Source organism: Solanum lycopersicum, chromosome 5, assembly GCF_036512215.1.
Source record: "Solanum lycopersicum chromosome 5, SLM_r2.1".
NCBI lineage: Eukaryota > Viridiplantae > Streptophyta > Magnoliopsida > Solanales > Solanaceae > Solanum > Solanum lycopersicum.
In genome coordinates, this window is record NC_090804.1 from 67,398,300 (window position 1) to 67,539,995 (window position 141,696).

Here is a 141,696-nt window from a genome sequence, read left to right on the forward strand (position 1 = left end):
TTAGGCCAGCGAATTATACACTTGTATATATATAGCGAATTATACAGTTTTTATGTTTGCTATGGAGCGCAATTATGCAAAGTTTGCTATATTATACAAATATGAATTTTTTGTTTGTTATATGTGAAAGTTACCCTATTTTTAACGTATCAAGAAAAGATACAGGCGAATTTACGTTAGTTGCTTATTCCTCAAATAATTTTTCCCAAGACTTAATATTCCATCTAATTTACATTAACTGAATTGTTGAGATTTTATTATTTATTCAAAATAAGTGAATTATTCAAAATTTAAAAAAAATGGGTGAAACTTTTTTTTCTTTTCATATTTATCCTCCATTAGTGAGATTTATTCTTATCCCGGTAATTCATTTAATATGGATTACAGGGAATATTAAAATAAATTACTAAAGGGATAAAGTGGTAAAGTAAGTATGGTAATAGTTGTTTTCTTTATTTGCTTGTCAAATTTAAATATAATAAGTAAAAGTGAATAAAAATAATAAAAAATTAAAATTAAAATATATATTTAATTACTTATTATCATTATTATTTTTATTCAATTTGATCATTACATGTTTTTTTTATTTTTATATTTTGATTATTATTGCTATTTGTTGTTTAAAAAAATTATTAATTTTTATGCGACTCTCCTATTATTGCGCTGTTTATTATTATACTTTACTTTAATAAAATATTTTCTTAAGAAACAATCTCTTTACATTTATTAGATCTAACAATCTCTTTACAATTATTAGATCTGCGTCATTATTATTTTCAAATTCTAGTTATATGATATAGATTGAATAAAAAATAATTATGTTTTCAAAAATGTTGGCTTCTTCCCATTATTTGTGTCCTAAATTTCAAGTTTTGTTTCCCAAGCTAGCTACTTCTTATTTAATGCTAACCCCACTTTTCAGATTTTTCTCATTCAATGCAAAATTTATTGGTTTTTGTTCTTCGTGATCAAGTGACGTACGAGGCCTATTCAAAATTTTCAAAAAAAATAAATATATTATCATAAATTATAAAGACAAACCTTTCTTATTTTGTTGCTCCTAATTATTATTTGCAAAGTAATAACATCATGTGCATAATATATATAATAATTATGCTGGTAATAACATCATGTGAATATATAGGTGGACTATGTAAACATTATTAACAATAATACATAACAACCATTTAATTTCTTTTTGGTATTGTTATGCCAAAGCTCAAAGCCATTAAAGTAGGACCACTTGCTCTGGAAACATTTTTTTTTAAATTCTATTTTTTTAAATTTTTTTTACATATGTATCAAATATTCAGATTAATTTGATTTTTAATGCCAAATATCAAATATATAAAATCAAAAAGATAAAATAAAAAAGAAGTCATATTGATGTGTTTACACTTTACAGCTCAACTCCACCACTATAATATCTGGAAATCTAATATTATTTTTGAAATAATTTTAATTTATTTATCTTATTCTTTTACTCGTTTAAAAAGAGATAGTCACTTTTTAATAATATACACATCGTGAATCAGTTGAAAAATTATGCTATTGATTAGATTTTTTTCCAATTTACTTTTAATTTAATCAGTTCACTAAAAAAATAGATTCTTATGAAAATAATATTTCTTTCTTTTAGAAAAGAATGATCTAGTTTGACTTGAAATAAATTTAAGAATTTTTTTTAATATTATGATTTAAAAATTAAAAGTTATATCAAATGTACCAAATGATATATCAGATAAAAAATTAAAAGTGTTATAAAAAAGAAAATGAATCATTATTTTTAAAACAGACTAAAAGTTTCTTTATTTTTCTTTTCTATGTTTCTAACAAAACCAATATATAAGACTAGTCATCGAACATTTTTATTTAAAATAATAAATCAAGTTTAAAAGTGATTCCACATTACTTTTAATTTATGATTATAAAGAATGAAATTACCTTTCTAAAATTTTACGAGTCAAAATTCGATAAATAAATTGAACAGATATTAAATGCACTACTAAAATAATGCCACAAAAAGTTAAAAAAATAAAATAAAAATGTACTCTACTACTCCCACATAAAAAGTGTGAAGAGAGTAAAGTTCATTAGAAAAATCCTTCCTATATATATAAGGCCACAAATAAGGGCAATAAAGTTTTTTATAGTACAAAAAAAATAAAATTTTCTCTTAAAAAAAATAATTATGAGTTATTTGGGGATTGGAGTGAGTCCTGGGAATGTTCCAGTTCATCATGGAAGTAATTTGAAAGTAATTGATAAAAGAGTAAGAATTATAGAGGTGATTTTGAGGTGTTTAATTTTAGGTTTAGCAATTATTGGTGCTGTTCTTATTGGAACTGATAGTCAAGTTAAAGTTATATTCTCAATCAAGAAAGAAGCTAAGTTCACTGATATGAAAGTTCTTGTGTAAGTATTTTTTTTTTAAGTATTTTTTGGTATGAAAAATTATTTTTTAAAGTATTTTTTGGTATGAAAGATTGTGTTTTTATGGTCAATGAATGCTTTTTTTTTTTTTTTTTGTATTTGGTAGTTAAGGAGAAAATATTATTCAATGGTATGTGTTTGGAGAAAAATGTCACTTATTTAAATTTGGAAAATATTTTTGTCATACCAAAACACATACTAAGAGGTTTAAAGATTTGAACTTTGTTGAAGTTCTTGGTGTGAGTGATGTTTTTTCTTTGTTTTTTTTGTAGTTTGTGTTTTAAATAAAGGTGTGTTTGGTATGAGAGGAAGTTTTTTCTTTGGAGAATGAATGGTTTTTACTTCTTTTTTTTTTTAATTTGGTGATTAAGTAGAAGATATTATTCAATGGGTAAATATTATGTTGGTTAAAAATTAAATATTGAAAAATATTTTAATGATTTGAACTTTGTTTGAAGTTTTTGTGTGAGTGATGTTTTTTCTCTTTTTTTTTTGTTTTTGTTTGGTAATCAAGCTAAAAATAGTATTCAATGTTTTTTTCTTGTATTTGATAATCAAGCTAAAAATAGTATTCAAGGGCTAATTACTATGTTGGGTAAAATGTTTAACTTATAAAATGTTTTTCAAAAAAATTAACCTAACCAAATATTGAAAATATTTTCTTCCATACCAAACACGGTTTAAAGATTAAAGATTTGAATTTTGTTGAAGTTATTGTGCAAGTGATGATTTTTCTCTATTTTCTCGATCTTTTGCTTGTTTTTGTACCTTGTAATTTCAAAGATTATTAATCTTTGAAATACAAGCTAAAACGAAGCGAAACAAACAGAGAAAATAGGGAAAAATCATCAACTTAGGCAAGAACTTCAACAAAGTTCAAATCTTTAATCTTTAGGGTGTGTTTGGTAATGGAGTAGAACTGTAGAACATTTTCAAAAAAATATTTTTCAATTTTTCTATGTTTGGTTTGGTGGTTCAAATTTTTCAAAAAACATACATTCACATTAATTATCTCCTCCAAACAACCCAGCCCACCCCACCCTAGCCTCATAGCCCTATCCCCACCCCACCAACATAGTATTTGCTTACATTATATACAAATATCTTTCGATAATAATTTTGTTAAATTACCAAATACAAGAAGATTTTATAGTCTAGTGCACTAAGCTCTCGTTATGCAAAAGATTTGAGTAAGGCCAAATCACAAGGGTCTACCATACATAGTCTTACCCTGCATTTCTATAAGAGACTGTTTTTACCGCTCAAACCTATGACCTCTTGATCACATGAGGTCAACTTTAATGGTTACGCTAAGTATAGCCATCAAACGCAACAAAAAAATACCAAACATGTGCGTTTGGTACGAAGAAAAATATTTTTCAGAAAATAATTGATTTTTCAAAAAGAAAATATTATCTCAAAAATATTCATATTACCAGTGGGATGTCGGGGTGGTGGAGTTGGGAGCTAGGAGGGTGGAATGGGGAGGAGTGGGATGGACTGATGAAATTTGTTTTCTTTACTTTTATCAAGAAAGTATTTTTCTCAGTTTTAAGATAGAGAAAATATTTTTCAGAAGTTTTGAAAAATATTTTTCTCGATGCCAAATACACTCATAAACGGTAGAGATCTAAAATTTGTTAAAAAATTGAACATTTTTTTTTTCTTTTCAGATTTTTAGTTATAGCCAATGGATTAGCTGCTGCTTACTCTCTGATTCAAGTTCTAAGGTGCATTTTCAGTATGATAAGAGGAAGTGTTCTTTTCAACAAGCCCTTAGCTTGGGTTATTTTCTCTGGTGATCAGGTACAAGATATTTGTATTAGTTGTTGTTTCCGAGTTTTGATTGATAAAAAGAGCTAACTAGTTAAGAGTTTTTAGAATTAACCCTTTTAAAAGTTGAATTAATTGCTCGAACTTTTCAAAAATGTCGATGGATGTGTGTCGGGTTTCTCCAAATGTAGTACATTGTTAGAGGATCTGCTGCTGCATTTAGAAACTGATCTGATTCAAATCAGGCATATCCTTTAGCACTTTATCATAGATGCACTTTATTTTACTCCGTTTTTAGGGTGGTTGGGGTTGTTCATTGAGTATTATGGATAATATATTTTGTATCATGAACATGTAGCCGGTAACACGCTTATGTTGAAGTTCTAATAGGAGCTGGTTCGTTAGTGTTGGTATGATTGTATTTGTCATTCCTAGTGCTCTAAATGCTTTTATCCCCGTTTTGGCACCTGCTTTTGCACTACTTCTCTTATTATCCTGGTAATCAGTACAAAAGGTCTTCTTGCATATAACTTGTGGGACAAAACTGTTTGTACCCGTATGGCTAATCTCAGATTTAGAGTTGGTCAATTCTGCTCTCTCTCTCTATATATATGCCCATTTTTTTCCGCACACACATATATAGTAGCGTTCTGCAGCAGCCAGCAGGTTCTTTCGGACCTGTGGTGAGTACAGACCCGCTACTGGTTTTGACTAGAAAAATCTTTCGATCAATTGTCTCTATACATTCTGAAAACAGGACGATTCTTCTATGTTTTATGACCGTCCTATCTTGACCGCTAAACCCTCTAACTAGCAATATGTGAGACTTTTGAATTTGGGAAGGCTGAAGACGGAAGGTTTGGTGTTACCACGTATTTTCTATCTAACAAATTCCCCGGAAACAGCCTCTCCACCCTACAGAGGTAGGGGTAAAGTCTCCGTACATCCTACCCTCCCTAGACCCCACTTGTGAGATTACACGGGATATGTTGTTGTTCAACAATTTCCCCGGGGCATTTAATACAGTCTAATGCTGTCTTTTAAGAACAAGTTCTTAGTCTATCAACTTTTTGGGACCAGTAGTTAAAGCCACTGCCATAAATTGTGACACCAGAAACTGGATGAATACATTAAATGTATCTGCACTTAAAATATGAAATGAATGCTCCATATAAGTAGGTGGCTCTGGCCCAAATTGCTTGTCTTTTGGATACTATATTGGAAAATCTGTCGTATAGTTCATCAACTCATATAAACCTTCAGAAATATGACACACAATGACGCCTATGCCTAAGTTTGAAACCAGTTGAGGCCGGTTATATGAATCCTCATCGACCTGACCATATTTCCTCGACTTCAGAAATGATGCACACCCCTAATACATGGAAAAAATATAAAAATCATCCTGTCTTACCTGTAAGACCCGTCAAACCTTGTGTACTATTTCTGTGGTCCAAATCCAGCAGTTAGGAAGTTCAATGTTGAATGTTGTTGACCATCTTTAAAGGGTAGTTCAATTAGCTTTAACTATATCTTTTTTGGGGCATTAAGATGAACACTTTAACTTGGTCTCAATTGACAAGTGACAACCACACTCTAAACTATTTAGAGTATGCACATCTAGACATCTCAACTCATCTCCGTGTCAGTTGAACACTCAAATGATCATCTAGAAACCTTCAAAAATTGAAAATTCATGTTCCACGTCAGCATCAAGTGTCCACGAGATACATTTTTGACAAGTTGGATGATTACTTGTCAGTTTAGATCAAGTTGAGGTGTCTAGATATGCACTATCAAAGTTTTAAATATTTACTTGCCAACTGAGGTCAAGTTCGAGTGTCTGTTTATGTATTATGCCTTTTTTTTACTTTTCATTTGCTATGCAATACTCAAATTATACTCTTTTAGCCTTCTAGAGTACTGTAAACATCAAAGTTCAAAAAGAGTGTATTTGTAATTTTTTTTTTCAAATTTACGCCTCCGTGAAGAAGTGTGACTAGTAATCTAAAAAGACAAGTTACGTGCTACAACAGATTAAAATACAGTGACGTCTTTTTCGCGTGCAGTTGATGGCCTACTTGAGTCTGGCGGCAGTGGCGGCAGCAGCTCAGTCTGGAGTAATTTCCAAGTTTGGTCAACCAGAGCTACAATGGATGAAAGTTTGCAATTTGTATGGAAAATTTTGCAACCAAATTGGAGAAGGCATTGTAAGTTCTCTAATAGTTAGCCTTAGCATGATTGCCCTCTCTGGTATTTCAGCATTCAGTCTCTTTCGTTTGTACGGAAACAACGGAGGGAAGAGTAATGCTAGATGATCATCTCTCCGAGCGTTAGTGGACAGAGTTAATTGCAGGTATCCTTGTAAATTTGTCGAGATGTGCAAAAGCTGACCTCGATACCACGATTATCAAGAAGATAAGGAAAAGTAATGCTAGGTGATGAGTAGAGTAACTTGGTGGATATTTGGTGTTTTGTACTATGTTGTCTTATGTTGAAACTATTGTATAATAAAATGATTTTGATTTTTCTTTTGTAAAAAATAAATCTAAGACTAATGTTGGTGGAGTTATACTTCACCTCTTTTCTTAATTTTAGAAGTGTATCGATAAATAACGAGTTATAACGTGTATATATATTTAGTTATATTTTACTTCGTTTTTTAGTTTTACATGTGTGTTGTATAAACAAAGAATTTTAACTTGTAACCAAAAGAGTTTTAATTTATTCCACCAAATTGTATGAAGAAATTTTATACTAGTTGTATGTATTTTCACGCTCTTTGAGATCTCGAAAAATGAACAAATCCTTTCTTGATTGCTTTTATGTTGGGTAAATTTGGTTAATTAATATGTGTATTCACGATAATCTCATTTCTTTCGATAGAGAAAGAAACTCTAAGAAAAACGAATCAATTGAAAATTATATATTTTTTAAAATGGAATTTTTCTAAAGGCAATTCTCGATCATTTTTCAAAAAGTTTGATTTGAAAACAAAATATTTATTTTGTGAGATGAGGCTTCAACTTCAACTTTGAAACTATACTGAATCATTCTCGGAAATTGAATAATGTATGATAAATATGTAGCAAATCATAATATTTTCATGTAAACAAAATATACAAAATATGAATTAATTAACTAAAAATCTTACTAATTTAAACAAAAAAGCATTTATTACCATTTTTAGTTTTGTTTGGTTAGAAAAAAAAACTATTTTTTGCAAAGGTCATCTAAAATACTAATTTTCTCTAACAATTTTTTTAACCAAACACCATCAAAATGAAAAAAATAATGAACTTGATATTTATTTTACTCCTTGATTATTTTAAATTCAAGTAGGAAATGTTACGTTACAAAATAAAATATTTCAAATAAATAATGATTCCATTCACAAGACTCAAATTTAAAATTTATATTTTATAATGAAAAATTATTTATTAGATCGAGGATGGTTCATAACTTAAAATATTTTTAAAGCTATAAAAAAGGACTTGAAGAAAAATAGAAACAAATAAAATAAAAAATATATATCTGAAAAAAAAAAGTAATTTGTAGAGGGAAAAAGCAAATACCATTCTTAAAAAAATAAAAATAAAAAATCACCCAATGAATTTCACCAAAAAAAACCCAAAATTTTCTGTGTAACGTCCAATAATTGTATCAACAAAATTTCCAAATTGGGAAATTTTACTGAAAAAATTTATCAAAACCCAAAATTTTCTGTGTAACGTCCAATAATTGTATCAACAAAATTTCCAAATTGGGAAATTTTACTGAAAAAATTTATCAAAATCAATTCAGAGTTAAATGGGTCGCTCTCGTGGGAATTTTCAAGCTGATGAAGATCCCAGCCAAAGGTTGAATTTTGTTAAATTTTTTTTTGTATCATCTTTAATTTTAACAGTATTTTTTTAGTTTATGGGTGTCTTTTAATTTGTATAAACTAATAATGAGTGTTGAATTTTTTTATTTTTTTTTTGCTTCTAGTTTTTGTGTTAATCATTTGAATTTTTAGTCAATAACTGAAAGTGTTATTTATTGTAGGTTTTAAGTACTAGTGGCTGTGAAATTGTTTAGGTTTATCTTGTTTTCTTGGTAAAGATTAAATTTTTATTGCTAACATTGAGTAGTCAATTGTATATCTTTCGAGTTATAGGTTTCAAACTAGTAATGAGTATTGATTTGGTTGGCTTAGCTTGTTTTTGTGGTAAATATTAGATTTTACTGGTAATGATTAGTCAAATGTTGAGAATTAGCTCTATTTTGTGCTTATATTGTGCGAGGATGAGCGTTGGCGCAATGGTAGAGTTGCAATATTAGATTTTTATTCGTAAATGGTTAGTCGATAGTTGAGAATGTGTAGGTTTAAAGTACTAATGGGTTGGGTTTATCTTGTTTTCTGGTAAAGATTAAATTTTTTATTGGTAACGTCGAGTAGTAACTTGTGGCGAGTGTCTTCTAGTTATAGGTTTCAAGCTGGTCATAGGTAATAATTTGTTGGGTTCAACTTGTTTTTTGGGTAAAGACTAGATGGTAATGATTAGTCAATTGTTGAGAATTAGCTCTAGTATGTGCTTTTATGGGGCGAGAGTGATTATCTGCGCAATGGTAGATTGCTCTTCCGTGACCTACAACTTCTTTGCAGAAATGCAAGGGGAAGACTGTGTACAATATATGCTCACCCTTCCTCTACCTTGCACTAGCTGGGGTACTAATTTCACATTGACAATCCCTTATAATTTATGAGCAAGCTTATTGAATTTTGGCATTGTTTATATACCCTTTTCTGTTCTCCAAAGAATAGGACGTACTAATGATCATGATATGTGCGCATTACTTGTGAATTTTATGTCTTTAATGGCATTAGAGGAGAGTGGATACTGTCTTTTATCTTTTCTCACTTGTTTCTTGCTGATATCCTGTAGTTTTATTACCCGTTTTCCTTTGTTTAGATCAAGGAGGAAAAAGAATGCCTCAAGTGTAGACAATTTAGAATCTGCGACCACTGGTAAGTTTCATCTAACTAGTTTTTAACTATTTAAATTCAGTTTAGTTCTGATTCTTGTGGATGGCATCTTATTATATTTGGTTATATTCTTTTCTATCCATTCAATTCATTTTAGGTTTTTGAATTTTGCGATCTGGCTAAGGTCTTTTTTCCATTAACTTAGTCAGTTTTACTGGTAGATGAAATCAACGGTGACTGAACTTTAAACAGGATCCTATTTCCCTTTTCATTTTTGAAATGACAATTCATGTCCTTTCACCAGAGAAGGATAAATTCCTAAAGTGCAGATTCTTCTGGATGTGTACCTTCACAATGATGTCATTGTAACTCAATTTTTTATAGACCAATATGTCGGAGCTGTTTCTTGCAAGCATGAATTTCTTTTAGATCCCCAACTTTTTCGGTATGAACATATGGCAACAACCTTTAAATTATTAAATAAAAGCATAGCAAATGTTATTTCAGGTTCCAAACATAATTTTGAAATATTTGAGTAATGGTGGAGGTATCTTGGAGCTTGCATAAATAATCTAACTCCTTACTTTGGAGGTAGAATTCTTTAGTAAGAGATGTTCAGAAACAGTATTGCATTTGCCTAGTGTTCGAAAAGAGGGGTTCCTCAAGTGAAAAGCACCCCATTCCTCCGACCTTGAGGCCGGGGATTTAAATCATCAAGGGAGCAAAAAGTGGGGAAGGGCCACTGCTGGGTCCTAGTGTTCGTGTAAAAGAAAAACATCTTAGGGATTTTTTTTGGATCAAGATTATGTCTCCAAATCATTATAATGTTTTCAGTGCATAGAGCATAGCCCTTTGAGATTTTTATTGGGTTGATTGGTTGAATGGATGAAAGGAATTTGACCTTTTTTATTTTGTGCGATGCAATTCTAAACTTGTGGTCTGATGCCTGAGGGACTAATAGTTTTTTCTTCTTCTTTCTAATTATTTTAACCCGATAATTTCTTATACTTCTCAAAAATCCAAATTTTGTGCAATTTCCGTCCTAAAAGCTGCTGCAAATTTGTATATCATTTGCATGAGCCATAACTTACTTTTGGAGTCTTTCAAATTTGCAACCACTCATATGTTGACATAATTCTTTTGATTACTCAGGTCAAGGGACAGCTGATGGCAAAAGGGCCTTGTATCACTGCAATTATTGCAACAAAGACATTAGCGGGAGAACTCGTATAAAATGTGCTGTATGTTACGATTTTGACCTATGTATAGAGTGCTTCTCTGTTGGTGCTGAGGTGCATCCCCACAAAAGCCATCACCACTATAGGGTTATGGTTAGTTCTTTCTTTCTTTCTTTCTTTATCGGTTGATAAGTATGGTACTACAGTTAGTTCTTTGTTCAAGCTTGTCATATTAGTAGTAATACATATGAAAAAACTTCACTTGCCAAAAGAAAAAAAAAGTGCACTACAGTATGGACTTGATGTTTTTGTTAATGCATGGTTTTTAGAAGCTTTCTTCATGTTTTTTAATGGTTCCCGCACCTGTTTGGGAGATAACGTTCATCTTCTTGCAGTAGGTATCAGAATTGGTGCATTGTTGTAACGACCTTCATGTCTTTGAACAGGATATCTTAGCTTTCCCGCTTATTTGCCCAGACTGGAATGCTGATGAAGAGATGTTGCTCCTTGAGGTGTTTTTTTGAGAACCCTCTTTTTTGGACACCTCGTGTCTTTCTTTATTACTGAGATTGACCTTTAACTTTTCCCATTAAGTAATTATAACACCAATACCCCTTTTTCTTATTGTCTTGATTCCTTGAATTTGCTATGCCTAGGGAATTGAGATGTATGGCATGGGTAATTGGGCTGAAGTAGGTGAGCATGTCGGAACAAAGACAAAAGAAGCCTGCATTGACCATTTTAAGGATGCGTACTTAAAGTCACCTTACTTTCCTCTACCAGTAAGAACTTATCAGAAATATTTTGCAAGTTTAATTCTTTTGACTCACCATTTCACCTGCATTTTCCTTTTCCATTTCCAGGATATGACTCACGTCATGGGGAAAAACAGAATGGAACTCCTTGCCATGGCTAAAGGGAATTTCACTGATAAGAAAGGTTAGGAATCTAATTCTCAATTCTAATTTCTCTAGTTACTTTACGTGGTTGTTCTTCTTGATAGCCTGATCTTCTACCATTAGAATAACGAACATGCTTGCTGCAACATAAGTGATGGTCTCGAGATCAAAATGTTTGCAGTTACATATCTCGTTAAATAACTAGCAGTGGCCTGTGAAATGATTCTATCTATACTGCATGTAGAAGTGTTTTGTCTATCTTCTTTATTGTACTAATAAAATATCTATCAACTAAATAAATAGGAAACAATAGTAACTCTAGGAGATCTCTTTATGAATGTTATCTAATATATGGTATATATATCACAGCATCACTTATTTCTACTTCTGTAGATGATAGTTTTGTTACTTCTCTTTTACAATGAGTTGATATTTATGGTCAAATATGGAATTTAAGTTGTTAGTTAATTACTTAATCGTTATTAATACAAGAGACCCCACAACTCAATGCTCTCCATTCACTAAAAACTGAATCTATAATTTGTTTTTATTGATAGTTTCGGTCTTTACTTTCCTTATTTCATGAAACAACAATATGCCCAGTGAAATCCCACAAGTGGGCCTAGGGAGGCTAGGATGTGCGTGACCCTTTCCCCTACCTTTGTGGTCTTCTTGATTCTTTGTTTTCAATAAAATCTTTGAGTACTTTATGAGGAAAATTGTGAAAGAAAAAATCAAGTCTAAATTACAAAAAGCTAACATCAAAGGATGTGAAATTAAATGAAACAACTTTAACATCAAACTGAAATAACCAAAAAGATGATGAAATCAAATTTTACTTCAACTATACAAATGATAGTGGAATACATAAGGATTCAAAAGATATTTCCAATTCATCGTGAATAGACAAATTAAATGTCGTATGTTATAGTTGCTTGCATACTACTTTCTCATGGGTGCAAACTAGTTGCAAAGAGATCATGGTGAGGGCGGGGATTCGGATAGGTTGATGGGAATTCTTGTGGGAAAAAATAGGGATTCACGTAGTACTAGGAGTTGAGTGTTTTATCTCGATTATGATGAATCTTTACAACATTTTGTTACATTTGATGTTTGTGGCAATTGCAGGACTCTCTTCACTTGGTGATGTTGCTCCTAAAGATGAATCGTTCTCTCCGTCTCGAATCAAGTATGAATATCATATTCTATATTCTGTGTACATGGTTTATTGTATTTTGTCTGTTCTAATCATCTAGTACTAACTTTCTTCTTGCGTGCTTGCCATTAGAGTTGAAGACACTCATAAAATTGGTCCTTCAGGACGTTTAACTTCTGTATCCAATGCGGGTAAGACCCTTTTTGGTCCTATCTGAATGTAGTATTTACTTTATGTTATGGACTTTTTGAGCCGCTAACAGCATGGATGCTGCAGGAATCACAGGCATAAAAAAGCCATCCAGCAAAACGCTAATCAAAGATCAAAATGAACCTGTTAAATTTGAAGGTATGACAACTTACCATTCATCACTGAAAAAATTTGTGAAGGAATTGCTCAGTTATAGTTAATTCATTACAAAAACAACGACAACATACCCAGTATGCATAGGGTAGGATGTACCCAGACCTTACTCCTACCTTTGAGGGGTAGAGAGGTTGTTTCCCATAGACTCTTGGCTCAAAAGAAGGGTAGACAAATCATAGTGGAAAGGAAAATAACAACGACAAAACAGCAAGATAAATAGATCAAATGAAGCAACATGTAATAATATGAACGCTAAAAGTAAATTTGTTGTTGGCAGATAATTCAGGCAGAAATTTTGGAGGCAAGAAACCGAAATCTTTGAAGGATGATGGATCCTCATTGATGAAATTAAGTGGATATATTCCCAAGAGGCAAGAATTTGATCCTGAATATGATAATGATGCGGAGCAACTATTGGCTGATATGGAATTCAAGGAAACTGAAACTGAAGAGGAGCGCGAACTTAAGCTGCGTGTTCTGCGTATCTATTCCAAGAGGTACTTTTTCTTTCCTCCGTCACATATTTCATGATTTCTTCAGTTATCGTATTCCTTCAGAGTCAAGTTTCAACTAATAATGGCAGGCTTGATGAAAGAAAACGCCGCAAGGTTTTTATTCTAGAGAGGAATTTACTCCAGCCAAGTGAATTTGAGAAGAATTTGTCACCAGAAGAGAAAGGTATATGCCGATGTTATGATGCCATTATGCGCTTTCTCTCGAAGGAGGAGCATGAAGAATTACTTAAGGCTGTGGTCTCAGAACATAGATATCTGAAAAGAATACAAGAACTCAAGGTGCGAAACTCTGCTCTGTTGTTTATTTGTACCTTTTTTTTTAATGAAACTAAACGTCGGCTTGTATATAGAAGCTCAGTAAATTTATAAAATTAGAACCATATGTCATTTGACTAATCTATGACTATATTAGCAAAACGTGATACAAAATCACTTTCTATCCTAACACCCGAGGGTATGATCTAGTGGTCAATGAAGTGGGTTGCGAACCATGAGGTCACCCAACGGAGACAAAAATACAATAAATAGAATGTTTATATTACTATAACCCCTTGAATACAATAAATTCAATGTTTTGGGAAATGACTACAGTTAATAATAAGGGTAAATAAGGAAAATTGTCTGTTGGTTTTTCAAACTGGACAAGGAAAAATGGACATAGAGACTAGGTGACTTCTTTCAATCTATGCTGCTCGTGGGAGGTAGTAAGTATCCCGTGGAATTAGTCAAGGTGCTCACAAGCTGGCCCACATACGACGAGTTATAAATATAAAAGGAATCACTTTCTTTCCTACAAAATTATGCAGGAAGCGAAAGCTGCAGGTTGTCGTTCGTCTGCTGAAGTTGATAGGTACTTAGAAAGGAAAAGGAAGAAGGAAGTTGAAGAAGGTGTTCCGAGAAAGGGAAGCTCTCAGATTGGCCCAATGAGCCAGGAAAGCCTGAACATACCTGCTTCTTCTGAGTCACTTGGAATACATTCAAATAGAAAACCTTGTAGCCAGGCGATTTTGAGTTCCGACACCAATGCAGGTGTTCCAGCTTTTTCTGCAGGAGAACTGTTATCTGAACCTGTAAGTTTTCAGATTTCCGTTTTTGAAAGGAATTCTTTAGCAACTTTAAATTGTTTTATTTCTTTGAGACTTGCGTCTAGGACTCATTAAATGGAACAGTTCAATTTTAATGGTGCTGCAACCAGTGGGACACCGGTTGTAAGCACAAACTTTACACGCGCACACACATGACATAGCCCCCCCCCCCCCCCATCCTCCAGCCCCACCCCCACCTCCCCACACAAATTTGTTGGGACTGCTTCAAATTCATATAAAATACACATTAGTTTTGGAAAAAGTAAAGCCCCCACATACAACTCAAGTTGTGATAATAGACCAATACGACCTGGTAACCACTTTCTTCTTTTCCTTTGTTTTAAACCAGATGCTTGAATGCAAGTAATAATAAACTTGAATGACGATGTCTTTTGCTTTGTTATCTGTTTTCAAAGTTTTTCTTTGTTGAGTTAGCCATACACTTCACATGTTTCAAGCCAAGTTGTGATAATTGACCAATTCGACTTGGTAACTACTTTGTTCTTCTTCCAAGTTTTATACCTGATGCATGAATGCAAGGAATAACAAACTTACATCACAATGTCTTTTTCTTCGTTATTTTGATTTTGGTTGGATTGGCCATACATTTCACATGTTTCAAGTCGAGTTGTTGTGATTTAACAGACCAATACGACTTGGTAATCACTTTGTTCTTTATCCTAGTTTTCACCAGATACATTAACACAAGGAATAACAAATGTACATCAAAATGTCTTTTTCTTCGTTATTCTGATTTTGGTTGGTTAGCCACACACTTAAAATGTTTCTGGCGATTCACGTGTGATCTTTTCTGATTGCAGGAGAAACAACTATGTCAAGAAATCAGGTTATCGCCGCATCATTATCTTAGGATGCAGGAGGTCCTTACAATACAAATTTATAGTGGTAATATCACTAGAAAATCAGATGCTTATCCTTTGTTTCAAATAGAAGCAACTAAAGTAGATAGAGTTTATGATATGCTTTTGAAGAAAGGAGTTGCACCCTTGTAAAATTCTGTCCAGATATTGTTTTTAGGTTTAAATGACATCACTCAGCTTTTTTATAGTATTTCTAATAGCATAGTTCGATTTATTAAGCTTCAGCTATGTGCGAGACTAGTGACAAGATTGGATCAGAGTTTATTGTAGTGACAAGATTGGATCAGAGTTTATTGTATATAACCTTACTCTCCATTTCTGTCAGAGGTTGTTCCCACCGTTCGAACCATACATTTTACCATATTTAAAGATTAATATACATGTACTCATGGTGGGGTTGGATGAGAACAAAATTTTTTTAAAAAAGAAAATCTTTTTGGTTCTTATTATGAAGCAAAAATACTAGAAACTTCCTATATGCATCACTTTGCCCCCAATTTTTAGCAATCAAAGTATCTTTGAATAATATTCCATTTTTTTATTTAGGAGAAATCTCTAGTACTATGGAGAATTTATTTGTAACCAGAAGCATTAAGCATTTATGTATATTATACTGTTCAATAACAGTAACAACAATAATACAATATTCTGTGTAGGCTTACAAATGAGGTCAAAATAGGCTAATTATATATACCTAAATTTTTTATTTTTTTTATAAAGATAAATATATAATATTTAATAGGTTTTTTTATTTCAAATAAAGTATTTCAAAACAGTTAAAAGAAAAAAGTATAATAATAAAAAATGATCAATACTATACTTTAATATAAGTAAATTATACAAGACAGTGCAATGAATCTTTTACTATCAATAAATTGTAACGTGTTATAACAGGTTATGTATGTATTAGTATGTTATAACAGGTTATGTATGTATTAGTATTTTTTTTATGACAAGAGAAATTCGCAATTGCTATTCTTTGGGTGCGCACTGATAAAACCCCGACTCCTATACGATAGTTCGCAAACCACATAGATGAGGTAATCCGCACTAGACAAACCTGTATAACGAGCTCGACCCAGAAGGCAAACCCCTTTCTTCTGTTGGCTAGAGATTTCGAACTCGATAGTTTACTTAACAATCATTTATTAGATAGGAGATATGGTAGTATAAAATATAAATTTATTTTATTTTATTTATTTTTTTGATAAAAAAATAAGAAAAAAAACAAGAACTATTTTTTAATGTGAAATTTGTTAGACTGTTGAGTAGTGTTTTAGCTCCCTATAAAAAGACCATACTCTATACATACATGCACATAAACCAGCCAGATCCAAAATAAAAGATACATATCTTCATCAATATTTATTCAAGCCAAATGATTGGAAGTGCTAAAAGACCAAATAATATACACTATGAACTAATGATAAGGAAAACATTACAATTTCTAGTCCTAATATCTTTCATATCCTTCTTTTTTTCTTACACCTATGATTTCTCCTTCTTTTTCACCTATAATTATTTTCACTTTTTCTCAACTCTTGTTTTCCCACTTTTTGCACATGTTTTTGATAGGAAATACATGTTTTTACTATGTAATAGTATCCTTGCATTTCTTGTCAAGAGCTTGAGTTGTTGTAGGTTTGATAAACAAGAAAATGTACTAATCAAAGGTGGATTTTATGATGAAGAAGTAGAAGTGCATGAAGAAGAAGAAGAAGATTTAGAAGAAATAACAAACAAAATATCTGAAGATATGCGAGTTCAAGAAAGCGATTTATATTATAACATTTGGCAAACTAAAGCAGACTTCAAGAACATAGTAGAAGATATATTTTTACAAGCTCAAGAAAGTGATTTATGTTACGGTCTCTGGCAAGCTAAAGCAGATACCAAAAACATGATAGAAGACACATGCATATTATCAGACCAAATATCAAAAGATATGCAAGCTAAGGAAAGCGATTTATGTTTCAACCTCCGGCAAGCTAAAACAGGCACAAAAAACGTAGTAGAAGAAACATGTTTATTATCAGACAAAACAATAGAAGGTATGCAAGATCAAGAAAGCGATTTATATCAAGCAAAAGCAGACACCAAAAGCATGGTAGAAGACACATATTTATTATCTGACAAAACAACAGAAGATATGCAAACTCAAGAGAGTGAATTACATTATGGTCTTTCTCAAGCTGAAGTAGACACTCAGTATACGACAAAAGAAACATCGTATTTATTATTAGATAAAATAACAAAAGATATGCAAGCTCAAAAAAGCAACTTATATTATAACCTTCGACAAGCTAAAGCAAATACCAAGAACATAGCAGAAGAAGAAGAAGGGAATGAAGATAATATGAGCATAGAAGAACTCAATAGGAAGATTGAAGAATTCATAAGGAAGATGAAAGAAGAAATTAGAAGCTAGCTAGGCCTTCAAGGATATGGTAAATATGTAAGAAATATGAAAAGCACATGAAATTATGGTTCGAATTTTTAGTAGAGACAAAAATAATAGTTATTTCTTTTATCTATTTAATTATAATAATAAGAGATTAGGGTTCAAATGCCATCGTAAACAAAAATCATATTGCTTTCTTCTTATTTGTCTATAGGAGGTCAGGTTCAAATCTCAACAAAAACAAAAGTTACAACAATTTCTTTTGTTCGTCTAATTCATAGGAGATCAGAGTTTAAATCTCACACAATAAATTAATAATAACTTCCTCTAATCTATCTAAATCTTCATAAGTAAAATTACAATAATATTCTATTTATGCTGATTTTTTTTAAAAAAAATATTAAGCCATCATCACCTGTTTATGCTGATAGAATTTAATAATAAATATCTAACAGATTAGTTGAGGTGCGCGTAAATTCAATTTATGGAACTGATTTTGAAAAATTCATGTCACTTGGACCTTGTCTAAATAATAAATAATAATATAGTGAGTTTTTTGTTGTTTTTGTTTTAGTTGTATTATGTTTGATTTGATAGGTTTGTCTTTCGATTTAATATTTATCTCAATAATACATGCAACTTGGCTTAGAGCCTGGAGGTGTATAGAAGTTACTAGAAAAAGGAATTAGACAAGGCAAAAAATTAATATATTCCAGAATATATTTAAAGAACAAATAATACATAATTATCAAAATAATTTATTGTAATATTCGAATTAAATACTGTGCAAAATAGAAATTGACCTATATATGTACCTAAAAAGAAGAATTAACTTAAATAAGCCATGCCATTTAAATTAAAGGGAAGTTATTCGAAATAACAAGCATTTACGTCTAACACTATAGTTACTGTTTAAGAAAATTATAATATGTGGCTACAGTTTGTTCAATTTATGTTATTCGCGTGATTTGTATGCCTTCATACAAATTTATAAATTCATAATTTGTATAATTAGATTTCTACTGTATAAATTTAGAATTTTGTATATGCTTAGCTATTTGTATACAGTTTCGAAAAAATTCATAACAATTAAATACTACTTTTATATATTGACAAGTGAAATATAAAAAAGAAGTTACGAAAAAATCTTAAATGTATAGATACAAAATTTGAATATATTTCTTGGATATTCGTCTGCGATATACAAATGCGGACTCCATAGCAAATAAAAATATATATAACTACACAGTGCAATTATCAAAACAATAATTATAGAGCCTTATTATATCTATTATGTTTATTATTTCTTAAATTTTCTCGATATTAAGAAAAACGTATTTTTGATGAATAAATTAGCTATAGCTACATGGAGTGGAGTTGATAAAAAAGTGAACAAAGAACAAATTTGCCATGTCATAATTTAGTAACTATTTGCGGCATTTAATAATATTTTTTAAAACATAGTTATACATCGTAAATATTTACTTTTAGATTTGTAAAGTTGATATCTTTTCCATACTTCTTTTAAGTCATAATCAATTACAAGCTGGCCATTTTCCAAAGTTTAATATTTTGTCCATATATAAATTATTATTGGACTAATGTGTTATATTATTTTTTGCAAGCTGGAAGCCAACATTGTTAACTTTATTAAGCTATTTATTGTCCTTCTTGACATTTAAGCAATATCACATTATCAATATGGTACAATTTCCTTTATCTAATGATGTAAATCTTTGAAAAGCTCCTTTTCTAAATGTCCATTCTGTGGGCCATTTTTTTTAAGAAATTGTGATTTACGAACGATTCGATACATAAAATATTTACGCAGATTTTAGAGAAAAAGTTATAACAACAAAGTGTAAAATGAAGGCTTTCAATTATTGAGATATAATAATTATTGAGAATTGTTAGTTAACAGTATTGGTGAGCAGGAGAGTTAGTTAAATTTTCTGTTAGTCACATGGTTAGTTAGTTAAGTCACATGGTTAGTAAGGTAGTTGGTTATATTGTTAGCTAATGTGATCACATTTTTTTCTCTGCTTCTTTGATGATTTTCAATTCCAAAACACTTGTATATAATGTAGGAGAAGTCATATATGAAAGATAACACAATAGAAAGAAATACAGATTGCTTCTCTCTTCTTCTTCTTCCTTTCGTCAATGGCAGTTAGTGAACTGCATCACTGAATTCATTAGAGCCATTAGAGCTCTTGACTCACTGCATCAGTGAGTTCTTGTTATGGTATCAGAGCAGGGGTAGATTCCTTCGTTATTGACATTATAGGATCTGTGTTCGATCCTGTTTTTAATCCAAACTCATCAGTTTACCATGCAGGAAGCCGCAAACCAAACAACTACTACTAGAATTGACATGAATAGTGTGTTCTATGTTCATCCCTCAGACAATCCAGGAACACCACTTGTTCCAACTCAATTTGATGGAGTTGGATACAGATCATGGAGAAGAGGTATCTTACGAGCTTTATCTGTGAAGAACAAGACAGGTTTCATTGATGGAAATTGTGCAAAGCCTGCTGAAAATTCACCACAAGCTCGTCAATGGCAGAGATGTGATGATATGGTAACTTCATGGATATTGAATTCTCTTACTAAAGAAATTGCAGATAGTGTTGAATATGTTAGCAATTCGTGTGAACTTTGGAAGGAGCTAGAAGACAGATATGATCAGACAAATGGTGCAAAACTATATCAAATTCAAAAGAAGATTGATGACTTAACACAGGGAACACTAGACATCATTGTCTATTACACAAAGTTGAAGAAGTTGTGGGAGGAATTAAACACTTTGAACACGAAAAGCATATGCACATGTACATGTACTTGTCGTGCCAAAGATAGCATGCATAAATCAGAACAGGATAGACGATTGATACAATTCCTTATGGGATTAAATGAAGTTTATACTGTGATTAGAGGTAACATACTCATGATGAGTCCTCTTCCTTCTACTGCACAGGCCTTTTCTCTGTTGATTCAAGAGGAAAAACAAAGAGAATACAGGCCCACCAGTCGTACACCTATGGAGTCAGTCTCACTAAATGCAAATGCTGGCAGAGGATCACAAGGTGGAAGAGGGTATAGAACTAATTTTTCAAGTAATGGTGAACTGAGTAACTATAATGATAGAAGTACTTTGATCTGTGATTTCTGTAAGAAACAAGGTCACATTAAAGAGAAGTGTTACAAACTACATGGATACCCTCCAAAGAATAATGTTCCTAATAATAGAGTAAGCAATCCACAACAGTTTAGACAGAACAATAATCAAAACTTCAGAGGAAGAAAGATTGTGGCTAATGCTCATGGGGAAGAATGCTCACAAGAGAACAGTAAATCAAATGCTGTTATTACACAAAAACAATATGGTCACATCATGAGCTTGTTACAGCAGTTTCAAGTTGATAGTTCAGGAGGGGATTCCAAGAATAATGCTGAGTCTAACAAGTTTGCAGGTACAATATTACGCACTTCTTCTATTGATTTTGGTACTGCTTCATGCAAATGTTCTAGATCAAGCATAGACTTATGGATCATTGACTCAGGAGCTTCAAACCATATGACATACAATAAATCTTCATTGACAAACATTCAAACATTACCCTATCCTATACTCATTTCACTTCCAAATAGATACAAGGTAAAAGTGACAGAGTTTGGTGATGTACATATTACACCTAAAATGATCTTAAACAAAGTATTGCATGTTCCTTCTTTCAAACACAATCTCATTTCAGTACAGTCCTTGGTGTCTTCAATGAAATGTGTAATTTCTTTTTCTGATACAACCTGTCTATTACAGGCCCCTTCAGTGAAGAGGCCTCAGGCAATTGGTAGTAGCAAGGATGGCATTTACTATATGTGTGGAAGGTGCTTGAGAAATGCTACTCAATCTATTGATCTTGTTTGTAGTTGTACACCTCATGTTTGTAGGAATATTCCTTTTCAAAATCCAGTTTGTAATGATTCTTTTGATTCTAATAAACTTCCTGTAAAGACTGTTTGTTCATCTACTGAGAATACAAATGTGTTGAGTAATTGTACTTCTCTTGGATCTCTTAAAGATGATGTGGATCTACTGTGGCATAATAGACTTGGCCATGTACCCTTTGTGAAGATGAAAACCATACCTACCATTCCTGTTAAATTCTCTGCTAGACAGCCCTTCACTTGCACCATATGTCCAATGGCAAGACAAACCAGACTACCATTCACTCATAGTACAACTCACTCCAAGAGTATTTTTGATCTTCTTCATGTTGATTTATGGGGTCCATATCATGTTACCACATATGACAATTGTAGATACTTTATTACTCTTGTAGATGACTACAGTAGAGCTACTTGGACATATTTGTTAAGCACCAAGAGTAATGCTATACAGGTTCTTCAAACCTTTGTTAACATGATAGAAAATCAGTTTCAAACAACTATAAAATGCATCAGAACAGACAATGGGTTAGAGTTTAACAACAATGAAACACTTAGGTTCCTGCAAGCAAAAGGCATTACACATCAGAAAAGTTGTCCTTACACTCCACAACAAAATAGCATAGTGGAAAGGAAACACAAATATTTGCTTGAAACAGCTAGAGCACTGCTTTTCCAGTCCAAATTGCCTACTAAGTATTGGAATGACTGCATTCTTACTTCTACATATCTTATTAACAGGCTTCCTTCTACATTCTTACAAAACAAATGTCCTTATGAGATGCTGTATAAGGAAAAACCAAATATAGTCAATTAAGATCTTTTGGATGTTTATGTTATCCCACATTACCTAAGGTTCATAGAGACAAACTAGAACCAAGAACCACACCTCATATCTTTATAGGTTATCCATCTGGAGTAAAGGGATACAAGGTAATGAGTCTTGCCACAAGTAAGATACAAATCTCAAGAGATGTAATTTTTCATGAAGATATCTTTCCATTTTCTTTCTCTTCAGATAATAACAAATTTTTCTCTATTCCAAAGACTTATCCTGAATCTTGTGATGCATTGTTAGATAATCATTTAGATGTAATTGATGATCACTCAACTCTGTCTCTCAACCCTCAATCTATACATCCATCACCTCCTATACAAACTGATGTACCAATCCCACCTATACCACAGAGAAAATCCAACAGAGAAACTAAAATACCTTTTCATCTAAAGGACTATGTTTTATCATTTCCTAATCCAAAGAACAACTCTGGTTCTAATACTGTTTCAAACACCAACCAAAATAACCTGATTTCTAATGCATTGTTCAGTAAATATAATCACACTAGTACTAATGTCATTGCTTCCAAAGGTCAAGTCTTGGTTGAAAACATTTGTTATGATAATGAACCACATTCATATGAAGAAGCAGCATTAATTCCTGCATGGCAAAAGGCAATGGAACAAGAATTTGATGCTTTACATGAGAACAGAACTTGGGATTTGGTTACACTGCCTGTGGATAAACAAGCTATTGGTTGTAGATGGGTATACAAAGTGAAGCATAAAGCTGATGGTAGCATTGAGAGGTTCAAGGCTAGACTGGTGGTTAAGGGATACACTCAAAAGGCTGGAATTGATTACACAGAAACATACTCACCTGTTGTTAAAATGACAACTGTGAGAACATTAATAGCATGTGCAGTGAAGAAAGGCTGGGAAATGTTCCAACTTGATGTCAATAATGCATTTCTGCATGGTGATTTAAATGAAGATGTGTACATGACAATACCTCAAGGTCTTGATGTGGATGAACCAGGTTTAGTATGCAAGCTTAATAAGTCTCTATATGGACTTAAACAAGCCAGTAGACAATGGTATGCCAAATTGACTGAAGCCTTGTCTCTTAGAGGATATACACATTCACACTATGATTATTCTTTGTTCTACAAGAAGTCTGAGTCATTAGTGGTGTTTGTGGCAGTTTATGTTGATGATATAGTCTTAACAGGCACAGATACATCTGAAATCACTCAACTCAAGATATACCTTGATGAGACATTCAAGATTAAAGATCTTGGTAGACTTCATTATTTTTTGGGTATGGAGATACTTGACACTGCAGGAGGGGTTCTCATTTCACAAAGGAAGTTTGCACTTGATTTACTGAAGGAATATGATTGTATCAGATATGCACCTTTGACATCTCCTCTTGATCCTAATGTTAAACTTAAAGCCAAAGAGGGAACTTCATTATCTGACCCTACTTATTACAGAAAGCTTGTAGGAAAGCTGAACTTTCTCACTAATACTAGAATGGATATAGCCTTCAGTGTTCAACAATTAAGTCAGTTCATGCAGGATCCCAGAACACCTCACTTGCAAGCAGCCTTTCACTTGCTCAGGTACATAAAACAAGATCCTACACTGGGAGTATACTTGTCAAGGGATCCTAATTGTGTTATGAAAGCATATTGTGACTCAGATTGGGCTACATGTCCAGATTCTAGAAGATCAGTAAGTGGATTCCTAGTGTTACTTGGAGATAGTCCTATCTGTTGGAAGTCCAAGAAGCAAGAAACCATATCACTCTCATCTGCAGAGGCTGAATATAGGTCACTTAGGAAGGTGGTAGGTGAGTTGGTGTGGCTGCACAGGTTGATCAATGAATTGACAATATCTCACTCTGCTCCCATTATGGTATATTGTGACAGTCAGGCTGCAATACACATAGCACATAACCCTGTGTTTCATGAGAGAACTAAACATATTGAGGTTGATTGCCATTTTGTACGTGACAAGTTGCAGGAGGGGCTTATTTCAATCCAACATGTGACCACAAATGAACAATTGACAGACATCTTTACTAAGACTCTTACTGGCATTAAACATGCTGCTATTTTGAACAAGCTGGCTGTAAGATCATTACCACCAACTTGAGGAGGGGTATTGAGAATTGTTAGTTAACAGTATTGGTGAGCAGGAGAGTTAGTTAAATTTTCTGTTAGTCACATGGTTAGTTAGTTAAGTCACATGATTAGTTAGGTAGTTGGTTATATTGTTAGCTAATGTGATCACATTTTTTCTCTGCTTCTTTGATGATTTTCATTTCCAAAACACTTGTATATAATGTAGGAGAAGTCATATATGAAAGATAACACAATAGAAAGAAATACAGATTGCTTCTCTCTTCTTCTTCTTCCTTTCGTCAATGGCAGTTAGTGAACTGCATCACTGAATTCATTAGAGCCATTAGAGCTCTTGACTCACTGCATCAGTGAGTTCTTGTTAATAATAATCCCACTTAAAGTGTATAATAACACAATTCACCTCAATCATTTTAAATATATATATATATATATATATATATATATATATATATCTAACATTGCGATGAAATGGTAAATATTCAATATTTTAGAAGGACATACTTTTTTTGAGGGGTAAATAGATTGGATGTGGCATATTTGTTTGTAATAAAATAGATAATTATGAAGAGAAAAAATTAATGTATTAATTTATTTCTACATTAATCAACAACTTTCTTAGCACCAAATTAATAAACAAAGTGCTTTTTATTAATAAACTTTTAAAGTAATTATGTAACAAGACGGTTAACCAGTAATCTGGTAACCAAATTATTCTCTCTTAATCAAATTTTCTTGTAAAAGTAAGTAACTTATATATTTATTTTCTATAAGTAATAAATCTATAATAATGACATACAAAAAGATAGCCATATAGATCCAAAGTTTGATTTGGACTTTTGGTGAAAAGGCCCAATTAAAATGTAAAAAGGGCCCTAGTATGGCCCAACATGTTAGATTCACATAATTGAGCATCCAGATGCATTCTCTTCACTAAAGTAATCACATTTGTTCACATAACATCCCTTTGGGAGTCCATAGGGTATGGGCCCGGGCCCGGGCCCATATCCGTATGAATATGTGTCGTAGCATGGTGGTGGTGGAGGTGGTTGTACTGGTCTTCCGTACCAATTATCATGATAACAAGGGCCTCCAGTATAGCCTTCGTAACATTGCCCACAACAATACATCCCCGGAGAGGGTTGGTGTGGATATCCTTGAACTGGCATCACGATCACTGGTTCTGGAACTGGCGGAAATTGTGGTTGTGGTTGTGGTTGTGGTTGTGGGGGAAGAGCTACTGGTGGTGCTGGTTTAGGTGCTTCTTTTGGCTTTTCGGGCTCTTTGGGCTTCTGAACCTCCTTTGGCTTTTCGGGCTCTTTAGGCTTCTCTGGTTCCTTGGGCTTCACGGGTTCTTTGGGCTTTTCAGCTTCTTTAGGCTTCTCCACCGCCACTATTTTAGGTTTTTCGGGTTCTTTAGGCTTCTCTACTACTTTAGGTTTCTCTGATTCTTTAGGCTTCTCTACAACCACCACTTTGGGTTTCTCAGGTTCTTTAGGCTTCTCCACGACTACTACTTTAGGTTTCTCGAGCTCTTTAGGCTTCTCCACCACCTTGGGCTTTTCGGGCTCTTTAGGCTTCTCCACCACCTTGGGCTTTTCGGGCTCTTTAGGCTTTTCCGATTCTTTAGGCTTTTGAGACTCTTTGATCTCAATGCTCTTGATTACTCCCCCTCCTTTGCAACACAATTTGTCACGAATTTTTTCAGGATTGCAACACAATACAGTAATTGTGATTATATTGGCCTTTTCATCATACACTTGGTCTCGAATTTCTCTTGTCCAAAATAATTAACACCAAAATCAAAAAAAAAAAACTCAGTTTTCATCCACACATATCTTGTCCTTATATTAATAAAATAATATGATAATTATTTAATGAAATATAAAATGAAAGAAAGTGACTTTTTTTTTTCAAATAAAAATTTTGCTAAAAATTAATAGTTGCAAAAAAGTGACTCACGAGGGAATTTGCAGAGAATTTTTTTGACTTTTTTGTAGCAGCTTGAACATTGAAGATCAACCTTTAGCATCATTATGGTAATCTATTTAACAAAAAACAAAAAAAGATATATATTAGTCGAATAAAATAAATTGTTACATATATTACAATAATTCAAAAAAATTAAAAGCGTCTGTTTCTCATATTCTTCAAACATACATTCATTCAGAGGCGAAGCTAGAACTTTTACTCATATTTTTCATCCTAATTACTAACTTTGGTCAAACTAATAACAATCCCTTTAGCTCCGATTCGACCACACTTGTGTCAAATCCTTTAAAATGCACTATTTTTTTTATAGAATCAACTTGTACCATTTAATATTTTCTCAAAATTCGAGCAACTAAAAATAACCTAGTTATATGTCTATAGAGGAAATTAAATAGTAAAATTACATACCTTCTCAGTATTGTCACCACCCATAGTTGAGAACTAAGAATTTTGATATTTAAAAGTGATAACTAATCTATGGTTTTTTGGGTAAACTTGAGAAGGGAAAAGAAAAAAAATGTAGTTTTATTATATAGAATGAATATGAATGATGTAGAGATGGCTTAAGATAGAGAAAGTTGTATAAAGTTGAAATTTTATGAAATCATCAAGATTGGTAGCTAGCCTCTATTGGTGATGGTGGTGGGGTAGGAGGGGAGGCTATATATAAGATTAGTTTTTTTTTTTTTTAATAATTATATTTTAATTTTTCGATTATTAATGAATTCTCATTTTGATTTTTATAATGCCTGAATAAACTAATTAAATAATATGTTTTTAGTATATTTATGTTAGACTAGTTTAAAATTAATTGAGTAATAAAACAAGTTTAATATATCACATTACAAATTTATTATATCAAGTATTTGATTCTTTCTATCGATATAAATATTAGATAACTTTTATATCAAACTTAAAGAAATGTTGAAAATATTATTTCATATTTTTTTCTTCTAAAATTTAAACCTTGATTGGCTATATTAATTGCTAACTATATATTCCCCATATGTGCATGTGATTTGGCTTTGATAGTCGCTCATCTCCATACCTTTGTCTCTAAGCAAAAAAAAAAAAAAGATTTTTTTTTCAAAAAAAATAATTAGGAATAGTAATAAAACTAGTACTAAGAAAGTGGAAAATAAGGAAAATAAAGCTTTAGTTTGGTTAGTGTAATAATGGAATTTGCACCCCACATGCTTGTTATAACTAACCTTATTTTGTGGTTCTTGAGATTTGCGTAGTATGGTCAATTGATCTTAAATACCTTTCAATGCTTCGATTTGAATACTAATTATAAAAATATGTAATTATTTTTATATTAGAAAATTTTCTTTAATAACAAGGAAGAAGATCGTAGAAAGTGAGGCTTAGATTGTTCATGCATATGAAAAGAAGACGTATGAAAGTTGAGTGAAAGCGTGGAAGTTAAGGTTGGTTATAGATGATTTTAAGAGAGATAGAGGTCGATCAAAGAAATATTGGAAAGATGTGTTCAGACAATTCAACATGTTACAGTTTTAGCTTACGAGGACATGACCTTAAATAGAAAGTTCTGAAATATATAGATTAGAGTAAAGGGTTAGTACGTAGTAGTGAGTTGCCGCGCTACTCGTTCATACGATCAATCGTAATATTTTTCATGTAGTTTCTTGTCTTTCAATTTTTGTTATTATTTGTTGTTTCTTGTAATTCAATAATCATATTATCTTGGTGTGGTTATTGTTAAGAATGTTTTGTTATGCTTTTACTTTTTTGTTAATTCATTTTCTGACTGTTTTTTTTAGTCGGGATCTTCTCGAAACAACTTCGCTATCTCTAAGATTGAGATAAGATCTACATATATTCTATAGTCTCAAACGCAAAATATGACGATGTTATTGTAATTATTCAAAAATGTGATATATATCTATAGGTCTTACATGATACAAATTAATTAATTGAAAATCTAAAGTAGGTATCTAACGTCAAATAAAAATTAAAAAAAAATGTTATTATGACTAGGTATTCTAGAGGATTCTTTTACTATTTCTTGTGTGCTTAACTTGAAATTCCATTTTCTTCTACTCTCTTATCATCAACTTATACCATGAAGTCATGAACTATTTTTAGAAGATAAAAAATAAAATTATGGGTAGAGAAAAGAAAATTTGTAAAGGAATTAATAATTTGGAGTATTGAATATTCATTGATAAAGTGAAATATTAGGTAACTAATTAATTGAATATTAAGATTTTCGTAAAAAAAAGTAATTAATGTTTAGTAGTATAAAATAAAATAAAAAATTATTTTTGTTGATATGATTAAAGTGATGTTTAAGAAATAAATATATTTAAAAATAGTGGATAAATAAAATTAAATAAAAGGGTAATAAAGTAATTTCAACAAAAAGTAAGAAGAATCTGAAATTTACACATAAATTACATTCGCCGAATGTGTTTTGTGTCTTTCTTTCTCAACTTAATTATTGTCGAGTATAAAATAAAAAATAAATTATCTTTTCGTTATATAATAAGAAATAATTATATTTTTAAAATAGTGGACAAATAAAAATAAAATGATTTCAAACAATCAATAAGAAGACACCGAACTTTACCATAAATCGCAGTCGTCGAATACGTTTTATGTCTTTCATTCTCAACAATTATTGTCGAGTACAATATATATATATATATATATATATATATATATATATATATATATATATATATATATATATAAGTAATAAATAAAAGAAATAATTGTATTTTATTTTTAAAAAAAATGGACAAATAAAATTAAATAGAAGCGATAATAAAGTAATTTCAATAATTAATAAGAAGACACTGAACTATACACACACACACACATATATATAAGTAATAAATAAAAGAAATAATTGTATTTAATTTTTTTAAAAAATGGACAAATAAAATTAAATAGAAGCGATAATAAAGTAATTTCAATAATTAATAAGAAGACACTGAACTATACACATAAATTGCATTCATCGAGTGTTTTTATCCCTTTCTTTCTCATCTCAATTATTGTTGAGTATAAAATAACAAATAATTATATTTTCTTTATATAATAAAAGTAATAAATAAAAGAAGGCATTATATTTTAAAAATAGTTAACAAATAAGACTAAACAGAAAGGATAATTAAGTAATTCCAACAATAAATAAAAAGTCAAAAAAACTTATATATAAATAGCATTCAACGAATTCATTTATGAGCAACTTTCACATAGCAAACAAAAAATTCATATTTGTATAATATAGCAAACTTTGCATAATTGTGCTCCATAGCAAAAATAAAAACTGTATAATTCGCTATACATATACAAGTGTATAATTCGCTGGCCTAAATTGTATAATTCGCTAGCCTATTCCGCTGCAATTGTATAATTTGCTTTGCATTAGTTGAATCGAATTAAAATGTATGTATATTGCATAATTATAAGTTTATAGCAAAAAGATATATGTTTTTCTCGCTTTATACAAAAACAAAAACACAATATATACACTTCTGTTGTATAAAACTAGAGAAAATTGTATTTCACTGCGTATAATTCACAATTGTATAATTCGTTGGCCTTTTTCTCTGCAATTTTTGAAGTAAAATGTTTGTAAATTGTATAATTAAGTGTATAACACGAAGATATACATTTTTGCATGTGTATATACAATTTTCTCTCGCTTTATATAAAACAGAAACAGAATTATACACTTCTGCGTATAAAGCGAGAGAGGCGAGCGAGAATGGAGAGTGGCGAGCGAGATTCCTGGGAGAGAGACGCTGGCAAATTTTAGATAACATTTGCTATGGAGCACAATTAAATCAAACCCTAGCTATTCTATTTAATTTAGGTTATTAGTTTACTATTTTATATAATTTTCTCTTCATTTAATGACATCTTTTTCCGCTCTATCTATTTAGATATCTAAAAAGAGTTTTTAAAATTTTTAACGACATGGCCATGGAATAAAGTATAATTAATTTTATTCTTTTATCTCCTTCCCAAAAATTCATGATTTTTCTTAAAGTTATTAAAACGAATATTATTATCACATTTTGTCACTTTTTGGACTGTACAGATAACAGAATTCTAGTACCAAAATAAAGGCTTGAACTTCATTGCACATGGGAGGTCTCATTCCAAAAGTTAAGTTCTCAAAGTATAATTTGTTGTTAGATGCTTTCGTTTTATAGCATTTCACCGCTTCACCGGAAATTTCCTTTATTTCTATTGTTTTTTAGTTTGATAGTTTTTATCGTCCTATCCAAAAGTGCCGAGAGAAAATTGAATTTGGTTAGATAATAACAAACAAAGAATCAATTTTTAGCAAAATATAATAACTGATATTTGTAGATTGAAATATAATTAATTTAGATTTGTGTTGTTATATGAGGTCTATTTCAACAAACTCTCTCTGTGAGAGTTAGAATTTAGTTTTTTATACCTAGTACTTGCCGAAGAATAAAAAAATTCTTATTCAATCCGTTACAATCCTTAAAAGTTTGAATATAATTTATTATGGACACATGTAATTAGCTTTAAATTAAAAAATAATAATTGAGAAAGAGTTTTATTTTAAAAATATTAAGTTTCATACATCGAGGTAAATATTATTTATTACACAATCAAGCTAAGTCACTTTATATGAAATATAAATATACTTTATGATAAATATTAATTAGTACTTAATAAAAAAATTAATAGTAAACTCGATATCATAAACTATAATGCATTATTAATACTTATTAAAAATTCCCGATATATAATTTAAATATTTTTTAAATTTAAAATTATATCCAACTTTTTGCTTTGAAGCATTGAAGTTATACGTATATATTCTAGTAAATAAGAAAAATAAGTTTAATTAAAAAAAAGAAAAAGTTTCTTTTTCAAAAAAAAAGTATAAAGAACTTGAAAAAAGTTTAGTATCATTGAACATAATAGATTCCAATTTTTTAAAATATATACTACCCCATATTTTTGTTTGTCGGTGTATACACATAATACTGTTCATGTTAATATATATGTTTTATTTTTCTTGCGATCTTCATCAAAAAAAAATTACGTGGGACGAATTTATACCGACGAGATATATTGATAATATCAAATTATATATTGGATAATAAACAAGACTTTATTACTTATTAAGTGTAAATAACATAAATTTAGAAAATATAAACATATTTTTTTCCGCATAATTATTTTATATATAAAATTTATCGACTCAATTAATTTTAATCGATTGCAATAGGTAATGTAATGTCTGAATCAATTTACTGTAAAGCTCTGAAATAATTAATACTAATGGCCCATTGGTCTTTTTCATATCGACATAAGTTAAATAAAGTTGTTGGCTTGAGTACTTATCATTAAATGCCTTTAAAATTTGTGAGTAAACTGTATTTAAAAATTAAATTATAATTTATTTTAATTAAGTATCTGAACGTTATAAGTTTTTTTCTATCAAATACTTTTAATTCTAATTTTAAGTTTTTTTTTATATATATATTTTCAAACGTTCATTACGACATTTCTTTTAGTAATACACATTAATCTTAATAAGCAGTAAAACCTGATAAATTTTTCAAGTAAAGATAATGTATGAATGTAACTAATTGAAATGTATAATGAGTATTTGAAATGTCATGTAGAAAGACATTTAAAATTAAAAGTGTTTAATACAAATATTTTATTATATATCTAAATATTCGATTCATGATTCGAATTTATTAATTTAAGAGGTCATTGATGTACTATGCCAAAAACTTTGTACATTCTCTTTTGAGAAATACAACTCAGCTACTCCACAACACAACCACGACACGACTTTTCTTAGACTTCATTTGTAAGATCACACTAGATATATTATTACGATCGGCGTAGATCATATAGAGCAATATCAAAGAAAGCAAAGTCATATAAGATGTAGTTCATAAGATTAAGAAAGAAAAAGAATTGGAATTGATCAAATTGTATGTTAAAAGAAGAAAAAAGGGGCAAATGAGAGATGGAAAAGTAAATGAAGTGACAATCAAGCTTTGCTACAATATAAACTTCTAAACATTACCTCTATTGTTCTTCTTCTCTTTTTGGCCTTTTAACTGCAGAAAACATGAACCAACTTGACTTCTAATATTGAGCTACGAGTACTCGAGTTATTTAAGACTATTGTAAAGACAAGTTGATCGAAATCTTCACCTCTGTATTGACTTGTAAAGAACCACAGTAACGTATTTGGACAGGAACCGGTTAGTTGAACCGAGTGCAACCACAGAAGGGGTACTCCTATCTTTCTGCATGTAGAGATGGTTAAGTACCACGTGCTGAGGTCTTGAAAGCGGAGGTGGAATTTCCATGTGAGATGGAGAAACGTTCAGCAAAGTCATCTGTAGATGGGGTGGGACCACGGGTGGCTCCTTAGCGTAGTCCTCGGATACAAGGTGCAAGTTGTTGTAGCTGGAATCAGGGGACTGAGGAGGTTCGAAACCAGAAATGCTTTCGATGTCTTCTGGAACGTAATCCTGCACATTGCATCAGTTAGTAAGGACACAACTTTGTCAAGATATAGCACGTCAATGCAAAGGAAAAAAACATTGATATGGCGAGTGATATGCCCATCTGGAAAACTTAGCAAGTTGAATAAGACTGAGATGATTCATTCAAGAAAGGTTTAGCCAAAACTAATTGTAGAACACCCCGTGTCATCAACAAAGTCGAGTATCATGCTTGTACTTTTTCTTTCTGATAGGGTAAACCCTGCCCTTCAGAACTCACCTATCTAGGAGCCGCTGGTGGAACTCTCTCACTCTGCTCCCTTTGACTCGAATCCAACCAAAGGTTGGTTGAACCACGCCATAAAGGTGGGATAGTCTAGGAAAGAACTGTCCCTGAAGAGGGTCTAGACAGTGGCAGAGCCAGGAATTTTACTAAAGGGTGTCACAATATAAAAGAAAGTAGACACATAGAAAATAAGGGGAGTCAACCTATAGTATATATACATAAAACTAGAATTTTGACCAAACTAAACAGTGTAATTTTCCGGCTGACACCCCTTAGCATAAGGTGGCTCCTCCACCATTGGGTCGAGAGTGCTGGTGTTTAAAATATAAATAAGAGTTGGAGCGGATCATGTTTCTTTTGCTGCATATTTAACCGTTACTCCACAAGTGTGATTAGTTTTCATCGAAGTGCTCGAATGCCCTTTAATCTAACATGAATATCTACTCTAGAAACAAATCAAGTTATGGGCATCAAAGTGAAAAAGGGAATCACACAATTACAGAAACTAAAGGACTCGTAAACAGCCAAGAATTCACTTTGCAAAGTGGATGTTGGGGTTATGTTGTATGCGTAAAAGGTTTACAGGCCTGTAATGAAATTGCAACAAATCAATATGTGAAAAATGTGTAAATATACCCTGCTTGTTGCCTAAGCCATCCAAGATTTGGTGGATGAGAATGAAAGATGACTAGAAAAGAATAGGTTTGTGGCCATTTGCTTGCAGGCAAACCGTGTGAAGAGCCATGATTTCAATACTGAACGGAGAAGAAACAGAGAAGAAAATATGGATCTAAAGTGGAAAAGTATCAGTCACAGCTATACGCCCCTGAAAATAATCACCGAGGTTAGGCTGCTTAAGGCACTAAAGAACAAATTTCACCAAAGAAAAAGTTCATCTCTTCACTTTGAATCTAAAAGAAACGGGTATCAACACTTAACAGCTTTCCCCATTCAAACGACTTACCCCCATAAAGAAAAATGAGAAGGTATTCTAGTTTTACACAAAAAACATAAAATAGCACAATAAAGATTTTAAAATTCTTACACATATTCTATGCAGAAGCACAAAATAATAAAAAAATAACACAAATTAAGATAGACGTTATGGGAGAAAATTGAAGATGTCAAAATGTTTACACTGGATACAGTGACTCGACGAGAGAGAGATTATTGGAGAACACCCACGGCATTAGCCATACCATATGGCCATCAAAGACTAGAACTTCTCTTTAAAGGTAAATGAGTTAACATGTCCTTTAAGCAACATAATGACTTTTAAAAAATGTAATGGATGCAATTCAAAAGAACTCTTAGTAAAATTCCCTATGATTCTTCTTTAAGAAAACAAAGGACATATTCAGGCATTGACTTAATGATCTCTCACCATATTTTCTATCACACAGACATGAACAGACTAGACACTTGAGTGAAAGCTAAGTTTCAGTCTAAGATAAAGCAAAACTCAGCAGAGATTCAACCAGCAGACACGTAAAATCTTTTTCCATATCATTTTTAAAAGTCAAATTCTTAGACAGCCGAAGATCACAGGCATAAGTGCAATCCATGAGGAGCCAAACAGAATTTCAAAAACGTCTTAATTCCAATTATCTAAAACTATATGTATAAAAACGAGCCATGAAGAAATAACTCATTCAGAAGGAGCTCCATTCAGAAGTGTCTCAGTCTCATCATGTTTGAAGTCATCTTTCATATTTGAGATGTGAGTATAAAAGGCAGACACTACCTATTACATGTAGGCTAGCTCTCTAAAGTGTCGCAAATTACCGGATTAAGCACACAGATCTAACAAAAACTTGTTTCATGAAGAAGCATGAAGTTTCCGATCAGGCAATCACACTCCTCCCACGTTTTATAGACAACACAGCTTAACTTGGTGAAGTTAATTTGACTAACATATTATATCCAGTAATGTGTTTCAGGAGCCTCGAAGAAACCGTACAAAATAAAACTAGACTTCGAATTCAATGGATTACTGAAAATGTAGTAACAACCATGACAACAGGATGAAAAAAATTGAAAAAAGAAAAAACAGGATGGCAAATGTACCTTCATGTCTAAAAGGTTGTAAGTATTCCCTGCTTCATCCTGAACACATGGCAAGTCAGGGGAACACCTCCATTGTCCGTCAACTATAAACCTATATTGGTATACCCCTGAAGGAAGCACCTTCAAAATGGTGAAATCCTTCCCTGATTTTTGCAGAGGCATCCTGGAAAGAGTTTGAAACTTCAACGTTAAACTTGCAACCTTAACACCAAAATAGAGATCATGGATGAGGAAATTGTCTTTTTGCTGTAGAACGTGGAAGAGAAAAACTTATAACCTTGACTTCCAATTATCCCATGATCCCTCCACAGCAACTTCTTTGCCATCAAGAGTCCAAGATATAAGTGTTGGAACTCCTTGCTCGTCACAAGGTTCCTCATAACCTGAGGTGGTTTGTGACCATGAAATGCTTGGGCCATGCCCCTCATCAGGTCTCTGTAGAGGAACCACTGGCATCTGGGCAGACATTTGAAAACCAAATGATGTCGGTCATACAAATCATCTCTTTTCAGATAAATCAACATGAGACATTAGACGAACTTCAGAAAATGGAAAACATAGTTTAGCAATCTCTTAAGGAAGCAATCCAGATAAACCATGTAGTACTGATGTATAAAGGTTTATTTTGAATAAACCAATTGAGCTTATAACCTTAACGTTTCAAAAAAAGAAAAAAAAACTTAACATTTCAAAAACAATTCAGATTTCAGAACTACAAAACAGTTTTCACTTATCATCAAAAAATTTACAGCAATTTAAAGTTAACCTTTATTCAGAGCTAATTGTCCACAGTTTGAATATGAACCACAAATAACTCTCAGTCTAAATCTACCTACGCAATCAGCAACAACACTAACGTCTCAATCAGAAACTACTTCGGTTCAGTTATATAAGTCCTCACACTCATTTCATATTGTTTTGACCCATATCACTCTAATACTCAAAAATATTTTGAAAAACAAATAAAAGAAGGGAAGATAGAAATACTACCCCCTTCAACCCTCATTTCTGAGAAAGAATGCAAAGGGTAGCAACTGACCCCACGTCGAAACAACAAAGGTGAATGGGAAGTCTTCACATTTCAAAATCAATTCAGATTTTAGAAGATAGTTTTCATCAAAAAGAATACCAGCAATTTAAAGTAATGATCTTCATTCAGATCTATAACCATCAATTGCATAGTAGCAACATTCATGTGTGAAATGCTAAAAAGTTTCAGTTTAAATCAACTTAAGAAAAAGATACAATTTTACGATCAGATAGCCTTAACATTTCAAAAACAATTCAGATATCAGACTGCAGAACTAGAAGTTTTTCCCAAAAGTACAGCAATTTTAAGAAATGACCTTTATTCAGATCCAACCATCTATAGCACAGTACACCATTCATGCATGTACCACAAAACAGATCCAGTCTATGTCCTACCTGATTCCACAAACTTCAAGCAATTAGAAAGACGAAAGATTAAAACTTTACACCTAAACAAGCACAACAACCACTATGCCGCGATCCCAAACAAGTTTCAACCAATTAAAGAGAAAAAAGATTTGAACTTCACATCTACATAAGCAACAAGAACTAATATGCATCAACTCCTAACTAGTTGAGGTCGGTTATATGAATCCTTATTATTCATTTGCTTCATTTGAACCCACTTCACTATATGGCACAACCAGTTAGATAGAAAAAATTAAAATTTTGCCCCTAAAAAAGCATAACAACAACATCATGCGATCACAAACAAATCTGAACCAATTGAACAGAAAAAAGATCATTTACACCTACATAATCAACATCTAATATGCCTCAAATCCTAACTAATGGAGGTCTGTTACATGAATTGCTTCATCTGAAAACACGTCATTCCAAGCAATTAGATAGACAACTATTAAAACTTTACACCTAAACAACAATCCCAAACCAGTTTCAAACAATTAAACATTATAAAGATCACTTTACACCTACATAAGAATCAACAAATAAAATGCCTCAAATCCTAACTAGTTGAGGTTAGTTGCATGAATCCTCAATATTCATTCGCTTAATTTGAATCCACTTCATTCCCAACCATTAGATATACAACGATAAAACGTTACACCTAGTCAAGCACAATTACAACAACTACACCGTGATCCGAGACTAATTTCAACCAATTAACAGAAAAAGATGTGAGCTTTACATCTACATAAGCAACAACACTAAATATGCCTCAAATCCCTAACTAGTTGAGGTTAGCTACATGGATCCTCAATATTTATTCGCTTCATTTGAATCCACTTCATTCCAAGCAATTGGATAGACAAAGATTGTTAACAACAACAACTACGCTGCAATCCTAAACTAGTTTCAACCAATTAACTGAAAAAGATTTGAGCTTTACACCTACATAAGAAACAACACCAAATATGCCTCAAATCCTAACTAGTTGATGTCAGCTACATGAATCCTCAATATTCATTCGCTTCATTTGGACCCACTTCATTCCAATCAATTAGATAGACAAAGATTAAAACATTACACTAAAACAAGCACAACAACAACAGGCGATCCCAAACTTGTTTCAACCAATTAAACATAAAAAAGATTTGAACTTTACACCTACATAAGCAACAAATATACCTCAAATCCAGCTACACGAACCACTTCATATCAATACAACCAAAAAAAAATGAAGAACAATAAGACAAAACAAAAAAGATATAAAACAACCCCTCCACCCCACATTTCCAATACTAAAAAGGTTAACAAACTCACCTCAGGTCTAAACATCAAAGGTGAACGAGATGCCCTAGGACTGGACGGTGGAGATTGACCCATAAACTCTCCATCAACCTGATGAACGGCCATGATATCTTGGACCCCACCAGAATCAATCCCATCAACCCCTTCAACCCCAGATGGGATATTGCCCTCGTTTTCTTCTCTTCCATTAACATTCCCCATTTTTATTTTTTTTGAATCTTTAACACCACCCACAAAAAACCCACTTCAAATCTACAAAAAAGATTCTTTTTTTGTATAGTTTTTATTAATACATTTCACCCACCACCACTATATATGATTATTAAGGACAAGAAGTAACTAGATTTATAATTAAAAAAAAATTGAGATTTTATTTGGCTTTTGTATTTGTGTTTTCTCTATGATTATTACGGGATAATTGAGTTTTTGCGAGATGAGTGAAGTGAGGAACACACAGAATAGCCGGTAAAAGAAAGGCACAGGTGAAAGCAAATGTGTGTGTACGAATTTGAAACTAATTTAATTGCTTGTGTTTATGCATAATTAATCAAGTTTAACAACACGTAATAACTTACTTGTACCAAAATTTATGCTAAATTATATTTATTAAAATTTTAATAAAAGTATAATATCATATCTATGTAAGAAAATTATTTTTTGATAAATTCTCGTAAAAATAGAGACAATAATAAATAAAAAAGAACATACGAGATAATTTTTCTTATCTAACCATTATCAACTATTATTAAAACATATTTCGAAGTTGAAAAGATTAAGTTTTTAAATAACAATTGTTAAAAGACGCATGGTAACTTAATTTGTCCTAAATAATTTTTCTATAGAGATTACTCATTAATTTCGAAGCATGTTTAGATAATTAGTTTTCAAAGAAACAGAAACACCTTATTTTTTTAACTATTGTCTTATTTTTTTAAAAAAAATAATTTAATTTCTTTAATTATCCGTGTGGAGTGTCGTTTGATGCCAATTTTAAATTAAGAAAGAGAGTGTATACCGTGTACCATCAAATACTAATTGAGGTTTGTATTTGATAAATTCGTGTAGTATTTGCTACTTGTATTGGAGCTCGCAATTGAGATTCACTCCTCCGACATCAAAGGATAAAGCATCTCCCAAAAAAAATGACTTTATACCTAAAAAAACTCAAAATTAAAACGTCTAATTAATAATAAAAAAATATTTATTATCACTATGTCACAGTTCGTAGCTTCTATTTTGATTTACCTTGATGCATTATGTTAACTTAAGAGGGAAGTAAATTGCTAAGTAATTAGTGAATGTGTTTAATCCCTTTTTACCTAATATTTATCACTTTAAACATAATAATTATTACGTAATTTACATCAAATCATCACTTAATCATAATAAAATTAACATAATTTAGTATATAAATTGGATCCAACAAAACTTTTCCACTTTGGATCTTTGATACTCAAAGGGTTGTTGCACATCCTTTTCAACATTTGAGTACTTTTGGCCAAGTTAATGCAAAGTCGTTTTCCAATGAAAGCCACAATGACTAAATATCTGTCCACCATTTGCCACATAACAAACTCCCTCCGTTCACTTCTACTTATATAGTCGAAATTTTACGCGCTCATTAACAAACAATAATTAATATGAATAATTATCACAATATTTATATTAATTGATACATAGATTTAGGTCCTGAAAAATTGATTTAGCAAATAAATAATTGATGTTGATGATAAAATAAGAAGAAAAAATTATATGCTCAAAGTGACAAATAAAAATGAACGAGTGAGTGTTATTATGGTGAACATATCTTGATTGTGGTGGGGTGATGTGAGATTCTCTCATCTTTAATCAGAGTTTCGAGTTTGAGTCTTTGTTAATGAAAAAAATTATTGGGTCAACATCCCTAGAAATAGAATCCACAATGTGCAAATGCAGATTTAATCAGCCCTAATACAAATATCAAACACTGAATGAAAAAAAAACTGGGCCATCTCGAGGATTAGAAAATCAAATTGGGCCCTTAGGGGTACTAAGTCTAATAAGCGTTTCTTTGTTTGTGTCTATTTTATCAATCAATTTGTTGATGAGACAAACGAGGTTTCCTAAAAAATTGATAGTACAAGGTACTCACTTTAATTTATAACTGCTATTAGTGGTTGTTCTTTTATTAGATTTGATTTTACTTGATTACTTGTTTATTTTATATATATATCTAAGAGTTATATATTAGCCCCAAAGCATTTCAACGTTTATTACGTCTTTCCTCATATTGAAATTGTATAAACAGACTTAAAAACATTTCATCGATTACTACACCCTTACTTGTCTCTGGATGTGTCACGACCCAAATCCGGGCCGCGACTGGCACCCACACTTACCCTCCTATGTGAGCGAACCAACCAATCTACCTTAACATTTCAATGTAATAACAACAAAAAGTAATGCGGAAGACTTAAACTCATTAATAAAAATCAATAATCAACTTCTATAACTCGAAAACTTATCATTATCCCCAAAATCTGGAAGTCATCACCACAAGAACATCTACAATCAAATGACTAAACTAAGAGTATTCTAAAAGCTAAAAATACATAAGAAGCTAGTCCGTGCCGGAGGTTCAAGGCATCAAGACGTGACGGAGGAGATCCAGTCCAAGCTAGAAGTGTTAGCTCACCCTGAAGATCCGGTGTGACGGAGACTGGCTTGAATTACTGTTGAGTCGAAGATGACGGCACGTTTGCTGCATTCCACAATTAAGCAAGAAGAAAACAATAAAAGTAGGGGTCAGTACAAACACGGGTACTGAGTAGATATCATCGGCCAACTCAAAATAGGGAACAGTATATATCAAGTATTATCATAAATCAACTATAAAACTCAACATGTAACAACAACAAGTACTATAATCATCAATAAGTACCATCAAATTCACACATGAGGACTCAAGCCCCAATACCATACTCATTTGGGAATCATGTTCGTTAGATTGAGTATATTAACATCTTTCAAGATTCTTTATCTGTCCTCCTCTTGTGTCGGTTCGTGACACTCTGATCCCCTAATTCTATGTGTCGGAACGTGACACTTCGATCCCCTACATGTGTCGGAACGTGACACTCCGATCCCCTACATGTGTCGGAACGTGACACTCCGATCCCCTACATGTGTCGGAACGTGACACTCCGATCCGCTAAATCTATGTGTCGGAACGTGACACTCCGATCCACTAAATCTATGTGTCGGAACGTGACACTCCGATCCACTAATATCATTCTGTAAATCATCAAGCCTTCTCTATACCAAGGCATCCTCAATCCCATTACTTTAATTCATCAAGCCTTCTTCTATACCAAGGCATCATCATTAATAATGTATATTAAAGTTTCTTTTCAAGATTTGGAATTCAATATTTTTGATCATGCTTATCTTATCACAATCACATAATCATATTCATGCAAACATACAATTAAGCATATAGTAGGGTTTACAATACTACCAATACATATCATTCTCTATTAAGAGTTTACTATGAAAGCATGAAAACCATAACCTACCTCCACCGAAGAATTGAAATCAAGCAAGTTAATCCTCAAAGCTTGGCGTTTTTCCTCTTCTTCTCGATCGTTTCTCTCTCCCTTTCTCTGTCTCTCTTTGTTCTTTCTATTTTTCTTATTCCCCCCTCTTTCTTTTACCCTAATTAGTATATAACTAAGAATAAAAGGTGGCAATAATACCCCACTAATTAGCTTAGGGTTACCTCTTTTAACCCTCAAGAATATGAGTTATTAACATAAACCCACGAAGTCTATAATTAAGGAAAGAATAGTCCAAAAACGTACCTTAAAACTCCACCAGAAATTCGACTCTGCCTGGGATTTGCGTAACCTGTGACGGGCCGTCGTGCCTGCAACGGTCCGTCCTGCAGGTCGTCGCAGAGTTCAGAGACCCAAATTTCCTCCAAGGGTCTGTGACGGTCCGTCACACCTGTGACGGTCCGTCCTGCCATTCCGTCACAAAGTTCAGAGAGTTGATCCTCCGTACCCAATTTCAGATTTTCTAAGTATTTTGGGACGAGACCCCCTCGACGGTCCGTCGTGCCCATGACGATCCGTCGTGGGGTCCGTCGCTTCTGCCAGTTTTTCCAGAATTGAAGTTTGTTGCTCAAAACGACTAAACGGGTCGTTACAGGATGTCTGTGTATACACCATAAGTCTTTCCTCATTTGAACGTTTAGCAATCCTCAGGAAGAGATCCATCGCACATCTGATTCATGAACAGATAATTCATAATCAAATAGCTTGACATACCTTAGAAGGCTTACTTTTTAAGGTGACAATTGCTCTATGAAGACTCGCTTTCACTACGACTCTGATAGGTTACTTAACCAAGTGGACTATGAGCCGCGGGCTCATTCTTCAAATAGGCATACTTGTCATGAGCCAAGGCCAATCAAAGAAACTTGAATACACAAATAATTGTTGATGTACACTTGAAGAATCATGTATAATATACAAAAATGTAAGCCTGAAAACCAATGTTTCCATCACATCATTTTTGATCCCATGTTTATTCCATCAATACTAAAAACGACTTGCACCTTTATAAACTTCATTGAAGTCACGGTGACTCGAACTTTCTATCCATATATTAGGGGTCGTTGCTGCTACCGGTTGTTCTGACATTGCCGTGCATGTACAAGTAGGTTTTCTTTGCAGAAAAACCGGTTACTGTAGGAACTGGTGAGAAGCCTGTATACCTACCCTCCATCTTCGCCGAGCATATGTCAGAGATGTATCTGAGAAGATCATGTCCTTGGACAAATGGCTGAGCTGCATATTGTTCAAATGGCATCCACTGCAAGTAGAGGACAAACAAAAAGTATTTAGAAAAAACACGAGCTTGGAGCGTGCAGTGCTGAACGGCTTATTTGACGCGTATGAACTTTACTTATACATTCACAAGTTTGCACATAATTTTTTTTTAAAAAAAAAATACTTTATAACGGTGGTATCCATGTCTGTTTGCAAACATCTCAACTATTTAATCGGTACCTACTATCTCCCACCACTATAGACACCATGTAACTCTACCTACCAGGACTTAGGTAAATGAGAAGAAAACGAAAATGGAATCTCAGCCCCCTATGATTTTCACCCACTCAATAGACCGTTACGCCGCACCCTTAGGTGCAAGCTTGCTCATGTTCTTTTTTAATAAGTAAAGTTTACACATTAAGTTTCCAAGAGTAAGTTACATTGATCCATGTTAACTTCCTCCATTCACCTTCAATAAAGCTCATGTCAACTGTTTCTACTTGATTACTTTGTCCAACAGCAAAACCACACGAATTCAGCTAAAAATATTCCAAAGAAAATACAAGAATTGCTTGGAGGGAAAAATGTTGTTTGTTCAGGTTCCTGGAACTTCTAATGGACTGAGAAGGGGAAAAGGGGAAATGCTGAAATGGTGAAGTCAAAGAGCATTATTTATCGGCATAATACATAAACAGACACTCAAACTTGACCTCAACTAGCTAGTAAACGTTCCAACTTTGAGTATGCACGTCTAGACACCTCAACTCATCTCCATTTTGTCAATTGAACAATCCAACTTACAAATGATCATTTAGACACCTATAAAATTTATGTGCCACGTCAGCATTAGGTCTCCACAAGACACAATGTGATGAATTGGAGTGTTTAGTTGACAATTGAAACCAAGTCGAGGTGCCTAGATGTGCCCTCTCAAAATTGGAGTGTTTGCTTGCCAGCTAAGATCAAATTTGAGTGTCCGTTTATGTATTATGCCTTATTTATTTAATAGCATTGACATAGAAAATCCTAGTCCAGAATATTATTTTGAACAGCATGTACCTGGGCAGCCTCTATTTCTCTCTCTTGCATCTGGATATCATGGGAAAGAGGTTGCAGCATGCAGACGAAAAATAGATCTGACTTGTCAAAGAATGACTTGTGACTTTGCCTGCAATTCAATTAAGTCGTTGTTCATACACATGAAATGCAGCAAGTATAAACATACCAAACATGTAAGGACAACATAAGGTTTCATATTTTTACGTAAAAAAACAAGAGATTGTAGCTTTTAATAATATGTGGGATGAGAACATGGACTCCTTATATTGTCTTGGGCAATCCTCCCTCGTAAGCTAAGGTTTTGGGGTTGAGTTGGGCCCAAGATCCATTTCTTATTTTTGGTAAAGGGCCAAAGATTCATTTCTTTACATGGTATCAGAGCAAAACCCATCCCAATTTTCATATTTGGTGTTGGACCCACATATTAAATTGTCCACACACTAGCTGTCTAGCTCTAGGGGTGATTGAGGGAGGGGAGGGGAGTGATTCTGAGTAACTTTATCGAGATAAGAAGCAAATTGTGAAAAGGCATGAAGACTCTCACATGGAGGGTCAAAGGAGTGAGTGATCTCTTTATATGGTTTGGGAAAATCCTCACCTCATGAACTAATTTTTGGGGTTGAGTTAGGCTTAAAAGCTAGCTCAAGATCCATTTCTTTACATGGTGAGAGACTCGGGCTCATCCTAATTCATTGTTTGCAATTCGCGCTCCAAATGTCGTCCTATTAGGGAGAATGTTGGGATTTCCACATCGTTTGTGGGTAGAGATGGTAATGGGGCGGGGCAGGTTGACCTTAACCCGCAAAAATTTTAACCCGCCCCGCATAATTTTTTTTTCAACCGGCCCCACATAAATTTTCGAATATTTTCCTTTTTTGATGTAAGTTTGATGCTAAAAATGAAATTCATAAAAATAAATTCATTTTCTTATTAAGTTGTATTGATTTAATAGATAATAACTTAGAATTTTATTTTTTAAAGGTCAATTGAGAACGCATGTAAGAAACCGTATTAATTTAATTGAAGCATTTTAATTTACTATCTCGAGTATTTTAGTAACTTTAAAGATATTATCTTAATAAATAATGTTCTATAACTCTTATAACATGTAAAAAGTTAAAATTAAGTCTGAACCCTCATAAAACCGCCTAGACCCGCAACCCACCCTGCCCCGCCAAATTGCAATCCCTATTTGTGGGATGAGAAGCCAATGTTCTTGGGCAATCCTCCACTCACAAGCTACCTTTTGGGGTTGAGTTAGGCCCAAGATCCATTTCTTTACAAGCAACATCGTGATATTCTCAATGACTATGTCTATGTTGTTGGCATTCAAATTAAAAGGGAACAAGCATAGACACCAGTACACCACTATATAAGTACATATTATCAAGAATGCAGTACATTTAAGGCAGCGAAAGAGAACCTGAATGCCAGTAATTCTACAAACTTCGCATTAACCTGTATCAATGGATACCAAGTAAGTGAGTGTTATTACTATTATCCCAAATCAAAACTAATATTTGGAATAACTAGTTTTGTCAAACTTAAAAACTATTAAAAACTGAATTCTCTCTCACCCCTGTCTCTTCTTTCACTTCTCTGACAGCTGCATCAGATATATCTTCACCCTGTGGATGAAAAATTCAACATAATAGCAAATATTCTTGCAGCTCATTTGCTTTAGATTTCCGCTATTTTACTTAGACTTTTTTATATGGCATAGAAGTTTTCATTTACACATACCTCATCAACAACTCCGGTAGGAAACTTCCACACACCGGTTCCACGGAATCGTCCACTCTTTTCTTGGACAACTAGCACCTAAGATTTTTAAGAAAATAATTATTACAAGTACTCCAATAACTAACATGCACTATGATACCTTAATTTAAGTTTCTTTTAGAAAAAACAACATGTGTTGTGATACATACATAGCCAGATAGCTGTATATAAGTATAGAAATGCACGTAAGCTGGATACTATCTGAATGATGTACAAGGAGAAAGTAAAACCCTTCTCCAGGAAAAAGAAAAAGAAGAAAGAAAGGGTGCAAGTATCCAACAGACAGGAGGTGGGGTAAGGTGGTCTGACATACTAAATGATATTTAAAGAAAATATTCAAGCAAGAGACTGGGTTGAGGTATGAAAACGTAACATGCTGTATATACAAAAATATATCGTCATACACTCCACACTGAATTCACCTTCTTGACAAGGTCAATAAGTTCGATAAAACCAATGTGTGCAAGGAAATTACGCCAATAATGTTATATATACTTCTATTTTTTTAATTTATTTTTTTATAACTGAGAAATCTGCCTGTGACCCGTCCTTTGGACCAATCACAGCCTTCTAAACTCGGTGGATAATGGGCCCGCCCCTCTACCCTTCTCCACTTAAATATTGGGCTTCGCTTTGCATGGTGTGGAGCTTGAACCTATGACCTAAGCCACAAATCCTCCACCTTTTGACACTCGAGCTAGGCCTTGGGGGCTATATACTTCTATTTCACTAGATAAGGTACCATTAGTTTCAGTAACAAGTCATGAGTATAGCCTTGACATATACAAGTTTTAACAGATCTCAGGCACTCTCCTTTCTTAACACAGTTATACACACTTGCTCAGTCGCTAACTACAACTTTTGCCTACTTTGACTGTCTTCTTCAATCTTTCTATCTTCTGCTTTTGTCTTTGGCACTATTGTCCCTTCTATTAGTACTTCAGTAATTTGGAAGTTAACTAGTTCATTCACATTTAAGACGAAAATACAAGGAGTAACACCAAAACATACCTCATTCCTTTCATTCACTACGAAAGCACCAATACCCACTCTATGTGTAGCATTTGCTGGAATAGTGTTAGCAGTTCCAGGCAGCCAACTCACAAGCATCAAGTATTTTGGTTCTGCGTGGTGGTAATAAAATCCTTCCTGCAAAACAAAAGGATAATTGTATCAGAAATTGACATCGATTCAAGCCAATATAATTCAACCACCATAAAAAGAAACAAACCTACCTTGACAGCAGGTTCAACAAGCATTACAAGCTCAATAGGCAATTTGATCCAAACACCTTTTTTACCCTACAAATATGTCCACCTATCATCAAGGATGCAATATGAATCAAAATCTTGCTATAAAAATTTAGACGTCCAATTAATCATGGCAATACAATCGGCCTATTTTTCTTTTTGAAAAAAGGGGTAGGGGAAGAGGAACACAAGATGGGAAATTGAACTCTCACCAACAAGGTGAAAGTTGGGAAAGTTCAGGTAGACGTAGGATTCCTCTCAAGCAGCCTTTTCAAAGATAGGTATCTCTATTCTCTAATAGACTAGTGTAACACCACCACCACCACCCAAACAAACCCCAATTATAAATCCCTGAATTTGGCAGTGTAAATTACACAACATCTTTCAAACACCAGTTCCTTTTTCTATAGCTCTGAATGAGCTGGTGTTCAGCAGATTGTATACTAAATGTTCTACAATATTTTTTCAAGGTCGAAGTCACCGCATGCACAATGGACAACACATAATGTATAACAGCAGCTCAGGTGATGTTGAATTAATAGCCTCATGACAAAAAAATGGGTACATCTTATACTTCTAAGCAATTACATTTCAACCACTGTTAAACTGTATAACAATCCTAAATTTGTGATTTCAGATGTCCCGAGCAAGAAACAAAAGGGTTAGATGTTAAGGAGCAAAACAAATGAAGATGTGCATGAAAGGAACGTTCTTTTTTCTTTTCTTTTTGCAGTCATAGAGAACAAACCTGCCAGATTTAGATTTTGCAGAAGATGTGGCAACTCAAGAGCAGTCCCTCAGTCCCACCCACCCATTAAGGGAAAAAGAAAGAAAAATAACTCATCTACAGTTTTATATGATTCTTTAATAATTGTTGTGCCCGGACAACTTCCGCGCACTCGACTATTCTATCGAGTACCTGCTATCTCGCATCACTACATGTACCAAGAAATTCTGTGCACCAAAACTTAGACATATATAAATAAGTCTTTGTTGGAATATGAACACTATTCTCCAAGGACTTGCCCCACCCTTAGGTGCAGTACTACTATTTTAAGATAAAGAACCTTTTGCCAAATTTATTGTTATTTTTGAGTGAGGAGAGACACCCTGCAACATTTCCAATGAAGTAGGCCTGATACACAGAAAAAAGCTCTTTCTATCTTTACAACAGTGGTAACCTGGGCCACCTTCTACAGACCTCAATTATTCCATTGGATACTTGCTACGTCCCACACACAGTTTTAGATAACTCTATCCACTAAGACTTATGGTATGATTAAGAAGAAGGAGAAAAAGATAAGGAATCTTCCTTTCTCAACTTATTCGCCACCTTTATTTGGATCCCCCAAAAAAGAAGAAGATATCTTTGCTCAAATTCACTACCAAGGGGAATCTTACATAACTAACTTTATGAGTTCAGTGACATTTGACAAATAGAATCTGAATAGTGGCCCAATAAACAAATATTCCCTCCGTTTTAATTTGTTTGTCTCACTTTCCTTTTAAGTTCGTTTCAAAAAGAATATCTCTTTCTTTTTTTGAAAACTTTATAATTTTAACTTTCCAAGTGACATGTTTAAGACCACAAGATTAAAAGGCATTTCGATACATTTTACATATCTTTAGTTTAAATTCACAATATTCAAAAAGTATTCTTTACTTTCTTAAACTTTTTATAAAGTCAAAACCAGACAAATAAATTGAATTGAAGGGAGTATATTTGTACTACCTGTTGTCTCCAATGAGAAAGTGAAGCTCTAAGCAAAGAAGCAAAGACAGAAGGGTCCAATGGCTCATTAGTCATTTCAACCGTCACCCCACCATAGTCATCCTCTTTTGCAGCTAATATTTTATCCACTTGTTCCATTTCTTTCTCCTTTGCCATTGCTGGAGTTGCAGAGCAACTCATTGATGACCTTGTATTTAGATTAATAATTCCACACCTAATCTTGGTCAATTTGCCTTAAAATATTCACAAAAAGAAAATGGTTAAGACTTGTTCACAAAGTTAAAATCACTAAAGGGTCAATCAAAGAAACTAAAATATAGCTAAATATTTGATGATGACGACAACAACATACCCAGTGTAATTCCACACCTACCTCTAACCTCATATATGCAAAAAAGTTATTTCCAAAAGACCCTCGACTCAAGTGCAACAAATCAAAAAAGCTACGAAAAAGAAAATACAACAGTTCAGAAACATGTCAATTAATAACAAAATCAGCACAGTACATAGCATTCACCAATAAGAACAGTAACAACAACGAAATAATGTGTTAAGTGAAACACAATAACAACAGATTATAACAGATATCCAAAAGCAAGAAACTACATGTATACGACTAATACTATGCTAATAGACTCCCACCAAGCCTAATCAAGCTCAACTACCTACTAACCTTGACAATTTGCTAAAATATCCACATAAAAAAGATGTTAGACATGGAAAAGGCTGACCTAATCTTAGACAATTTGCCTAAAATAATGACAATAATTGATTAAACTTGAGCAAGATTGAAACTTTCACCAAATGGTATACTAAAAATAGAAAAATAGAAAAAGGGGTCACCTTGATTTTGGCAGAAACTGAGTTTCACCGGACGGCAAGAGAAGAAGTGACGTTTTGAGCTAAAAAATGAAGTTCTTGGTGAAAGAAAAGTAGAACGACATATAAATTTGATTATCATCTATTGCTATTGGGAAAAAAATATGCATATAAAAATTATACTTTAGTAATTAAAAATGAATAATAATGGAAGAATGAGGATGGATCTCCAATTCAATAAAAAAATGAGTAAACGTGGAGATAGGGAGAGAGGAAGGCTGAGATTGGAAGGAGTCAAGAAATAATTTTTTTTAAAAAATGGTGGAAATTGGAATGGTAGTTGTGTAGCCAAACTCTTTCAAGCGAAAGTGAACCACACTCTCTCTTCTTCTTTTGTTTTATGCTAATTTATTAGGTTATAATTAAACTTTAAGTCATCGATTGTTTCTCAGAGTTGTTCGCATAATCCACTTAGATATCTCAATTAAGACTTGTACCTATTGAACACCTAAATTGTTCAAAACATGTACCTATTATACACAAAATGTTGATATGGCAAAAATGTGTATTGCACTTTCCTGAAGCGCGTGAAAAAACTTAAAACAATGTATTTTTTGTATATTTCTTTTATTGACACTTGGCATTATAATTAATTTAAAAAATATTTTTTTTCTTTTAGTTACACATTTTTCAAAAAAGGAAAGCACCCCACTCCCTACCTATCATCTTCTTCATAATTTAATTTACAAAACTTTCTTCATTTTATCTCTAACATTGTTTTCTTTTTTCTATATATACAAAAAATTAATATCTTCCGATAAATGAAAATCAACTATGAAGATTCTGATTTGAAATAAAGTCTTTGTATGATTTATTTCAAATCTCATAAAAATAAGGAACAAATATGAAGAAGATGAAAGAAGATAAATGATTTTTACGAATACAAAAAGTTAGACGATATTTATTTATCACAATTTTCAAACAAAATTTTTTACTCAAATTCATATGTGTTCATTAAATTTATCAAAAATGATATCAAAAAATTTGAAAGAAAGAATTTTGGAGCTATCAATATCATCGATGTAGAGTTGAATAACCGCCAATAAAATTTTCTTTCTTCTTCACTCTTAGTATGATATATATATATATATATATATATATATATATATATATAAAGGTTTTGGGGAAAGAAGATGAAGATGAAAGGGGGGTAGGGTAGGGTTAGGTAAGGTGGGGTAGAATAGGTTAACATTTTCAATTTTAAAAAATTGGATATTAAATGTGTGTGTTTTTATAATTTTTGGGCCCAATGTCAAATGTTATTTTTCAATTAGTCATTTTGCCACGTCATCGCAAATGTATCACACACTAGTCACATTTTTTATGATTATAAAAAAATGTCTAATAGAAACGATTTTTGTATAGGTAAAAGTGCTTAATTAGTACTAGTCTTAGTTGAGGTGTTTAAGTAAATTATGCAGACAACTTTAAGGGGCCGCTGATGACCTAAGCCTTATAATTATGTACCATAGTTTATCAAATTATCGGAATAAAGCACAACTATCTTTAGATTATGATTGAAACCTGAGAAACAAATCTCAATTAAAATAAGATCTTATTTATTCTTGGACTCATTTATTTTGTAATTTTATACATTTTTTGACTTATGTGACATATTTCGTGGTTCCACGTAGTTGAGGTGCGTAAGAGATGTTTGAATACCACGTAAGCTAAGAAGTAAACAAATTAGGCAAACATGGGTTTAGAGGGTAATAGAATCTTAACTTAGTTAAAATGCTTTTGGAATTTCGGTCATACTTTAGGGGTACTTGTGCCTTGTCCTAATTATATTTGTGTTACTTTATGTTAGCTAAATATAATGTATTTGACGGTTCTATATTTCAGATATACACATTCAATCCAATGTAATTTAAGAAATGTCCATTCTCTCAGGAAAAAAAATCACAAACCATACCCACATTCATTAAAGATGATAATTTTCGTTTCATTAATACTAAATCAATATCATATACCATATTTATATCATTAATGCTGATAATTTCTCTTAATTGATACTAAATTTTTGTGTGTGCCTCTCTCTCTTTCTCTCTCTCTATCTATCTATTTCTCTCTCTCTCTCTCTATATATATATATTAGAGAGAGAGATACATGACATTAGTATCATTAAGGTTTTTATTTAGAAATTACTCATTAGTGAGTGATACTATAAGAATATATATATATTGTTGTGGTATTATTAAAATTTCGTGTTTAGAAATTACTCATTAGTCAACATCCTAAAAGAGAGTATATGTATATTGTTGTGGTATCATTATGATTTCTTGTTCAAAAATTACTCATTAGTTAATAATACCATACGATTATATATATACTCTTATAGTATCATTGACTATGAGTAATTTCTCAAGAATAACCTTAAAGATACCAATACAATATATATATATATATATATATATATATATATATATTGTATTGATACCACAAAATATATCGACTCTATTGTTTGCTTTTCTCTTCTCTTGATCGCCTCTCTTCTTATCTTCTTATATTTGAGAATGTATCTGAGTCTTACAAATTTTTTTATATTTGTGTCTCTTGTATCAATTTGTATTTCATATTAATTTATTTTGTGTATATGATACTTATTAAACATTTAATATATACGTTTATGTATAAATATATGTATCCGATATTAAATATGTATATATTCATATATAGTAACAACTTGATTCCAAAAGGTCACATATGTATCGTGTGTTTGTAATGTATCCAGTGCATCTTTGCACAAACTCATCAAGCTAATATCAATTTTGTGATGTATCAAATGTATATTGCATGAACAGCTACTTAGATTTTGAAAGGAATAAAAATACCTACTTAATAAAAATAGATCCTAATTAATATAACACAATTCAAAATTTAAGAGCGAAATAATTTATTTATTAGTTTAGATACAAAACGTTTAGAGTTTTTAAACAAAGATATTTATTTTAAAAAATTATGAATAAATACTACTAATTACAATAATTAATACATAAAAATATTAATTATTTTTAATTTAGATTTCAAAAATCCAAAAATAACATGACAATGGGTCCTACTAGAGGTCAAATCAAACGTCTCATGTGTTCTTCAAGGATCACAGTTGTACGTTATTCCCCTGTCACCGTCCACACTGAATCATCAAATTCATGCCCACAGAACCTTTATATATACCTTTCCTTCTCATGAAGCGGCACACTCAACGCTCATACTTCACACTCAAAACCTTCTACACGCTCTCTACTGAAAACCCTAATTCATTTCTTCATGAAGAACAGATCATAGATTGATTGATTTCACTGAGAAGAGGTCATATTCGAAGCTTTCGTTTCAGAAATTGAAGCAAAAAACAGCGTTAATGGAGGTTTCTGTGAAGGAAAACGAATTTGTGGTTTTATCGATTTCGGAGGTTTCATCTTCTTCGTCTACTTCGTTTTCGAAGTCGGAACCGGTTTTTGCTCGGTTCCGTTCGGGTTCTGGAGCTCCGGAGCTCCGATTTGGACAGGAGTCTCAATCCGGTGCCGACATTGTGATCAATCTTCGAGGTTCACAGGCATGTATATGAATTTACATATGCTAACACGATTTGCATGAGCAAATTGAAATTCGATTGTTAGTAATTTAGTAGTATTTTGGTTTTCATGTTAATTTTATGCATTTTGTTACTGATCGGAGGTGAATTTTGTTAAATAGCTTGACGTACTGTACTATAAATAGTTGAAGCTTAGTCTATACTTGTACTCGAAATGGATGCAGAATTTACTCTGCATGCGGGGACATTCTCTATCTATATCTGTTTAATTGCATGTGAGACAGTGAGAGTGCTCGTTTTTTGTGATCATGCTTAATTCACACTTATACTCTAGTGGATGAAGTAGTTCTTTCTGTGTTGGGAGACACTCGATCTATATCTGTTTAGTTTAATGTGAGAGTGCGGTAATTTTTGGGCTATCATGTTTTCTCTCGTGTTTCTAGCAGCAAACTAAAATGACAGTTGTTTACATGATTTTATCTCTGTTTTTTGCTGAAATTTAAACAAGATGGAGGATAGGACAGAAGAGATGATATTTTTACTGATTTTCCTTCAGCACTTGTTTGTTACATGCTCTTAACAGGGACATTATCTTAATTTTGCTTCTGCTATTGTATTTCCAGTTATTCAGGCTAGGACCTGCAGAGTCTCTGTTCATATCTGAAGTTTTTGAAGACAATAAGGAGGTACCTGTTGATAGCATAAAATAGTTGATGCTTGGATAAACTAGTTGTCTTTAAGCTGTTAATAGTTGAAATACTTTAATTCCTGCTTGCATGAGGAAGATTTCTAGAGCTGTTATACAATCTACAGAGATGACAAAATTTTCGGTGTTGAAAGAAAGAAAAAGTCAAATCAGGGACCAGTTTCTTGTTTATATTGGCACAAAACTTAGCTACTATTGATTGTAGTTGTTTTGATTAACTTTCTACCAAACGTTTACCAGTTTCATGCTCCTATAAGCAACACTGTGTATTGCTGAAAACATGTAATAGTGCACATTTATGTCCATCTTAATATTGAAAACTAGTCAGTATGTATGTGTATGCGTCCATTTTACTGTTATAACTTTACCTTATCCTGTTACGGGGGAAGTTGAAGGTGCAACTTATTTATACCTTCATTGGAGTTAATGTTGTGAAGTTTGTTGCTGACATATTATTTTCCAATGGCATTGACTTTTGTTTTTTGAACCAGACAGGCTATTCCAGGGGAATCTCCATCCAATTTAAAAACAAGGAGGAAAGTAGGTCCTTCCATTGTGCATTTGAGCAATGGAAGACAGAAATGGTTGTTCAAGGTCTGTTTCGATGTATATGTTATTACTCTAGAAGTTAATTGGACCATCTTGTGGAGTACAATACTAAATCAAATTTTCTCCATATTTGCTCCGATAGTTCTTGAATTCTGACTGAGACGTCAGTGATGACTCCTTTTTTGGTTGAGTAAAGCACTATCTTATACTTGATGCAGTTTTGATTCTTGGTAATGTGGAACAGGATAAACACTGAGCACCTTATGGATAGAGAGGATGTATTGTAGGAGGATATTTTCTGAGTTGCCTTGTCAATTTCTATGTGATGAGCTTTTACTATGCATTTCTTATTTTCTGGGAGATAAGCTTTGACTGTGTATACTAAATTGTGAATGTCTGACCAATATACTATTGAGGTGTCGTTTTAAAAGGAATCCCATTCCCTCAAGTTGTTGTAGCTTTGAAGTTTCTTTTACATTATACGAAGCATCACTTGTCTGTAAAATTAAAATTTTATCGAGAACGCAAGTGTAGTGAATGAATTTGATTGACCATTAGTCATTCTTCTGATATATTTAAGGTATTATAAGCCTTATAAGTTGTTAGCATTATCATCAGGTCCATTATGCACATGATCTTAATATTGGTAGTCCACATTATTGATTGTTGTCTTGTATTTGGGTATCATATTCTTTTATTTTTTCCTACTCTATGACATTAGTTTGAGTTATAAGTTTTACTTGGAAAAAAGTTAAATTGTGGGCTCTATTTTGCTTAATTGGAAGTCAATGTGAAGTTCAGGAATGTCTTACTTGTGTAAGTAATGTCTTTTTTTTCTTACTTTTGGGAAATACAAAGTGGCTGTTCTTACTAATTGACAAAATGGAAGAAAGAGGAAGGCAATCATTGCTTGTCAAAAACTTAGAATGTAGCATGTTAGTGGTCCATATTGATGCATGAGTGAAGTTCTAAATTGCTGCATCTAAGAGGATCTTGTTCCTTCTCTGTTTGTCTGGAAGTTTTAACTACTCTGTGAAGTTAAATACGGCGCAATCAATCATAAGTTATTGAAGTCATGATTCAGTTCATTAGCAACACTATCAATGATGCTCACACAAATAATTATAACTAGTAAAAAGGGAATATAATAACTATAACTCATTCAAGTATTCTTTCTTTCAGGGCCTCCTCTGCCAAATGGAGCAGTATCAACTTCAACAAGTAAATTTGATGAAAAAATAGAGGCATCTTCTGCTAAAATGTACTTTCACTACTATGGACAACTATTGCATCAACAAAATATGTTGCAGGATTTTGTAAGGACAGGTAATGTTCTGAACTTTGGTCTTTCCTGTGGTTTGACTTGTATCAGGAGGACTGAAAAAATTATTTGCAAATAGTAACATGGTCATGAAGTGTTCGATTTCAAGTGAAATATTATTTGATATTCAAGTGAAATATTGAGATACTTACCTGACGTTGTATCAAAATCTTAAACTTAGACAAACATATTTCCAAGTTTAGTTCATATCGAAGTACCAACTTCAAACCTCACAAAGTTTTTCCGGCCTTATCTACTTACATTCTTCTTATAACTTCAACTCAAACATTATTCAAATGCATACTTATTTCTCAACAAGGCTCATCTAGTGTCATGAGAGGTTTGCAAACTCCTTTGTCCTAGAATGTTGAACTGTTGTCCTTTTGCATTTCTCAAGGAGGATCTGAATAAAGCATTCTAAATCCAATTATAGGAAGGCTGACATGGTAAATATGGAACTTGCAGGAACCTATTATGCTGCTGTAATTGAGAACCGTGCTGATTTTCTAGGTCGTGTAGTGGTTGATGTTGGAGCTGGAAGTGGTATTTTGTCATTATTTGCAGCTCAGGTTATCTTTTTTTATCAATGCCATGAGGTCTCATTGAATAACATGAACCATAGCTTAGCGGCTTCCGCTGATATTTGTACACTGTATCTTTTTCCTTCCATCTCCTCCTCTTCCAAAAACCCTCTCAGGCTGGTGCAAAACATGTTTATGCCATAGAGGCATCTGAAATGGCCGAACATGCTAAAAAGCTTATTGCAGGAAATCCATCATTGAATGAGAGAATTACAGTAAGTATGCATTCCCTCATTCTGGTGTCCTTCAAAAAGTTGTTAAGTTCTAAATATACTCCTTCGGTATCTTGGCTGCTTAGGTTGCTCATTATGTTTTGGTTTTCTCTGTTCTATGAATGTTTAGGTAATCAAAGGAAAGGTTGAAGAAGTAGAGTTACCTGTGAAAGCCGATATCTTAATCTCTGAGCCAATGGGTAAGCTTATATATTTCGATTGGTTCTGGAACTTATGTGTTGTGCAATGCAGGTTTGACAATGCTGCAAGTTTTGTTAAAAATTGTAGTAACTCCCCTGATTGACCAGCTAAAGTTCTTTTGTGAACTTTAGTATTGCTATGCATTAAATATTGATTGATTATTTGGCGAAATGTTTTAAGGAATTTGTAGGTATTACATGTTTTTACGGCCTCTACTACTAAACTTGGAGAATATACTAAAACATGGCAACAATTTCTGTAATTGTATTAATAATCTGACCAATATTAATTATATTAATAATCTGAACAACATGATTTTGCTTTTGAAAATTTCAATTTTCAATATGAAGGACTATCACATATTTGTTGGCAACAATCTCTGATACATGGACATCTTTGCTTTGCTTGTATTATGAGTGTTATGTCCCTTTAGTATTTTTCGTTAAAAAACATTTGTTTTTATATTCTCATGAAAAGAGTTCAAGATATTTATCTTTAAAAATTATGGTGCACCTGTCATCCCAGAACCAAGCTAACAACAATCCAGTGGTTAAATTATCCAAATGAAACAGGTTTAACCTGCTGGAAACAATCTCTGATACATGGACACTTTTGCTTTGCTTGTATTAGAGTGTTACGAAGTTTCCTTTTTATATTTTTGTTATAAAAAAAGAATTCCTTTTATATTTTCCTGAACAGAGTTCAAGGTATTAATCTTTAAAAATATAGCAAAATGCAACACAACCACAATCCAGTAATTTGAATATCCAAATGGAACAAGTTCAAACCTGCTGGGTGTGTGATACATTGATTTTATGTTGCAGGTACTTTGTTAGTTAATGAAAGAATGCTGGAGTCTTATGTGATTGCAAGAGATCGGTTTCTAGTTCCAAATGGAAAAATGTTTCCTGCAGTGGGAAGGTAGTTTTTCTTTCTCGTCAGCAGTTGACTTTGAGGAGCCTATCCTTGTCAATTCATTCATGAAACTAGTAGTTTGCTTATGAGGTTCTTTCGTTCTTTTAGTTTTTCTTCCCGGATCTGTGTTCTACTTTTCTCCCACCAGTAGTTTGACACATTATTTTTCAAAAGATCCTTGTATCATCGATTATTTTCTTTCCACCACAATGATATCACTAAGATTGAATTGCAAATTGTGGAAGCTGAAGTTGTCTATTACATTCTCCTTTTTACATGAGATGAACCTTCAAGCTTAATTCTCTGTCTGGTATCCATAAATATGCTTCAATGCTGCTGCCCGCTTCTCCCTCCAAGCAATCCCCCCCCCCCCCAAACCAGCCATTGATAAGTCCCACCTTTTTTCAGCCTTGCTATCTCTATCCACTATTTCTAATTGGTTTTTATTTATGTTTTATCGTCATATGATTAAGTTGCCCAAGCTGCAACTTCCCAACCCAATCTCCAAAAAGAAAAACCTTTTCTTTACATTTTCAATTGCTTTTACTTGTATTTCGAACTTCTTTATTAAAAACAGAACATTTTTCTTCCACTTCTATCAGGCCTCTCTTTCTTCCACTTTCCTCTGTCAAGCCTCTTGACTTTTTGATACATAAACTAGTATGTAATATTTTCATTTTTTTTACTTTGTGGTTTATTATATGATTTAATTTTCCAAATTTCAGCTTATGATTCTTTTATTTTGTAGAATACACGTGGCACCATTCAGTGATGAATATTTGTATCTGGAAATTGCAAATAAGGTACATTTGATCATATCACTGTTTTCTTGCTCTCTAGGCCTATCTCTATAGCATTTTCTTCTTAAACTGGGGCTCTTCCCCTATGGAGTAGGATGGTGGGTGCTATATGAGAGGAGTTTCATTCACAAAGAATGTTGCCTCTTTGCTGAAGGTTTAATGCATAGGTGCTATATTTCCAGATGCAAAACTACTTGTCACTTGTTGCATAATTGTGCATGGCGTTGTCCTAAGGAGCTATTTCAGCAATGTGAAAGTCTCTCTGGTGGAACAACAACATTAAAGTTAAAATAACAAACCAACAAGTCCAATAAAGTATAAAGAAAATGAACAATTAACAATTTATATAGGATAATGATCTGTTGCAGAGGTGCAGATGCTATGTTGGATGTGCGGTCATACAAGACTAGATAAGATTAAAAATGGCTATATTCGGCAGGAGGTGCAATTAGCACGTGAGGATAAAATGAGTGGAAGTCTCTTGAGATGGTTTGGTTATGTCCTGTGTCGACTTACAAATGCACCTGTCTGCGAGTGTGAAACTGAATGAAGGTGTTGAAAGAGAAAGGGATAGACCTAAAATTACATGGAAGAAAGTTGTCTTGGAATGCCTACATTTTTTTTCTGAATCAATGTACACTTAGCTAAAGATAGGACATAATGGAAGAAAATGATCTACTAGTAGGGAAATAATTTTACACTTCTGGGAGAACGTCTGATATATATATACACACACACATCAAACTTTTTTTTTATTTTTTTATTTTATTGATGATTGAGTTCAGCTTAAATGAGAAAGTGAGGATTCATAGAGCGATCCAACTTATGTAGGACTAAGATGTAGTTGCTGTTTAAAGGATAATGATTGTAGGAGGTGAATGATAAGCTAGAGAGGGACCATGAAGATAGAATCATCATTGAGCTGGATACACAATGATTTAGGCTAATTTGTGGCGTGTAGTGATAAATGATAATGTCCTTTTTACAGGAATGATTGCATGTTCCACTTAGCCAAAGGTGTGCATAGATGCCACATTTTCATATTTCCATTTGTCCAAGTAAAAATAAATGTTTCCATGCAAGCAACTTGTTCTTTGCTGTATGGGAAGGCTTTGATGCAACTGGCTTGCATCATTGGTCCTTTTCCACTTGCTCAAAGCCTCCATGCAAGCCTTCTAGACATAAATTTTGTATATGGATTCTGCATTTCTCATGCACATGCTTATTTATGGAGATGCTTTCTTATAGTAATGATCCTTCTCAATTTCATATTGAAAGAGAGTTTAATTTGACTTCTACTGTTATACAGGCTATTTTTTGGCAGCAACAGAGCTATTTTGGGGTTGATTTAACACCCTTGCAAAGATCTGCATATGAAGGATACTTTTCTCAGGTCAATCTCGTACATATTAGGAATTTATTGACTTGGCCTCTGATTTATTCACTTTGAATTATAAGCTTTTAAAACAGAGTTGAATTCAGCATCCAAGTTGAATTTCATTGTCAAAATCATAACTGTATGTGCTGAACCTACTCCCTTCCCCCATCATGATGTCCTCTATTTAGTTTCCACAATTTGTGTGGGATGGTTTCCATAACTTCTACAAGACGAGTTACCCTTAGATTCACTCACTTTTTTTGGATGTTCATGTTCTTTGCAGCCAGTGGTTGATGCTTTTGATCCAAGGTTATTGGTAGCTCCTGCAATATCTCATGCGATTAACTTCACTTTAATAAAGGTATTACTAGAAAATTCATTCTGTAGGTCGTAAAATACAGTTTGGAGAGATGGTCCCTATTCTATGTATGTTTTTCTTGGCAATTAAAGGGAATCCTACAGATTCAGAAAGGAATCTAAGAGAGTTTTCTAACGTAAAGATAAACCTTTATTTCACAAGGAAAGAAAAACATAATCAGCAGAGATGCAAAGGTAATGGAAGCCATAGGCCTAAAGTAGCTCCTCCTCCTACTTTTGAGGATAATTAATTCTATATATGTGCTTTTCATGACACTTAAACTGAACAAAGTTCCTACTTTGTGGAGTGGGTGGTTGATAGGTGGAAAAAGCTGGTGAAATTACTCATATATGCTAGTTAGGATTTTTTGGAACATAATGCTGGGTAAAGTAATCTTTTTCCACATATATATTACAGGATAGGTGGAAAAAGCTGGTGAAATTACTCATATATGCTAGTTAGGATTTTTTGGAACATAATGCTGGGTAAAGTAATCTTTTTCCACATATATATTACAGGAAGAAGATCTATATGAAATTGAGATCCCATTGAAATTTGCATGTTCTGTTAGCACTAGAATTCATGGGCTGGCTTGCTGGTTTGATGTACTATTCAATGGAAGGTAAACATTTGTATTTCTTGCATCATTGTTGGGATGTTGTTGTTGCTACTTTTCAGTAAATTGCATCATTTCTTTCTGCAGCACTGTACCGAGGTGGCTTACCACTGCTCCTGGTGCACCTACAACTCACTGGTATCAGCTTCGGTGTGTATTGTCACAGCCCCTTTATGTCATGCCAGGACAGGAGATAACTGGCAACTTTCGCCTGGTTGCCCATAGGGCACAAAGTTATACCATTTACCTAACATTGTCAGGTAATTTTTTATGATTGTAATTTGTAGTATTTGAATCATATCTTGTTGATCCCTTTGTCCTATAAAATCTAACATGTCATTGATCAATTTGAATAGCTACTGTTGGAGATATGCTCCAAACGTCCTCTGGAAAACTTGATCTGAAGGAGCCATATTACAGGATGTCCCAACCACAAGCATATTCATCGGCACAAGAACCTAATCAGCTCTTACAAACTCAGGTATTGCTGTCTTTTCTGTCATAGTGGTTAAACTATGGTTTTCTTCTCTCCCTTGTCTAACTTGTATGGTTTTAAGCTGCAAGTTTCTCAAGGATTGTAAATTAGTACTGTTTTTTGAGGCACAGCAAAGACTCTAAGATTGTATCTAAACCACTCCTTAAATGTAAGTGATAAGTGTTAGGCTTGAAATTTCTGGTAATTGAGCTACTTGGGAAATGAGATTGAAAATGTTTACATTTAACTTTAGTCTGTTGGCTTTGAAGATCCTCCCGCTGGCCTGTTATCCGTTTGTTTACCTATATACTTTCGATACTTTGAGGAGCACTCACTGTAAAAGCTATTAGCAATTTTATAGATATACATTTCCAACTTCTAGTGGAGTAAAGAGTTAAAGTTGCCTTTTCTATCATGGACAGGACGTACTAACACAATCTTGGGTTGAAGATGGCTTAGTCCCAGTGCAACAACCTTCTCCAAATCATGGCGTTGAGCTACAAACACTTTGATGGTGAAATCCAAGTTATGGGATATGCATCCGATAATCCTCTTTGAATTACTAGAATGCTTGGCTAAGCTAAAGAATCCAAAATTTTAATGCTGCCAAGTTCTGACACCCCCCCACCCCCCACCCCTACCCCACCCCACCCCGTTTTGATTGCTTGTAAATCGTTGCTCATGTGCAATTATCTTCTAGTTTCATGTACGATTTGTTATCTTTCGTTAGCACTTTCTACCTGACCATGTAGGATGCTTTTGTATCCAGATTGATATAGATTGGCTATTTCAGCTGTGCAAGGATCTAATGACCCTTATTTGCCAGATCTACAGGTTAGACGAGTTTCATGTCATCTTTTCCCGTGTACAAAATTATAGAACTTGTGCTTATTTCCCTCAATCTCCAAATGCTAAGGAAATTGTCTCTAAATACATTGAACGGAGGAACCTGACATAATAGACCATGGGAAAATTAAAAACTGTAATGGAGACCCAAACTTAATAATTTAGATGAGATATTAGTGAAGTCTTGAGTGTTTGTTGGCTTTGCATTGTAACGGTGTAAATGAAGGTTACGTCTAGACATCTAACAATAATTTTTAGGTGACCCAATTATGATCCAATAGTATTTACTATTTGTATATAAAAGTTGAACACATTAGTAATACCCATGGATAGTCATGGACAAAGCACATTTTGGATTTTAATTGCTGGAATAGTGCTTCTTAGGATCATCATAATGGACACTGTTTATGAATTTAACGAAGTGGACTCGAAATAATATTTACACAAGGAGCAAAATTACCAAAGTAGTTACAAAACAAAGCTATATACACAATAACTGCTGTACTTATTCTGTGTTTCTTTTTTCCTCTCTCTCACTCACATTTTGACACAGAAGGAGCAGAAATTACCATAGTAGTTACAAAGTAAAGTTATATACACAATAACTACTACACTTATTCTTTTTCCCTCTCTCTCACTCATATATACACCCACACACGTACAAACAACAACCCTCTATTGATAAATAAGATGTGCAAAATCATAGGATTGTGCAGCCACTCTTATTCTCATTTAAGAAACTGTAATAGGTGTGAGGTATTGCCAAGGATGGTGCTGCTTGATGGTATTCATCTATCATTGTTGAGAATGGCAGAGGTGCCTGATAATAATTGTTGGGCATTGCCAAGGATGATGGCACCTGATAATAGTCATCTGGCAAAGGTGGGGCTGAGGGAATATTATCATTACTCCATATTGTTCCCGCTGATGGAGAAATGCCATTTGGATAACAAGAACCATAACCAGTATTACCATATTGCCCATAGTAATTATAGCATGAGTTTCTGCTATGTGCACAACAAGGACCAGAGTTGGGATTATTACCATATTGGCTAGGGTAATAACATGAGTTTCTTCCATGTGCACAACTAGAACCCAAACTAGTAGTGTTACCATATTGGCAACATCTGTGATTAAGATTATGACTTACAGCAGAGTGACCACCACAACATGATGAAGAAGCACCGCAAAGTCCACCACCATGAGAATGATCACAATGATCATGGGCTTCTTTCACATTTTTGGTGGTGGTATTAATCTCCGTAGTTTTTTCAGTAGGCCCATTTCTTGATTCCCCTTTGAAAATCACCTTGATAGTTTTGGTCACCTCCACACTTATAACACTGGGGTCATCAGAAAATTTCTCTAGTTGTGTCATAATGTCAGGATCATTCAGTGGATCAGTCACTTTAGGTAGCACGTTAACATCTTTAGGAGGTCGTTCTTGTTCACACCAGAGTTCTGCTTCTCTCCCAACCTTTTGGAGCTTGAATAGGATCTTTTCAGGATCTACTTTGCCTGAGATGATTACTTTTCCAAGTTCTTGATTGATTTTCACCGAACGAACTCCCTTGATATTTAGCAGCTCTTTTTTCAGTTCCCTTGCACAATACTTGCAGTGTATTTGTAGCTTGAGAGCAAAGATGTTGAAAGGACGTGCCATTGTTTTAGTTCTCACTTCTCTATCAGCAAATATGTATAAGCCTTCTTGTTCTTGTATTAATTCAAAAATAATCCTGGGGCAAAGAAAGGCAAGAATAGTTGAGAAACGCATAACTACTACAAAAACATCTCACAAGAGGTGTATGGGGAGAAACAACGTTACCATAACTGAATATTATTCGATAAAACAATTCTAAAAATTGAATGATAGAAAGATGGTTGGTGACTTTTAGAAAGTTTTCTCTATTTGTGTAGGATTCATGTTAATCTTCTTTGCTTATTGTTAATATTCAGAATAAATAAATATTTCAAAAGGAAAAACAGGTTACTCCTTTCTATTTTGCTGAAGATTATTGTCTTGAGGTACATTAAAGTTAGATCGGGATATTTGTAGATAAATATTTAAAACACGGTTTTAATAATTTGACCATTTCTACCATCTTAATTTGTGCCATAATCCGCGCTCACGCTTTTATAGAGAACCATTTTAAAATCTTGAATTAAACCATAGTATATGTAGTTGATGCGTGTGTTGACTATATTTAGAAGAGTGAATAATAACACTTTTGGTCCCTCAGTTATTGCTGAACTCCTATTTTGGTTTCTTATAATATTTAATCTTTATTTATTAACATGAACTCCTAGAAATATATGTTATATTTTAATTACTTTTAAAACTATATTACCCTCAAATATTGGGTAGCACTAATACATACTTAATGTTACACAGTCAGTTTAATAATGAGTCCGGAGCAAAAGGAAAAAAAAAATTGTCAAAAATTTTGAAAGGCCATATCAATTATTTTTAACCGAAAGGATAAAATCGCTCCGGAGTGATTTTGTTTTGATATTTTTTTTTGTTAATATCGCTACGAGTGCAGCGTTTTTTGAAAAAAAAAATTGAAAAAAATAAATAAATGTAGCCTTATGGAATTTTTGACAATTTTTTTTGCCCTTTTAGCTTTGGACTCGTTTAATAATGTTATGATTGATAATCTGATAAATTTGGGAAAAGGTAAGCAGGATAAAAGTCGTCCACTTTAATTAATTGAAGGTTCAATAATATGCTTAGTCGATATCACAAAAATTAAAATGTATCGATAGTTAAGCACCAAAAGAGCTACTATACCTTAGAGTGTGTGTGTGTTTGTGTGTTTTTCCTGCCTTGGAAGTAGTCATATTAGTTTAATATTCACCTTAGGCTTTGTTTTATCTAAAATGTATTTGCTGGGAAAACAGAAGGAAACTCTTTGCAAGTCATTTGGTTATAATACACTTATCTCTTCAAGCAAATTTTGGTAAACTAAATATCGTTTAAAAAAAAAAGACTCATCTAATTTCACTTGATTGTATATCGAGTCAGACACAAACTAGCTTTCATCGAACTTTACTTAAATGTTTTTAGAATAATATTTACTCCGTTATATTTTATGTAACATATTCTTTTTTTAGTCCGCTCTAAAAGAAAGGTCACTTAATATAGTTAGAAATAATTTGACATGAAAATTTTCCTTTCACTCTAAATAAATGGTTCACACCCACACAAATGTCTAAGGATTATTTAGACTGCAAGCTTCAAGTCTTTCTTTTTTCTTAAACATCATGCTAAGTTAAATGGTGTCACATAAAATGAAACTGAAAAAATATGTTTTACTAATATATCAAAGATAAATAATGGGTGTATTTTGGTATATGAAGGAAAATGGTTAAATAAGTGGATTTGATTTATCTTCTTGTGTTTGGCATATATACAAAAACTCAAAAAGTATTATTCTAAAAAATAATTTTATTAGAAGAGAGAGAGTTGGGTGGTGGCAATGGGGATGGAGTAAATATTATGTGAAATGTCATTTATAGAATTTATTTCTTAATTTCTATTGAGGAAGTTATTTTTTTTAAATTTATCTTTTTTTAAAAAACTTTTTTCAAGAAATATTTTTGATAATACATTTTTCTTTCGCACGGAACCCTAGCTTTTAATCTTTGAAGGACTTTATTCTAGTTTCACTTTGACTTGTACTAAATCAGACACGTACTTTATACTTAGTCATCTAACCTTAAATTAATGCTGACAAATGACAACCCATAATATAAATGAGAAGATTCTTTTTAAATCATTTTATTGGGAGAATTGTATAAGATTCCTATAGACGGTCCACTGGTAAAGCCTTTTCTTTTCTTTTCAAGAATAAGAAATTCAACACTAAATATCTCTATTTTACTTAATTAATTTTTGGAAAATTTTCACAACTACCGAATCCTTATTGTCAACTTCAGATTTAGTTAGGAATATATGACTACACAGATTGGCTGATTTGAATATGTAACGAAAAAAATGACAATCCAATACAATACATAAAGCATTCCACGTTTATGTAGGGTTATTATATCTCACTTAAATAACTTACCTTAACTTCACCCCTTACTACACCCCAAAAAATCTATTTTTAGCTGCTGTGTAGTCATGACGCTACCCTCAGGAAGGCCTGACTAGCTCAAAAAACCAAGCATGTGCCTCTGTTAAGTGAAACAATTTTATTAATATCAAATAATCCTGAGGTTTGAACTTATATGTATTATAAGTGAATAGACATAAAACATAACTGCTTGATACGCAGTGAAATCATCGAATCAATAATGTTGTTACAAAGAACAAATAGTAAAATGTTTTAGTTACAATTAAACACCTAACTTCCCAAAAACCTATTGCACAACATGGAATTCGACAAAACACAGTAATATATATGGATTTCTGTCCACATATTTGACAAGTCCAAATCTGATCACAACAAATTTAAAAAGCTCTGAAACGCCCTGTTTCCTTGCCTGGAGTATACGAAGGTGAGTTGCTTCACTAATTGTATAGCATGAGTTGTACGTCTATAGTTCCTTTCAGACTATGTTTTCATATGCACATCGTAATTTCACCAAATGGTTTGCATATTGGCAAGAGAGAAATTAAACTACAATTTGAATATTACAAAAGGCGGAGTTGTACAAGTGAGCGGAGAGAGAGAGAGATAGAGAGAGAGAGGGGGCGACCACTTCAGTTAAAAGCTCAAATGTTGTCTACCGTGGTACCCTCTTTCTACTCAGTATTTCCTGCTCTTTTAGTCGATGCTGGAATCTGGAAAGACGAGCCTGGAGGCTGACCAGGCTTGCTGCTTTTCGCGACAACACATAGCTCAATTGTGTTACATAATTGTCGATGAGACTTCCAGGCTGATCAACTTCTGCCAACAGTTTCATTTCCTGACAGAGAAAAGCAGCAATATGTTAATTATTTCAAGTGAACAATATTCCCAGTTTTGCAAAGAGACATGATAAAGTGTTAAAGAGCTTCATTAGACCAGAAAAACTATGATTTTCTTACTTCACGAACAATCTCCATCGTATCTTCAATTTCTTTCCTGTGTGCAGCCATCAGGGCCTCTTCTTCCTTTTACAGCAGAAAAAGGAAAATTACATCGACATCAAAAAGGCCAAAACTGTTATTAATGAGGATATCTTACGACATGAGAAGTAAAAGAGCTTCATAGGCTAACCTGCAGTAATTCATTGATATTATCATCATGAGGGGGTGAAGAAGGTTCATTTTGTCCCGATCCAACACTTTTTATACTTGCATTTTGCTGTTTATAACTCATAGAGGATGACTCAGAGCTCGACGCATCTTTTCTTGACCATTTTCCTGGCTTTTCAGGTTTCTCATCACGAGAAACTTTCCTCCGCGGTGGAGATACTTTCTGCACCTTGTCTTCTGTATCAGTTGAACTCTGCAAATTCGATGTAGACTGCATTCTTTGACCAGCTGGAACACCATAGTTATTCTTCGCCTCAAGCCTGTCCCTATCCATACCACCAAAATTTGTCCCTCCATCATCCTGACTGTTGAAAGTTTGATTTGAAGAAAATCTAGAGGGTTGTTTATCAAAAACATTAGCCGAATTGTATGATGTTGTTTCTTTCTCCACAACTCTTCTATTTGCTTCTGATACTCTAGATTCTTGAGGTTGCTCATAAGCGTCTTCCGCCTCAGCAGAGGCAGCCAAAGTAGTCGGTAGAGAAGGTTCCTTGAATGTTGGAGTTGTTACACTTGCACTCTGATTTTTGTTGGTGTTTCCACCTTTGGATAGACTTTTAACCCTGTAAATGCAATGTTAATAGGTTCAGCGACGTAATAAAAATGAACAAAACATTCTACTGGTACAAAAACGGCTAGAACTACCTGTCTGCATATCTTAATGTGTTGAGTGTATGTTCACATGATCCAGCATTAGGAGAAATGCAAGAAATCATAACTGTCTTTGAGTTGCCAACAAAGGAGTCACGCAACACTTCAGTGAGTTTGCTCCCACGGAACGGGATATGAAGCTGATCATTGTCAAGAGCACGAATGCACTCTTTAAGAGCTAACAAGCTCTTGTTAATTTCTGCTCCCTCAATTCTAAAACCAAACAAGAATGTCAATTTCAGAGATATGCTACTTCAAACATATTGGCAGTAAAGGGCCATAGAATTGTTTTTAGGTTGGGCAGGAGGGGAAGGAAAACAAGGAAAGAACAAGAATTCAAGTGTTCTATGCATCACTTGAATGCTACTTTATAGTTTGGTTCTAACTGGCCAAAGTGAAAACTAGGTACATCTCTACAATAAAATTTAACATACTTGAAACAGTTGGAACTTGTTAACTTTATTGTAGAGATGTACCTAATTTTCACTTCGGCCAGTTAGAACCAAACTATTAAGAAAGAAATCTAGGCATTCCCTGAAAGGTATAATATAAAAAGCAGCCAGATTCATTCCATAATAAGGTACCTTGTTTGCCTGTCATTATCAGTAGTGTCTGCACCTCTCTCGCTACCTGCAAGGTCAATAAAGGAAATCTTTCCGATGACTTTCCCTCCTTTGGATTCATTTCCGTCATTATTTCTTCTAGTGTCCTTCACTTCATTGTGTTTCTTGACGACAAGTTGTAATATCGCGTGAGATCTTGATGATTCCTCATTTGCACCAGTGGAGCCTGTACTTCTTGAAGCGTTTCCTCTCTCAATAAACTCTTTCACAATCTGTACATCTGAAACTTCAAATTCCTGGAGCCCAACGATGCAAACCTGCTGACGCCCGTCTTCTCTCATGCAGAGTTTCCTATGTAAAAGCAATGTTCAGAAAAAATATATATATACATGTATCGGTCATGAAATCCCATATTGATAAAACAAAACTATAGGTTTGACAATCCATTATTCTTCAATAAGTCGGACAACCAAGAAAACTGTAAATGATATTGTGCATATTATGGACTGTATGGGTAGAGAGGAACTGTGGAACTTTTGTAGCAAAAAGAAGACTATTTCTCAAGTAGATCTTAAATGCATTTTGACCATTAAACTTTTGGTAGAAACATTTTGAATAGCTTTGATAAAATCATAGAATTTTTTTGACTCACTTTAAATCATTGAGGAAGTCAGCCAGGGACTTTTGGACTCTATTAATACCCCCTTAGTACTGTTATTAACAAAATTACTTATTAAAGAAAAGTAATTGGACAACCACAATCCACTCGACCACTGGATTGACATGCTTTTTGTCATCAATGATCAATCCTTTAGGACACATAAGCCTTCAAGTGTCTTCTCTCTCTTTTATCTTCCTTTTATCTTTTGTGAAAATTTTCTACAAAATTAGATACCACCACAGAATGAATGTTGGAGACCCATTCAGAGGCTCAATATTGCCCATTCTCATCTCTGTGTTATGCAGGGTACAACGTACTTGAAAAGAGAAAATATACCCCATTAAAAATATCAATAGACATTCAAATGAAAGCTTTTCAATGCAGGTAAGAATACTAACTTTCTATCACTGAGAAGATCGAACAGTTTCCCACCATATATTTCAAAAAAGCTGAGCCACAACTTGAATCTCTGATTACGATAAATTGGCTGATGCAACAATCTAACAAGATCCTCTGCAGCTCTGAGAGGCAATGGTTGCATTGTGTATGTCTTACCACTACCTGTACCATAAAGAAAGAACATCAATTCTGAAATAACCGATTGAGGAGCTGCCCATAATAGCAATGGCCAACTATACAGAGAAACTAGAAGTGATAAGAAGCAGAATTTAAAGCAAAGACTGAAAAATTCATACAATCGCGTGTACATTAAAACATGTAACTTCCTCCTGCACTTTTATAATTTGAAACATCTTAAAGCAAATATATGAAGAATGAGTGTGACAAATCGTTCAAATCCAGAACAAAAAGATGAATAAAATAATCTAACCTCGACTAGATTAATGTTGTTTATAAGCATTCTGGTCCAACGAGTGTGGATCCTAAAAAATCTCTCTTTTTCTGGTAGTAAAAGTCACATTTTCAGAGGTTATTTCAGAAACATGCAAACTTCAACCTGAAGCAAGGAACTGGAAACACAAAAACCAGATAATCTCACATTTAGGTATATTTTCTGAAGGTGATCTCAGGATTCAGGTAAAGAAATTGGAAGCAACTTCATTTGCCACCAATAGCATCAACTAAATTGTGAGTTTAAAATTCAATGTTCAAATTCGCCTTGAGATATAAATGAAGTCAGTAGATGCTCAATTACTTGTGCCTAAGAGGATGTAAATGTCTTCTACTCTTGTAAGTCATGCATGAACATATACTTGCTGAACTTTAAAGGGAAATTCTTAGAAGGGTAAATATAACATTTGACACTCTCACATTCCAATGGGAAGATATTTCAAAATTATGGGACCCTTCTATAAATTCAGTGGAAATTAAATGACCTAAAATACAAACACCAAAGTACATATAAAAAGTATTAATGAGCTAAATGTGAGAAAATAAATGAGTGGCTTATACTGAGAAAATAAATTAAACATGCAAAGAAAATATATCAAACCTGTCTGGCCATAAGCAAAACATGTTGCTTTTGTGCGCTGAAAGATGGTAGGAATAATTGGCTCCACGGTGGCGCGATAAACCTGTGAATTGCATGAGAAAAGATAATGTTTAAGCATAAAATTCAAACATAAGCATATAAAACCATATAAACGAACTTACTGATTCTCTATTTATAAAAACAGAGAACCCGACAGTTTTAATGCAGAAAACAATCCAGTATAACCATATGCTCACAAAGCTCATTTGCCTAAAGGATACTCACCTAAATTTTCCAGTTTACATGATGTAGAGTTTGCATATACCATCTCTTCTCCCTTCAACCTTGAGTCTATACACTCACTAGCTATTACAGCTGAATACATAATTTCTCTCCTTTTTATGAAGGTCATTTGATGTTTGTTGACCAGCTTATGAACCACCTTCTTTCAGTCTTTCTGCAAGTATCTTAAGCAAGAATCTTGTATCCACCCCCAGCCCCAAATCAAACTATAGTCCTTCAATTCAGAAGCACCAACTATTTAGGAATTAGAGCTATAGATGTGGCATTGAAGCTCCTTTCAAAGGTTTGATAAGTGTGAAAGTATTGGACAGTACTAATGATGTCTTCCTTCAACAGAACTCAAAAAGAGAGAGAAAGGCTCATAGGAAATCCATCAGACCCAGGTGCCTTTTCCATTCACATAATACTCTCTAAAATCTCTTCATCTAAGCTGGGTTGGTTATATAAATCCTCTAAATCCATTTTGTTCTATTCAATCCCATTCTTTCCAATTCTAGTAAACTATTTGTTTCCTTAAGCAAATTAGGAGTTCACATTGACATACAAATAGCTAACCAAATTAGACTAAATATAAAGAATAAAGACCGAATGGAAATGTAACAGAAAAGCATTAAGGTTTTCTCTTACTGGTTGGCATCTCTTATATGATCCTTTTCTTTCATCATGTTACGTTATTAGCTAAGTCAGTATTGAACTATTCATTATGAGAGATGTAGGTTATTACAATAACTTCCATCCATATACTTTTTAGTCTACCTTATACCTTTTTAGCAACTCTTGTCATCGTAGTGTCACGCCTATTGACTTATGCACTAGGAGGTCCATTTAGTACATTGCCAAACCATCTCAACCCTCTTTATTTTTCTCCATATGTGTTACTTGCACTCTGTCTAATGTAATTACTTCTAATCATGTTTCAATCTTGTATAAAGGCACACTATCTTACCATCACATTAATACAACACAAAAGTTGTGGATATGTTTCATCTTAGAGGCCAAATTAACTCTCAAATAACTCATCTCACAATTGTCTTTCTAGGTATCTTATTATCGCAGAGCAAGCACTCCCCATTTTTAACATCATAGTTTAATTCACTGTGATACATCTTCATCTATTATGCCATTCTCCTAAAAGGTTGATCCTAGATATCGAAATTATTTGCATTCAGGCATGACAATAAATCATCAATTATGGAGAAGAAAAGAAGAAAAAGATTGAAGGCAGTCTGTATCATTTTCAAAATTGTTGTTTGGACCCATAAAATTCGTCTTTGCGATTGACTTCTATTAAAAAGTAACAAAATAATACCTCATCATTTGTTATGTACTCATCTAGAACAGCATCAAAACAGAATTCATGCTTCTCCACATAAGCAGTCAAGTCCACCTTCAATAATGAATCAAGCGATAGTTAGTCTTAAATATGGGCTGATTCATAAATCAGAATCAATGGATTCCAAACCTTTAATTTGGGTTCATGAACAGAAAGAGAAGCATTGTCAGATACAGTGACAATGTCATCCTCCTTCCGAGAAATTTCTTTCTTGTTTAATGGTCTTTTGCGCACCTGGACAAACATCATGATCAATGTTAGGAATATTAGACATGAAGTAACTCAATATATCAACTGCACTGCCATATGAACGTATAGAAAGGGGTCAAACAAAAAATAGTAACAAAATGTTTTATAGTACAAACAGATAAAACTTAATCAGCCCACAGTAACATGGAAGGGTAAGTACAAAAATATGATTATGATGCGATTTTCCAAACACCACCAATTACGCCATAAAACTGGAAAACGTTGGAATTTACTATCATCCCCAAACAACATATCTATAAACTTTAAGGCTAATTTACTCTATAACTTAAGTCGATGTGGGAGCTTAAGAGGATTGAAAATAATATAACACCTACAAAAGTCATCATAGGAGTCATGCAGCTTAATTACCAAATATCTATAAGTACTTCAAGTTGCACATGGATTACCCTATTCTCCAAAACTACCCAGGCCCAGCGAAACGAGAAAAGAAAATACAGGCCTTAGAGACCTCAAAATTATGCATGGGAAGTAGGCCATTGAGTTATATTGTTCTCACTTCTAACCAATCTTGAAGCAAGTGATAACTTGTTTCAAGTGTTATAGGCAACTAAATTGTCACTCCACGTGATTCAAGAACCCATGAGGATATCCAATTAGTGCAGTAACTGAAACTCGGTGGAAAATGAATTTCTAAAAAAACTATTTGCTTTTTTATCATTTTCTTTTTATCCTAAATGAAATACTCTTATAGGCTCAAAAAGAAATATTTTTATAGGAATGACATGGCATGATAATACCAGAAGATGAATAGGGTAATATACATTTATCTTATGTAAATGTCATCATGTGTTTATAAATGTCCATGTCTTGATTACTTGGTAAATATAAATACAGCTATGAGAATCAGTTCGTTTATACCTATCAGGAAACAGAAAAAATGTCATCTCATTTCTAGTAGAACCACAAATATTTCTAAATCAGCTGCTCACAGAAAAGGGTGATCACACATTTCAAACGTTCACAATTTACCGCACAGAAAATGTAAACAACTATGGGATTTTGCAGCCTCAATGATGTTTCATTATCACAACATAAAATGTGCCCATAATTGATTGTTCATGCACAAGCGACATACCACTACTTTAATTTTTGCCACATTGTTTTCCCTTGTGTTGATTTCCTTTTCAATTATGGGTAACCCAGCTACAGCATCAGTGTCTGGTTGTGCTTTTTGCTGCCGATGGGTTGGGGCATCAAAGTCATTATCAAATGCTCCACTTGGTGCAGGAATGAAAGGTGACTGCTCAAATGGTTCTGAAATAACATGCTATACAGAAAATAAAGCAACAATTATTGAACAGCAATTGCCTCTAGACAACAAGTAAGCAGCACTTGTGGTCTTCACTCTTTGCATAAATAAGATTCAATGCCAATAAAACTACATTATAGATCTTCAACCAGTATGTGAAAAGCTCTAACTTCAATATGGTATCTTTGAACAATTATCTCCGGATCTTTAATTTTTAAACAGTTTACTGTTAAGAAAAACCAATATAATTAGGATTCTCGTGTCAAGTCCATAGTAATCCAGATAATCTTATACATTGAAGGGATACGAGATAGGTCAGCTACTATTAGATAGCTTCCCATAGAATGGTCAAAGAGACTCCAAATAGAGAACAACTACATTCTTTAAATTAAAACATACTCGGTACACCTACTTTCCTGTCTTCTTGCTACTTTTCTCTTTTACCTCAAGGATGGGGATGGAGTGTGATTGATGGCAGAAAAGGCTATCAAGTCCTAGGCCAGCTAGAAGATTGCTAGTCCAACCTATGTTCCCAGCAAAACTACATCCTAACAGGAGCAATGAATATGCTCAATATGAATCCAACTAGTATTTCCATACCTCAGATAAGAGCTCTGTATCATCCATAGAATGCAGATCCAGAAGTCCAGCACCAAAGTCTCCTCTGAATTCCGGAGAGTAAAAGCCATCAGATGGTCCAATACCTCCGGAGCTTTCGGCAGTAGGAGTATATGGATCGGATGCAGATTCACCATTAAAGTTGAGGTTTCTCATTAGTTTGAAAAGCCTCTGTTTCTCTTCCATAGACTGAGCCCCATATCCCTTCAAATAAAATTCCAAGCTTCGCAATTATTAACAAACACGATATGGCAACATCCAAACAAGAACAGTAATGCTAAAATAACATTCCATGACCCAGAAGCGTAAGAAAGAAGGCGTGAGGCAAACAAAATGATCAGTATTGATCCTTAAATAAACCTCAATGTTGACTCACTGTAGCCAGAAATGCAACCAGACTGACTAAGGTCAGTGGAGCTGCGCATAGATCACTTTTCAATGACAGGAATGGTATCATTCAGACTAAGCACCTAAACAACACGCAAGTCACATCTATTTGTGAATTCCAAAATAGTGTAAACCAAATATTGAGAAGAGCTTTTGGACACTACAGTGGGCAAAAGCTGAGACAATTCAATTTAAGCTAATGTAGCAGTTACGCTGAGCAGTGTTGATCTGCGTACTGCGTGTACTCAAACCATAACGTCTACATTTGAACAAAATGTAAGCAATATTTATTTTTACACTTGGGATCTTTTATTACATCAACTACATCTCAATCTCAAACTAGTTCCAAATTCCAATCAACAATATGAAACGTTTATATACCTTATCTGCTATTCAGGACCATCTTATTCCAATATTTAAAAAATTTATCTAGGGCCATTAATGGAATATTACCTGCATAAGTAGGAGGCGGTGATCCACACCAGTAGAAGCCATTGGAGAGGCCAGATGCTGCAAGCCGGCTGACTGAAGCCATCGCGCCATGACAGCGTCTCCGGCATCACCAGCAGGGCTGGCATTGCCCTGCTGATCATACAGAGCAGTAGCCGCCCCGTTGCTCTGCTGCATCTGGCCACCCATGTGGCGCTGGGATCTGCGTTGCGGCGCCAATTTCACGATCTGTTATTACACACTTCAACAACAACATTTAACCAAAAAACATCACATCATCAAAATTTAGCAACAACAACAAAAAAAAAATGTAGATCGTAATCAAATAACAAATCTATGATATCGAAACTCACCTGAAGGCGAAAAGTCGAAATCAAAGCAGCAACCAGCACATTAACGTACTTAAACGTGAACAAAACGACTCCGTTTTTAAATCGATAAACGCAATTATCTGGATTCAAATCGTCCTAGACACACAATGCATGTTAAAAATCTCATAAATCCATCAACAAAAAACAAAATCAACCACATAAAATCTCGAAAACTTGCAGAATTATACACATACACAGAGAGATACATTATAGATAATTATGAATATGAAAATTGCGGTACCTGATTGAGATGAAGAAACTGAAATTCACGATCTGCAGAATTGAATTTTGCAGAAACAGATCTGAGAGCGATAGAGCAAACCAAAAAGCCCTAAAAATTTTGTTTGGTTGAATTCAATGTAGAGAATTCATGGAAGCAAATGATAAAAATGGAGAGAGAAAAAATAGTATCCTTTTTATCATGATGAACTAAAATTCATTTCTAACTTTCATGACTCACAAATTATTATATATATTTATATTTTTTATTTTTAAAAATAATTATTATTTTATTTATTTATTTATTGTATATTTGTGTCTTGTAATGTACTTTTTCTTTTGTTATAGTAATAATTTGCTGACATGGTTCATTTTTTCTTTGAGATAAATTGCATTTTTAATCCTTTAATTATTGTGATATTGTTATTTTAGTCATTAGAATATTTGATAAAGAAGTATTTCACTTTTCATGACATTTTTCTTTTTTCATTTTTCATGAATGTTTAATTTTTAAGATTATTTTTAGAATGTTTTTTTTAATTTTATCTATTAGCTATTAATTAATGGTGAGTTATTTTAATTATAATTAATAAGAATAAAAGTGAAAAGTTAAGCTTAATTTATATCTTAATTTTTTTTTTCTTAAAGGATGTGAAACACTTCAACAACTCAATTAATTTGAAATGGACAATTAATTTGAAATGGAGAAATATAAACATATGTACACTCTTTTTAAAATTCTATAATTGTTTTGAATTTTTTTTGTTAAATGTATTAAATTATGGTACATGAAAACTAAATAACAACATGGATAATTAGTTCATAGGCACCAACTGAAGTACATACATTTACGTTGATTAATGTGGGATCGAATTAAAGTTTCTTTACGTACTAATAACATATGAGTAGTTAACAATTTAGTTGAGTATTTATTTTTGTGTGAGTTTTTAAAGAATATTTTGGTCTGTTATGAGATGTAAATTTATTTTAGATAGATTTGATACAATGAGCTCGATCGAATGAGATGTTCCTCAATTTAGTCACTCTTATGAGTGAATTACCACAAGTTGATGAAAGACAAATGAATATTTTAATTACTTGAAGATCAAATGTAAAAATATAATATTATATAGAACAAATTTTAAGTTCAACATTTCATACGATCAAATTGAAATTACAATGCAAAAAAAAAAAAGGAAAAAACTAAGGTTGTTATAAAAGGATAGTAAATAATAAGCAAGGACAAACAATAACAAAATTCTTATTTAGATTGGTGAACCACATGTCTTGGTTGATTGTGATCATTGCATCTAAATAGCCAATACTAAATAAATAAACTAAGATATGTGTCTATATTTAACGTTAAAGAGAATTGATCCAATTTGAATATCTCTATAGGATAGATCTCAATAGAAAATTGAAGAGTAACGACAACAAGTGATTAAGTTCAGCTCCTCTGTTCATTTTATTATTTCATTGACAGATTTGCACCACGTAAGTCAATAGAAGCAAACAGGCAATCGGCCACCTAAAGAATCCATTTTTGGGTATTAAAGAGAATTGATGGATCTAAAGAGAAAAAATTATTTAGAGAGAATTGAGTAAGCATTATTTCAGAGGAATAGTTTCGATAATATGTGATCTAATTATCAAATATAGCGAGAGTTTTGATAATCATCAAATATAACAAAAGTTTTCAAAATTTGCTTTGTATAATTGTTTCAGTAATATAATTAGGGGCAGAGACCTAGTAAGGGTTGAGGTAATTATCTGAATCCTGTTTGGTGAAAAAGTAAATCATTATTTTTATATTTCGAATATTTTTAGCGAAAATTTTAACTTCGTCACTGAAAATAATAGTTTCGAAATCACTATAACCCATGTATAGTGATACAATATTTTGATTTTAAATAATTCATTAAATTGAAAACAAGAAAATAATATGTTTATACTACTTCTTGAATAAGAAGCGTAAACAAAATATAAAATCAATAAATATCTCTAAAAGTATTTGAGTAGTTTATATATCTTGCCACGATGACAATGATTACTCAACGTGCGTGATAGAAAATTATTTGATGACATAAATAATGATGTTAAATTTATTAAAGTAATTTTAAAAATCTAAAAAAAATATGTTTGGTTAGATCTAAATAGTCTCTTATATATATATATATATATTTGGAATAATCTATGTTTTTAAAATTTATCAAGAGTAAGTATGATTTATTATTAATCAACATATAAAAATGTAGTTTCTGCATATATATATTTTCTGATATTTTTGGTCAGTTTCTAGTATATATTTTTTTGGGGGGTAATATATGGCTAAATCAGTAGCTGAAAAAGTGAATTGATTAATTAAAGTACATAAATTAATTAAAAAATGTGAATGAGCCTTTTCTTTTCCTTTATTTTCTCTTTAAATTTGATTTTCTTTATTTTATATTGAGTTGTGCTTGGCATGAAGTAATATCTGTCATTTTCTTAATTACTTGATCTATTAAAAAAGAAACAAATTGTCTCTATCTACTTTTGATTTCAATTTAAAGAAGGAATTAAGAGTAAAAAGATAAAGAAAAATAAAATAAAGATTTGATGTTCTATCTATTTTGATTCCACCCACATTATTACTTTTTGTTAATTTGGTAAATATCTCGTATTTATTTTAGTTTAGATGTACTTTAAGTAATTTATCGAATAATTTACTTAAGCCACTAACAACACAAGCGTACATGATTAATGTATTATATGCACATAATGCAACACAACATTTATTTGGTTCTTAATTTGATGAATATGTGTTCACGTTCTTTTAATTCAAGTATATTTTAAGTAATTTATTGAATAATTTATTCAAATCACTAACAAAGAATAAGTGTAGATGTGATTGTATTGAATCCACATAATGCAACTCATTATCATTTTTTTCTTCTTATAATTTGATGGATATGAATTTATCATGACTTTTAATTTGTATGTACTGTAAGTGATTTATCGAATAATTTATTCAAGCCCCAGATAACGTAAGCATGGATGGTTATTATATTGCATATATGATATGATATTGATACGAGTGTGTACGATGCATTCCACATTAAATTTTTCTTAAGTGGGTGGACGTACTCTTTTCTCCCTTCTTGACCAACTAATGTCCATAAAAAATTTTTAGATCCATTTCTAACGGATCACATTTATTTTTTCTCAAAAACTAAATTACAATATAAACCGTCAATATTGATCACTATATATTCCTAATTATTATAAAAACAAAAAAAAAATATTTTTAATCTTGCATAAATAATTGTGTAACAATGGGAGAAAAACAAGTGATGATATTTGCTTTAGATGATAGTGATCATAGTTATTATGCCCTTGAATGGATACTTGATCATTTTTTTCCATCTCCATCAGTTTCCAATTTTAAACTTATGATTATTCATGCAAAACCTACTCCAACTTCTGTTGTTGCAATTGCTGGACCAGGTATTATTAATTTAGATGTGATTTTTTTCTTTCTATAATATAAACATGTTTTTTTTTTCTTCCAACAATATAGACATGTCGATCAACTCGTCTCTGATATATCACCTGAACACTCAACTTACAAAACGATCATTTAAATACCTTTGAAATTTACGTGACATGTCAGCGTTAAGTGGTCATGAGATGATGCGATGGGGCAGAGTTGAAATGTTTAGTTGCCAGTTGAGATTAAGTTACACATCCTCAAAATTAGAGTGCTTACTTTACTTGTCGACGGAAGACGGTTTTTTTATAACTACTTGTTTTCTTTTCCTTTTTTTGGCATCTCATTAACTAAACTCGAATTCTTTAATGTTGTATAGGTACAAGTGACATGTTTACATTGGTAGAGTCAGATATTAAAAGAGCTTCCCAAAAAACTATTGACAAATCTAAAGAATTATGCAAGACTAAAGGGGTGTCAAATGTAGCATGTGAAATTATTGAAGGTGATGCTAGGAATGTTATTTGTGAGGCTGTTGAAAAATATCATGCCTCTATTTTGGCCATGGGAAGTCATGGATATGGAGCTTTCAAAAGGTACAAATACTTCTATCTCTCGAAAATCGAAATTGATAACACGTTTGACCAAGTTTCTGAAAAGTTTAAAAGTATTTTTTTTAAAGTATTTATTTTTAGAGAGTGATAAATTCTTTAGGAAATTAAGAATAAGTTACTTAAGTAGTAGTAGCAGCAATAGTAGAAGGTAGTATTTAGAAATTGAAAAAAATAGGGTTTTTTTTTTCCTAAAGCACTTTTGAAACATTGATCAACCACAATTTTTAAATGAACTATTAAATCTAGTTGATTATAATGGAAAGTTAATCATATCGACTAAGTATCAATTAAATTTGAATAAAAAAAGTATATATACCACCCAGGGGTGTAATATTAATGATTTCGAGTTAGAATTTCAATAATGGACCCGATGTCCTTGAATGGTCTTTATGAAGTGCAAATTTAAACATAGTCGACCTAATGAATTTCTAATACCAAATAATTATATTTTTTAAAAAATAATCCATAATCACTTAGAGAGTTTAATTTTCTTTCTCAATATTTTTCATAATTTTTTTACTGAAAATTATTGATTAAATTTCATTGTTGTATGCTATATACAGGGCTGTTTTGGGTAGTGTAAGTGACTATTGCTCTCACCATGCTCATTGCTCTGTGATGATTGTAAAGAAGCCAAAGCCAAAAGTTTAAGACAATTTTTTTTGTCCCCCCCATGAGTTAATTTTCTTGATTTATATAGATTTAAATTTAGTACTTTCGAATATATATTTTTTAGTTGACATTCTTATATTTAGTAAATGGTGTATTCAAAATTTTGCATTCTTTGTACTATGAAAGTAAATGACAATAGAATCCTATAATTAATATGATTTGCATGTTCTTATTAAGTTGTTTTCAGCATTAATAGATTGATAAGTATTTTTAAATTTTTACTTAAAAATTTTAAATTTAAATTCTGAATATAAAATTACCTTTAATAGAGAGCTATTTATAATTTTTTCGGGATAAATCTACAATTCTAAATATACGTAGTTGGTCTGAATCGTACAAGATCGAATCATGACCTTAAAAGTCATCCTTTCAAGCCTTTTCAATTCTTTTTATATTTTCATTGGACTATTGACTTTCAAAAATTCTAGTCTGACATTCACTAATTTACTTTTTATGTTAATTAATCTATGATGAGAAATTTAATAAGTATATTATATCTATCTAAATTAGAAAAATCAATGAGGTTTGGGGAATATATGATATACACAAATCTTAATATTTTCTTGTAGAAATAGAGAAATTTATTTTTTAAAGATCTTTGACTTTTGTTATGCATTAAATTCAGCCACAAATAAGGAGATATAGAAAAGTATATGACAAATAACAAGGTAAAATTGCAAAGTACCATAAAAAAAGTCAAAAATAATAATAATAGTATAATGAGATATTCAAAACACATTAAGCAGCTGAGCATACCAGCTAGAATAGATTATAGAAAATAATAACAAATAATGGCAAAATAAAAACAAGAACTACAATGATAATACAACTAGTACCATGACATATATCAGTCACTCTTACCAATAAAACAATACATTACCTACTAATTAACTTTATAACCTAATACGTATCCTCCACATCGTAGCTCTTATCTAAGGTCACATCCTCGATAACATGAAGTTGCATCACATCGTATCTTATCAGCTTTTTATAATACTTCTTCGGCTTAGCTCTCCTCGAACCATCAATAACCAACTTCTCACACCTTTACAGTGCATCTACGCATCTCTTCACATGTCCAAATCATCTCAGTCTAGCTTGCTTCACTCATTTTGTTGATCACCACAGAGCATATGGTAGATCATGTAGATCTCGCTATATCTTTATCCTAATTTGCAATGCTTAGGTGAAGAGATTAGACCACAAGCGACATCACTATAAATCTGAATTGTTACCTAGTGAGGATGTTTATGGTCTCTTGAGAAAACAGTGAATTAATTCTAAAATACAATATAAGATATAAATGGCTTATTTCATATATCAGGAACAATTTTGACCATTTTTTCTTTTGAAAAAACACCACTTGATAATGTATGTATGCTATCAAAACTAATTAAGTCAGATTCTAACTTCACGTTAGCACATAATGTGTAAAGAAATATAGGGGATACTTATGTCTTAGACATTAGAAAAAAATACTAATTAAAAGTATTATAGATAAAGTTTCAGTTTCGTTCAATCATTATTCTAGTTGGCAATGCTTAGGTGAATAAACTAGTTCCACACGTGGCTTGCACGCCACATTACTAAAAATTCGAGTTGTTAACTCCTGAAGATATATATGATTTCTTGGGAAAACAATATGACTTTTTTTATTCTAAAATATAACATAGGGTGCAAATGATCTATTTCATATTTCAGGGGCAATTTTGATCATTTCTTTTATAAAAAAAAATCACTTGATAATGTGTGTGTGTATCACAACTAATTAATTCGGATTGTAATTCCAAAGAAATATAGGAGATATTTATGTCTTTTCACATTAGAAAAAAAAACAAAATTATAAATATTACGCACACAAATTATTCTAGTTGGCAACGCTAAGGTGAATAAATTAGTTTCACACGTGGCTTGCATGCTACATCACTAAAAATTCGAGTTGTTAACGCTTGAAGATATTTATGATTTCTTGGGAAAACACTGTGACTTTTTTTATCCTAAAATATAACAAAGGGTGTAAATGATTTATTTCATATTTCATGGACAATTTCGACCATTTTTCTTTTAAAAACACATCATTTGATAATGTGTGTGCGCATCACAACTAATTAATTCGGATCGTAATTTCAAAGAAAAATAGGGAAATACTTATGCCTTTTCACATTAGAAAAAAAAATAAAATCATAAATATTACGCACATACATTATTCTAGTTGGCAATGCTCAGGTGAATAGATTAGTTTTACACGTGGATTGCATGCCACATCACTAAAAATTCGAGTTGTTAACGCTTGAAGATATTTATGATATCTTGGAAAAACAATATAACTTTTTTTATCCTAAAATATAACATAGGGTGTAGGTAATTTATTTCATATTTCAGAGGCAATTTCGACCATTAAAAAACATCACTTGATAATATATGTGTGTATCACAACTAATTAATTCGGATTGTAATTCCAAAAAATACGAGGGATACTTATATCTTTTCACATTAGAAAAAAAAAAAACAAAATCATAAATTTTCAGTTACTTTCCATCTATACAATGTGAACACATACATGATTCATAATTAAAGAATCTATTACAAAATTACAAAATTGGCAAAAGTCAAATTAATTCATGTTACAAAACCCTCCAATTTGTACCATTTGTTCTGAGAATGTTGTAGATGATTCTACAAGGGCAATCACTAAGCTTAAGTGCCAACATTTCTTCCACTCAGGTTTATATAACAAAGAATTTACAAATCTATAAAATAAATAAATTATTCATTTATAATTATTTTTGTATGTATTAGATTTTCCTTTACTCAACATAAGAAATTGTTTATTAGATCTATTATCATATGTTTTTTTTTTAATTTGGATATTTGAATTTATGAAGTTGGAATTTTTAATTTTTTTAATTCGTTGGAAGTGAAATAGAAAACTTGTAGCATCATAAATTGAATTTATTTTCTTGTCTTTTAGACGTAAAACCTTGGTATAAGTTGATTAAAAAATTTTTTCCCCTTGTTATGCAGATTGTATTGGAAGTGAGTTCAATATAAGGGGAAAAATGATATGCCCTAGATGCCAAATTGTCGAAGAAGATGGAATTTGGATTAGATTTACAAATTCTGACTCTGAGTTTGACGCTAATTTGGACTCTGATTCTGACTCTGACTCTGAAGATGAAAAAAACAACATTGAGAACGAAAATAACGAAGAACAAGTATTTTTTTTACTATAGTTATTATTTAATCATGTTAAAATACATTAATTTAATATAAAAATTAGATGAAATTGAATTATTATCGTAATCTTTAATCTGAATATTGATTATCTACATTCAATTTTTATTAGAAGAGATATCTTCTATTTTTGTTGTAAATGAAATTTTTTTTTCATTATTTATTAATTCTAAAGAAATAAATTTCTATTTGATTTTTAGCCTGAAGATGAAAATAGGCGGTTTTTTCATATAATTACTGTTGAAGCATACACTGGAAGAACTACCTATATGAGGTAATTAATTTATATTTTTTTTTCGAATTATATTCATCTTTTTTCATTGTTCATATGTTAAAATTTGAGTATTTTTCAATTGAAAATAGGGACCCTCCTCTTCCAATTGATGGTGCAAATCCAGTGTCACATGAAAGATCTAGTTTGTATGAGCTGGCTCGTAACAATCTGGAGCCATGTTTGGAGCTCACCTTAGCCACTGGTGGTGACATTTGTGGATGGTTATTTTATATGTTTTTAGAATTAAAAAGACTATGTATTTTACCTTTTGAAGCTTGTTGAACCTTGTTTATTCGTTTTATTCTGTTTTATGTTGAATCGTTGCACTGTTTGGCGAATTTCTTTAAAGTTCATTAAACTATGTATGTATGATGGTGTTTTTCCTTATAGTGATGAGTATGTGAAGATTTCATGATATGAGGTAATGTAAGAGTTACTAGGTAGGATGAGTTAAGAGTATATTTTAACTAGAATGAAATTTATATTAAGATGATGTGTCATTCTATTAATGACGATCAAGTGTAGGTGTTGAATAAAAGAACAAATTATTCATGAGGTGATAGATCTAAGCGAAACTTATGATTTTTGGGAGATCCCATGATATTTAGAAGGGTATAGAACTAGTTAGCTAATGATGTGTAGTGGAGTGGGTAAATAGTACTTAAGTTGTGAAAGGAAGTGTGATGGTAAATTGTAAGTATAAATAAGAGAAAAGACATAAAGACACCATTAAAATTGTCCCGTATTTGCATAAAGACACCTTAACTTTTAAAATGTCCTATTACCCCACAAAACTATTTAATTTCTTTGTAAATGGATCATTTTGACCCATTTCCTAGTCTCAGTTGTTACCACGCACTTGAGGCGCGTCATGCATTATTTTTACTGCCATGGACCAGTTTAAAGGTGCCATGTGTCATTATTTTTCTTTATTATTAATTATTTTATCAATTTTTGTCATCTTCCCCAAATTTAAATCCAAAATAATCATTGTTAGCCCTAATTTTTCAATTTCACAGTTTTTTCAATAGCAAAATCAATGTTGATACTCTTTGTTTGACCACTTCATCATCTTCTCTAATAAAATAAGACATCACTATTGACGAGAAACTTCTGGATCAATGAAGAATATGATTTTCTTGTTCAATAACTTCAAAGTAAATACTTCCAAGCTATGGATGCTCCTGTCTAAGCATCACAACTGGCCATAATGGCTGGGAAAAAGATTGGCTGCCACAAGTTGGCCAATGGAACATGATGAACAAGAAAATGGTAATGGAGGAACTGTTGTCAATTGGATCTGCATTAACTTTTCTTGCAATGTGCAAGAAAGTGTTACACATGGGTTTTGTTCTGATTTAGCATAAATGTGTGAGTTATTTAGGTCTGAGTTTTGCTACCAAAAGGATTGCAACTAATAGCAATCCCACATTCAAAATTTTGTTGTCACCTAACTCCATAGCTGAATAAAAAAAAATCCGAAAGAAGAAAAATTAAGAAAAAATTTCTTGAAGGTGCAAGCCAAACAGAGAAGAAAAGAAATGGAGAAGATGACTTCTCTTTAAAGAATAGGGTCGGGTCAGGTTGAATAGGGAGTTGAGCAACACGCGCCACTACATAGACGAGAAAATGGGTCAAAATGGCCCATTTACAAAGAAATTAATTAGTTCTGTGGGGTAATAGGACACTTTAAAAGTTAAGGTGTCTTTATGCAAATACAAAACAACTTTGATGGTGTCTGTATGTATTTTCTCTATAGAGAGATAATTAGTGACTACTTGTGATGAGGTCTTAGTGAGTGAGTGTTTTTCTCAATTTTATCTAGTAATTACCAACTAGTTTAGTAACGTAAATGCTTATATCGCTATTTGGGTGTAGTAAAAAATATTAAGTTTGAATTTGAAATGAGTGATGTGACAAAAAGGATGAAAACATAAGAATGATGGTGCTAGTAGAGATCTAATGTGGTAGGTTTGATATAAAGTAGATGAGGAATTACGAGGTTAGTTACAATCAGTGGTGGATCCAGAATTTCGACTAAGGGGTATAGTTGCTTAGTAGTTAAGGAGTGTCAATATATATATTTAAAAGAATATTTTTACTCTAGCGGCAAAATAACGGACGAGACCCTTTCGTCAGAAAATTTTGTTGTATAGCTAGAGTAAAAATATTCTTTTAAATATATATATATTTAAAAGAATATTTTTACTCTAGCTATACAACAAAATTTTCTGACGAAAGGGTCTCGACCGTTATTTTGCCGCTAGTAACGATGAATGTTTTAAGAAAAATATTGGTGTGGCATATATAAAGTTAATTTGCCACTAGCTTAATTTGCTTGTTTGTTCATATTATTCTGTTTTTATATTGAATCGTTGCAATGTTTGGTGGAATATTTTCTTTAAAATTTATTTATCTCCATATAATAGTGTGATCATAAAATATAAAGTTCAGGAGATCTTCATTTATTCTAGATTGCAATTAAGAGCATCTCATAAAATATATAGTACAAACAGAAACTATACAAGTTTTGTATAAATATATAAATCTAACTTGATAGGCAAAAAAATAATAATCTTTTTTATCCACTTTACGTTAATTAACCAAAGTAAAAAAAAAAAGTTTTTTTTTAAAGACCTTAAATTAGCTCAAATCACAGCTCATCAAGATAACTCATGATAAATCTCTATTATATTTTGAGCAATTCCCTCATTTACCATAGCTAAATAATTAGCCATGAGATAGTCATTTTTTTTATTTTTTAATTCACAATTCCACAACACATTTAAATTAGTGTGTCCAAAATTATAATTAATCACCCAAATCCAATGAAAAAGTCTACAACATAACAACTTGAACCAACAATATGAGAACAAGACATAAATTGAATAATAACAACATATTCAGCGAAATCCACTAAGTCGAATTTGAAGACAGTAATATGTAAGCAGATTTTATCACGTCATCGTTGAGAGATTGTTTTCAAAATAATGTTGGCTTAAAGTGTATCAAACATAAATAAACAAGAAAAAATTAATGAAAAAGGCATAACAATACATAAATAATGTGATAATCAATAAAAAGACATAATTTGAATAGATTTGGTTTTTGGGAGTTGATGATTTCTTATGTTCACTTCTTTTTGTTACTTAGCTTTGGTTGATTAGAGTTTCCTCTCTTAAATCCTCCTCTCATTTTTTCTTTATATATATATATATATATATATATATATTAGATTTAGGATGAAGTGTAGTTTTTTTTTTTAGGTCTAATTAATTTTCCTAAAATGTCTATTATAAATTTTGAATAAGATTAAAAAGTTTGGAAGAGTATGTTTTCGATAAAGATTGAGATGAAATTTACTATGTGGCTACACACAATATACTTTGATCTTTTTTTATTTTTCTTCTAAAAATAACCAACATTAAAATATTAACTAAAATATATTTTTGTAAGAAAATATAAGAAAATTCAAAGAACAGGTTTTTATGATTTTTCTTTTTCCTCACAAATAAGAGATAGATGTATAATTTAAAAAAATATGATATTTTTTTTATTTTTAATTTTTTCAAGTAAAATGTACTAAAATGAAATAAAAATTAGAGAAAAGCTTAGATTTAAATAAACATTTAACGCAATTTTCTTTTATTGAAATTCAAAAAGGATCGAAATCCACGTGTCTATAGTAGAAAAGGAAAAAAAACTTGATAGTTGATATGCGTTTTAATAAATAATTAATAATAATTTCTATTATGAAACTTGAAAAATACAATTACCCTAAATGTATCTTTAACATTAAATCATTTTAAAACATGATAATAACTTTTTTCCATATATATATATGGAGGACAACATTTTCAAATAATTTGAAGTTTAACACTATTATAGGAAAAAAGTAATTAATAGATAATGCAAATTAATTTTCATTTACATTTGACCACCGAACATAATTTATAGTAAGAAAATCTACATTTGACCACCATTTATAGTAAGAAAATATAATAAAAAGTTTCAAACTTAGTTAGTCAAATTAATTAATGGGTAAAAATGACCCTATAAATGATGCTGAAATTAGCCTATTTTTTCACTTCACTCTTCACTTCTCTTTTTTACTATTAAAATTGATTTTTGTCTTAGTTTTTTTCAATAGTTATGGCAAATATTGTTTTCCCCAATGATTTAAATAGTGCCCCTCTTTGCACTGTTTGTGAACACAAGGTTGTTGATGATGGCACACGATCCATCACCAAATTTATGGACATTATTTTCATGCCGGTAAATATTTATTCATTTATATATTTTTATAAGGATTTTTTTATATAAACAGATGATAAATTGATTAGTTGATCTTTCGTTACTCAACACAAAAGTTGTTTATTTGATGTATATGACTTTTTTAATTATTTTTTGTTTAGATCTTTTATTGATTAAGTTGGATATTTACTTTGTTTTTTCTTATATTCATTTGAGGTGAATGATAACTCATGTAGTTAGCTAAATTATTTTCTTTGACCTTTTAGATAAAACCTTGTTATAAATTGGTATATATTTAATTATAATTTTTTTCTATGTAAACCTCTGATAAATCGATTAGTAGCTAATTAGTTCTTTGGTTACTCGTCATTAAAAATTGTTTATTTGATTTATATGGCTTTTGTCTTGAATTTTTATTTGGATCTTTTAATTGATTTAGTTGGGTTTTTACTTTTTCTTTTTTTACTCATTTGAAGTGAGTGATAACTCATGTAGTTAGCTAGATTATTTTCTTTGATCTTTTAGATAAAATCTTTGTATAAGTTAGTAAAAACAAGTACAATAAATTTATTTATTTTTTTAAAAAAAAAACACATAGAAACAACAAAAGATAAAACATATTGTAATTTTTTTTATATCGTCTAATCAAAAAGTTTGAACGTTCATATGATTGATTCCATTTGTTTGACACACATATTAAGATCTAATAATCTAATTGTATAAATCTTATTTTTCTTTTTAAACAAAAATCAGTTAATTTTGAATTTTTATACTGTCATTGATTAGTCTTCAAATTTTTTTTCTATTATACAGATTGTATTGCAGTTGAGTTCAATTTTATGGGGCTTATGAAATGCCCAAATTGTGAAGTTGTCGAAGAAGACGGGCTTTGGATGAAATTTGCAGACTCTCAAGATGGAGAGAGTAGTGATGAAGATGAAGACGAAAACGAAGAGAACAACGATGAGGATCAAAACAATGAACATCATGTAATTATCGTATATTCATAGTAAAATAACATAAAATGAGATAGAGATAGATTCTTATCATACTAATATAATTTTTAGTTTCAATATCACGTGCAGGTCAACGAGGGACAATCTTCAATTTTAGGGTTTTTCTTACTAAATATTTTATGTTTATTGATTTTGACCTTTTAATTTTGTGTGTACAGTAAAATTATACATCGCTTAGCTTTTTGATTGTTTATAAATTCTAAAAAAAATATAAAATTCTATTTGCAATTTAGGATATGAACCCTCTTCATGCAACGAACGGTGCACAAAATGGAGGTGTTGGCCCTATGAGGTAATTAATATTTACCCTTTTTTCCCCCTAATTGATTATACTTTTAAGATTTTAAATTAATGTTTGTGCAAGAATAATTTTATTGTGTTTAATATAACTTTTGTCGAATAAAATATAATTTTCTTATTGATTATATATACTTTTAGAATTATATTTAATTTATTTCATGAACCATACGTTGATTTGAGTACTTTGTTTTTGAAAAATAGAGGGAGACAATTGCATGTCCCTCTTCCTCCAGATGCTATCGAGATGATTGAGCAGAGGATCTGTGTCTCGTGTCTAAACAATATTGATTCGGATACTGCGATTCGTAACGACATGTTGCCAACTTTCGAGCTCATCACTTTGGAAAACACAAGCTCTTCAGTTAGTGATGCATCTTCAAGCAAGACGCATTGATGAAAAACATTGGTGTAAAATATCTATCAAACGTGACATTTCAATGTGATTGTTCTATCTATTTTTATTTTCGAGTCAGTTGAATTTAAACTATGCTTTTTAGCCTTTGAGATTTGTAGAATCCTTAATTATGTAATTGTGTTTTGGTGAAAAATTACTTACAATGCTTCGATTAGTTTTATTTTTCAAAAAAAATTATAAAACTAGTCAAATTGATGTGTGCGTTATAATTACTTAGAGCTTCAACACAAAATTGGTGGAAAATGCATTTGAAAAAATCAAACATGTTTTATTATTTATTTGTTTTGAGTCTTAAACATGATCTTTCCATCTACAAGTATTATTCTTTTGTCATAAACCAAACATGTAGAATTATTTTTGATAATTGGTGTTGTTGAGATTCGATTAATTAGTGTATTTTCCTAATTTTTCTTAGTTTATGTTTCAAGCAATTTATATTCTAATTTTAATTCAACTTTTTTTGAATTAGCTAGATATTTAACTTTGTTATGTTTGATTGATCCATAGATGAGAAAATATGTTCTTAACAATTCCTTTTTATTTTTCTAAACTCACAGATCACAACACATTTAAATTAAACTAGTGTGCAAAATTTTAATCAATCATCCAAATCCAATGAAAAAGTCTACAACATAACAAAAAAGTCTACAACATAACAAATTGAACCGACCACATGAATAACAACATATCCAGCCTTAGGATTGTACATGACTGAGTTGGTTCGAGTTTTTTTAAATATCAAATCAAATAATTTGTATAAAAAATTTAAATTTATAAATCAAATCAAACTAATAAAATTTAATATTTTTTAGGTTTTTCAAACTCTGTTTTTTTCCGGGATTTTTAAATACTGAACCAAACCATTGTGTCGAGTTTTAAAATTTATAAATCAAACCAAATAATAAACCTCAATTTTTTCAAAATTTTGGATTTTTCGGTCTAGTTTGCATACAAACATATGATTAACTTGTGCTTCAAATATTTATTTAGTCCAACCAAAATACAATTATCTAAGTTATTTCTAAAAAACAAAAAAACACAAAATATGAGATGAGTATTGATGACATAAAAATATTTAATTAAAAATGACAAAGAAATCATCATATAGAATAAATATTTTAAAGTCATAATGAGAATGATCATAATTTAAAAGTACTAAATCGTGCTAAAATATATTTAATAAGTATTCGTTACATTGCTAAATATTTAATCAAAATTAAAATTAGATTATCTATTTTAATTATCTAAACCATTGTAAAATTAAAGAACAAATATTCAATATTATTATCATTCTTAGTGTTGAATTGATTTTCTTTTTGCATTAATATTAATTTGATCTTGATTTAAGTTTTATTATAATTATCAACATCTAAGAAAATTTTTATTGGACCATTCTGAATTCTAAGTTTTAAACTTGAAATAGCATATTAAAAGATAAAACTATGAAATAGTATAAGAAATATTTTAAAATTATATCAAAGTAATATTTTTACGTATATGTCGGGTTGATTTGGTCTTGGATTGATTTTTTTTTTAGTTAAAACCAACCCAACCCAAATATAGTAGGGATTTTTTTTCAATACCAAACCAAGAAAAACTAAATCACAAGTCGATTTTTTTTCTGAATTGACTCGGTTTATGGCTTGGTTCAATTTTCGATTCGATGTTATACACCCCTATATTCAGTAAATCCCGCTAAGTGAAGTTTTGAAAGAATAATGTCTAAATAGATCTTACCACTTCATTACGTAGGAACATGGGTTATTTTAAAAAAAAACTCAAATGAAAAATGAATTACAATACATAAATAGTGTGATAATCAGTAAAAATACATTATTTGAATAGATTTGGATATTGGGAGTTGATGATTTTTCATGTTCAAAGGAATGAGCTTCTTTTTGTTGCTTAGCTTTGGTTGATTAGAGTTTCCTCTATTAAATCCTCCTCTTTTTTTTTTTCTTTTTCTAATATATAATATTAGATTTAGGATGAAGTATGGTTTATTTATTTTAGGTCTAATTAATCTTCTTAAAATGTCTATTATGAATTTTGAATAATATTTATAAGTTTGGGGAGGAAGAGTGGAATATTCTCCTGTCCAATGGAATAGCTTTTGATAACATTCTATATAATTTGATCTTTTTTATTTTTCTTGTAAAAATAACCAACATTAAAATATTACCTAAAGTATATTTATGTAAGAAAAGTCAAAGAATATATTTTTATAATTTTCTCTTTCCTCACAAATAAAAAATGGATGTACAATTTAATAATATATGATTTCTTGTGATTTTTAATTGTTTTTCCAAAAAAATCTACTAAAAATGGAATAAAAGTTAGAGAAAAGGTTATATTTAAATAAAGATTTAAAGCTAAAAAAATTGATTGAAATTCAGATTGAGTCAAAAATGACGTGTCGATATCAAAAAAAGGAAAAAAACTAATAGTTGATCTGACTTTTAATAATAATTAACAATAATTTATATATGAAACTTGATTAATAGAGTTACCTTAAATGTATCTTTTATCATTAAATCATTTTTAAACATGATTTTAACTTCTTTCCAATATATGGAGGACCACATTTTCAAATAACTTTCAAGTTTAAAACTATAATAGGAAAAAAGTAATTAATAAATCATGCATATCAATTTTCATTTACATTTGACCACCAACATAATTTATAGTAAGAAAATCTAATAAAAAGTTTCAAACTTAGTAAGTCAATTAATTAATGTGTAAAAATGTCCCTATAAATGATGTTGAAATTAGCCTATTTTTTCACTTCACTCTTCACTTCTCTTTTTTTATTATTAATTGATTTTTATCTTAGTTTTTTCAATAAGTTATGGCAAATATTAGTTTCCCCAATGATTTAAACAGTGCCCCTCTTTGCACTGTTTGTGAACACAAGGTTGTTGATGATGGTACACGATCCATCACCAAACTTATATGCGGACATTATTTTCATACTGGTAAATATTCATTCACTTATATATTTTTATAAAGATATTTTTTCTATCTAAACATCTGATAAATCGATTAGTAGATCTTTCGTTACTCAAACACAAAAGTTGTTTATTTGATATATATGGCTTTTTAAATTATTTTTTGTTTTAGATCTTTTAATTGATTAAGTTGAATTTTTACTTTTCTTTTTTCTTAAACTCATTTGAAGTGAATGATAACTAATATAGTTAGCTCAATTATTTTCTTTGATCTTTTAGATAAAACCTTGGTATAAATTGACATATATTTTATTAGAATTTTTTTTCTATATAAATCGATTAGTAGCTAACTAGACATGATTGATTCCATTTGTTTGACACATATATTAAGATCTAATAATCTAATTGTATAAATTTTATTTTCCTTTTTAAATTAGAAATAAATTAATTCTAAATTTTTATACTGTTATTGATTTTTTTTCAATTTTTTTCTCTATTATATAGATTGTATTGCGGTTGAGTTCAATTTTATGGGGCAAATGAAATGCCCCAATTGCGAAGTTGTCGAAGAAGATGGGCTTTGGATGAAAGTTGCAAACTCTGAAGATGGAGAGAGTAGTGACGAGGACGAAGATGAAGATGAAGATAAACAGAACAGCGAAGTGGATCAAAACAATGAACACCATGTAATTATCGTATATTTATCTTATTTATTATCTAATTATAGTAAAGTATATTAATTTAACATAAAAAATTAGATAGAGATAGATTATTATCGTACTAATATAATTTTTAATTTGAATATCACGTGCAGGTCAATGAAGTGTCAACCTTCAATTTTAGGGTTACATTTTTCTTATATTTATTGATTTTGATCTTTTAATTTGGTATTTACATTGTTTATAAATTCTAAAAAATCAAAATTTTATTTGAAATTTAGGATATGAACCCTCTTCATGCAACGAACAATGCACAAAATGGGGGTGCTAGCTATATGAGGTAATTAATCTTACCCTTTTTTTCCCTAATTGATTATACTAATTAAGATTTTGAAATAATATTTGTTCAAGAATAATGTTAGTGTGTTTATATAACTTTTGTTGAATAAAATATAGTTTTCTAATTGATTAAATACTTTAGCATATACTTTTTAGAATTATATTTCACTAACCATATATTAATTTTTGAGTATTTTGTTATTGAAAACAGGAGACAACAACTGCATGTCCCTCCTCCTCCGCCTGCTCCCGAGATGATTGATAAGAGGATTTCTGTGTCAGGTCTAAACGTTGGTTTGAATCCTGTAAATCGTAACAACGCGTTCCCATGTTTGGAGCTCACTTTGGCAACCACAAGCTCTTCAGTTAGTGATGGGTGTCCACAGCCAGCTTGCCAATGTGTTACTTGTCGTGCATCTTCAAGCAAGACTCATTGATGACAAAACATTGGTGCAAAATACCTATCAAACGTGACATTTCGATGTGATTGTTCTAGCTATTTTTATTTTCGAGTTGTTGAATTTGAACTATGTTTTTTAGACTCTGAGATTTGTAGAATCCTTAATTTAAGTTATTCGTTTATGTTATTCTGTTTTCGTAAAAAAATTCTTGCTATGCTTGATGAATTTTTATTTTACTTTCCAATTTTTTAATTCAACTTTTCTAAATTAGCTAGCTATTAACTTTGTCATGTTTGATTGATCCATAGATGAAAAAATATGTTCTTTTAACTATTCCTTCTCTTTTCTTTTTTTCTTATTCAAAAACCCACAAGACATACTTTTAGAAGTTTATTTAATCTATTTCATAAACCATATATTAATTTGAGTACTTTGTTATTGAAAATAGAGGGGAGACAACAATTGCATGTCCATCCTCCACCAATTGCTTTTGAGATGATTGATCGAAGGATCTTCGTGCATGTCAGGTCTAAACGTTGTTTTGAATTTTGTAAATCATGAATCATCACATTATACGTGTAAGCCCGTAACAATATGTTACCATGTTTGGAGCTCACTTTGGAAACTAGGAAGTACTTCAATTTAACTTTGTCATGTTTGAATTATTATCCATATAGAGATGAGAAAATATGTTTCTTTTGTATTTCATTATTGCATGGATTCTATGAAATAAATTAAAAATTAGGTCATCAAATTTATTAAGCCGCTCTCGATAACAAAGTTTCATTATGCACATTTATTCATTTATATATGAGTCTTTTTCTTCAATTACATCAAGAAATATATTTTTTTTTATTCGGTAAGAAAATTATTGTTAACTTTTTTTTTTCCCAATAGCATTGCGCTTTCTTTTATTTCACTGTCTCTTACTCAAAAAGGGTCTTCGGAAAAAGTTTCTATACCTCTAGATAATAAATATAAAGTATGCGTATATTGTACCCTTTCTAAATTCCACCTATAAAAGTCCAACATTCAATAAAAAATTAAGTAAAAGAAAACTTATTTATAATTATGATTTGGGCCTTAATATGGAATCATCTTTATTACGTAGCAATTTTAAGTTTTTAACCCATCTTTCAACACGAATTCAAATTTAGTTTGGACTCGTGCCTAATTACAAAGTAAAAAAATTTCCATTCTCAAAAATCAATTTGTTTTTTTTTTCAAGCACATCTTCTCCCTCTCGTCCATTGCTCATCAAGCTTCAATTTCCATTGAAGGTGAAAAATACTTTTTTTCTATTAATTTTAATATCCTTTTTTAATTTTTTTTTCTCTTTTAAAAACATCAATGAATAAATTTGTTTGATAACAATTCCATAAAACTTCAATTACATATTTGTGCAATCATTTCATTCTTGATTAATTCATAAACTTTTTTTTAAATATTTATCACGTGATTATGAATTGCCCAAACAAAATATCTTTGATCATCGTTCGATCGAAAAAATTATAGTAACTATAAATTTTGGATCCGTCTACGTCTCTTTAAATCGAAATTCAGGGGCTATTGCTCATAATCATAGTCTAGGAAAAAAAATGTGATTGTGGTTGTAAAAATCGAATCATCATAATATCCTTGATGTGTAATTGGTTATACAAGCGGATTCAGAATTCAAACTTTATGAGATCAACCTTTAAGGTTTTTAGCATTGAACGCATTATTATTAATAACGTTATGGATTAATATCAATTTGTTGCATGAATTCGATGATTTTTTTCAAAATCCTGGCTCGGCCACTGACTGATTCGAGCTTGATTTCAGGGCTTGTAATTGAATAGGATTGAAGTTGATGAGCTAAATGTTACAATGGATAGTAACAAAGATGAGGCTTTAAGATGCATTAGTATAGCTAAAGATGCGATTTCATCAGGTAATAAACAGAGAGCCCTAAAATTTATTGGAATCGCGCATCGTCTTAATAAAAATTTATCATTGGATGATCTTCTTACTGCTTGTGAAAATCTTGATTCATCGACTCGTGGTGCATTTATCGAGGTTAAAAACGACGTTGCTAGTGTGAAAAATGAGACAGGGGATGTGATGAATTGTAGAGAGGAACATGTAGAGATGATTAGAAGAATTAAGAGTAAGGACTATTATGATATTCTTGGTTTGGAGTCAAGTTGTTCATTTGATGAAATTAGAAGAGCATATCGAAAAATTTCGTTGAAAGTTCATCCTGATAAAAACAAGTATCCAGGTTCTGAAGACGCGTTTAAGAAAGTAGCAAAGGCGTTTTAAGTGTTTGAGTGATGTTGGTTCAAGGAGAGAGTATGATGAGATAGGTTATGCTGACGAATTCGTGTATAGTCAGGAGTGTAATGTTAGTGGCACGAGGAGAAGAAGAACGAGGCACGAGTATAGTTCAGGCGATGAGTTTGATCCTAATGAGATTTTCAAGTCATTTTTCGGTCATGATGATGATGTGTTTAGGAGAAGTACTTATGTTTACAGGACGAGAACTGCTGGTGCTGAGCTGAGAGTAGTGGAATTAGGTCCTGTTGCGCGTAAATTAGTACTTCTCCTTCAATTGGTGATGTTTTTGTTTATTGTTCTACTTGTATATCGTCCTTACTTTGGAGCCTGACTAAGAGAAGAAAGAATTTTTGTTATCGCGCCTGAATTTGATCAGAACTATTGTCTTGATATTCCTTATATCGAAGACCATGTTATTGATCTTTATTCGTGCTATCTTCTTGTAAATGCACATAGGCAAAAAGGACATTCCTTTGATCCTATTGACGGGATTAGGATCAGAATCAGGATCAAGATCAGCCAGTGTCGCGGTGTGTAAGGCCCTTTTCTGAAAGAGGTTGAAACAATGGAACAAGAATCGTTTAACGACTAACTGTGCCAACATTCGAGATTTTGAAGTAGCTTGAGGTTAGTTAAGTTCAATCTGAATATCTGCATAGAAACCTTTGCTGCTAAACTTGAATTTTACTGAGTTATAAAATATGTATTGAACTAGTGATTTATGTCTATGCTAGATTAGAAGCAATATATTAAATCTTCTTTCTCCGTATTATGCTATGTTGTTCGGACTTTTAAAAAATGTTGCCTTGTCCGTGTTATATTCTTCAAAGACGAACTACTTTTGAACTATCCGACATGCACCCAGTGACAATTCTGAAGAGTTCAACTAACAAACACATGTATGGCCTTTTTAACATTGCATTGAAGATCAAGGCATGTTCTTGCAGGTCTATTGTCTAGATGCATGGAACTTTCAGGTGGTAATTGAACACTTCTCAAATATTTTAAGTGATAAAGCTCCGTCTGGTGCCTAGAATCCAATCTCACTCACTTTTTTACTTATGATGATATTTTAAGTTTGAAAGACAAAGCAGAACTCGAAAGTAAGTGAGAGGTGTAGCATATATTTTGTAAATCTAAGTAAAAATAAGTGTAAGCTGATCTGAACACCACGATTATTCGAGAAAAAAAGAAGAAGAAGAGGAATTCAACAATATGTATCTATGAATTATATTTCATTTTACCTTGATATACCGTATAATTTTTTAACAAAGTAAATTTAGTTGAGTCTCATCCTAAGAATTTAGTCATTATGTGCACATCGCGCAATGAAATTTTTACTATTAAAAATCCAATCTTTTAAGTGAAAAAGGATAAAGAGAAGATCTATTATTCACTGAATTTTGAATTGCGTACCAATTGGCCTCAAAGAATTTGGAGTAATAGCATTTCAAATTTCAAAATTTACTAGAGGATAATTTTTATTCGTCAAATCTTAGTAAATAAAATTATGTGATATTAATGCTCATAAAAGTTATTAGTTGTATATAATTGAAGTATATACAACAAAATTAATAGAAGTTATCATGATTAAGTAGTACTTCTTCCGTCTCAAATTTATTAGGAGAAATTTTTGACTATTTTATCGTTATTTATGTCTTAAGATATAATCTCTTTATTAAATATACGACATTAAGGTATTTTTATAATCTTCGAGAACATTTACTAATAAAAATAAAACAATTAATTTTAATTTTATTTTGAACTTAAAAAGTCACAAATCAGACAATTACTTTTAAAACTCACAACACATTATTAATTAATCACAATTAAGCGAGTATTATTAGGAAGACACGTGTTACCATGGGCCGGGTTGACCCACTTAATCCACCAATCGGTCCGTGGGTTGTGGCCCAGAACCGGCCCAGTTACTCACTTGAGCGGGCCTATTGGCCCATAGTTAAAGCCCAAATTCTAACTGCTTTGTTCGTTAATTCTTCTCAAACCCTCTCTGCTGCTGCTGCCGCTGCCAACTCCTCGTCGTTCTACTTCTCCGGCGGCTGATTTGTATGTGTTGCTAGCTTTCTCTCACATGCTTTATCTCTCTACATATTTCGTATTTTGAATGATCTTTTGTGATAAAAATGCTGATTTTTAGTTAATTGGATTAACATGTTGCCGTGTTTGCTTCCATTTCTTAAAATAAAGCCTCATTTCCTGAATAATATGGTATAGTACTGAATATTAAAAAAAAATGTACATATAGATGCTTACAGTTGTTAAAGGTGTGTACTACTTTTTTTTTTTTAACGTGGGAAGTGTTTTGGTAGAAATTTAGTAAGTTGCTCGGCCTTGTGGTCAATGAAGTGGGTTGAGCACTATACGGTGTCGGGTATTAGTCCTGTTAGAGACAATACACTAAGTGATATGTGATATGTATCGTGTGTAGTTAATTGAGGTGCACGTATGCTGGTTGTTATCAAAATGAAGAAAAACAGTGTGGAGTTAATTGAGGTGCACGTAAGCTGGTCTTTATCAAAATAAAGAAAAAGAAATTTAGCAACTTCTTTTTTAGTATCTCAATAGAGACAGAAATATTAAGTGATTTCTTCCCATCTGATACTTGGTGGTGGTGGGAGGTGGAAGGTCTGTTGGATTTAATCGAGGTGCATATTAAAGAAAGAATGTCTTTATATGCCACTGCGATGTATAACGTATCAAATTTAGGATATTTATGAAACCTGGACTATTATGGTTTATTGGCTTTAAAGTCGACTAACATGATTCTAGTCCTATCCTAGAAAACTCCATGCAAATTCTTCCATCCACTTGATTCTCAGTGTATAGTTACTGCTGGTGGGTTGAGTTGTAGCAGGTACTCAGTGGAGTAGTCGAAAAGTGCATGCAAGCTAACCTGGATACTAATATTGTAAAATAACAAATATTTAGCCTGATAGTGTCAATTGGTGATACTGGTGCATTTATTAAAAAACAAATAATTGATGTCAATTCTAGATGCTAGGGTGTTAGAATTATCTGATGAATCCCTCTGTCACCAAGCGTGAGCGGGTGGAGATTGGTCTTTGATCAGCAATATTCCATCTCCTTGGTATGGAATTGACAATAAAACAAAGTAAATAATGAGTCGTTCTGAATATTCTCTGATTAACGAAATAACTTCGGGGATTAAGCTGTATTGGCTGTAGCCCTCTGCTTTGAGTAAGCTGATGTGTTGCTCAACTTGATGGCTTTGAAGATGAACTCATTTGTCTTTGTTCCGAAATTCAGAGTTGAAACTTGCTTTTGAAGTATTGAACATCAGCCAAAATGTCTCGGAAAGGATTGATGGAGCAGGATCTAAGCAAATTGGATGTCACGAAGCTACATCCTCTTTCGCCTGAAGTTATTGCTCGTCAGGCAACAATAAACATTGGTAAACTAGTAATTAAGAATTATTGATTACTTGCATTCGGCAAGTGCTTACGTTATCTCGTACATGGAATATACCTCTTCTTTTTTTCGTTCCATTCTCTCTCCAGGCTAGCTGTTTATACACTTTAATTACGCACACTGAATTACTGAAATGTAATTTCATATTCTAGGTACTATTGGCCATGTGGCTCATGGGAAGTCAACAGTTGTAAAAGCTATATCTGGTGTGCAGGTATGCCAGTGTTTGAAATTCTGGGCCTTTATCACTGGAGTTTAATTTGTTCCACTAGTTAATAAAGCTTTTGCGATTCGACAGTCCTCTATTTAACTGTTTCTCTTGAGTTACAACCGTAAACTGTAAATATACTTATTTACATATGTATTTGCAAGAACAACTATTCGGTCTGTTGATCTTTTGGTATCTAAGGGTATTTGCTATTTATTTCAGCAACTAGAAAGCATTTCTGAGTTTTGTCCTTTTCCTTTTGTTATAATTAACAAATAAAGTAATTCCACGCCCTCCTATTTTATATGGTGGTTATGAATCAAAGCTACTATTACATTAGCCTCTATTGCAACATGACACAGAGCTGGTATTTGGAGAATTAATTTGTCTTATCCATTGTGGCTCCATTAATATTTCTTAGATGTTGATTTGTAAGTCTTTGTTTTGTCTGAACTTTGTTTAGTCTTACTTATTTTACTGTGTCCGGTGAAAGTAGTCAGACTGCAAATAGTTATGCTCCCTTATTTTTGCAGACTGTTCGTTTTAAAAATGAGCTAGAGCGTAATATTACAATTAAGCTTGGATATGCAAATGCTAAGATATACAAATGTGAAGAAGAGCGCTGTCCTAGACCTGCATGCTACAAGTGAGTCCTTGATTTGAGAAAGAATCATTCTTGTACTTCATCTGGTAGGTTGTGTTGTAACATCAGTCCTTTCCAGGGCTTATGGAAGTGGAAAAGAAGACAATCCCATGTGTGACGTCCCTGGTTTTGAGAACTGCAAAATGAAATTGCTGAGGCATGTGTCTTTTGTTGATTGCCCGGTAAGTTCCACACATGCTACTTTCTACAGTATGTATTACTTAAAAATTTACTTGTGCATTCTTTTTTTACTATACCGATAAACCTTTTTTCTTTTTACTGAACATGAATGACATACATCCATACAAGAGAAAATTTTAAAGATTTTGGCCTTGGAATTCAAGCAAGAGAATAGTATCAAATAATAAGTCTTACTGTGAATTATTACTGTTTTTCTTTTGTAATGAATATTCTTACATATAAGCTTTGCTGTTCTTATTTAACTTGCAGTCCCTATTAGCTTTCTCTACGATTATAAAGAAGTCTAGGACGTTAAGAATGGCATTAATGATATAACAATTCAGGCATAGACATTTTTCCTGCATCTAGCCTTATGCAGTTGTTAGGCTCATTTCGTAACAATATCATTGTACTTTAGTATTTAATTTCCTGACATATCAATGTTTTATATGACATCTTTTACTTCAGGGTCATGATATTCTCATGGCTACTATGCTTAATGGAGCCGCAATTATGGATGGCGCCTTACTTCTAATTGCTGCCAATGAGAGCTGTCCCCAGCCTCAAACTTCTGAACATTTAGCTGCTGTAGAAATTATGCGTCTCCAACATATAATAATTCTTCAAAATAAGGTTGATCTGGTTCAGGAAAATGTTGCTATCAACCAGCATGAGGCAATTCAGAAATTTATTCAGGTAAGCGGAATACTGGTATATATTCATTTGCCTCTCAAGGATGTGTTATACAACCATATTTCAAATTCTTTTCCAGGGAACTGTTGCAGATGGTGCCCCAGTTGTACCAATATCTGCACAATTGAAGTACAACATTGATGTCGTCTGTGAATATATTGTGAAAAAAATTCCCATTCCTGAGAGGAATTTCATCTCACCACCAAATATGATTGTTATCCGGTCATTTGATGTAAATAAACCTGGTTTTGAAGTTGATGATATCAGAGGGGGTGTTGCTGGTGGCAGTATTTTGAAGGCATCTTTCTCTATTTCTGCAATCAATGATATGATGCAAGTGATTGCTTCTTTAACGTTAGGCTTTTAGTTTGACCAAGTAATCAAGTAGTGCCTGAGGCCTATTAGAGTGTAGACGTGAAGATCTCATTGGAAGATGTTCTAGATAATATTAATTATATTCTTTGCGCAGGGTGTACTGAAGGTTAATCAACTTATTGAGATTCGTCCTGGAATTGTTGTGAAAGATGAGAGTGGCAACATCAAATGTACTCCAATATATTCAAGAATAGTATCATTGTTTGCCGAGCAAAATGAACTTCAATTTGCCGTGCCTGGAGGCCTCATTGGAGTTGGAACAACTATGGATCCAACATTGACACGTGCTGATCGATTGGTGGGACAGGTTCTTGGGGAGGTCGGGTCACTTCCTGAAGTTTATGTGGAACTGGAGGTAAAATGACTTCCTTGTACACATCAAAGACATTTTAGACTTTATCGTCTCTTCTTAAAGAACTGATTTTAAAATCAATTACCTTTTCTTGTCTAAGTTTCGAACTACTGTCTCTTTTGATTTTTATGACTGTGTCATCAAATAGGCTCGTTTTTATCTTCCCTCCAACTGAGGGTCCTCTTAGAGTGCTCTTATGTATCCTTTCTTTATTTCAATACCCTTTTATAACACAGGTGAATTTCTTTTTGCTACGACGTCTTTTGGGTGTGAGGACAAAGGACTCAGAGAGGCAGGGTAGAGTCTCAAAGTTGGCAAAGGGAGAAATCCTCATGTTAAATATAGGGTCTATGTCAACAGGGGCTCGTGTTGTCGCTATCAAGAATGTTTTCGCAAAACTGCAACTGACATCCCCTGTATGTACCAGCAAAGGGGAGAAAATTGCTCTTAGCCGGAGGATCGAGAAGCACTGGCGTCTTATTGGTTGGGGTGAAATCCAAGCTGGTATTACTCTTGATGTTCCATCTTCCCCCTTATGAGCAAATCACACAAGTAGTCACTCAACAACAGGAAAAACTATTCAAACAAGAAGAGAATTTGAAATTCTGGATACTCTATATCCTTACATTTTTTTTTGTTTATTTCTTTGTCCAAGTGGATTGTAACTTGTAATTCATTAGTTTAGGTGGTTATTAAAAAGTTACACAACCAGTCTCTCTCTCTCTCTCTGATATTGCATTTAGAATTATTGAGTTGAAAAATTGCTGATTATTCACAAAGGAATTTTCAAGTGTGAAAAATAAGTAACTGAAATCCTGAAATAACCAATTGAATTAATGAATGTACATTGTTATGGTTGTAACCTAATGCAAGTATTAACGATTGTTTTTATTGTTTTCATGACTTGAACTCGTGATATATACATATGGCCCTTTGTTGAATCCTGCTAACGCAGAATGCTTTATGCATTAGACTGTTTTTTATATCAAATTTTAGAAGAACTTCCTTTAAAAGGGATGCAAGTATCTGCGTATCAGTATGAGTTATTGTCATGATGCAAATATTAGTGGTTATTTCTGTGGTTTCAGGTTGTGATTTATAGGTCATATTGTCATGATGCAAATATTAGTGGTTATTTCTGTGGTTTCAGGTTGTGATTTATAGGTCACAAAGAGATAACTTGAGGTACATGACCCTTCATTTAACTTTGCCAATGCTAAACGCTTTATGCATTAGACTTTTTATTACTTCCTTTACAAAGGATGTAAATATCGTCGCATCAGTATGAGTTATTGTCATGTGATCAGGATACAAGTCCAAGTTGTTTACACAAATCTAGTATTTTTGCATGTTTTGATATAGTCAAACTATCACTTAAGTTATTAAAACGAGCTAGATTATTGGCTCACACTTATTTGACTCTTACTTTAGTATTAATTAGATAAAATTCAATACAATGACACAACAAAATGTGTGCTTATCAAAATAGATTGCCCCTATCAATTGTACAAAATATTTAAAATAGGATTCTACTCCTTGAAAAAAAGATACTTTATATATCTAAAAGTCTGAATTATACACTTCAAAAATAAGTAAATTAAACATGATATATGATACTAATATATATATAAAAAGGAACAAGAACGAAATAATCGAACCAAAATGTTGCAAACATAATACTAAAAGAACATTGAACTAAAACATGATTTCGAATTCTTCGTAGATGAAGCAGATTTCTGATCAGCCTGTTTTTTCTTTGTGTTTGTAGCTTCTTCCTCATCCAAATATATTTGCTTGCTTCTGCATTCCACGCTACAAAATGGTTGATCACCCCTATCCATTAAAGAAGTACATTTACATATATATATATATATCATTAGTAACATTTTTAGTCATCAAAATTAGTAATCGCGTGGGGTGAAGAAAAAGAGTGAGACAAAAAATAACAAAAGAAAACTCACATATACATGTAGATATTTTGTATAGGCGAGAGTTTTTTCTTGCAGAATGAACAAAGTTCGAGAAACCTATAAATTTGTTTCTTTTTAGTTGTCATGTTCTGAACAAAGGAAGTCGTACTTCTTTTTGAACCCTCGCCGCCTTCAAGTACTACACTTAGTCCTCTCTTGCTCATGGTTTTTGAATATCTTTATGCCTAAAAGGAGGATGTATTTATACATACACATCAATGTAGTTTAGTATGTAAGAAAGGAAATAAAGTTATTAGTAGTATGATTTTTATCCAAATTTAATAGTTTTGAATCAGATTTTATTAAAATCACAAATGATACTTTTGAATAAAGTAAAAGTCAAATGAATTGAGGCCGTCAAAGTCGGTCAAAGTCAAACTCATAAAATTTAAATCGTGAATCTAGTCTCACTTGTAGTTAGATGTATCATATTCTTATCTGTTTACTCTTATTTTGTTGTTTTTTCTCCAAATATGATCTCACTTGTAGTTTAGATTTTTCTCTGTCAAAAGTTAGGTGATAAATAATTATTGTGACACTAGTTTCTTCATTTTAACTTTTTTTTTAAAGGTCGAAAATTTTTTCATGGATCAACTAAAGCATGATTTGAAACATATAATAGTGTACAAAGGGTGTATATTTTACTATCCTTTTCTACTTAAATATAATGGTTTTGTTTCTTGCTATGCTTTTATCGTTGAGCTAAAATTATGAGTTAATCGTAGATTTAATTTCTATCAATGTTCCCTACTAATACTTTGTTTGGATGGTTATTTTGTATTGTTTTATAATGTTTCGCGTTGTAACATATCACATATTATTGTATCATATTGTATTTGTTTTAATGAATACAATTTTTGGATAAATTGTATAGTTCTATGTCATAATATCACACATTCATAATTTGAATAATAAACATACAAAAATAGTAGATTTCAAGGTAGAACTACTATGAAAAGGAAAAGTAAAAGATGAAAAATAATTATCAAATAATAAGTAAAGATAAATTAAGAAGAAAATATTAAGATAACCACGTGATCCGTAAAAATCCATGACTATAGTACAAGTAAAACGATAAATTTGGTCATTCCCACTCTGGATCTTGTTTGAACTTTAAAATGTGAATATTTACCCCTCGGAATCAACTCACGCCATTAACAAGGTCTTAATGGATGCCCACAAAAAAATAGCTCGGTTGAAAACTCGTCCAGATCATGTATCACCCAAATTTCATGGATAATAGTAGACGTAAAATGGTAAATTTTGTTATTCTTGATTTGGGCCTCATTTGAACAGCAAAATGCAAATGTTTGCCCCTTGTGACCAACTCACGACATTATAAGGTCTTAACAGACTCCCACAAAGAATTTCGGCAAAAATCCATTGGGATCACGTATTACACTAAGTCCATAGACTATTGCACACATAAAACAACAAATTTCGTCATTCCTGTCCCGGGACTCATTCGAAATTGAAAATGCGAATTTTTTCCCTTGGGAACCAACTCATGCCATTAATAAGGTCATAACGGAATGCCCAAAAAATAATTTGTTCATAAATTTATCGAGATTATGTATTATCCAAAATTCATGGACTATATCACACGTAAAATGATAAATTTGGTCATTCAACTCTTGTCTTTTTTTAACTTTAAAATTCGAATATTTTCCCCTGAGGACCAACTCACGCCATTAATATGGTCTTAACAGATGTCCACAAAAAATTACGGCTAAAAACTCGTAGAGATTACGTATCACACCAAAATTCATGGACTGTAACACATGTAAAATGGTAAATTTGGTCATTCCCGTTCTAGGCCTTGTTTTAACTTGAAAATGTGAATTTCTTTCCATTAGGACCAACTCACACCATTTATAAGGTCTTAGTGGACATCCACTAAGAATTTCGAATAAAAACTTATCGAGATCATGTATCACCAAAAATTCAAAGACTATAGCATACATAAAATGGTTAATTTGGTCATTCCTGATTTGGCCTTGTTTGAATTTAAAAATGCGAATATTTTCCCCTTGGAAACAACTCACGCCATTAATAAAGTCTAACGCCCACAAAAAATGTGGCCATGAATCCATCGAGATCATGTATCACTTGAAATCCATGGACTATAGCACACACAAAATAATAAATTTAGTCAATCCTGCTTTGGGCATCGTTTATACATGAAAAATGCAGACGTTTGCCCCCCAAGACAAACTCATGCCATTAATAAGGTCTTGACGGATTACCACAAAAAAATTCGGCCTAAAACACATTGAGATCATGTATCATCCAAAATCCATGGACTACAATACACATAAAATGGTAATTTGGTCATTCCCGCTGAGGGCCTCGTTTGAACTTGAAAATGTAGACATTTGCCCCTCGGGACCATTTCATACCATTAATATGTTCTTAATATACAACCACAGTAAAATTAAGCCAAAAAATCGTTGAGATCGTGTATCACTCAAAATTCATGGACTATAACACATGAAAAATGATAAATTTTGTTGTCCCTTCTCAGGGCCTCATTTGAACTTGAAAATGCAGACGTTTGCCCCTAGAGACCACTCACGCCATTAATAAGGTCTTAACAAACACCGCAAAAAAATTCAGCAAAAAACCAATTGGGATCACGTATCACCCTAAATCTATAGTATAGCACACGTAAAATGGTAAACTTGATCATTCCCGCTCTGACCTTGTTTGAACTTGAAAATTCAAACATTTTTCCCTCGGGACCAACTCACACCATCAATAAGTTCTTAACGGACGTCCTAAAAAATTATCTACCAAAAACCCATCAGGATCACCTATTACCCAAAATTCATGGATAGCACACATAAAATGATAAATTTGGTCATTCCACCTCTCATCCTAGTTTGAATTTGACAATGCAGATGTTTTTCCCCCAAGACCAACTCATGCTATTAATAAGTTCTCACAAACACATACAAAAAGTTTCGCCCAAAACTAATAAGGATCACGTATCACCAAAATTCATGGACTATAGCACAAGTAAAACGATAAATTAGTCATTCCCTATGTAGCCTTGTTTGAACTTGAAAAGACAGACGTTTTCCCCTCGAGACCGAATCACGCCGGACGCCCTCAAAAATTTTCAGCAAAAACTTGTCGGAATCACGTATCACCCAAACTTCATGGACTAAGCACACGTTAAATGGTAAATTTGGTTATTCCCGCTCTTGAGCTCGTTTGAACTTGAAAATGTGGACGTTTTCTCATCGAAACTAACTCACACCATTAATAAGGTTTTAACTGACGCCCACAAACACTTTCTTCCAAAAACCCATTTGGATCACGTATCATCCAAATACCATGGATTATATATAACACACGTAAAACGAAAAAATTTGGTCATTCCCATTTTGGGCTTCGTTTGAACTGAAAATGTAAATATTTTTCCGTCGGGACCAACTCACACCACTAATAAGGTCTTAACGGACTTCCACGAAAAATTTCGTACAAAACCCATCGGGATCATGGATCATTGAAAATCCATGGACTATATAGCACACGTAAGATGTTAAATTTGGTTATTCCCGCTTTGGGCCTCATTTGAACTTGAAAATGCTGAGGGTTTTCCCTAGAAAGCCACTCACACCACTAATAAAGTCTTAATAAAAACCCACAATAAATTTCGGCCAAGAACCCTTCGGGATCACATATCCTCTAAAATTCATGGACTATAGCACATGTAAAATGGTAAATTTGATCATCCCGCTCTAGGCCTCGTTTGAACTTGAAAATACAGACATTTGATCCTCAGGATAAACTCATGTCATTAATAAGGTCTCAACATATGCTCACATAAGATTTTGTCAAAAAAATCATCGGAATCATGTATCACCCAAAATCCATGAATTATAACATACGTAAAACGATAAATTCGATCATTCCCGCTTTGGGCCTCGTTAATACATGAAAAAGATGTGAATATTTTCCCTTATAACCAACCCATGCCATTAATAAAGTCTTAATATACGTCCACAATAAATTTTTGCATGTTTTCTTATAGTCAAACTATCACTTAAGCTTGCTTACTGGCTCACGCTTGTTTAAATGTTACACTACGTAGTTGAAGTTCAAAGCTTAATAATGACTTTTAAACTATGAAAATAAAAATAAAAATAAAAATTACTCCTACTATTATCAAATTGTACCTCTTTGTTTATAAAATCTTCAAAATATGATTCGACTCCTCGTAAAAAGATACTTTATATATCTTATAAACTTTGAAACAATAGACTTCAAAACGAAGTAAATTAAACATGATATAATAGGATTCTAAATCAAAACTCAGAAAGCTTAAATCCTGAATTCCCTTGCGATACTAATATTTTAAAAAAAAATGAAATGGACAAAATAATCGAAACGAAATGTTGCAAAAATCATACTAGGTTGAGCATGATTTCGAATTTCCTTTAAGATAAAGAAGATTTTTGATCAGCTAGTTTTTTCTCTGTCCTTGTAACTTCTTCTTCATTCAATGATATTTGCTTGCTTCTGCATTCTACGCTACAAAATGGTTTATCACCCCTATCCATTAAAGAAGTATATATATATATATCATTAGTAACATTTTTAGTCCTCAATTATGAATAATTTTTTATCATGTATATTTAATATTCAATCAAAATTCTATCATGACGATTAAATATGCAAATAGTGAAAAAAAAAAGTGGAAATAAATAGTAACGTAAGAATACTCACATATACATGTAGATATCTTGTTCAGGTGAGAGTTTTTTCTTGCAGAATGAACAAAATTCGAGAAATCCACAAATAAGTTTCTTTTCAGTTGTCATGTTCGGGACAATGGAAATCGTACTTCTTTTCGAACCCTATATCTCTATGACTAAAGAGGGGGGGAGTATTTATACATGCACATCAATGTAGTTTAGTATGCAAGAAAGGAAATAGAGTTATTACTAGTATGATTTTATCCAAATTTAAAAGTTTTTGGATCATATTTTTTTAAAATGACAAATAATATTTTTGAATAAAGTAGATTAAGTGAATTGAGGCTGGTCAAAGTCAGTCAAAGTCAAATTAATAATTTATCCGTTTAAAAAGAATAACATTATTTCCTTTTTAGTCTGTTTAAAAAAGAATGATCTTTTTTTTTGGTAACAACTTTCCACGTGACAATGTTTCAGGCCACAATATTAAAGGACAATTTTATACATTTGACATAACTTTAATTTATGACCACATGATGAAAAGTTTTCTTTATTTTCTTAAACTTCGTGTCAAGTCAAACTAGATCATTAAGTGATAAATAATTATTGTGACACTTATTTCTTCATTTCATCTTCTCTTTTTTTATGGTCACTAAATTTTTACGGATCAATTAAAACCAGGTTTGAAACATATAGTGTATATAGGGTGTATATTTTACTATCCTTTTCTACTTAAATATCATGTTTTTGTTTGTTGCTATGCTTTTAACGTTGAGCTAAAATTATGAGTAAATTGTAAATTTAATTTATATATGATTTTATAATGTATCACATCATATTATATTGTTTTAATGAATACAATATTTCGATAGATATGTATAGTTTTTCATCATTATATAATGTCACACATTCATATTTTGAATTATTAACCTACAGAAATAGTAGGTTACAAGGTAGAACTGCTATGAAAAAGTATGAATAAAAGATGAAAATAATTATTAAAGCATAAGTAAAGATAAAGGTAACAATGTGATCATACCAAACTGATCGTCACATAAAATAAGCATTTTTCGTGATAATGAATTCAAAACGATACGATACAGTAAAATTTTAAATAGCAATCAAAATAAACCATTGTATTTAAACTAACAATACAATACAAGTCAGTACAATGAAATACAGTACAATAGGTAACAACCATCCAAAACTGTGAATGTAGTTATTGTCACATATATAATAACTTAAATATTATTATAATGTTTCAAATTCGAACTTATTTTACGAGTCATCATGTTATGACAAGTAACGAATACTGCTTACACAAAATACTGCGTACGCTTAGAGAAAGTTTTAGAACTTTTGAATGAAGTCATAGATGTGTTTGCTAATCTCATGTGGCCTTTCTTGATTGACAAAGTGAGCTGCACCTTCCAAAACCACAACTTCCTCCAACAATGGAACATATTTCTTAAATCCACCATTGTGTATGTACTCTTTAGCACCTCTCATATGGTAAACCAAGTCGAATTCCCCGACTATAAACTTGGTTGGAACATTAACTTGTGCCCCTGTCCATGGTGCTGTGAGTTCCGCGTTCCTGCGTTTGTTAAAACTATATAAGCATACAACTAACATATATCGAACAAATGAAATCAAATTTATGATGTGACACAAGGAGAGGAGCGCTTACATGGATAAAGCTCGGTAATAGTTAAGTGCACCAGTGAAACCAGTGTGCTCAAACTTGTTGGCGTAGTAATCTAACTCTTCCTCAGATAGCCACGTTGAAAGGTCACTCGGAGCATCAGCGATAGCTTCAAGGCCTTTGCCTTTAGGAAAACAAAATGGTGCAGGATCGCGGTATGTCAACATTTTCTTAAGAACAGACTTAGCACCAATTGGAGCGAATTCAGCTTCAATATCTCCTTCTTCCTGCAGGTTAAGATCATAGTGAAATTACCAATTAAAAGTTGTTGTGTAACGAGGCAACGAGTATCATAGCATGTCTGCAAGTAAGACTTGTCTACAAATAGAGTACATAGACAATGGTATAGAATAGTCCCCGTGAAAACATGTAAAGTACCTATCAAAACACAAATTAAACGTATTCGGAGACAGAGAACAGAGAGAACCTGAAATCTGCAGATATAATAATCTTCTCCATATAAAGCCTTTAGCCCCTCAACAGGATTCATATTTGAGTTCCTTGGGAGGTAATGGACACTCAAATTCACCAAGGCTTTAACTTTATCTGGCCTAAAAAGACATAAATGCCAAGCAATAAACGCGCCCCAATCATGCGCAACAACAAACACCTTGTCTTCATTAGGAGCAATGGCTTCAAGCAATGCTACAAGATCACCCACAAGGTGAAAAATAGTGAACTTTGAAGGGTCATTAAGGGGTGCACCAGTAGTATCTCCATAACCCCTTAAGTCAGGCGCCACAGCACAGTACCCACGTTCAGCTAAGTAGACCATTTGGTGGCGCCATGAGTACCTGTTCGGGGAAGATCATGGGTTAACTAGCACACAATCAACACGAAGAGAAACCAAACATAAAGATTTAACGAGATTCAGCCGAACAAAACTCAATTAGTTCCAAATATGTTGTGGAAGAACTCATACTTTAGTCCTCTAGGCAAAAGCAGAGACAATTTCTCGCTATGAATGAGAAAAACTGAAAACAACAACATACTCAGTGTAATTAATTACACAAAGTGGGTTCCAAAGAGTGTAGACTGTACACAGACTTTACCCTAACCTAAAAGTTAAAGAGTTTGTTTCTGACAGATCCGCGACACCCAAAGCCTACTAAAAACAATATTATACCTAGTGTAATCCCATGAAATGGGATCTGAACAATGTAGACTGTATACAGATTTTAACACTATCTTATAGTTAGTTAGAGAAATTATTTATGACAGATCCTCGAGTCACTAAAACATACTATAAAATATAATATAATTTAGAATTTACAAAATTATTTCAAGATTGAAGCAAATAATACCAGAGCTCAGGGAAGCCATGGATGAAGAGGATTGTTGGGCCTTGGCCTAATTCTGCTATATGCATATTTAAGCCATTTACAGCTACCATCTTGTGCTCTATCTTCTCCATTTTTGTTTGTTTTTTTTCTTACTCCTGTGATTTCTATGTGTGTGCTTTTATTAGCCTTAGGTGTGTTAGGCAAATAACCTAAAACACACTATAAACACTTACAATTCAAAGTTTGAAAAAAAAATCTGTGTATATTTTTAAGCGATTATAACAAAGATACAATTAAAAAATATGACATATTTTATGTGATAAACTAGATACTGAGATCATATAATATACTCGTTTAGATGCTAAATTTGAAATATATTATAATTCGAGTGTCTAAATGAATTTGGCCTATTAAAAATGATGCATAGCTTCTGGATTAAAAAAAGTCAAAAAAACTGTACATTTTGTCTTGAAGCTTCACATGGTGTTTGGCGTATATGGTGGAGCATTATTAAATACTTCACGTTTTTAAAATAAATGGATGGCAGGCTAGAAAAAAAAATATATTTGAACTTTTTACGTTTGATAAGTAAATAAAAATTCAGTAGCTTTTATTGAAATTTTGCATTTGTAATAAAATATTCACCAACTGAAAATCTATTTATAAAATAGTATCACAAAGTTCAAAATTCGAATTTATGACAAGTAAGGAACACTGCTTACACAAAATACTGCATACGCTAGAGAAAGTTTTAGAACTTTTGAATGAAGTCATAGATGTGTTTGTTAATCTCATGTGGCCTTTCTTGATTGACAAAGTGAGCTGCACCTTCTAAGACCACAACTTCCTCCAACAATGGAACATCTTTTTTAAATCCACCATTGTGTATGTACTCTTTAACACCTGGTATATGATAAACCAAGTCAAATTCCCCGACGATAAACTTGGTTGGAACTTTAACTTGAGCTCCAGTCCATGGTGCTGTCAGTTCCCAGTTTCTACATTTTCATAAGACGAGAACGTTAGAATGCATTGATCACGAGAGTCTAAAAGAGACTAATATCGTCTATGTTGTTCAGACTCTTTAGAAAATGCTTCCGAGTGTGTTTTGGAGGATACGGCCACAAGTGTGCAACAATTTTGGAGAGTCTGAGCAACAGAGAATCTAATTTTGGATATCACAAAAGTCGAGAACACTTGCATGGGAAAAGCGCGGTAATAGTTAACTGCACCAGTGAAACCAGTCTGCTCATACTTGTTTGCGTAGTAATCCAATTCTTCCTCAGAAAGCCACGATGAAAGGGCAGCCGGAGCATCAGGGAGAGCGTCAAGGCCACTGCCTTTAGGAAAATATAATGGTGCAGTATCGCGGTATGTTAATATTTTCTTAAGAACAGACTTAGCACCAATTGGAGCGAATTCAGCTTCAATTTCACCCGGTACCTGCAACGTAATATCATACTATTAGTCGTAATATTACTCTTGTAGTCTCTTCATGTCCTTCGAGTTCTATTACTACATAGCGTATGTTGTAAAATGCCTATATCAAACACAAATGAAACGGAAACAGAGATGAAAAATAGAGAGAACCTGAAATCTCGAGATATAATGATCTTCCCCATATATAGCCTTTAGCCCCTCAACAGTATTCATCTTTGGGTTCCTTCGGGGAAAATGGACACTCAAATTCACCAAGGCTTTAACTTTATCTGGCCTAAAGAGACATAAATGCCAAGCAATTATCGCACCCCAGTCGTGTGCAACGACAAACACCTTTTCTTCATTAGGAGCAATGGCTTCAAGCAATGCTACAAGATCACCCACAAGGTGAAAAATACTGAACTTCGAAGGGTCGTTAAGGGGTGCACCAGTGGTATCTCCATAACCCCTTAAGTCAGGCGCAACAGCACGGTAACCACGTTCAGCTAAGTAGACCATTTGGTGGCGCCATGAGTACCTGTTGCGGAAGATTGGGGGTTATATAGACAGTCTACCCTAACGCATACAAGCATTAGTATGTTGCTTCTACAGCTCGAACCCAGGACCTTACAGGTCATATGGAAACAACTTTACCGTTGTTACAAGGCTCCCCTTAATAATCCTACAAAAAATGATTTCCCAAACCTACTAGAAAACAACAACATACTCACTATAATCCAACAAAGTGGGATCTGGAGAGGGTAGAGTATACGCAGGCCTTGTCCCTACCTCAAAGGTGGAGAGATTGTTTCCCACAGACCCTCGACTCACCAAAACATACTACAATTTCACTATGGTGTCGCTCTAGCAAATATATGTACTATGATTACATTGTGGTTGTCATTGTTAATTTCACTATAATTGATATCATTTTAAATACTAACACTTCAAAGTTTTAAGGGAAAAGGGTCTGGATATAGCCCTCAACTTTGTCATTTAGAACTGATATACCCCTACTTGTAAACAAATGGCTCACATATACCCTTTTCCTCTAACAGAAATGGAAAAAAAATTTAATCTAAATTTTTATTATTTTTTTCTAAAAAATATAATCTCATATGAGTAAATTTAATCCTCGTCAAACATATTTTTTTGACTTTTTTTTATTTCAATGACTAATTTATCATTTTGTTAATCAAATTTATTTATGTTTCACTAATATACTTGTAAAACTTATTGTAGATGACCAAATTTTTTCTTCGAATACGAAATTAAATTACTATACACAAAAAAAAATAGTTTAATTTTTTATTCTTTAAACTAAGGAATGAAAGAAAACAACAAAATAAGAATAAGAAATTCAAATAATTATAATAAAAGAAGTCAAAAAATAATTTATGTATGAAAAAAATTAAAATATACCTTGAACTTTGATAGAAGAATCATATATACCCCTAAATAGTTTTTTTAAAAAAAACTAGAAGTAATAAATATAAATTTAAAACTAATTTTTTAATTTCCGTTAAATGAAGGGTATATGTGAGCCATTCGGTAACTACAGGGGTATATGTGTGCCGTTTGTATAATGGTAAGGGCATATATGAGCCACTTTTATAACGAGGGGTATATCAGCTCCAAATGACAAAGTTGAGGAGTATATCAGACCCTTTTCCCAAGTTTTAAAAAGGTTGAATACATTGACATTGAACCAAGTGTTGTTATAAAGAGTTCATATTCCCTTGTCTCCTCAGCCCTTTCTAGTTCTTACTATCCTTGATTTCCCTATAGTGTAATTTGTTATATTTATGATTTTTTGCTTAGAATTTGGTTCTTACGACGACATATCCAGTATAATCCTATGATTTTACTCTTACTTAAAAGTTAGGGAGGTGGTTCCGTCAGACCTTCGGTGCACCAAACCTACTAGGAAACAACAAACATACTCGATGTAATCCTGCAAAGTGGACTCTAAGAAATGTAGATTGTATACAGACTTTATCCCTACCTAAAAATATAACTTACGATTTATAAAATTATTTAAAGATTGAAGCAAGGAGTACCAGAGCTCAGGGAAGCCATGGATGAAGAGGATTGTTGAGCCTTGGCCTAATTCTGCTATATGCATATTTAAGCCATTTACATTTACCATCTTGTGCTCTATCTTCTCCATTTTTGTTTGTTTTTTTCTTACTCTTGTGTTTTCTATAGTGGGCTTTTATTAGCCTTTGTACATGTGGTTGGCAGTTGCCTGTTATAAATACAAGTAGTTGCACCAACTTTCTACATAAGTCAATGTAAACTTAAGGTCCGGTATCAATATTGGAGCCTGATTAAATTTAAACTCGCACCGGAAAGTTTCACATTGGGGGTAAAGCGCTTTTTATAAACGCGACTTTGTACTCAATGGGGCTTAAACCTGAGACATCTTGATTAAGGATGAAGAAGTACTAACCACTCCACCACAAGCCTGATTGGTTTTAAGTTGAGTATTTGAATATGTGATGAGATTTATTTTTTTTAAAAAAAAAGTTTTATGTGTATTTTAAACATTTATTTATATAAATAAATTAATTGTTTAAAATATGTTAGCTAATCTCGATAAATTGTAAAAACTACTTAAGTTTGTTATTATTGAGATCGATGTGTATAATGAAAGGACGAACATATTTTATGTGATTAATACACTATTGAGATCATGCCCTTTTAATTTTTGGCTAGTAATTAGACATTTAGTTGGTGTGGTTGTCACTGTATGCCCAATAATTTTTGGCCTGTGATTAACATTTAGTTGTTTTTATTATCAATTTCACTTAAGTGATAAAAAGTGATTAATTTGATTGAGCATCTGAATATGTGATAAAGTGTTTAAATTAAACTTGTTTTATGTATATATTCTTAATATTTATTACGTGAATAATATTACTTAAAATATGAAAGTTTTTTTTAACACACGTATATATAAGGTTTTTTACTATCATGGTGATGTGTATAATTAAAAGACGACACATATTTTATGTCATTAATTAACTTAGACAGTTGAAATAAGTGATTAACGTATTTATTTTTTTTAATATTTAATACTTCCTCCATCCAGAATTATTTGTCATGTTGCGCTTATCGAAAGTCCAAATGTAAATTAAATCACATTAATTCGATATTTTAAACAAAAAAGTTAGATATTGCATACTAATATGATGAAAAATTACATCTTAAAATATTAGTCAAAGTTTTTATAATTTGACTCTAAAAATAAGAACCATGACAAACAATTTCGGACGGAGGGAATAAGTAAATAAAAATATTATTATTCCAAAAAAATGATACTCTATATATCAATTTTTCTTATTTATTAATTTCCTCATTTAGATAGTACAATATTAATTTGTGGAGCAAATTAAGTCAAACCCCACATACAAGAAAGTCACTAAGATTATAATTCTATCATACTTTATAATATGGCTAATCCCAACAACTTGTAACTCAACGGATCTCGATATTATTGCATTATCATTTCAACAATATACCTCAAATGATATTAATAATGTTCGAATTGTGTATATTAAATATCTCATTAAGGAATTGTTAGGTTAACGATTCATGTTATATGGTGGAGGTAGAAGTATCTTAATATTAAAGTGCATGGTATATATATTAGTGGAGAAAATCATCAAAATGATCCTTAATGTTAATGTGTATGTGTTGCTTTATTTTAAGTCTTAATGTATCAAAAAAAAATGTTATATTTAACGGCAAGTTTCACGTGTGACTAACAAAATATAGTATTGTTATTTCCTTTATAAGCTCAAAATAAATAAAAAAAAACCATGACTACCATCATTTTTTCTAACAAATATTATTAGCTAAACATATACATTAGTTACTATCTGTTATTTTGGTTGTAGTTTATGTTTTGTTACTATTTGTATTGTTTTGTCGTAGTTTCTGTTCTGTTTCTATCTGTATTGTTTTTGTTTTGTTACTGTTGGTTGTAGCTTTTATTCTGTTATTTTTGTTATTTGTCTATTGTTTCTTGTATTTTCATTACTTTCTTGTTGTGGGACGGCATGCTTTGATTGTTCTTCTTGTATCAGAAAAAGTTGGCCTACACTCTATTTTCTCCAGATCCCATTTTGTAGTTATGTTGTTGTATTTGACTTAATCTTTATATCCCTCATGTCATGATGGCCTAAGTATAGCGTGGCCGGAATGACTTAAGAACTAGAAAAATAATCAAGAGCTTTCGTTTAGAGAGTTAGTGTGCATACAATAGACCCTTATGGTTCGATCCTTCCACAAACAGTGCGCAATAACGAGAGCTTAGTGATCCCAGGCTTCCCTTTTTTAAAAAAAAAAAATAATTTAATTTAAGTTGTAACAGGCCAAACACTTAGCCCTTGTGATAGTTGTCTATCGTAATTTACGAGTAAAATTTGAAGTTAATAATCAAAACATACATGAACTATCATGTTTTCACAGGTTTCACACCTGATACCTAAACTATTAGTTGTTCCGTTTTTTTTTCTCTATCTATGTATATTAAACAATTTGAAACAGCATTTGGTCTTTTGACAGGTGGTTCTTCGCAAGGACATTGTCAATCTTATAGATTTTGTAAAGATTTTAAATGATGGGAGTACTGTAGTTTGTTTTACTACTTCATTATTCTTTTGCGATTTCTTTATTAGTTTCATTTTCCTTTATAACTTTGATTTAGCAATTATAATATTTGAATGTTCTATTGTGAAATTGGAGTTGTTACACAATTATAGGGGTATCTTGTGTCTTTTTCCCTTTGATTAAACAATACAAAGTGATAATGTGTAACTTTTGACCACTAGACTTAAAAAGGAAATATAAAAAAGATGACTTTAGTCTAAAGTAGTCTTGTGAATTGTCTTTTTATATTGTCCATTTCTCAATGTCTAATTATCTCTTCTTTCTAATACCAATGATATTCTCAATTCCTTTAAGCACTTCTCTTACACAACTTTTTGAAATATATCAATTTTTTACGATATTTGATTGGTCTTTTTTTTTTCTTTAGAAAAATGAGTTTTTGATTTATAAAAATATAGAAAATGATTTTTTTAATGAAAGCAGGAGAAACGAGTTCTGCAAGTAACATTTTAAAAGATCACTTATTTTGAAACAGAGAAAATACCATCTCACTAGTCAAACCAAATAGGAATCATAAAATTACATGTTTTGACTTTAAAATGGGCTGGTCTTTAACTTTTATCTTTTAAAAATAAAAATTTGTTCCTAACAATATGTAAGTTTTTTAGCAATTGAAAATCATCTCTAGACATAATTTATAAAATATTATAATATGAAAATATAAACTTTTGTCCTTCTCCGAAAACAATTATTCAAAAGTGCAAATGACCAAATAGAAACCACACCTAGTGAGACATTATTAGTGGCCTTATCTTTTACAACTTTACAACTCTCTACTGAAAAAGAAAAAGATTATCTTATTTCAACCTTTCATTTTTCTTCATTATTAGTTTGATGTAAATTGTTTCTCTTGAGAAGTTGAAAGGAATTATTTATTTTGAACTACTTTGGCTTTGATTAGTGAGAATGGAAAGGGGAAAAGAAAATGAAGGACAAACAAAAAGGGAAGATAACAAATCATTGGTATGTTTGATTATAATATTTAATTTTTTTATTCATTCACATAATTAATTTACTCTTGTAAGCATGTTTGTTGCTTTATGTAACTTAGATCGTGAATGTAATCTTTATAACTTATAGGGATCGATGATTTAATCTTTGTTTATATACACTAAATCATGTGCTATAGTTGAATTTATCAAATTCATATTGATCTTGTTAATGAAATGACAATGAAATAAATCACAAAAAAAAAGCAAGGTAAAATGAATATAAGGGTGGTTCATGAGAATTAACCTGAGGTGTCAGATATCCCGTAGAATTGATCGAGGTGCACGTTAGTTGGCCTAGACTCCATAGTCATAAAAAAATAAATGAATATAAGGACAAGAATATAATCAAACCCTGTATTAGATCTTGAGAATCGTGCCTAGGTGGCCTAAGTAAAACGTGTTCTGAATGGTGAACTGGGAAACAAAGGGCTTTTTGCTTTTAAGACTTAAGGCGTAACAGACCAAATTAACATTTAGCTTATCTATTAGTGCATTTGTGATAGTTGCCTTTTGTAATGTAAGAATAAAATTTGGAGTTACTAATCAATAATATACCTGAACTATCATGTTTTCCGAGTTTCACACCTCAACTATATATCTGTGTTCCCTTTCTCTATCTGAACACTGAACTATATATTATCATGTATGTATTAACATAATTTGAAACAACATTGGTGTTTTGGCAGGTGTCATCTGTTGTACTCCGCGAGGACATTGTCAATCTTGTAGATTTCACAGAGAGGTTAAATAGTTGGCGTGTTCAAACTTCTCTTGACATGGATAAGATTAGGATGCTGACATTTGTGTCGTTATTTTGTCATCTTTATTACTCTTTCTTTTCGGAAAGTTGTAATGACGAAATGTGTTGCATATCAAATGAGATTCATGATTTTGTTCATTCACTCATGCTTCATCCAAGTGGAGAAGACATGCTGGATAGAATAAAGTATCATGGCCTCATGAAGAATATCACAAGTTATATTAGCTCACATAGCTATTCTGAACCAACCATGACCGAGGATCGTTTGGTTGAAATTTTAGATGCCATCCTCATGTTTCTACAACATCTACACAAGTGCTCTAAGTTGATTTTCCCATCAATAACGACTCCATTTGAGCTTCTTCAGAATGTATTTGGCAATTTAAGAGATTTCTGTAGGTTGAAAGTAAATGAGTTCCTTCATGAGTATAAGGCAATCGTATATGTCTTACCTCTTCAACTTATGGTGGAGAGAGTAGTAAACTTCTGTTTTACTCTTTTGTATAGTCAACTGGCCATATTCGATGAACTTGATGTCTCTCTAGTTAAATCCAATCTAGCTAATCTACTTGTGGAGGTTATTCCTGTTTCACTGGAGGTTATGCACCTATGTTGTACAAATTTGGAAGGTTCAAAGTCGGAAGAAGTTGGACATTTCATCAAGCAGCTCCTAGAAACCTCTCCGGACATTCTTAGAGAATCTCTGATTCATCTACAAGAGCGCATGCTTAATACTCTTACTCCTAGCGCTTCTACGTGTAACATTCATGTCATGATAGAGTTCCTACTGATTATTCTTACTGATGCACTCAAGGATGTTATTCGTCATGACAAATTGCTTGTTCTCTTGGCACGTGTTATACAACTTACCAAGGAGGTATTCGTTCTTTTTGGCAACTTAGAAAAGAGTATGAATGAAGCAAATCTAAATTTGATGGAAAATATTGAACTCCTCAAGGAAGATCTCAAGAATGATTTCTTAAAAGAATGTGCAGACTCGTCTCAGCTCCGCTTCCCCATGAGTGATGGACCGCTCTTCATGACTCTTCTACTCACAAACTTAAATGACTTGGTCAATTCCAATGCTTATCCAGTTTATTTGATAAAAGAAGAAATCGGGCGGGTGAAAGAAGACCTGGAAATCATAAGATCGTTGTTCGGGTATGTTGAGCAAGAGTTGCATAAAGATCTTTGGGCTCATGTTCTGGATGTGTCATATGAGGCGCAAAATGCCTTTAACTCAATTCTTGCGCGAGATCATGGTCTATTGCAGCTTATCTTCATACTTCCTGATACTGTAGAAAAGATCAAGCTTGTCAAAAAAGAGGTACAAGAAAAGATCCCCAAGAGCAGCGGTATAATTGTTGCAAACGCTCCTAACAAGCCGGTTGAAAGAAACTCATCGAGTACAGTTGGCAAAATAATTGTAGGTTTTGAGGAGGAGACAGAGTGGATAATTAGGAAGCTCACCAGCGGATCAGCTGAGATAGATGTCATTTCCATAGTCGGCATGCCTGGGCTTGGAAAAACTACTTTGGCTTACATAGTGTATAATCATAAGTCCATTGTTGATCATTTCGATGTTTGTGCTTGGTGCACAGTCGACCAGGAACATAATGAGAAAAAGTTGTTGCAGAATATTTTCAATCAAGTTATTGGTTTGAAAGAACAATCCAATGAGGATCATGACATAGATGATGACGTTGCTGATAAGCTGCGGAAACGACTATGTGGAAAACGGTACCTTATTGTCTTGGATGACATGTGGGATACTGAGACATTGGATGAGCTAATGAGACCTTTTCCTGAATTTCATAAAGGAAGCAGAGTGATTTTAACAAGTCGGAAAAAGGAAGTTGCTTTGCATGGAAAATGCCACAGTGATCCTCTTTATCTTCGATTGCTAAGATCAGAAGAAAGTTGGGAGTTATTAGAGAAAAGGGTATTCGGAGAAGAAGGTTGCCCTGATGAACTAAAGGATGTCGGAAAAAAGATAGCTCGTAAGTGTGATGGTCTTCCTTTAGTAGTTGATCTAATCAGTGGAGTCATTTCAAGGAATGAAAAGAAAGAGGCTTTCTGGCTTGATATTCTGAATAATTTGAGTTCCTTTATTTTTAAGGATGAAAAAGAAGTTGAGAAGGTTATACAATTAAGTTATGACCATTTGTCAGATCACGTAAAGCCGTGTTTGATTAGCCTTTCAACTTATCCAAAGGACAAAGATATAAGGATCTCTGAGTTGAAAAAATTGTGGATTTCTCAAGGATTTGTGGATCAGATTGAGATGAGAAGTGCAGAAGAAGTAGTGGATGAGTTAATCTCGAGTAGTTTGGTGATACCTTTTGATAATTCTATTTACAAAATTCATGATCTTGTGCATGACTTTTGTTATATAAAAGGTAGAAAGGAAAACTTGTTTCACTTCATAGAAGGTTCAAAAGCTCTGTCTTCGGATCTTATGCCACGTGGAATCATCATTCATTCTAATAGACATGTATTTCCTCTCGATGACAGTTTTGTGGTGTTTGATCGTGAAAAGAAGAATCCTTATGTTAAACACCTCCTCTATCTGAAGGTGTATGATAATTGTCTTTCCTACAAGAGTCACCTAAACCACTTTAGGCTTCTCAAAAGTTTGGATTTGGATTGCAGAAAATTGAAATATACTTTGCTGAATGAAATTGGTATGCTCCTTCATTTGAAGTACTTAAGCATTCAGACTGAGGCTAGCACTCTCCCTCTGTCATTTTCAAACCTCTGCAATCTAGAATCTCTGATGGTGAATAACGTGGAGAGAACATGCATGTTACTATCGCGTTGGTTTTGGAGTCTAACAAAGCTACGAGATGTATGGATGAAGTGTTGTGCTGATCCCTTTGATCCAACTGCTTTAGATGAGGACTCAAGGTTAGAAAATTTGACATCATTACATGATCTCTACCTTCCCGGTTCAGAAGACACGGAGGATATTATTTTCAAAAGGTTTCCTAAACTTCGAAACCTTAGAGTCTATATCAATACACAAATACCAGAGAATACGTGTTTTCCAAGATTGGATGTGCTTAATGAACTTGAACAACTCCTTTTATTTGTTTCTGCTCGGAATCCATTCCCTGAATATACACATGGCTTCCCTTTGAGCTTGAAGAAACTGAAGTTGGGAGGGCTCACTCTGACATCCGATACACTTTCAAGACTACCCAACCTTGAAAAACTAAGTCTAGAACAGGTAATCATCGACGAGGGCAAAGAATGGAACATGGAAAATGTCATTTTCCAGAATCTCAAATCTCTAAAATTGGTAGAATTGTCATTTTCTGAATGGAAGGTTGATGCAGAGAAATCCTTTCCCGTGCTCGAGAAACTATTTATAGATTCATGTGATAAGCTTATGGAAATCCCAGACAGTTGTGGAGATATTGCGTCATTACATCTTATCAAAGTATTGCACTGCCCTCAGCTTAAAAAGTCGATTTCCAAAATTAAGAAATATGTTGAAGAAATGACCGGAGAAGACAAGCTTAAGGCATACTTCTTTTTGTGGAGGTATGCTTCATTAACTTGTTACTATTTTTAGAATTGTTATGTGTTTTCCAATAGTACTTTTATACTTGTATGTTTTGTGCAGATTGAGCTAGCGCATACAAATCATATGTGAAGCGAGTAAATAAACAGAATTGTAAATAATAGGCTTGTTACTATTATGGTGATGTGTATAATTATAAGACATGACATATTTTATGTCATTAATTAACTTAGGCGATTGAAATCCGGACAATTATTTCTAGCAGTTAATTTAGACATTTTGTGGTTCTCATTGTCAATTTCATTACGTGATAAAGTGATTGTTTTGATTCATGAGTATTTGAATATATGACAAAGTGATCATATTAAATATTTTATTTAAATTTTGAGATTTTTTTTTTTTGTGTGTGTATTCTTAATGTTAATTACATGAATAAAGTAATCACTTTAAAATATGTGAGCTTCTTTAAGTATATATATTAGTCTTTAACTCTCAAGTTGTAAAATTAATCAAGTTTGTAGTTGAGGTCAATGTATATAATTAAAAAAACATGTTATAAAACAATATGGATATTCACTACACCAAAAAATTATTGCATAAACTTTTCCATTATGAAGATAAACATAAACTCCGTAACCTCCATATTATTAGCTACACATATACATTAAGAGTCATTTCGATCATTTTCTTTATATTAGTGAACATAAATTAGAGAAAGTAGTCGGTATATTTTGTAACTCATATATATATAACTATATTATTGATCGTTTGATAACTAGTTAGAGTCTTACAAGTATTACAAATGTAGGAATAGTCAGGAGTAAAATTTAGGTATTTTTAGCTATACATGAATATTATTCGTGTATTAATTATTCAACCTTTGATTTTTCATAAAATAATACATAAAATCCATCATAAATTTCTTCTTAAATACCCATCAAACATCCTATAAGTTATTTGAAAATTAATATATAAATAATTTATTTCTTGTTCAACTATCAGAAAATTTAATGAGATGCTGTTTATGTGATCCCTTATTAATAACCTCGTTACACCTGAGTCCTAACATAGTGTTGAATTTACCGGGTGATCTGAAATTGTTAAGAAAACAAACATAAAGATTTAACGAGATTCGTCCAAATCACTGATAAGTTCCAAATATGTTGTGCTAGAATATTGTGGATTAATTAGCACACTATCAAAATAAATAGAGAAAAAATTTTTAAAAAAAAACAGAATAATTTAACAAGATTCGGCCAACATTAATTCTCTAGGTAAAATCTAAGAAGCATAGACTGTACACAGACTTTACTTTTACCTAAAAGTTAAAGAGGTTGTTTCCGACAAACCCTTGACACACCAAACCTACTACAAAACAATAACATAATGTAATCCTACAAAATAAAATCTGAACAATGTAGATTGTACGTAGACTTTATCAGTACCTCATCGTTTCCGACAAGCCCTAAGCTCACAAAACTACTATTCCAATGAGTTTTCATATAGAAATTCAGTAGTTTTATTGAAATTTTGTGCCAGTAATAAAATATTCACCAACTGTGAATGTAGTTATTATCACATATATTAACTTAAATATTATTATAATGTTCCAAATTCAAACTTATTTTAACGAACACTGCTTACACAAAATACTGCATACGATAGAGAAAGTTTAGAAGTTTTGAATGAAGTCATAGATGTGTTTGCTAATCTCATGTGGCCTTTCTTGATTGACAAAGTGAGCTGCACCTTCTAAAACCACAACTTCCTCCAACAATGGAACATCATTCTTAAATCCACCATTGTGTATGTACTCTTTAGCACCTGGTATATGATAAACCAAGTCGAATTCCCCGACGATAAACTTGGTCGGAACTTTAAGTTGAGCCCCTGTCCATGGTGCTGTGAGTTCCCAGTTTCTACATCTCATAAGACGCGAACATTAGGATGCATGAATGAAGAAGTTGATCGCGAGAGTCTAAAAGCAACTAATAGCGTCTACGTTTGTTCAGACTCTTTAGAAATGCTACCGAGTGTGTTTTGGAGGATCGGCCACAAGTGTGCAACAATTTTGAGAGAGTCTGAGCAACATAGAGTAGTACGATAATGTTCATTAACTTCACAATTTTCTTGACTTCCTCGAAAACATGTCTTAAACTAAAACTAAAAGTCTCTTGACAAAGATCAAATGTATGCAATTGTAAATGCAACAACAAAATCCTTAATCCAAAATAGTCGAAACAAACGTGAACTATATAATCATACATGATACAACTAACGCGTTGAACAAATACGATATTGCAAAGGTGGGAAACACTTACATGGGTAAAGCGCGGTAATAGTTAACTCCACCAGTGAAACCAGTCTTCTCAAACTTGTTTGCATAGTAATCTAACTCTTCCTCAGAAAGCCACGATGAAAGGGCAACCGGAGCATCAGGAAGAGCTTCAAGACCTTTGCCTTTAGGAAAATAAAAAGGTGCAGTATCGCGGAATGTCAATATTTTCTTAAGAACAGACTTAGCACCAATTGGAGCAAATTCAGCTTCAATATCACCCGGTACCTGCAAGGTAAAAATCATAGTAAAGATCCCTATATCGAACACAAATGAAACGGATACAGAGATGAAAACAGAGAGAACCTGAAATCTCGAGATATAATGATCTTCCCCATATACAGCCTTTAGCCCCTCAACAGTATTCATATTTGGATTCCGCGGGAAAAAATGGACACTCGAATTCACCAAGGCTTTAACTTTATCTGGCCTAAAGAGACATAGATGCCAAGCAATTAACGCACCCCAGTCGTGTGCAACGACAAACACCTTTTCTTCATTAGGAGAAATGGCTTCAAGCAGTGCAACAACATCACCTACAAGGTGAAAAATACTGAACTTTGAAGGGTCGTTAAGGGGTGCACCAGTAGTATCTCCATAACCCCGTAAGTCAGGTGCAACAGCACGGTACCCACGTTCAGCTAAGTAGACCATTTGGTGGCGCCATGAGTACCTATTGCGGAATTTTCGGGATTAACTATCATAGAACCTTAAAATATGTCAACTCCTTTAACTATATACATATTAACCTTAGTTCATCGATATGAGACTGATGTCAGCAGTGGTGGAGCTACATTGTAGGAAGGGGGTTCATCCAAACCCTCTTCGATGAAAAATTATATTATTTATATATGGTTAAAATAATTTTATATAGATATATAGTAGATGTTGAACCCCTTCAGCTATTTCATATATCTATTTATGCAGATTTTGAACCCCTTTATTGAAAATCCTGATGTGTATAATAAAAAGATGTGACATATATTATATTGTAGTTAATTTAGAACATTGAGATCACAAACAATAAATTTTTCAAAATTTGAGTTGGAAATATGTAATAAAAACACTTATTCAGATGCTAAATTTGAAATATGTCGTAGTTTGAGTGTCGAAATTAATTTATTGGCAGGGATTGTTCATGTATTGCAACATAAGAATTAACGAGATTCAGGCAAGCCTAGTGAGACGAATTGTATAGTGCAAAATAATTCCAATTACAATTTTTCCTTCGTACGAAGTTTACAACACAATAATTTAACGAGATCCGTTCAAGATCAGTTCTCGAGGCAAAAGCAGAGAGAATTTTTCACTATGGATGAGCATACAATCCATATTAATATACAAATCTCATGTAGTCCCTAATTAACACAAAATATCTTGTTAAAAGGACGACGAATGAGAAAGAACGTTTTATGGAAATTGTCATGAATACATTTATGAGTTTCTAAAAAGAATTTTGTTCTTCACAAAATGATTTCCCAAACTTATTAGAAAACAATAACATACCCAGTATAATCCTATAAAACAGGGGTCTAAAGAGCACAGTCTGTATACAGACTTTACCCTTACTTAAAAAATTAGAAAGATGGTCTCCGACAGATCCTCGGTGCACCAAACCTACTAGAAAACAACAACATACCTAGTATAAAGTAGGGTCTACTAGAGCTTAGCACGTATACAGACTTTATCCTTTCTTAAAAGTTAAAGAGATGGTCTCCGACAAACCCTCAATTTACCAAACCTACTAGAAAACAACAACATACACAGTGTAATCTCATAAAATGAGATCTGAACAATGTACACTGTATGCATACTTTACTACTAACTCAAAGTTAGAGAGTTTGTGAGATCTGAACAATGTAGACTGTATGCAGATTTTATCACTACTTTATAGTTAGTTAGAGAAATTATTTCCGTCAGATCCTCGAGTCACTAAAACATACTATAAAATATAATATAATTTAGAATTTACAAAATTATTTCAAAATTGAAGCAAATAATACCAGAGCTCAGGGAATCCATGGATGAAGAGGATTGTTGGGCCTTGGCCTAATTCTGCTATGTGCATATTTAAGCCATTTACAGCTACCATCTTGTGCTCTATCTTATCCATTTTTTATTCTATCTTTTTCTCTCTGTGTGTGATTTTATTAGCCTTGGTGTTGTTGACAAGTGTAAGCAATAGCCTGTTATAAATACAAGTAATTGCACCAAATTTCTGACACGTGTCAATTTGACAAATTTATCATTAGATTGTGTCCAGAGCGATATTTTATTAAACATAAAAAATATCAACACGGATAAGTACAAGCAGAAAAAGGCTAAGCCTGATTTTACTAATCCTAATGAAGTATTTAATTTTTACTATCTAACTAGTGTTTATATATTTAAATTTTACAAAACTTTTTTGTGTTATTTTTAACAATTATGTATAAATAAATTAATCACTTAAAATATGTTAAGTAATCTCGATAAATTGTAAAAACTATAGAGATTTGTTATTATTGAAATTAATATGTATTATTAAAAAATATGATATATTTTATGTGATTAATTAAAACTTAATTAAATCATGTAATTTGATAATAGATATTCTTGTTCATTATTGATTTGATATTCGATTTATAAAATAATAAATAATGTATTTTCTAATTAATTAAACAAATATTATTGAAGATAAATTTTTGATATAATAAAAAAAGTAAAATTTTTCCATACAAATCTAAATTAGTTTTTCGGGTGATCAAGTAAATCGGAGCAGCTGAAATTCTCGAAATTCGATCCACTTTGAATTCCTTAAGATTAATATATGGTATCTCCAACTCACTTTTCTTGCTCGGAATCATAATTACGGCGAGTCGGCCGGAGGAACGCCGGCGAGTTTTCCGGCAAGGAGAGCTCGACCCAGTTCTACTCTCAGTAATATACACAGGCCCATAAGTTGTTCGGCCGGAAACAGTACGCCGGCGGTGGAAGCTGCCGGAGTTGAGATCACCGGCGTTGGTATTTTTCCACTTTATGAAGAACAGAGCATTTTTCCACCATTTTTTCCGTGGCTATGTTTTTTATTCTTCATTGGTTCTTTCAAAATCTGCTGTTTAAACAGTAATTAGAATCCCAAATTATTGAATATTGAAATAAATTTGATTCAAATTGACTAAAATTGAACATTAGAAGTATGTATATTATAACTGCATACTCATTACTCATTAGTTAAATAAATATTACTAACTAGCGGATTCTGAATTTTAAGTTTATAAGTTTTGAATTTTACGATAAAACAAGTTGATATGACTTTCGAGACCGATTCGCTAAATTTTAAGTTTATAAATTTTGAATTTTACGATAAAACAATTTGATATGACTTTTGAGACAGATGATTTACAAATTTATTAATACATCATAAAGTTTGAATCAAAGTTATTGGCTTTATCGAAAAACTCGTAAGTTATATAGTAGTGATAGTAAATGTCACCCAGTACCTAAGGGCGGAGTTATGGCCTATTTTGATAAACTAGATATTTTATGTACATATTTCGTAAGATGGATACTCGTACTTTCAAAAGGCTAAACAATACCTTTTTAACTTATTTAACTAGACTAGAGAAACAAGGATCAATTCTATGTGTCGTAGATATTCTAGATCCGTCTTTATTCGAGAAAGGCAACAGAATATCAAGAGAATTAAATATATTTTCGAGCTATATAAAGATTAAAATTAAAAAGAAGAGGGGATTTACCTGGAAATAATCGATTTGAGCGTCGAAGCCATAGTCGTCATCATTAAAATGTTGAGATTCTGCAATGGAGAAAATAGGGGACTTGTTTGACATTATTTTTTTATAATTTTAAATGGAAAAAGGGGGGAAATGAGGCGATAAAAGGACGAGGACGAGAACATCGAGAAAGGAAATGGGAATTTAAATGGGGAGCGGGCTAGCCGTTTGTATTTGCAACTCCTATTTAATTATTTGGATTTTTTAGTCCATTATGGAACGTTTGGTAGGGAAATAAATTATTTTGAATTAATATTGATGAGATAATAATATATGAATTAATTATTCTGAAACTATTGATTCTTATTTTTTATGATATTTACCTTTATATATTTTATAAATTTATAAATATATTTTTTCAATTAGAGCTCTGCATACATTTATATTTTTTAATTTTATGTGTGAACAAGTAGATAATTAAATTTATATAAAGTTGAATAAATAGATACATATTCTACATGACATCCTATATGACAATTTAAGTCATTTGTTGCGTTCTATTTATATTATGCTATGGAAGACTCGTGAGCTTATTTATTCAACTTTATACAAATTTAATTATATACTTATACACAATCAAAATTGAAGTGTGAACTGAGACTAATTTAGAGACCACATATATATATATATATATATATATATATATATATATATATATATATATATATATATATATTATGCCTTTTATAAATACTTTTTAAATTAGCTCGCCAAAATATAAAAGTTAAACTCTTGTATAAAAGACATAAACATAATCGTGTCATTTAACTTGGTCTCAGCTAGTATGTATGTTCCTCAACTTAGATATTTAAATTTTTGTAAAGTTAAACATATAGAAACACGAATCTTACATGAAATATACAAATCAGTTCGACTAAAACTCACGTGAGACGTGTATGTATACTTATTCAACTTTATATCGTTTCAAATCTTTACTTGTGCATATCCAAAATTAAAAATCATAAATGTCAGTTCAGATCAAGTTAAACGACGTAATAATGATTCATTTTAAACATTACAAAGTCATATCTATACCTTCATCAAACCAGATTCATATGGAACACCACTCAATCTAACCCACTCATCTGCCAATATAAAAACTCCAGGGGCAAATCCAGCAGCAATTTCTTTTCCAATATTTTTCTTATAACCCCTCCAATTTACCCTATTATTACTATTTGCCCCAATTCCCCTGTTTTCATACTCTGCATAAAACAGAGTATGCAGTGCAAAATCTCCAGCCCATACAGACCATCCTTGTGGATCAATAAATCCATCGATCAACGATTGCATTATGATCGTCCTCGAAAACTCCTTCCATGGTCGTCCCAAATACGCTTTGATTGTCGGTTGAGTTGATATAAACTCATGTTCAGCTCTAATTTCGCAGTTTTGCATAACAATAGCACCAACTCCGCGCCTGTCTTTCCTCCCCTGTGCTGTAACCATACACGCTTGATTCGCCATCGGTTTCCTGACGATCATCTTGCAGCTTTGGAACACGGATGAGGCGTCTCCGAATATGAAGTCTATGGTTCCTGTTATGGTGCAATCACGAAAGAATTGGCGATAGGCGTGGACGTATAAGGTGTCTTGATAACCATCGAATTGACAGTTGTGGAAAATAGCCTTATCTCCTGATACACGAAGAGCAACTGCTTGATGCTTTATTGCTCCTGCTGTGTTCTCGATTCCGATGTCCTTTGCCATGAAATTATCTCCATTGATAGCTTCATTACGAAAAGAAACATGTTAAGAGAATGAAAGTTTCGTTTTCATGTGATGGTGTTTGACTGGAATATAGTTACAAAAATATCAATGTCACGAAAGACTTTACTTTCGAACTTTAAATGGTTTTAACGACGTAGAAATCTTTCAGAACGTTATGAAAAGAGAAGAGTGTCAGATAAATTGAGACGGAAATGAGTACTTACCAACTGTGGCAGTTTGAAAAGTGCCAATGCCATCAGCAAAGTTCTTGTTACCAGTAATTTTGGTTTTTGTTGGGCCTTCACCAATAAACACAATGTGGTTCATTTTTTTTGGAATATCAATATACTCTTTGTAAATACCAGCCTTGATGAAAATAACAAATTTTTGTGTATTTTTTTTGGGCACAGCTCTAAGGGCTTCATTTATTGATTTATATTGTCCACTACCATCAATAGCAACAACAACATTGGGCTTTAGCCCATTGGAATTAACTTCATTGAGCATTCTTTCATGAGCATTTAATAACCTCCGGTTTACACCGGGGATCTTCAGGTTCAGGTCCGTAAGGACCTGACCGAAGCTGGAGACCATAGCTAAACTATTGCTCGTGAGCTCGCCTGCATTTTTCAATAGTTTCCTCATTTTCTCACCGGTTTCACCAGTCGTGTTCTCAAAAGCGTCCAGACACGTTTCCTGATATGTGATGGACGCGCTGAGCCAGGTTTTGAGGTCGTCTGCGTAGTCTTTGAACTTAGTGGCGTCGAACACGCCGATTTCATCGAACGACCTCCTCACGTCGTCGATCGCGACGTCGAGGAGGTCCCCGCACGTCTTCAACGCGTCTTTCGTCCGGGGATCTTTCGAGGCCTCGTTGATCAACAAGGCGGAATTTTTTATAACGTCAAAGAGATCGTTAATCGTGGCGCCAAACGCAACCTTAAGTAGGTCTTTTGGATCATTAGTGTTGTTAGCCTTAGCAAGACTTTTTACACATGTTTCTTTATAATCAGTTTGTTGACAAATAACATTAACAGACTTTGCAGAAGTTGAAATTTGAGAATCATTGTTATTATTAGATGAATTATCTTCATTCCTCTTGCTGGTAGTTGAAATGGCTGCTGCAACCACACAAGCCACTAGAAGAAGTGAAGCAATGCTACCAATTGCAACCTTGTTAACCCCCATAATTAATTTAAATAAAAAATATAAATATGGGGTTAAATAATTATGTAAGAGGCAAATTGCTCCCCCTTTTGCTTGAAATTTTGGAGAAAAAATGAAAACTATTTATAGGTATTTTTTGTCCTAATGGGAGAGAATAGAGTCCCCTAGTTTTCTTTGGTTGTGCTATAATTAAGGTTTAATCTAGGAATTTTAATTACAGGATTTTCTTGATTTATTCAATTGTTTTTTTTTCTCTACCACAAATTTATATATTTTTCTATTCAAATTATAAAAAGTAATATGGATATAGCAATGCATTAACAAGCCACTCCACAAACATTCATTGACAGTTGTGAAATTGTTGAAACAATTTTCACTATCAGTATTTAGATTTCTATATTTTACAAGACTGTGGTATATACAGCCTTGTATTTTTTTTTTCATGCAGCACTTTTTTCGATTTTTATTTTATATTGTATTTCGCGATAGTTATACTATATAAGGTTTTCAAAGCCGGGATTTCCTTAGCTCAGTTTTCGCGATTGTTCCCAAGTGTACTTCATCAGGACCATCTGCAATTCTCAATGTCCTAGCAGTAGCCCAGAGATGAGCAAGAACAGTATCGCCGGATACACCAGCAGCACCGTGCACTTGCATTGCAGTATCGAGAACCATCAATGCCATGTTTGGTGCAGCGACCTGTAAGTCAAATGACTCGTGGTATAGGATTCAAAATAGGAACGGTGATGCTTATCGTGTAAAGGTTTAGTTATGATGGTCTAGCTCACCTTTGCCATCGCGATTGTAGCACGAGCCTTTTTGTTTCCGAGGCGGTCAAGCTGATCAGCAGCTTCCAGAACCAGTAATCTGGTTTTCTCTAGTTCAATTCGACACTGCAAACATCAATGGTAAATGCCATTCATGTAAACATTACTATAGAATTGAACGGAAAAAAAGAGAGAAATGAGCTTTTGTTTCCTGCGAATACTGTGCAAGCTTAAAGTTGGAGGGAAACTAACTTTGGCAACATCCGAAAGGAATGCACCGTGTTTGGCAATTAATTTTCCAAAAGCTCGTCTTTCAAGAGCCCGTTGAACCATCATCTGCATGCCGCGTTCGGCTGCACCTATTAGCCTCATGCAATGATGCAACCTTCCAGGACCTAGCCTACCCTGCAAGAATAAAATCAAAGCACTAACAAGTTTCAGATGATCATTCCATGTGCTGCATAGAGTTTCTCTTAACGAACCCAAAACATGCAGTTATTTGGGGCGGAATTGAATAATTAAGAGATACACGATGAGACAGAGGAGAGCACTTAGACAATTCACTTTGTGTACAGGGAAGTTTGCTAGCAGGAATTTCCCAGGGTGTATTACTATTTTATCATTTCAAATGATGTTTTCTTACAAGGATGTCCTAGTCAAGGAGATAGTCGCATTCTCTATTTGTTCTTTGTTTTCTCCTCCCCAACCTGTTTTTCCTTATCTTATCAAGAAAAAAAGAAAGTGATTTCTTCATCAGTAATACCACAAAACCTCATTTAATGTACTTTTCTAGGTCGGGGCAACTCAAAGGAACGTGCAAAAAGAAATCATGTTTGTTTAAATGAAATAAATTCTATATCATAATAACGCTAGAAAAAGACTCAAATTCTAAATGTATGATTCCTCAAAAAGCAAACACCTTTACCTGGGCAATCTCAAAGCCACGCCCCTCACCGAGTAGAATATTGTTCGCAGGGACGGATACATTCTCAAAAAATATTTCCGCATGCCCATGAGGTGCATCGTCAAAACCAAATACTGTCAGTGGTCTCTTTATCGTAATACCTGGAGTATTAATGTCTACCAAGATCATGGATTGTTGTTTATGCTTAGGAGCAGTTAAGTCAGTTTTTCCCTGTCATTAATTCAAATTAGCGATATCCAAGAATGAACAATAGAACAGAAGTCAATCATATTTCTCATTTGAAAAACGAACACTAACCATCACAATGAGAAGTTTGCACCTCGGATCCATGGCTCCACTGGTCCACCACTTCTTCCCATTGATGATATAAGAGTCTCCATGTCTATACAAAGCAATTTTTTCGCATAATTAAGTTTATTAAACACAACAACTCCAGCATATGTGGGTGATATGATCAAAATATCGATAAAAGCTAGAGTGAATGTAAAAACATAGAACAATCAGGCTGAATCTAATCCCTTTAGATTCATGAAAAAGGTTCTTACTTTACGAGATTGCAAGATACTTGAATCCCAACATGCATTACAAACTTCTTTACATTTCGACACACTACACATGATACAAGTGTTCCCATACAAGTTTTGTGAAATCCAGCTTCGCTATACATGAATAAAAATTATGAGGTGACTTGTAGAAGATATTAGGATTATGGTTTGATGGATTATTTAATTGTTTCTTTCACCATTAAAATAGTAAGGCGTACATGACTAGCTCCTCATTTAGAAATGCCCAATTGAACCATGTAAACAACAAGTTTGAGGGAGTACTACCTATCCAGACAAGGAAGGAAAAGAATATTAGAACCGAGGAATATTAGAGAGTAACACTATTCGAGGAGCATCTTAATAAGAGAAATTGATCATGAGACAAGGATAAAAAGAATAACGAAAAATCATTAACAAGTTCTTGTTAGCATTTCCAGTATCTTACGTTGAAAATCTCTTATTATGCCTTTTCTCTCCATTGTTTTTACCACTTTGCACCCCATCCCAAGCCTCCCCAAGAATAGGGGAGGGGGATTGTTGGGGAATGTAGAAACTGCAACTGATAATACATGCAAGTCTACGCTTTTGCAGTCCCAATATACCCACTGGTCCTTATGAAGGTGCTAAAGCATCTTATGCTCAAGTATACCACCATAGTAAGATAACAAATTTCCCAAGAATAATAAACAGAAAGGGGAAAAGTTTCTTTCTTTTTTACTCCTCAAAGATGCAGCTTGTACCTTTTGATGGAACATTCTATATTAGTAGCATCTGAGGAAGCAACTTGTGGCTCTGTCATTGCAAAGCCAGACCGTGTCTTTCCCTCAAGCAAGGGGACAAGCCATTCCTTTATCTGTTCCCTGTTCCCATACCGGAGTAATACCTGAAAGGACAAAGGCATCCCAGAGAGTTAGAAGATAACAAGTCCTGAACTGAACAGGGTAGAAAACAAGCAAATGTCCTCCAGGAATCTGGTTTAGTTTTTCACTGGCGGCAATATCCTCTAGAAATTGTGCAAGCGACAACAAATCATCATCTACTTATTGAAGAAAATAGTCTATCATCCTTTTAGTTGTTTGTCCAATAGTTTCAGTAGAAATCTCCAACTTTTAGTTCAACGAAGATCACAGTAATAGTTGGCACTCATTATCTGTAAATGTAAAAAATACAGTTCTTATACCTCCATATTTCCTGTATCAGGCGCTCCACAATTGAAAATCTGCGGTGCCCAAACAGAACGACCCATAATTTCACAAAGATATCCATACTCGAGGTTCGAAAGTCCAGCACCTAATAAACGATTGAATTTGTTTTCAACTAGGGAATCATTTCCGCTGCCAAAGATCAATTCTCTTGCCCGTGCAGCACTATCAAACTGCATGTTTGTGTGAACAATATTAGAGTAGATGTCTTATAAAATAAATCTTCGGGAGTATCTGTTATACCAGAAAAAAACTTTGCAAACTCACCGGTATCCACAGGTTCCAAAGGCCTTCTCTTTTTGCCAGATCCTTTAACTTCTCCTCATCTGGGTGAATTGTCCAGCGCATGGTAGACAGTGCAAGCTTGTAAAAGTCACTTTCCCTTGGATATATGTGATCCTCCATGAACTTTATCAATTTGTCTCTCAGATTTTGAACCTTCTCACTAGGCACAAATTTCCCACTCGTAGGTGTTACTTGAATTTGGCTTTCACTTCCAAAAATCCTGATATTATCCTCTCTAGTTGTTTCTGTAAGAGAAAATCACAACAAATTCTGGGTTGAGAAATCAGGTAAACTGTAAAATGTAAGGAAAATTTTCTTGATTGTTCTGCAGGCAAGCAACACAAGTGATGGACTTTCAATAACAATTTACAAATTCACCAAACAGGAAGAGTTAACACAAGATAACTAATGGTCGACCTGCGAATGTTACATATGTTTCAAAGGATAGTGGGTGCAAAAGTCCAGTTAAAGGAATCTATGAAAGTCAAATGACATTCAAGTCATGAATAATGAGCAGTCAAGGTTTGATTTGAGAATAATACAAGATTTTGCGCCACCTTTGAGGATTTCTCGATATACACATATAAAAGATTTAGGAATAACTAAAAGGTCAGCAAGAGAAACAAAATTAGAGGGAAGTATTTTCTAAGCTTATCCAGATACAGTCATAAAAAAACAGTATTTACCAGATGGTGGGTGAAGGGGGAGAACAGATTTTCTTTGAATAAATAACCATGCAGTTTTGATGAAGGAATCAGCCTTTTCCCCTGCAAACCGGGCACGTTCACCTCCAGAAGCATTACCCTATTAAGTGAATTATTAATCCTTCTTAACAAAAGTTCATGGACCAAAAGAAAGTGATATCATCCACATTACAGGTCAAAAGGGCGATACCATGATCCATCTGCTGTGTATACCAGCAAATATTGAAGCACCACGAAACAAAGAAAAGGCAATGTAGAACTTCCACTGATCAACCGGCCAAGGTCTTCCCTGATTGCCATTATTAAAGTCAAAGAAAGACAGTTAGAATCCTGACATACAGTAAATTAACCTTCTACACAATTAAATTAGTAATTTGAGTTCACAAAACGTGTAACGAAAGCTTAACTTTCCTGTATTATTGCATTTCTAGGGTCAGTTTCTATTTTGAGTAGGGTGTTGGGGCTGATACTGATAATGTAATAGTGAATATCAAGAAATTGGAAATGAATAGTTAAATCTCTTCATTGATCTTTCGTAGAGACTAACAAAAAAGGCCATGAAATTTAAGATGACAATAGTGCTCCATACATATTCAATTATTCAGATAAAGGGAAAGATACCACAGGTAGGCATTCCCAAAAAATATCACAATCTATGCTCATATATCCAATGTTTTTCTCATTGCAAAACAACAAGAACAAATTCTTTAGTGCTGACAGATGAAATTCACTGAACTAGTCCATTCAAAACACCATAAAAGAAATTCCTCTTCCCATGAATAACCTTTTAACAAAGATAAAGAAAAGTGTGCCTTACAGCAGCTGAGCAATAATCTGCAAGGTATTCTGGAAGAGAAGGTATTCCTTCAGGGAAGCTGCTGCGCTCAAAGCCATCACTCTCGTCTAGATCTTCTAATGAAATACTCACAAAGTAGCTCTGATAGAAAAACAGGAAAAAATATGAAACTTAGGAATCCTCTTACTCAGCTCCATAAATAGTCCTGTGAAACTTAAAATCCTGACAAGATAATTAAGATAAACGGTGGTTCATCTAGTTATAAAAAAAATTATAAGAAAAGAATTACAAGTTGAAGTAGGGTGGCAGTACCAAGCAGCTGTAAGCAACATCAGACATCTGATTGCCCAAAGTCGACAGCTCCCAATCAAGAATTCCTATGACTCTGTCCTACAAGATCAACTTCAAAGTCAGGTGCACCTTCTTTGGGGGTAAGTGGGGTGGGGAGTGGGGGAACTTGACGCATATTGGAAAGGACTATTAATTACAGAGACTACAAGAAAGAACAAAAAGATTTATCAAACAATATCAATGACTGCACCTCTGTGGGATGAAACACAACATTGTCAATCCGAAAGTCACCATGTACTAAACCAGCTGTTTCCCCTAAGGAATCTTCAAGGGGAATATGTTGTCGCAACCAATCAACCAGCTCTAACATTTTAGGGTTTCTCCTGGACTTGCCCTCGCCAGTAGATAGAAGATATTGTTTGGCCCACCGCTCTACCTGAAGTAGGTCAGAGAATTTATTCACACAACAGAAGAACTCATACGCATGACACTGAAAACTATCCTCAAAGGACAAAGGAGCATAAATCAGACTGCACTTTAAGGGTAATTGAATGATGCAGGGTATATATCTGTAATATTTTTTGTTTCTTGATTTGGAGTAACAGGTAGGCACACTGTATTACTTGCCTAGCATGACGAATTTCAAGATTTAAGACCAATGCAACGAAAAACTATATCAAAATCTATTTTTCCCAAGAAATATAAGTTTGAGCACCTGTCTCTTACAGTAGTCTTTCCGCTTCCCGTAGTTACCTAAACCGATTGCATCAACATTGGCAGAGTGAACAGAGGCCAGCGCTTGAGAAACCGCACGACATATATCCCTCCTTTTCTTAGGCGATACATCCTAGAATAGATGGAGAGCACTTTTTATCTGGTTAATCTTTGAACCAAAAAGAAGCAAGCTACAGAAAACATATAATTTGTCGAATTCACAATTTAAGTAATCTTGGAGTATAAGGTTGAATATAGTGTTCATACAGGTAGGTTTGGGTCTATAAATATACGTCCTTCCAAATACTCCATAATGTAAAACGGAGTCCCAATCACACTTGAATCTGTACACAAGCAAAATACTTTGGGGACTGGAACCTGAGTATGAGTACCGAGTGCATGTAGAACCTGAAATGTCAAAATGTCAAAGATGAACACAACCAAATATTAACTATCAGAATAAAATAAATGAAGTCCTCTGAAGAGCTGTATTCGGCAACAACACCATGTAATACAAAAAGTAATTATGAAGTTACAAATTTGTGAAGGTCCGACCCACGCCCACCTCCAAGGAAAAGAAAACAACGTGACTAATTGACTGAAAGTAATTATATATAAATCAATCAGAGAACAGAATTTACAACCTCATACTCTCTCTCAACAGCATGAGCAGATGCCAGCAACTTTCCATGCGGTTTCTTTCTCAACACATATTTCTTAGCAAAAGTTCCTGAACGAGCCTCAATGAGAAAAGTAGGATTTGATTGTCCATGCCCAAACTGATTCACAAGGGAGACAACATTTTTACTATGAAAAACCTTGCAACTACAACTGTGTTAGAAATCGATAAGTGCATAACCGGAACATATGTATATTTGAAAATGTAGTGAAAATTTTACTAAAGAATTATACCCAAAGAGTGCAATGGTGAGTAGTACAACTATTTGTAATATGCATCTTATTACAATAGCTACATGTAAAAAAACTGAAGGAAACTAATCATCCTATCTACTTCCCCTACATTTTTATTTTTACACTGAAAGGCTAAAAGAGATAAACATCTAGACTTTAAGTTACAAATTTCTCGTTTAGCCTTCAATGGATCTCTGATTTCTTTCTTTCCATATAGTCCAGTATATAGCCACTGTTATAGTGTTCCACAATTTTTCGTCATTTTTTTGTAGTCTTCTCCTGTAGGACACAACGGAAGAGAGACTCATATAGATGATACCAATTAGTCAGGATTAAATTTTAGTCATCTTGGCAAAGAGTCCTTTGGTCTTGTTAGAATTTATACGTGGTGCCAGTAGGAAATGTAGAGAACTTCAAGTGCTAGAGAACTTATTTTGTTTGAATATGGACTAAGATGGGTTTAAATGAGCAACATAAATAGTAAAATTCTCTTAGGAATGAACCAAATGGAATCGGTTATTACCAGACAGCCGAGAGTATGGCCTACTATTCAATGAAGAGTCTGAAAAGCATGGTTGATCGGAGTATAAATCCCAACAGAGACAAAAACACTAACCTACTACCTGTGTTGGTGGGAGGTAATATGTATCCGATGGAATAGTTGAGGTGCGTGCAAGTTGATCAGACACCGACATTATAAAAACAAAATTGAATTGACAGTCATTAGTAATGCATTAAAAGTTAAAACTTATCAAATCTCGTTTAGGTAATTGCATCTCTAAACCAAATGAGGACACCATATTTCAGTGTAATGCCACTCACTCTTAGTATGTTAATATTGTTGCTGGCCAGCAAAAATACATTGCCTATACCAATGGGATGCAAAATAGCCCGCCCATTTACCAATTCAACCTATTTTGCACCCGCTCAATTCAACACATCTAAAAGTTGCGCTACGATAGCTGATATGTAACCCAAATTGATCCATCAGAAACCTTGTCCAAATACTTTTATAGGAACTTTCTATTTATTTGACATGTTATATAAAGCCATAAACTTTTTTAAAAAAAAAATAAAAAATCATAAGGTAACTAAACGAACTATCAGAAAACGAAAAAAAAAATTAAACTTGGTAAGAGCTAGATGCTCGTCTTGTGAACGATTGTTTAGCAATTTGAGCCTAAGTAACCTTTGCCTTAACTCAATCCATTTTGATCCGCCACAAATATATCTCAACCCGCCCATGTGACACCCCTTACCCATAAGGATAAATTCATCTTCTATTTTCCACATATCTTCCTTGGCTAGTGTTGAGTAATGTGAACATCCTGCTTATGGCAAGGCCCACGATCGGTTGGGTGGCCCGGGTCGGAGTCGTGATCGAACCCGACGCTTGCATGGTGGACTTAGTTAAGAAATAAAGTTGTGTCTTTGCTATAAGCTATAGCTTTTAGCATGATGCTAAGCTTTTGACCTTAACAGCCAGCATATTCTAATCTATCAAGCACCTAACTTAAGTATATTATCCATGTGGATAACTTACCAAATCCAGTAAAGCTCAAGACTTTTCTAGCTTTATTTATCATAATTCCCCCTCCAAAAAACAAACTCAAACTTTTTCTTATCAGATACTAATCAAAGTTATACTATAGTTCAATTAGAAAACTCACAAAAAAGTCATTTTTTTCAATTTTCATGATATATGAGCAATCAAAAACACACAACAAAAAAAAAAGTCAATTAGCCAGCAAAAAAACTTTATTATAAACATACATTAATCTCAATTTCGCTATAAGTTAAGAAGCTCAAATAAATTTAAAAAAAAAACTAAAATTTTCGATTTCATACC

The 141,696-nt window shown here is 32.5% G+C and overlaps 17 protein-coding genes and 1 pseudogene across 27 annotated transcripts in view; 8 read left to right on the top strand and 10 right to left on the bottom strand.

Moving 5' to 3' along the window:
- The first annotated feature begins 2,004 nt into the window (after positions 1-2,004).
- LOC101246825 (CASP-like protein 2B1) lies at positions 2,005-6,859 on the top strand. Its single transcript, XM_004239769.5, has 3 exons — positions 2,005-2,415; positions 4,107-4,239; positions 6,276-6,859. Exons 1-3 carry the CDS (start codon positions 2,192-2,194, stop codon positions 6,522-6,524), a joined length of 606 nt encoding a protein of 201 aa, XP_004239817.1. The 5' UTR covers positions 2,005-2,191; the 3' UTR covers positions 6,525-6,859.
- An 859-nt stretch (positions 6,860-7,718) lies between these two features.
- On the top strand, positions 7,719-15,579 carry LOC101246532 (transcriptional adapter ADA2b). Of its 2 annotated transcripts, none has more exons than XM_004239768.5 (13): positions 7,719-8,066; positions 9,162-9,217; positions 10,328-10,506; positions 10,800-10,865; positions 11,010-11,135; positions 11,217-11,292; positions 12,381-12,441; positions 12,541-12,599; positions 12,685-12,756; positions 13,052-13,271; positions 13,358-13,568; positions 14,096-14,359; positions 15,196-15,579. In XM_004239768.5, exons 1-13 carry the CDS (start codon positions 8,017-8,019, stop codon positions 15,385-15,387), a joined length of 1,632 nt encoding a protein of 543 aa, XP_004239816.1. In that variant the 5' UTR covers positions 7,719-8,016; the 3' UTR covers positions 15,388-15,579. The 2 variants fall into 2 exon arrangements, with proteins under 2 accessions (XP_004239816.1, XP_010321392.1); XM_010323090.4 differs by lacking the exon at positions 7,719-8,066 and adding an exon at positions 8,811-8,917.
- A 4,880-nt stretch (positions 15,580-20,459) lies between these two features.
- On the top strand, positions 20,460-21,615 carry LOC138348950 (uncharacterized). The gene is made up of 2 exons (XM_069298562.1): positions 20,460-21,132; positions 21,480-21,615. Exons 1-2 carry the CDS (start codon positions 20,520-20,522, stop codon positions 21,512-21,514), a joined length of 648 nt encoding a protein of 215 aa, XP_069154663.1. The 5' UTR covers positions 20,460-20,519; the 3' UTR covers positions 21,515-21,615.
- A 3,534-nt stretch (positions 21,616-25,149) lies between these two features.
- Positions 25,150-27,158, bottom strand: PKE1 (drought-related protein PKE1). The gene is made up of 3 exons (NM_001346454.1): positions 26,932-27,158; positions 26,494-26,575; positions 25,150-26,305 (listed from the first exon to the last, which is right to left on the bottom strand). The coding sequence occupies exons 1-3, from the start codon at positions 26,953-26,955 to the stop codon at positions 25,431-25,433; spliced, it is 981 nt and encodes a 326-aa protein (NP_001333383.1). The 5' UTR covers positions 26,956-27,158; the 3' UTR covers positions 25,150-25,430.
- Positions 27,159-32,458: 5,300 nt separating this feature from the next.
- Sip1 (SNF1-related kinase complex anchoring protein SIP1) lies at positions 32,459-38,643 on the bottom strand. Of its 2 annotated transcripts, XM_010322989.4 has the most exons (5): positions 38,122-38,643; positions 35,645-35,823; positions 35,368-35,530; positions 32,719-33,041; positions 32,459-32,621 (listed from the first exon to the last, which is right to left on the bottom strand). In XM_010322989.4, the coding sequence occupies exons 1-5, from the start codon at positions 38,308-38,310 to the stop codon at positions 32,618-32,620; spliced, it is 858 nt and encodes a 285-aa protein (XP_010321291.1). In that variant the 5' UTR covers positions 38,311-38,643; the 3' UTR covers positions 32,459-32,617. The 2 variants fall into 2 exon arrangements, with proteins under 2 accessions (XP_010321291.1, NP_001234538.2); NM_001247609.2 differs by having other exon boundaries at positions 32,459-33,041; positions 38,122-38,310.
- A 1,927-nt stretch (positions 38,644-40,570) lies between these two features.
- LOC101245949 (nudix hydrolase 2) lies at positions 40,571-49,956 on the bottom strand. 7 transcript variants are annotated; one of them, XR_011221464.1, is made up of 10 exons: positions 49,590-49,956; positions 48,747-48,979; positions 47,000-47,065; positions 46,776-46,913; positions 45,726-45,803; positions 45,560-45,610; positions 45,406-45,440; positions 43,983-44,091; positions 42,707-42,963; positions 40,571-40,849 (listed from the first exon to the last, which is right to left on the bottom strand). XR_011221464.1 is itself a non-coding variant. In XM_010323086.4 (10 exons), the coding sequence occupies exons 3-10, from the start codon at positions 48,924-48,926 to the stop codon at positions 42,757-42,759; spliced, it is 864 nt and encodes a 287-aa protein (XP_010321388.1). In that variant the 5' UTR covers positions 48,927-48,979; positions 49,120-49,189; positions 49,590-49,729; the 3' UTR covers positions 42,545-42,756. The 7 variants fall into 7 exon arrangements, 5 of the variants coding, with proteins under 5 accessions (XP_010321388.1, XP_004239814.1, XP_069154666.1 ...); XR_011221465.1 differs by lacking the exon at positions 40,571-40,849 and adding an exon at positions 42,162-42,372; XM_010323086.4 differs by lacking the exon at positions 40,571-40,849 and adding an exon at positions 49,120-49,189 and having other exon boundaries at positions 42,545-42,963; positions 49,590-49,729.
- Positions 49,957-52,749: 2,793 nt separating this feature from the next.
- Positions 52,750-62,098, top strand: LOC101245653 (probable histone-arginine methyltransferase 1.3). The gene is made up of 15 exons (XM_004239765.5): positions 52,750-53,182; positions 53,785-53,847; positions 54,359-54,461; positions 55,599-55,742; positions 56,203-56,306; positions 56,435-56,533; positions 56,661-56,730; positions 57,556-57,652; positions 58,395-58,449; positions 59,756-59,839; positions 60,108-60,185; positions 60,701-60,804; positions 60,886-61,058; positions 61,155-61,279; positions 61,696-62,098. Exons 1-15 carry the CDS (start codon positions 52,988-52,990, stop codon positions 61,783-61,785), a joined length of 1,584 nt encoding a protein of 527 aa, XP_004239813.1. The 5' UTR covers positions 52,750-52,987; the 3' UTR covers positions 61,786-62,098.
- A 425-nt stretch (positions 62,099-62,523) lies between these two features.
- Positions 62,524-64,144, bottom strand: LOC104647562 (uncharacterized). The gene is made up of 2 exons (XM_010323085.4): positions 63,945-64,144; positions 62,524-63,855 (listed from the first exon to the last, which is right to left on the bottom strand). Exon 2 carries the CDS (start codon positions 63,780-63,782, stop codon positions 62,820-62,822), a length of 963 nt encoding a protein of 320 aa, XP_010321387.1. The 5' UTR covers positions 63,783-63,855; positions 63,945-64,144; the 3' UTR covers positions 62,524-62,819.
- Positions 64,145-66,374: 2,230 nt separating this feature from the next.
- On the bottom strand, positions 66,375-76,119 carry LOC101245362 (kinesin-like protein KIN-13A). The gene is made up of 14 exons (XM_004239764.5): positions 75,891-76,119; positions 75,632-75,745; positions 75,282-75,519; positions 74,424-74,645; positions 73,650-73,841; positions 72,434-72,538; positions 72,281-72,358; positions 70,690-70,771; positions 69,638-69,800; positions 68,600-68,929; positions 68,010-68,228; positions 67,327-67,927; positions 67,155-67,220; positions 66,375-67,033 (listed from the first exon to the last, which is right to left on the bottom strand). The coding sequence occupies exons 3-14, from the start codon at positions 75,465-75,467 to the stop codon at positions 66,851-66,853; spliced, it is 2,427 nt and encodes an 808-aa protein (XP_004239812.1). The 5' UTR covers positions 75,468-75,519; positions 75,632-75,745; positions 75,891-76,119; the 3' UTR covers positions 66,375-66,850.
- A 2,965-nt stretch (positions 76,120-79,084) lies between these two features.
- LOC101267410 (universal stress protein PHOS34-like) lies at positions 79,085-80,665 on the top strand. Its single transcript, XM_010323084.4, has 3 exons — positions 79,085-79,354; positions 79,717-79,933; positions 80,515-80,665. Exons 1-3 carry the CDS (start codon positions 79,183-79,185, stop codon positions 80,600-80,602), a joined length of 477 nt encoding a protein of 158 aa, XP_010321386.2. The 5' UTR covers positions 79,085-79,182; the 3' UTR covers positions 80,603-80,665.
- A 14,927-nt stretch (positions 80,666-95,592) lies between these two features.
- Positions 95,593-97,996, top strand: LOC104647667 (chaperone protein dnaJ 49-like; annotated as a pseudogene).
- A 716-nt stretch (positions 97,997-98,712) lies between these two features.
- On the top strand, positions 98,713-103,394 carry LOC101244374 (eukaryotic translation initiation factor 2 subunit gamma). 3 transcript variants are annotated; one of them, XM_004239761.5, is made up of 9 exons: positions 98,713-98,849; positions 100,071-100,215; positions 100,385-100,446; positions 100,974-101,086; positions 101,163-101,265; positions 101,732-101,959; positions 102,036-102,293; positions 102,426-102,686; positions 102,920-103,394. In XM_004239761.5, the coding sequence occupies exons 2-9, from the start codon at positions 100,110-100,112 to the stop codon at positions 103,220-103,222; spliced, it is 1,434 nt and encodes a 477-aa protein (XP_004239809.2). In that variant the 5' UTR covers positions 98,713-98,849; positions 100,071-100,109; the 3' UTR covers positions 103,223-103,394. The 3 variants fall into 3 exon arrangements, with proteins under 3 accessions (XP_004239809.2, XP_004239810.1, XP_004239811.1); XM_004239762.5 differs by having other exon boundaries at positions 102,036-102,254; XM_004239763.5 differs by lacking the exon at positions 102,036-102,293.
- A 7,070-nt stretch (positions 103,395-110,464) lies between these two features.
- LOC101268576 (uncharacterized) lies at positions 110,465-112,753 on the bottom strand. Its single transcript, XM_004239757.5, has 4 exons — positions 112,366-112,753; positions 111,489-111,855; positions 111,047-111,288; positions 110,465-110,953 (listed from the first exon to the last, which is right to left on the bottom strand). Exons 1-4 carry the CDS (start codon positions 112,473-112,475, stop codon positions 110,707-110,709), a joined length of 966 nt encoding a protein of 321 aa, XP_004239805.1. The 5' UTR covers positions 112,476-112,753; the 3' UTR covers positions 110,465-110,706.
- Positions 112,754-112,984: 231 nt separating this feature from the next.
- LOC101244080 (uncharacterized) lies at positions 112,985-115,992 on the bottom strand. The gene is made up of 4 exons (XM_004239760.5): positions 115,824-115,992; positions 113,935-114,301; positions 113,546-113,787; positions 112,985-113,342 (listed from the first exon to the last, which is right to left on the bottom strand). Exons 1-4 carry the CDS (start codon positions 115,931-115,933, stop codon positions 113,096-113,098), a joined length of 966 nt encoding a protein of 321 aa, XP_004239808.1. The 5' UTR covers positions 115,934-115,992; the 3' UTR covers positions 112,985-113,095.
- Positions 115,993-118,704: 2,712 nt separating this feature from the next.
- On the top strand, positions 118,705-124,100 carry LOC101268106 (putative late blight resistance protein homolog R1A-3). The gene is made up of 3 exons (XM_004239756.5): positions 118,705-119,403; positions 120,119-123,738; positions 123,821-124,100. Exons 1-3 carry the CDS (start codon positions 119,347-119,349, stop codon positions 123,828-123,830), a joined length of 3,687 nt encoding a protein of 1,228 aa, XP_004239804.1. The 5' UTR covers positions 118,705-119,346; the 3' UTR covers positions 123,831-124,100.
- Positions 124,101-125,267: 1,167 nt separating this feature from the next.
- Positions 125,268-128,211, bottom strand: LOC101268869 (alpha/beta hydrolase family protein). Its single transcript, NM_001329550.1, has 4 exons — positions 128,057-128,211; positions 126,360-126,726; positions 126,040-126,281; positions 125,268-125,637 (listed from the first exon to the last, which is right to left on the bottom strand). Exons 1-4 carry the CDS (start codon positions 128,164-128,166, stop codon positions 125,391-125,393), a joined length of 966 nt encoding a protein of 321 aa, NP_001316479.1. The 5' UTR covers positions 128,167-128,211; the 3' UTR covers positions 125,268-125,390.
- A 2,596-nt stretch (positions 128,212-130,807) lies between these two features.
- Positions 130,808-132,881, bottom strand: LOC101267809 (pectinesterase-like). Its single transcript, XM_004239754.5, has 2 exons — positions 131,764-132,881; positions 130,808-131,559 (listed from the first exon to the last, which is right to left on the bottom strand). Exons 1-2 carry the CDS (start codon positions 132,725-132,727, stop codon positions 130,859-130,861), a joined length of 1,665 nt encoding a protein of 554 aa, XP_004239802.1. The 5' UTR covers positions 132,728-132,881; the 3' UTR covers positions 130,808-130,858.
- Positions 132,882-133,023: 142 nt separating this feature from the next.
- The window catches only part of LOC101267526 (probable acyl-CoA dehydrogenase IBR3), an 8,933-nt gene continuing 260 nt past the window's right edge, over positions 133,024-141,696 (bottom strand). Inside the window, exons 1-17 of the mRNA XM_004239753.5 lie at position 141,696; positions 139,580-139,714; positions 139,203-139,343; positions 138,937-139,068; positions 138,472-138,657; positions 138,243-138,320; positions 137,952-138,071; positions 137,325-137,423; positions 137,117-137,234; positions 136,413-136,675; positions 136,124-136,318; positions 135,684-135,826; positions 134,696-134,780; positions 134,399-134,608; positions 133,726-133,878; positions 133,495-133,599; positions 133,024-133,405 (exon numbers count right to left, since the gene is read on the bottom strand). The exon at position 141,696 is cut by the window's right edge and continues 260 nt beyond it. Of these exons, the coding sequence (XP_004239801.1) occupies positions 133,214-133,405; positions 133,495-133,599; positions 133,726-133,878; positions 134,399-134,608; positions 134,696-134,780; positions 135,684-135,826; positions 136,124-136,318; positions 136,413-136,675; positions 137,117-137,234; positions 137,325-137,423; positions 137,952-138,071; positions 138,243-138,320; positions 138,472-138,657; positions 138,937-139,068; positions 139,203-139,343; positions 139,580-139,714; position 141,696 (2,356 nt within the window). The 3' untranslated portion in view covers positions 133,024-133,213. The remainder of the gene's footprint in view (positions 133,406-133,494; positions 133,600-133,725; positions 133,879-134,398; positions 134,609-134,695; positions 134,781-135,683; positions 135,827-136,123; positions 136,319-136,412; positions 136,676-137,116; positions 137,235-137,324; positions 137,424-137,951; positions 138,072-138,242; positions 138,321-138,471; positions 138,658-138,936; positions 139,069-139,202; positions 139,344-139,579; positions 139,715-141,695) is intronic.

Coding starts and splice junctions, on each gene's coding strand:
- LOC101246825 (XM_004239769.5), top strand. CDS start 2,192: ATGAGTTATTTGGGGATTGGAGTGAGTCCTGGGAATGTTCCAGTTCAT. Junction 2,416..4,106: donor ACTGATATGAAAGTTCTTGT/GTAAGTATTTTT, acceptor TTTTCTTTTCAG/ATTTTTAGTTATAGCCAATG. Junction 4,240..6,275: donor TTATTTTCTCTGGTGATCAG/GTACAAGATATT, acceptor TTTCGCGTGCAG/TTGATGGCCTACTTGAGTCT.
- LOC101246532 (XM_004239768.5), top strand. CDS start 8,017: ATGGGTCGCTCTCGTGGGAATTTTCAAGCTGATGAAGATCCCAGCCAA. Junction 11,136..11,216: donor CACCTTACTTTCCTCTACCA/GTAAGAACTTAT, acceptor TTCCATTTCCAG/GATATGACTCACGTCATGGG. Junction 13,272..13,357: donor CTGCGTATCTATTCCAAGAG/GTACTTTTTCTT, acceptor TAATAATGGCAG/GCTTGATGAAAGAAAACGCC.
- LOC138348950 (XM_069298562.1), top strand. CDS start 20,520: ATGCATAAATCAGAACAGGATAGACGATTGATACAATTCCTTATGGGA. Junction 21,133..21,479: donor TGAGTCTAACAAGTTTGCAG/GTACAATATTAC, acceptor TGTCTATTACAG/GCCCCTTCAGTGAAGAGGCC.
- PKE1 (NM_001346454.1), bottom strand. CDS start 26,955: ATGGGTGGTGACAATACTGAGAAG. Junction 26,576..26,931: donor GTGGTGACAATACTGAGAAG/GTATGTAATTTT, acceptor TTTGTTAAATAG/ATTACCATAATGATGCTAAA. Junction 26,306..26,493: donor AATTCTCTGCAAATTCCCTC/GTGAGTCACTTT, acceptor TTTGGACAAGAG/AAATTCGAGACCAAGTGTAT.
- Sip1 (XM_010322989.4), bottom strand. CDS start 38,310: ATGGGGAATGTTAATGGAAGAGAAGAAAACGAGGGCAATATCCCATCT. Junction 35,531..35,644: donor TGGGATAATTGGAAGTCAAG/GTTATAAGTTTT, acceptor AACTCTTTCCAG/GATGCCTCTGCAAAAATCAG. Junction 33,042..35,367: donor ACAACCTTTTAGACATGAAG/GTACATTTGCCA, acceptor TGCAATGTGCAG/GATTACGTTCCAGAAGACAT.
- LOC101245949 (XM_004239766.5), bottom strand. CDS start 49,707: ATGATAATCAAATTTATATGTCGTTCTACTTTTCTTTCACCAAGAACT. Junction 48,980..49,589: donor CAGTTTCTGCCAAAATCAAG/GTGACCCCTTTT, acceptor GAATATTTTAAG/GCAAATTGACCAAGATTAGG. Junction 44,092..45,405: donor GTAGAATTACTGGCATTCAG/GTTCTCTTTCGC, acceptor ATTGAATTGCAG/GCAAAGTCACAAGTCATTCT.
- LOC101245653 (XM_004239765.5), top strand. CDS start 52,988: ATGGAGGTTTCTGTGAAGGAAAACGAATTTGTGGTTTTATCGATTTCG. Junction 53,848..54,358: donor TTTTTGAAGACAATAAGGAG/GTACCTGTTGAT, acceptor TTTTTGAACCAG/ACAGGCTATTCCAGGGGAAT. Junction 61,280..61,695: donor ATCAGCTCTTACAAACTCAG/GTATTGCTGTCT, acceptor TATCATGGACAG/GACGTACTAACACAATCTTG.
- LOC104647562 (XM_010323085.4), bottom strand. CDS start 63,782: ATGGCACGTCCTTTCAACATCTTTGCTCTCAAGCTACAAATACACTGC.
- LOC101245362 (XM_004239764.5), bottom strand. CDS start 75,467: ATGGGTGGCCAGATGCAGCAGAGCAACGGGGCGGCTACTGCTCTGTAT. Junction 69,801..70,689: donor TTTTGCTTATGGCCAGACAG/GTTTGATATATT, acceptor TTTATGGTACAG/GTAGTGGTAAGACATACACA. Junction 67,928..68,009: donor ACATTAAGATATGCAGACAG/GTAGTTCTAGCC, acceptor TTGCATTTACAG/GGTTAAAAGTCTATCCAAAG.
- LOC101267410 (XM_010323084.4), top strand. CDS start 79,183: ATGGGAGAAAAACAAGTGATGATATTTGCTTTAGATGATAGTGATCAT. Junction 79,355..79,716: donor TGTTGCAATTGCTGGACCAG/GTATTATTAATT, acceptor AATGTTGTATAG/GTACAAGTGACATGTTTACA. Junction 79,934..80,514: donor GGATATGGAGCTTTCAAAAG/GTACAAATACTT, acceptor TGCTATATACAG/GGCTGTTTTGGGTAGTGTAA.
- LOC101244374 (XM_004239761.5), top strand. CDS start 100,110: ATGTCTCGGAAAGGATTGATGGAGCAGGATCTAAGCAAATTGGATGTC. Junction 101,960..102,035: donor CAATTCAGAAATTTATTCAG/GTAAGCGGAATA, acceptor ATTCTTTTCCAG/GGAACTGTTGCAGATGGTGC. Junction 102,294..102,425: donor CAATCAATGATATGATGCAA/GTGATTGCTTCT, acceptor TTCTTTGCGCAG/GGTGTACTGAAGGTTAATCA.
- LOC101268576 (XM_004239757.5), bottom strand. CDS start 112,475: ATGGAGAAGATAGAGCACAAGATGGTAGCTGTAAATGGCTTAAATATG. Junction 111,289..111,488: donor ATTATATCTGCAGATTTCAG/GTTCTCTCTGTT, acceptor CTTAACCTGCAG/GAAGAAGGAGATATTGAAGC. Junction 110,954..111,046: donor TATTACCGAGCTTTATCCAT/GTAAGCGCTCCT, acceptor TAACAAACGCAG/GAACGCGGAACTCACAGCAC.
- LOC101244080 (XM_004239760.5), bottom strand. CDS start 115,933: ATGGAGAAGATAGAGCACAAGATGGTAAATGTAAATGGCTTAAATATG. Junction 114,302..115,823: donor CATGGCTTCCCTGAGCTCTG/GTACTCCTTGCT, acceptor CTTCCGCAACAG/GTACTCATGGCGCCACCAAA. Junction 113,788..113,934: donor ATTATATCTCGAGATTTCAG/GTTCTCTCTATT, acceptor ATTACGTTGCAG/GTACCGGGTGAAATTGAAGC.
- LOC101268106 (XM_004239756.5), top strand. CDS start 119,347: ATGGAAAGGGGAAAAGAAAATGAAGGACAAACAAAAAGGGAAGATAAC. Junction 119,404..120,118: donor GGGAAGATAACAAATCATTG/GTATGTTTGATT, acceptor GTGTTTTGGCAG/GTGTCATCTGTTGTACTCCG.
- LOC101268869 (NM_001329550.1), bottom strand. CDS start 128,166: ATGGATAAGATAGAGCACAAGATGGTAGCTGTAAATGGCTTAAATATG. Junction 126,727..128,056: donor CATGGATTCCCTGAGCTCTG/GTATTATTTGCT, acceptor ATTCCGCAATAG/GTACTCATGGCGCCACCAAA. Junction 126,282..126,359: donor ATTATATCTCGAGATTTCAG/GTTCTCTCTGTT, acceptor TTTACCTTGCAG/GTACCGGGTGATATTGAAGC.
- LOC101267809 (XM_004239754.5), bottom strand. CDS start 132,727: ATGGGGGTTAACAAGGTTGCAATTGGTAGCATTGCTTCACTTCTTCTA. Junction 131,560..131,763: donor TTTTCAAACTGCCACAGTTG/GTAAGTACTCAT, acceptor TTCGTAATGAAG/CTATCAATGGAGATAATTTC.